At 47.6% G+C, this 144179-nt stretch overlaps 1 protein-coding gene across 1 annotated transcript; it reads right to left on the bottom strand.

The window, feature by feature from the left end:
- Positions 1 to 56600: 56600 nt before the first annotated feature.
- LOC142566641 (THAP domain-containing protein 6-like) lies at positions 56601 to 125756 on the bottom strand. The gene is made up of 5 exons (XM_075677475.1): positions 125664 to 125756; positions 125377 to 125572; positions 124600 to 124710; positions 124153 to 124290; positions 56601 to 56960 (listed from the first exon to the last, which is right to left on the bottom strand). The coding sequence occupies exons 1-5, from the start codon at positions 125729 to 125731 to the stop codon at positions 56601 to 56603; spliced, it is 873 nt and encodes a 290-aa protein (XP_075533590.1). The 5' UTR covers positions 125732 to 125756.
- Between the last annotated feature and the right edge of the window lie 18423 nt (positions 125757 to 144179).

The following is a 144179-nucleotide window of genomic DNA, read 5'->3' as shown; positions in this document are numbered from 1 at the left end:
TCCACACAATTGCTGAGCTCATTTTGCAACGTGAAAAAGCACGTGAAATTAAAAAGCAACTTATTCCGGCTGTCGCTGCGTTGCATGCTCATTTTCACCGCGGCTCTCGGATTGACAATCAGCCCTATCCAATGCCTCCCTGGGAATTCACCAGCATCACAACTAATAAGCCAACGAGGTTACGACGCCGCGATACAACAGGTATTATTGACGAACACAACATCGTCGATGCATCATGCGTTAACACCTGCCAAGTCTATACGGATGCTGCCATTCTCCCAGACGGCGGAAGGACATCATTCCTGAGTACTACGCATAATTTCATCAGGGGCCACCAGCGCTATTTATCTACAGAAGCCAGCGCTCTAGTAATGGAACTTCAAGCCATCCACGACGCTGTGCAAGATGCGACATCTAAGCTGCCTACCATCAAGCAACTAGATATCTTCACCGATTCTTTAGCGGCTATCCAGGAACTCAAGAAGGTTGATAAGGCGATGGAAATCTGCGAGACAATACACACTATGAATAGTAAGACATCTACTTGCGTCAAGGTACACTGGATTCAAGGCCATTCAGCGAACCCTCACAACATTGCTGCTGACCAGCAGGCACACTGCCCTCCTAATCCTGATCCTCCACCTATTCCCCTCCCACCCCAACCCCGTAACTCGCTGCGAGCCCGTAAAAATGTTCTCCGGCAGGACACACGCGCTCTTATCCCACCGTGTGTCTGCTCCCTCCCCCTTCACCTTACTAGGGCGGAGGAAGTTGTGCTTAGGAGGCTTCGGGCCGGGGTGGCCCTTACACCGGCTGTTGTCTCAAGGTGGAACTGGTCGCATTTACCACTGGGTGCTACGTGTCCATACTGCTCCGTTCCTGTGGTGGAATCAGATGCATACCACCTAATATGGACATGTACGGGTTTACAATCGGAACGCTCGCGTCTCCTACTGGAAGCCGGCCTCCGCTACAGTGTGACAACCAGCTATGACCGCTGGATACATGACAACAGATTCCACAAAACAATGCTCCAATTCATACACAACACAGGCCTCACAGCACACATATAATACACATATACAGTCCAAGAATTATGCCTTAAGGGCAAGCCTTATCGCAATAAAAAAAAAAAAAAAGTACGTTGTGAATGACATCATGGAAGGTTAGTACGTTAGCTCGTTTACTGACTGATTCAGCGCAGCGATTGACTGCGTAAAAGTGCCTCTCAGCAACGAAACTGCTGCAGTGAATGCGTAGGACTGGTAGTCCCTAAATGTCTGTGGGTTATGTTCACGGGACGTTTAGCATTAGCGTAGATAAACCGATGAGCTCCATAACCAGGCATGGAACGCACTCGACCAAGTGTGTCCATCGCGACAGCTGGATTAGATCGAACGCAGCAGCCACAAACACAGGTAACAGACGTAGACGTACGGTGTTGGCACTCCTATAAAGCCTAATTGATGTCATATGTGGGTCATTCTTAAAGAAAAATTAAAATATGGGGTGAGGACTCCGGAAATTTTGACCGCCTGGGGTTCTTCAACGTGCACCTAAATCTAAGCACACCGGTGTTTTCACATTTCGCCCCCATCGAATTGCGGCCGCCGTGGCCGCGATTCGATCCAGCGACCTCGTGCTCAGCCGCCCAACACCATAGCCACTAAGGACCCAACCAACCACACAGGACCCGAAAAAACCGAAAGGCCGTTTTTACTTGCGGGTCTTGAAGATAGAAGTTAGTCTTGAAGTTAGGAGATATTCTTCAAGATAGAAAAAAATCCAATGATTACAATGCTCCTTAATGCAAAATTTCAGGGCAGCTCTATACGTGTTTTCATTTCCCAATATATTGAGACTAAGAATCTGATAGAGACATGTAGCAGGGTGAGCAACCATCGAAAATCTGATCTGCGGGTCAAGGGCGTCGGCTTTTCTGCATGACTCGTCGAAGGTTTCAATGCAATTGATGGTGCCGCTTGGTTTCCAGAAATTGATACACAATTTGCTTCGCGCATGCAATCAGATTGCAAAATAGTTGCAAACCATGACAAGCGAAACAAGCGTGAACGGGACCAAACCAAGCAAATCAAACAAGCGCGAGCGAGAGCTGGCGCGAGCAGACGATAGTACGGAACGAGTGGTCCGGCTGAGACCAGGTGTATACGAGTAGGCATCGAGCCGTCGGGCGGTTCCGCATGAAACCAGTTTCCTGCGCGCGCGTCAATGAAGGGGCCGCTCTCATTGGTCGCCGCCGCACGCGGCTCGCGTCTTTCATCTGCCGCTCTGCGTTCGCTCTTTCATATTTGGCTGATGTGCTGGCGCGCTCGGTTACGCCGCCGCCGCCGGCGCTTGCCGCAGGAACGGGCCATAAGGAGGTACGCTCTAAAAATATTTGATATGTTTTTATTTTTCACTCTCTTACTTCTTGTGCACGGTCGCCGATTAATTAAAGAAGAAACGAAATAGCAGACGGTATTAGTGTAAACATTATCTGTAGTTCCAATAGATACATTGTAGAAAACCATATGTCATTCGGTCTTCGATTGGGAGCCGATGTGTCTTTCGCGTTTCCTGTAGATCTCTATGCTGACTGCGGTCTGCGTTCATGTGTCAGCGGAATGAGCATTCGCGATCGGACGAGCATTCATCCAAAACTATAGGTTTCATCGGAATTGAAAGGAACACTACGTGAGAGACCTTTAGTTTCATGCAACGTATAGAGAAGATTTCTACAATGCGACTGTGTTGAAACGTCGGCAGCAATCAAGCGCTTCCTTCCAGCAAAGGGTAACTAAAATGCTGTTCTTGCCTTTCTCTCCTGTTCAGAGCGAACTGGAAAAGAACGCGCGTGTAAAGAGTCGAGGCAGCATTGCAAGTCCACGTGCGCTTTTCACGCAACGATGCCACGTTCGCTTGGTTAAGAAAGAGAGCGAGGAAGAGAAAAAAAAATAAAGAGGCGGCCGGGAGAAATTTCAATTACGCCACTTCCGCGGCGAGAGGCGACCGAATGGAAAAACGCGTTGCACGCCACAAGATGACGACTCGATGGCGCTAGCGCACACGGCACTCGGTGTTTCGCGTGCAGCCAGCCAGCAAGGTCCGACGCAGGATCACTACCCGGGTGCCCGCGGCCCCCGACGAGGCGCCAGCCACAGTCGCTGGGGCGTCGGGCGCTGCTGATGCCAGCGGCTGCTGCTGCTGGCAGGAGGGCCACTATTTCGGGCACTGGGCCACAGGGGGCTTCTATAAATGCGTTGCACACCGTCTGCGGATCAGCTGCCTGCGGAAGAGACGCACGTTGCGGCCGCCACGCTTCTTCGTGCAGCCTCGTCTCTTTGGGCGCCTCCCGTCTCGTGCTCCCCGTCCCCCACGCTCTCTCGTCGCGACGCGCTCGCCGCCGTCCGCCAGCGCGTGCCGTGAGAAGCGAGTTCCTCAAAGCGTCTTTTTTGAAACATTCCCCTTTACGAAAAAAAACTTTGTGGTCGTTCGTTAAGAAATTTATCCTAGTGCGCTCTTGCCTGCGCACACTGTTCGAGCTAAAGTTTAAAAAGATAGATTGCTCAGCCAGACATAAGGCTTGGGAAAGTTGTTTCAAAGGTAGAAACGTTAGTTCCTTTCTTTTTTTTCCCTCTCTCTCATGCCTCTTCGTATTCCATGTACACTTTCTAAGCAAACGTTCTCGTTCTCTGTCCGTTCTTTCTTCATCTATTGATCTTGGCTCTCCGAACTTCTGTTACACTCATGGCAGCCGCAGCAGACTTGGAGAGAACGAAAAGCTGCAGCAAGGGCCGGCGCACTTTGTTCGCTCTCTTCTTGTATGACACAAGCCAAGACGCTCTCTTTGTGAGCCCTGTGGTTGCTTTGTTTTTTTTTCTCCCTTCCTGTTCGTCAAGGGGAGCCACGATTGCGAAGGCGGGCTTCCTTCTCGCTGTCTGCGCCTATTCTCGTCCCCGCAGCCGCCAGCTGTTCGGGTCAAGAGCGACCGTGGAGCCTGGCGTGGTGAAGCCCACCGGCCGGGCTGTCGCTCTGCTGATTGTCTCCTGTCGCGTATAATGTCCTCCACCAGTTTGCAGTAGTAAGAAAAAAAAATAACAAAAACGTAAAGGAGGCCCCGAACCATTACGACGTCTTCGGATGTCAACTTTCATGCCGCACGTGGTACTTAAGCCAAAACGATTGGGAAATGGCGCTTGAGCGCATGCGCCGATGTGCACACCTCGTGCCTTGCACGTGACCTCTTCGTTTGAAAAATTGTTTTCGACGTTGCGCTATTGTGCTAACACCATTTCAGAAACTTTCAGGTTGCTTTCTCACAAAACTTGGGTGTAAGACGGGGATTGAGGGGGCGCCAGTCTCAAAAGCGAGGGCAGATTCATTGCCGGGGTGTTTCTTCACAGGAGAGGGTGCCAGTGGCTGTGACGATAGTAGTAGTAGAAAACTTTATTTGTTATTTGGAATGAAGTTCCAAGGGGTGGAACCCTAGGTGCAGAGCCCCATTTGCTGCTGGTATCCGGCTGGCCTGGTCAATCAGGTATCGCTGGTCGTCGGAGGCTGTGCTTCCCACTGGGATGGGGAGGCGTTGGGTATTCTAAGAAGGCCCGGTGGTTTGAAGCATTCCCACGTAGAATGGTACAGGTTTGGGTTTCCTCTACATAAAGGGCATTTGTCGGGATACTGGGGAGGGTAAAAGTCTGGCGGAGACCAAGGCTGGGGATCATATTAGCTTGGAACTGGCGCCAAGCAGCTGCATTTGCACGATTTAGTTTCACGTGTGGTGGAGGGAACCTTCTACAGGATAGTCTGTAGTGTTGCAGTATGTACGTGTATGTAAGTAGTACCGTGTCCACCTTGTCTGGGTTGGACTGTCCTTCCACCAGCGCCCGGAGGATGAGGCCTCGGGCTGTCGCATGAACGCGCTCACTGCCAGGGAGAGACGCATTCCCAGGGGTCCAAACTAGGTGAACTAGTGGGATATGTTGGTTCTCGTGTAGGAATTTACTAGGCATCGGGGAAATACGGCCTTGTGTATAGTTTCAACATGCTTGCTGGGAATCTGTAAGAATATCTATTATGTGGGAGTTGAGCGCTGATGGCGAAGGCTAGGGCACATTCTTAGGCTTCCGTGCAGTTGTCGGTGCGTATTGTGGTGATAATACTGCTTTGGCCGATCCAGTTGGACACCGCTACCACTTTAGTTGTGATGTTGGGGGAGCACGCGGCGTCTGTATAGAAGATGTCGCGGTCGTTGCCGTATGCTCGGTGCAGTGCCAAGTTGCTCGAGTAGCGCGCCTGCCTTTATGGTGTTCGGGATGCACATTCCGAGGCATGGGGCCACTGTAATGTTCTATTTGATGTTGAGTGCGATTAACAGGGGTTCGCGGGGGACAAACTTTGATGTTGGGTATCGTGATTGTCCGAGTACGTGCCTTCCAGTCGATGTACGTTTCAGTCGTTCGATCTGATTGACTTTCTGAACTTCGATTAATTCGGCCATGAAGTTGTGCAAGCCAAGCGCTAATAGTCTGACTGTTGAGGTGTCGATAGGAAGGCCTGTCGCCGTTTTCACCGCTGTGCGTATGAGGATGTCTAGCTGATTTGTTCGTTTTTAGATGAGTCAGTGGTAAGGTGCGTGATAGGTAATGCGGCTTATGATCAAGGCATGTATAATGCACATGACGTCGGAATCTTTTAGGCCATTGCGGTGGTCGGTGACACTACGGATTATGCGGACTACCTGATTCAGTTGTTTTTTTCGGCAGCGTCAGCCTATATGTCGCCTTCGCGTTGGCTTGGACGTGGAGACCTAGTAATCGTAATTTGCTTAACTTATTTACAGGTTCAACCTCAATAGTCGCCATGATGTCAGGCGGTAGGTAATATTTTCTTTGGAGTTTTTTTACCATAAGCAGTTCTGATTTTTCAGCTGCCAACAAAAAAACTGTGGAAATTCCATTGGTATTTCATGGAGGATTTGCTGAGCAGTCATGGAAAAGTGGCCACCATGAATCCATTCTATTTCCATTGGAGTATTATGGTGCTGTTTTTCCATAGGGTCTTCATTGTATTTTCAGTGCGTTGTTTTTTCATGGGATCTTCATTAGATTTTCATTGTACTGTTCTTCAATTGGGTTGTCGTTGCATTGCGGTGTCTCTTCATAAAGTTGTCATTGCATTTAATCCTCAATGCAATGACCATGTAAGATTATGCTTACTGAAGCTGAATATGGAGTGCAGCCAACAGTAACAAACAAGAAGGCATATGAAAAGGCACGGTATTACTTATGTTATTTATCGCGAAAGAAGCAAGGACAGGCTGTTCTTGATGTACGGAACACTGGCTCCCGGAAACGGAGATGTTGTATCCTGAAAAACATGTGAATAAAATAAACAATGTGCAGCTTTAGCAAATTAGATTAGCAGGGAATAATGCCTGTTTAAGCCACAAAACTAAGCAATAAATATGTCCTAGAAGCTTTCGCGTTTAATCAAGGTACTATTGATGTTCTCTATAAGGATCTATAACAATAGTATAATGACTCATGGTAATTGTGGCAAGAGCTTTGTCTAGCTGCTAGACAGAATGTATACTATTAAATGAGCTTCTATGCCGGTTAAACTAGCTGCTTGCTCGAATTATCCTCCTCAAAAATCCTGTTATGTTTTTGTTTTCCCCTTGAAAAAAATAATGATTACAGATAGCATTACATTTTATATTATATGATGGTTACTATGGCAATGCAAGGCTTGAAAACAACATATGAAAACATTGCATCTGCAACACATTACTTTTTGTCACTCTTTAATTGGATTGAGAGAAAACACTCAGCATTTTTTAAAGTAGTTTCAGCATTCCGCTCACAATCACAGCAGTGCTGGGAAGACAGGCCGCGAATGAACTAAATCAGCTCCATGCTCAACGTGACGGTTACACCAATGTGCTGGGGCTTTTCATCTCTGTGCAGTCACTGAGGTCTTGCTAGAGTGAGCCTTTCATGCAACATAAGTCACATATATTTGACACTTTGTAATACCAATAAGCGCTAGGTCAATCCAAGAAGTCTTGAAAAATCTTGCAGGCTTTTCTTAGTAAAGAATAAAAGCTATAAAATAGGTGGCACATATCAAATCGCCGAGGATGTTTTAAAGTGTGCCATCAGAATCAGCTAGTGCAGAAGCATACCTAGTACTATATGTGTGCTATCTGGCCAGCTATGATCAATCTATAGCTCAACAAGTCATTTCTTGTATCAGGCCTCTAAAAATTGTGAATAATATCGTGGCCATGACGGTAATAGTAGAATAAGTGAACTATTTGTTCTTCTACACTATTATTAGGGACACTTACTGTGACAGCTCTTGCCCCTAAAGAGCGACTTGCCACGGAGCTCACCCTCAGTGAAGACGTGACGCAAAAATACCCTGGCAAATTTTCCACAGCCGCTACCATCGTCGTAGGCCCGGCTCAGCTGATCGAGGATGCTTTAATCAATCAGCGTCCCGCCGTCAATGTCAACCTGTACTCAAAAAGGTTAGCGATGCTTTTGAAGCTCACTTTTCATCGCACAGAGCATAAAGGTGAACGACTTATCATCAAGTAGACTAGCCATAAATGACAGCAAAAAAAAAAAGAGAAGAGTCTCGCAGCATCATTGCATGGTTTGCATTGCAGAGGCATGTATTTGACAGTTACTTGCAGTTACTGACACTGCAACGCGTGGGCGAATACAATAAGAGTGAGACACAAATATAATTTGCTCAGACGTGGACTTGGTACCGACTGGTTGCCCACAGATACACAAGCTGTTGTCAGTGAGCGTGGTATCGTACACGACCATTGTTAATGATTGTTAAATAACATATAGTACCAGCAAACTTCCTGCGACGGCTTGCCACCTGCCACCATGCCGGCGAGATATCAATTTTAGTAGTAGTCACACACCGCAAATGATCAACTGCAAATCTTTCAGTGATCCACACAGACCCTTTTTACCATCTCAAGTGATTCTAGGGGCCAGCAATTTGGTAAGCACTGATTTAACCTTGCTTTTCTCACGGAATCACTTCAAATTCATTATATTGCCAAAAAAGAAAAAAAAGAAGGGAGAGCAACTGGCAGCACACAATAAGCGTACTTTTGTGCAAGCAATTATTGGCTCTTCTGGCCTTGCTCTCAACGTTATTGAGGATTTTTCGTAGCCTTTTCACCCTCTTGCCAGCTTCTGCATAATGAGCAAGCAATACAACCACTGAATAAAAGTATATAACTACTTCAACCATTTCAGAGAAAAAGCACTAAATGCAAATTCCTTATGCAGCGAAATATGTCACACTTATTAATTAACTTTGCGACACTTCTGTTCTTTTTGTGCATCAGTCATTGATGCGCGATTTGGTGAGCCTGGAATTTAACATGAGTAGGGTGCATCACACTTTGTGATAGCGCTATGTGATAGCTGAGTGAAGCCTAGAAGCCTTCTAATAAAGTGTAGCAGGTCTTCACACATGCTGGACTAATAGTTTTGAATTTAAGAATAGGCACGTATATTCAGAAATATAAAACAAAAAAATAACTTGGGCATTTTTTTTTTCACCCAGCAAGAGGAAGGGGAAAATCGCTACGGTCAACACATTTTAGCTTTCTTTTTAAAGATGCCACAGTAATAAATATTCCTCATGAATTCTAGTACGGATTGAAGACTAATAGGCGCAACACTGTTGCAGTGTGCTTTTTTGTCCTGAGTCATGCAGTTCCTTGCATAAACCGGCTAGAGGGCCTCAACTCTACACACCCATAAATATTACAGGGCATGTACGCAGGAGCCTTTTATGTGGAAGGGCATGTTCAACTGGTTCTTGTTATGTTACCACTGTTTATTCAATGTGACCACGTAGATTCGCAAATGCAGGGAAGGGCCTTAACATCCTTTTTATATTCACACAAAGCATTAACCAGATGGTGTAAGAATGTTTCCTGCTGTTAATGTGTCATGCAAGTTTGCACCAGCATCTGACACAATGTGCCCTGCCCTCTTCTCCAGATGCGGTGGGTGTCACAATTTAAAAAGTTTATAAATGCAGTATTACATGTCAGCTACACAATGAAATGCCATCAGGAATCTAAAATGTATATAAGCGCTTGATGCTTATGTAACTAAGAGTTTCTTGCTACCAGCTACTGTGTTAGCATTTTCGTGCGACTGAATGAATCAGTTGAATATTTTTATTGTTCACTGCATATGTCTTAGGTATATTGAAGTAACAAGAACCAAATTCTATTACCAGCAGTTTTTCGCAGATCATTCAAAAGAAAACTTCAAGAGAAAGTGCCTGATATTATGACATCTTTATGACAACGCACTTTTCTGCGTGGAATATATAGAAGTAAAATTCTGGTCAGTCTTCCGAAGGTAAAAATAACCCAGATTTCATGGAAATGTTGCATCTTTTGTCTCTCTTATTTAGAGGCTTGCATGCTTTAACAATCGTTTTTTTCTCTCTCTTTCTTTTGCGCGAAGGAATATATCTATAGTAACACCAGATTAAGATGTTTTTTGTGTGATACGCCACAGCTTTCTGAGTAAAATCTTGTTCTTTAAGATATCCACATTACACAAATAATTTCGTAGAAATAATTTTGCAACATGAAAACGATATCCAGGGCTGAGAAAGAAACTGGTGGCGTCGATAACATGCGCTTTGTTCATTTTTTTACTTTTTCTTACAATATGGTAGCATTCAATTCACGAACGATCAACCAGCCTGTTTTACTGGACGATCCGCGTTCATTATACATGACACGATATCGGCCACGACATTTCTGCACGATTATTTTATGACGATACAACAAAAGACGGTCCCCAAATTCGATGTTCATATCACCGGCTGTGGCATGGGCCCTGCTGCAACAGTAACAGTTAAAACAGGGTCAAGCACCAAGTTAAACAGTCAAATTCTGTGATTTTACTAGCCAAAGTCATGCTCTCATTACAGTGCACGCCGCAGTGTATGACTGTGAAATAAATTTGACCACGACCCCGATCTTTAACGAGCACCCATATCCAAGCACGAGCGTATTTTGCATTTCGCCCCACCAAAATCTGGCTACCGCGACCGGAGTTGAACCCGTGGCCTCAAGCAGGGTAACGCAACGCTATAGCCACTAAGGTACAGCAACGGGTAGCGACGAGCATTCTAACACAGGAACAGGCGGCCCTCTTTTTAAGTGGTTTCGTGCATTTCAGTTCTTAAGTGGTTCGATCGCGATAAACTTGCCAACCTTGCAGTACAGGCGAATAGGCCAGGCTGCTAGATACACAGCTTAAACAGACAACATGGCCCCACCTTGGCGCTCGATCGACCGAATGCGCTGCACATGCACCCCGGACTGGGCCGGCACAAAATGTTTTGACAACGGCGCCGTGCAACCGGCGTGAATCACACATTGAGCTCTGAGATTAGTGGTTGTGACTGAATCAGCACGAGCGCCGCAGGCGCAAGAAATTCTGTCCGGTATACACCCAGAAATGAAAAAAGCGCCCAGCGACTTCTACAACATCAGTGAGAACCTTCCAAATCAGTTATACACACAATACAAGAAGCGTGCTTACGTCGGGTCAGCCGGCGCGTTCTTCATGCACGCTTCCAGGCAACCCAGTCGGTAGCTTACTACCGCATCAGCCAATGGACGGACACTCAATGGATGGATACACTCAGCTTTTCGTCTCCTACGCGCTTGGAAAAAATGTCTCTTGTCGCGCAACAACAGATGATGACGCACATACATGCTTAGAGCTCACGACACACACAAAGCGCACACGCAGACCACGAAAACAAAAAACAAAATGGCGACAAAAACAGTGCCTGGGCGAACGCTCTCCCCAGGCCGTCGGGCGCCCGCATCGCCGCCGCTCGCAGCTGCCGCGTGGCAGAGCTGTGTGAGTAGAATGCAGGTCTACAGGAGATAAATGGTCACCGATGAGGAAGGGTACAGCAGCATAGGGAGTGACCATAAACGCATCATTTTGAAAATGCGATGTGTAGTTGGGAAAGAGAGCAAGGAGTGCCAAATGGCCAGTCCGAATTTGAACGCTGAACAAATAACGAATATTGTCATTAGAGCCGGGAAAGAACTTGGCAAATGGTCAAGTAAACAGTGGGAACATGGTGAGCTTCTAATTGCAATAACGACAGAAATACGGAAAGAGAAACAACAGGTTCGTTGGAAAGGACAAAAGAAACCGAAAAGCTGTTGGAACAGGGAGATACGAGAAACGATCGCCGAACGAAAGAAAGCATCCAGAGAGCACAGGCAGGCTAATAAGGTGCAGTTACAGCAGGGTGAAGTAGCCAGTAAATGGGAAATATATCGGGAGAAAAAGTCTATGGTTCAAATACTGGTGCAAGCAAAGACAAAAGGTGAAGGTGAACGTTGGTTAAAAGAAATACTTGAGAAAAAGAAGGCCACACCTAGAATATTTTGGAACCACGTAAAATTATTAGGCAGGCAGTCAACAACAATACAACATATCCTAGACAAAGATGGAAACAAACTGGAAGGGGAAGCGGCAATAAATTACATCCAAAAAGTAACAGCCGAGTCTTTCCGAGGCAATGACGAGGCTGTACTTGAACAAAAAGAGAGCAAGAAAGAGAACCAGATGGAAAAGGACTGGTGCTGACCAATTTCAACTGGAAGAAAGCGAAAGAGAAAATTCCTAAGCGTACAGCCACAGGGCTAGGCTGATTAATGAACTAGGACCAGTGAGGAAGCTCTGGTGAAAGCAGTGGAAAAATCATTAAATGATAGATGAATACCAGACAGTTGGCGACAAAGTGTAATGAATTCAATTCATAAAGATAAGGGGGAGAAAGATAGAATTCACTCGTGTAGACCATTGACCATTACATCGGTAGTATACAGGATAGCAATGCAGGCAATAAAATTAAAGCTGCAAGCATAAGCAGAGAATAGTGGCATTGCGGGAGAACTTCAGAATGGCTTCAGAATAAATAGGCGTTTAGATGATAACTTATTTGTTCTTACTCGGTGTGTTGTAATATCAAGAGTAGAAAGCAGACCGTTAAATGCGGCCTTTTTAGACATTACAGAAGCCCACGACAACGTATACCGCAAAATTTTGCGGGATATTCTGGAAAGGCAAGGCTTAGGTGACGATTGTATACAGATTTTGATAGAGATTTACCTTAAAAATACCGTTTGCGTTGAATGGGAAGGGATGAGGAGCGAGGACAATGTTGATATCAACAAGGGACTGAGGCAAAGGTGCCTTTTATCCCCATTGCTGTTTATGATGTACATCTTCAGGATGGAGAGGGCATTAGAAGAAAGAAATATCGGGTTTAATCTCTCATACAAACTGGTGGGTACAGCAGTATAGCAGCAGCTTCCAGGTTTATATTATGTGGACGACATTGTGTTGCTAGCTAACAAGCAAAGTGATTTGCAACGTCTGGCTAATATCTGCGGACAGGAAGGCAACAATTTAGGTATGAAATTTAGTGTTAGAAAATCAGGTGTTACGGTATTCAGTGAAAACAGTGAAAAGACAGTGGTGATACAGGACCAGGAAATACCTTGAGTAAGAGAATAAAAATGCATTGGTATATGGATAAACGAAGGCAATAGATATATGGAAACACAGGAAAAAATAATAACAGTGAAGCTGAAGAGAAATGCAGCCATAATGAAACACAGAGCGCTATGGGGATATAATAGGTACGACGCGCTCCTGGATATGTGGAAAGGTGTAATGGTTCCAGTACTTACTTCTGGAAAGGCGGTTGTTTGCTTGAAATCATGGGTACAAGCAGGACTCGACGGGAACCAAAGGTGAGTGGGACGCCTCCCATTGGGTGCTCACGGGAATACTACAAATGAACCTGTGCAGGGTGATATGGGCTGGACTAGTTTTGAAGTGAGGGAAGCTCACAGTAAAATTGATTATGGAGAACTACTGAGGAATATGGAAGAAAGTAAAAGGGCTGGGAGAGTGTTGAGATGTTTGTACAGAAAAAACGTTCATTCGCAGTGGAGAAAAAGAACTAGGAAGCTTACGAGCAAGTATGCGGCCTGTAGGGTGGGCAACACAGCAACAAAGAACGTCAAGCGGAAAGCCAGAGACGCTGAAATAATATCATGGGTGGCCGCAATGGAAAAGAAACCTGCCATGAGTAACTACTTAAGAGGAAAAAACGAAATCAGGAAAGAAACAATTTATAATAACTGAAACGGAAGCTCATTACTTTTCGAAGCGAGATCGGGATGCCTTAAAACACGCACCTATAAAGCGAGAGATATAAGAAGGAAGAAGAAGCATGTGCTTGCTGTGGTAAAGCTAGGGAAAAGATGGAGCATGCTATATTAGAATGTGAAGACGTCTGCCCAGCGGTCGATTTAGGCACCACTGTCCTCCTTGAAGCCCTTGGGTTCAGCGAGAGCAGTGGGAAAGTAAACATGTCCGCAATAGAGATTAGTAAGAGGTGATTTGAAGATTGGTGGAAGAAAAGTAGGGAAACGACAAAAAACGGAGACGTACAAAACCAAATTTCGCAATAGGAGGTCAGAAAAGTTGGTTGTGGGAGTTCATAGTGTTCTTTTTTTTCGTTTTTGCCTAGGTAGGACTTTAGGCAGTATAATACCAAGCGCCTGGCGGCGCAGCCCACCGCCCCATTCCAAACGGGACGGTCATAACATCCATCCATCCATCCATCCATCCATCCATTCATTTACAGGAAGCTGGCGCTGACCGGCAGCGCGCCGTAGGAAGCTCATGAATTCGTGTTTGCATCCGCGTTTGATTGGATTCCTTTTTTTCTCAAGCATTTGCAGGCACATATTCTGGATGCAGTCTTTCCGGCAGCGCTGTAAGTGGGAAACTTGCGTTCGTATTTCATAGTATTCTTTTTTTTTCTGAGGTTTTTGCACGCACGTGTTGCAGATGCAGTCTGTCCGGCCGCGCTGACAGTTCAAAACTTTGAGTTCGTATTGTTTTTTTTTTCAGGATTTTGCAAGCACGTGTTCCGCATGCCTCAGCATGTCTTAATATTGTGTACCATTGTGCAAATCGAACGGAAAGAAAAAGACTGTCGTGTTCTCGTTCCACGAAATACCAGCAGCCGCTGGTATACGCGAGAGGTCGCTTGCAGTAATTAGGCGGGGGGGGGGGTAATTGGTTGCCTAATGCCGCTTCAAACTACACTAGAGTATGTAGCCGCCATTTCTGAACAGAAGACTTCATAGGAGGAAAAAAACGGAGTCTCAATAAGGATGCAGTTCCGTCAGTCTTTGCCGACTACCCTTCACGTTTGTAGCCGAAGGCAACAATTGGACGAAGCATGGCAAGTATCACTGAACGTGACCGTGCTGCGAACTAGCAGTCAACGAATGAGTTCACCAGTAGCCACGCAGCGTCGTGACCGCCGCCATGTGCAACGCTGGCAACATCAGGTCCCGAAGCTGAAGAATCCGAGCCGACGGACACTACAAGCGCTACCTGCGGAACAAGAGGCGATCATGCTGTACAGAGCCAGAATGAATGTGTGCACAAGGCTGACCAGGCTGCCCCATGCGACAAAGTGTCCAGGTCAACAGCAATTCGGCCTCTGCTTTGCTCACTGCCGAAAAGGCCAAATGGAAGAGAAAAGAAAGAAATTTGAGGAGCCAGATACTGAGACTACAGCATATCTTTCACAAGTACAAAGAGATGCTCAAGAAACTGCAGGAGGATTCTTTGATGGCAGACATTTCTTACATTAGAGAAAGAGCAGCACAGAAAGAAGCGTCAGTGTTGTTTCTTGTGGACCAAATTACCAATGACAAGAAAAAAGACCTACCTGGTTTGAAGAAACCACTCGAGGTTGTGTGGTACTGAGGCATTTATCAACGAAAGTCTACGAACATATTCGTGGGGAGGTGCTTCTGGTGCTTCTAGACCAAAAGACGCTAACCAACTGTATTGGAACTACAAGTGGTGAGCCCGGCTTCAGCAAACTGGTGGAAGCTCGGCTGATATGTGAAGCCGAAAACTTCGACAAACCGCAAACAAAGGTCTTCTCGCTCATCGTTGACGAGATGAGGGTAAAACAGAAGCTGTAATACAACAAGCAGCGTGACTGCTTTGTTGGGAAGTGTATAGTGGACTGGAAGAGCAAAACGATGACCTCGTCTTAGCCACCCGCCGTGGTTGCTCAGTGGCTATGGTGTTAGGCTGCTGAGCACGAGGTCGCGGGATCGAATCCCGGCCACGGCGGCCGCATTTCGATGGGGGCGAAATGCGAAAACGCCCGTGTACTTAGATTTAGGTGCACGTTAAAGAACCCCTGGTAGTCGAAATTTCCGGAGTCCTCCACTGCGGCGTGCCTCATAATCAGAAAGTGGTTTTGGCACGTAAAACCCCATAATTTAAGTTTTTTTTTCGTCTTAGCCAATTTACTCCTGTGCTTTGTCATCAATGGACTAAGTTTCGAATTCCAGTTGGCTGCCATTTTACAAAATGGCTAACTGGTACCCAACTCCACAAGTTGCTGATTTTCGTCATGCAAAAATTGGAAGCTTGTAGGTTTAGGATTGTTCGCCTTGTCAAGGAAAATCATAAACTGAACGGGAATTGCATGAAACTGCTTGGAAATGGCCTGCTTACCTATACCGGATTGAGCACCCGTGGGAACGCAGCCGGATTCTTTTCATTAGCTTTGATCCGTGCCACGTGCTGAAGAAGGTGAGGTCGCAGTTTCTATCGCGTGACTTTGGCCCGAAAGGTGAGATTTCTGCTTCACACATAAAAGACCTCTACGAACTGCAGAAAAGCTTGTCTGTAAAGCCTGTTCGGTTTTTAACCAGGAAGCACGTTTATCCGAATAACACAGAAAAGGTGAACGTCGCAAGAGCCGTCCAACTCATGTCTCCAAGTGTAACGGCTGCTTTGGAACACCTCAAGGATTAGCCTGGACACACTTATGCGCTGTCATTTTCAGCCGCAGGCCCCACAATTACGTTCATTAAGAACGTTTATCGCTGGTTCGTGCATCACGGAGTCAGCAACACGACGCAGCACATACGCCACAATTTTTCAGATGGCTGTCAATTCGACAAAAGGGCTGATCCGCGGCTTGAGTGGCTTGAGGTCACTTTCCCTTGTACTTAGAGGCATTAAATAAAATATCTGGGCATGCCCGTGAATTCCTCATAGCCGAAACGCATGAAGCAATTATATTAACTACTAGGGTTGAGGATCGGGTGAGTTGGTATTGCATTCTAAAAGTGGTACAGTGCAACATAAACAGGAAGAAACAAGCCGAGCATTTATCTTCTTTTTATCTGTTCCTATATCTCGCCGGCTCGGCTTGCTTCTTCCTTTCTATGTTGCGCTGTACCAGTTCTATTAACCATCTATTCTACAGTGACGTGCATGAGATATCTGTTGACACAAGAGAAGTTTTCTTTCGTGCTCACTCAAAAATTCAACAGCGATCCAATTAAATCGCTCTTTGGAAGTTTGCGAATGTCATCCGGGTGCAACGACATGTTGGACGTTTGGGCTGCACTGTCAGGTCTCGAAAACCTACTGAAGACCGGGATTGCTGCGCCCAATGCAGCCTCCAATATTGCCCACAAAAAAATGTGGTGTAATGTCGGGACACATACTGTATGATGCACTTTCCTCTGCACAACCAGCTTCTGCTTCAGCACCAATGCCTCCCCTGACGTCGACTGTTCAAGCAGCGCCGCAGCTCTCGATAGCAAGATTGGCGTTGCAAAGACTTAATACCACAATTTTGCCACAGCAGCTGCCATCGCTGAAGATTTCGGCTACCGCCTATGTGGGGGGATACATTGCAAGGGTTGTAGGCGAGCATATTGACTGCGAGAACTGCGTTACTTTGTGTACGAAGCCGGTGAGCCACCAGCCGCTCTTTCAGTTCACTCGGAGCCAAGATCGAAGTGGGCTGCTGCACCCATTGCGCCAACTTCTATTTGTCCTAGACTCTTTAAGAGATTTTGCTGACCGTGCCCTGCTGGTGGACCAGACCTTGCAGAAGCAACTGACTACCTGAGTGGTTTACGCCGTCCCAGCTCTTTGCGCTTAAACGTTGCTAAAGTGTAAGAGCAACGACAGCAACGAACACAGGCAGAAGCTCATGAACCTCATATCGGTTCGTTCCCTGAGGCCGCTCTTCTGCAACTACGCCTTCTATGTTACTGATAGGCACGACGTAGTTAAACATTGTGTAAGAAAGCCCCTTCCTTTCGCGAAAGTACGCGAAACGAGTGGCATACGCGTCAATGACATGTGGTAGTTTGCCTCCGCAATAAATGTTTTTATTTCCACTATTGAAATGGTCCAATCAATGTGAGCCATGACTGACGACTAATTGATCTAGAAACATGAACCTCTCTATTTGCGGAATAATGTCTGCATGCAAGTTCTGCAGAGTTCCATGTGTTGCAGGAAGCGCGCGGCAGAACGCGCTGTTTTTTTTTTTTTTGCACCATCACGATTTAACTCCTTGGAGTTCCTAAATGACACGACACAGCTCCTCATTTTCTGGCGCCTGCTGTGGCTTCCTTGCGGTGGCAATAAATGTAATCCTCAAAAACTTTACGAAGGGAACGCGGCGTCACGTTTTGCTTCAGAGGCAGTCTAACGGCCTAACGACATTGCGTGCCATTTAGCGCATGAAGCCCCGGCTTGCGTGCAGTCTGCTACACGAGTAGACGTTAGCACACACCGGGCTCTTTGAGCACCCAAGCTTCCCCATTATATGATAGTAAGCACTGCTTTCAAAAATCTACTTTCAGATAAGCGAACATAACGGTGACAGAACAATTTTCCACGCATTGGATTTCAAGTGGCGCGCGCTCTCGTATCGGCACAGCAGACGACGACACGCGAGCGCATCGAACAGCAATAGCCGTGAATGACACATGCCTCTAAAATGGGCTGGTTGTCCAGAGCGAGAAATGCTTCACGGTTCGCGTTTACAAAAGTTTTTATTGTATTTGAAACAACGCAAATACAGTCGAAAGCTCAACCATTTAACAGCTACGAATTCAGTCGCGCCTTGTGTTTCCATGAGCGACAATGATCCTACTCCGGCGGCGGTGCGTCGCGGCGATAAGCCGTACTAGAGCCGACGGCTGGTTTCCTTTGTTCTCCGCTCCTTTTCGTGGGCACTGGCCAAACTGACCAATAATAATAATATTTGGGGTTTTACGTGCCAAAACCACTTTCTGATTATGAGGCACGCCGTAGTGGAGGACTCCGGAAATTTTGACCACCTGGGGTTCTTTAACGTGCACCTAAATCTAAGCACACGGGTGTTTTCGCATTTCGCCCCCATCGAAATGCGGCCGCCGTGGCCGGGATTCGATCCCGCGACCTCGTGCTCAGCAGCCCAACACCATAGCCACTGAGCAACCACGGCGGGTAAAACTGACCAATAGAGTACTCTATCCAGCAGACACGCAAAAAAAAGAATAATACCAATGTTGCGTGTTAACTTTCAAAAAATGAAGCGCCAACGGTAACGGCACACAAAGAAGGAACAAAACACAGGAAGGAACACAAAGAAGGAACAAAAGACAGGAAGCGCCTTGTCCTGTCTTTTGTTTCTTCTTTGTGTGCCGTTACCATTGGCGCTTCATTTTTTTGAAAGCTATGCACCAATTAGCCCCACAACGTGTTTTATTGCGTGTTAAAATTTTTTTAGATATCGCTAGGTTTGGTGAAAAATTTTCAGAGTCGTTTCGTTCGAGAAAACCTCCTGTAATTTTTGCAAAGCTGTCAGCTATACACAAAGTGCAATAGAATAAAGTACGTCGTTGCGCAAATGACAATTGTCTGTGTTGACACAATGCTTTAGTATCGAGGGCAATGTTGAGGCATAGCCTCCGAAATCCCCTCAGTGACGGCGCATCGTGACAATCTCGAAGGCCACGATTCGATCAAGTTGGGCACAAAGCGAGCGGTCGCAAATGGTCGCGATTCACCACTGGTATGGCTCATTCACTTAGTGCTCGACTTTTTAGCCACGCGAATGCAGTGGCAAAGATAAGCTGCTTAACCAGTGCGCTGAAGGTTATTTTAAGCGGCAACGATGGCGCGAGCAGAGGTGAACGGCATCAATCGACAAATGTTTTGTTGTGGCGACGGGCAGGTCGCGCTTTTATGTGCGAACATGGGCGTCCATTAGTCGCATCATGGTCGCCATTTATAGATCTAAAAGCTGAATAAATCAAGCAGACTAGGTGACTATTTGTCGCCGCCCTGTTTCAAAGGTTTTTCATGCCGATAAATATCATCATCATTATTGTAGTTGGTCGTATGACCTCTGTCAATCGGCGGTGTGAATGCGCTTACACTGCATTTTGTTTGCATATCAAAGGGACCTACGACAACATCCTTCATGAAGCCATTCTCGATGCCCTAGGTGACTTGGGTGTTGGCGGCCTGCTCTATTTGTGGATTTTGAGCTACCTCAACGGCCTTTTCGTTTATATGTCCACGCCTGACGGAGAGACTAATCGCCATTAGGTATTCCGTGGAGTTCCTCAGGGAGGAGTTCTCAGCCCAACATTGCTTAATGTGGCACTGATTGGCCTGGTGAGCGAACTTCCAGCTCACATCCACATCAGTGCATATGCAGATGACATCTGCATCTGGGTTTGTGGTACAAGACGCCCACAACTACATGCGAAATTACAACGTGCTGTGTCATCTACTTCACGCTATATACGGCGTCAGGGCGTGCAGAGGTTGTATTCATGCGCAAATCCATCTGCCGCTACCAGATCTCCATTAACGGTGCTATAATACCTTGTGTCTCCCACCACATATTCTTCGGCATTATCACTGACCGCGGTTTGTCATGGTCGATGCATGTTAATATGTTGAAGCAAAGACTTAATCTGTTTAGCCATGTTGTTCCCTTCGTAGCAGGCATGAAATGGGGCCCCACGGAAGGCTCGTTACTACGACTTTATCAGTCTCTGTTCGTAGGCTACATTTAGATACAGCCTCCCGATACTCTCAAATTTGTGCATTTCCTGCTTACGGACATTAGAGAGCGTTCAAGCGCAGGCACTCAAAATATGCCGCGGCTTGCCACGGAGTGCCTCCAACAAAGGCACAATTGAGGAAGCCCACGTATGCCCATTATCGGTGTACCTATCCCACGAACCACTTCGTGCATATTTATGCTTACTGACACGACACCATTGCCATCCGTTGACGTCGGTTCTACATGAGTGGCCGGACAGCAGTTTCACAAGTGCACTCCGCTGCCATCTACCCCACATAACGTGAGGCTATGCCCTCCCATATCACCCCGTCAAACCACCGTGGGTGGTGGTTCAACCTTCCGTATGCGTGTATGTCCCCGACATATTAAAGAAGTCATTGTTTCCCGTTAACGGACTACAACAACTTGCTCTGGCATACATCTGGTCAGAATACCAGACATATGTTCATGTTTACACAGACGGCTCCGCGTCACCAAAAGCATTGACAGCAGCTGTGGTGATACCAGCCCAACAGATGACTCGAGGTTTCATTCTAAAACAATTCTACATCAACCGCTGCAGAGCTTGTGGCTATTCCGGAAGCTATTTGCCACATTTGTGGGGAAAGACCTCAAGAGTGGTGCATTTTCACGGACTGAAAACCCGCGCTGTAAATTTTGGGATGCTTCCTGCGCCACACCGCATATCAGGTTCTGGCATTGCAGATCACCGAGCTACTTTCATGCGCTCAAGAAAAACACCACCGCATAGTGCTCCAATGAATCCCCGGGAAACTGTGGGCTCGATGGTAATGAGATGGCCGATGATGCAGCAAGGCACGCCCTCAGCAATGGCCTGCAAACTGTAGTACCATTCACCAGACCGGACATCACATGCCTCCTGTCGAAATGAAAGATACTGCGCCCAGCCAGACGCTCGTCACGTACGCCTTAAAATGCTGGATCCCGATATGCAATTTCCTGTTCTGCGTGGAATTCCACGCCCTAATACATGCCTGATACACAGACTGCGATTAGGCGTCGCATTCACGCGCAAATACTTGCACATCATTGGACGGACAGGCTCTCCGGACTGTTCAGTGTGTGGCGTTGTAGAGACTATATATAGACCATGTGCTCGTGGTGTGCCCTGAGTATGCGCGCGAAAGACTTACAATGGCAGCTACCTTGAGACATTTACTCAATAGACCACTGTCGGAGGACCTCTTGCTAGGCGCATGGCCACAGAGTTGGCAGACGATAGAGACAATGCGTACTCTTTCACGTTTCTTAGGCGACACGGGCCTGGACTCGCGCTTGTGATAACAGTTATGCAATGTTTCTTTCACCACCTTCCTCCCATTAGCATCCCCTATTATGACCCTTTTTCTTCCCTTCTTCCCCTTCCTTTACGTAGAGTAGCAGGCCAGATGCTCCATTTTCCGGCCGATCGATCAAATACCGATCAAAAACATACGAATGCCGGCCAGCCGATTCCCAGAGTGGACACTATAAGAATCCTGGGGCTGCTAATTGAGGCGAAAGGTGGTAACACACAAACTGTCATGAAACTCACGTCCAAAACGGAGAACATGCTCCGGCTGATCCTCAGGGTGACGAACCGCAGAGGAGGGCTCAGCGAGAGCAATCTCATCAGACTTTACCACGCCTTCCTCATGAGTCACGTAAATTACGTAGCCTCGGCGCTAAAATGGACCAAGAGAGACGTGGCCAAAATAGAGACACTGATGCGCAAGAGCGTCAAAAGGGTGCTAGGTCTTCCGATCACTACAAGCACGGAGCAGCTCGATCGGTTAGGGGTCCACAATTCACTATCAGAAATCATCGAAGCGCAGACCAAGGCACAGGTCGTGCGGCTGTCGACCACCAGGGCCGGCAGGCGCATCCTAGAAGAAGCAGGGATAAATGCCGAGGCAGAGTGCAACGCACACAAGATTGCGCTCAGCGCGGCGGTAAGGGGCACTTTCAAGGTAGAACCGCTTCCGAGAAACGTCCAGCCGCAATTCAACGAGGGGCGCCGAAAGGCGAGGGCCCGAGCACTGCTGAAATCGACCGCCAACTGCCCGGGCCTGGCGGCATTTGTAGACGCGGCCCAGTATGGGCGCAGCGACCGGTACGCGGCCGTCTCGGTACGCTGGGATGGCACGATAATTAACGCAGCATCGGTCAAGGGGGTAACGTCCGAAGTGGCCGAACAGGTAGCAATAGCCATGGCAATGAGAGACCCCGAACGTCCTTACGTCTACACAGATTCGCGATCGGCGGCAAGAGCATTCGCCTCAGGCTCGATATCCCGGGAAGCGGCGGCCGTCCTCGGCAGCGAGGGAGCCGCGGGTCAGCACATCGTCAAATGGTTTCCGGCCCACATGGGGGCCGACGTGCACCCCGAATTTCCCAACGCCAACGAGCTGGCGCACGGACGCGCGCGAGGACTCACGCACCGCGGCGATCGTGGCGAGCGAGGTGGCGGGGAGGGAGGGGAGCACCGAGACCCGCTGCTCACCTTTAACGAAATAACAACACACTATAAGCTGTCGAGGAGGACCTTCCCACTCCCCCACGCTAAACTCACTAGACCACAGTCATCGATATTCAGAATGCTTCAGACAGGGTCGTTCCCCTCGAGAGGCAGACTGAGCCGTTATTAACCAGAAGTAGAGCCGCAATGTCCGGATTGTGGCGAATCTTACTGCTCGCTAGCGCACATGCTCTGGCAATGCTCCGCGTTAAGCGGCACCGTGTTCACTAAAGAAGAAGACTGGGTGGACGCCCTGCAAAGCGACGACCACCAGACCCAGCTCCGGGCCGTCCAGAGGGCTCACGAAAGGGCGGAGGCTCACGGGCTTCCCGTCCCAACGTGGTTGCGGCCCGCGACCCCTGCCGCCCACTAAAGCAGGAGTGGGTGGGGAGGGGTTCCTCAGGACACAACAAAGTTATTTCCTCCTCCTCTCTCTCTTCTCTCTCTCTTGCCGTAATGTAATAGAGTAAATTTCCGCGAGGCCGCCTTTCCGCAGGCTCTGTATCGGTGTGGTAGCTTGCGATGCGACGCAATAGACATTTTGTTAAGCACCAGTAGGATTCGTGCATCGAAGTACCGATAGGCTCGAAACAAAAGTTCAAAAACCGGTTACCTGTCAGCATTCTGTGCGCTTCTGCATGCATTGAGGAAGGCATGAAGCTACGTCTGCTGACATCAGCCATGGTAACTGACGAGGGGTATTAGCGTAACAAAAGACGCGCTCAATAGTTAGTTCTTGGACAGCGGAAAGCGTAAGTCTGTGCTAACAGCGCAAGGCTAAACGTGGGCAGAGAGAAGTAAACATGGTCAACGCTGGCAGTGCTTTCTTGCAGGGTGTCTGTCTGTATGTGCAAATAGGAAAGGCAAGGGACGTGGGGACCCTCACCTTCTCCCACCCGTATGTAGCGAGACATGCATAACAACAAACTTAGAGGTGCAACCATTGCTTCCTATCATCTAAAAAAGGATAGAACTTCGGCAAGGTTGACATTTAGGCGAGTTGGTACAGATCCGTGATAAAGGTAGAGTGAAGCACAAGGACACAGAATTAGGACGAATACTACAAGTGCTTTGATGTTTGTTTTAGAATAAAATTGCGCTACTTGTAAAAGAAAGTACTGGGAAGACCATTTCTTCCTGCAGGTGTACCTAACAAGACATGCAATTTAGCTTCACTATAGTGATACCTTGGTGACATTTTCGAGAAATGTAAAGACCTGCATCATGCCAGCTGTTTTTGATAATTTGAATGCGCACAATATGTACGCACCAATAAGGATAGATTTTACTATTGTGTACTATTTTGCCTCAGCCAATGTGGCCCTGCTGTACACTGCGCAACCACTTTATGTGAATACTTTGCACACTGGGATGCACCTCTTCTCTCCTAGCTTGACAGTACAATGTTCAAGCTTTACGCTGCAACACCTGCAATCAACCTTTTCAGGCCTTCCATTGGAGTTATGACGCACATTGCAATATCCACATTAATTAAAGCAAGGTCAACCACTTCGGAGATTGTATTGGTGGCAGCAGTGGGGCAATACTTAAAGAGTGCATTATTTTGCAATGGCCTTCATTCTGCCCTTGAACGTACAACTGCCTGTGCAACAAATTTTTAGTAATTGGTTCAAGCTCCGTCCGGCTTATCACGTGATTTCATGTTGTAGCCTAAACAACAAAATTTTACAGTGTTTTTCCTGTAAATTGTATTTCGACTCTTTAGCTCGGTCCAGTTCGCATTTCACAATTGAAAATCATTATTGATTCAATAAAAACAATTGTGTAGTTATCAATAAAAATTTTAGTGAACTACCATTATGCTGGTCAATGAGTGTTGAAATTTTGTGGAATTTCCATTCAATCAATGGTAGTTCAACAGATCAACAATGGAAATTCAACAACCATTTTTGTAAGGGACGCCCTGTATTTGAGAGGAAGGGATTTCACCATCTGAGCTACTGGGGGCCAAGATGGTGATGTCATCAACATAAAGCGCATGCCGAATTCCCGATATGGTATATTGTAGTCGAAGTAGCCTGCCCATACCTATGTTAAATAGCACAGGGGAAAGCACTGACCTTTGCGGCGTGCCTTTTCCCGCAAGAAGAAAGGAATCCGAACGTATATGTCCTATAACTATTGTTGCAGTGCGATCTCTCAGAAACGCCCGGACGTAATTGTATAATCATCGGCCAGATTTGGTTGCTGCTGGATCGGTCAGTATGAGGTCATGAGCTACGTTATCAAACGCGCCTTTAGGGTCTAATGCAAGGATAGCTTCGGTTTGCTGGGTGCTGATATGGTCAGTTATTTCTTCCTTAATTTGGAGGAGTACGTCTTCAGTGGATGGCACCGGTCGGAAACCGAACATTGTGCGCGGCAATATGGCTTGCTCTTCTACGTACGGCTGAAGCCTAGCGAGGACGACGTTTTCGAATAATTTTCCTATGCACGATGTTAGCGAGATAGGTCTCAGTTGGTTTAGGGACGGCTGCTTTCCTGGTTTTGGCATCATTGTAATATCGGCGTGTTGCCATTCTTGCGGCAGCGAGCCCTCTAGCCAGTGGTATTGAAAGCAATCCGTAAATTTTTTTTTATCGACCTGTTGTCGACATTTTTGAAAAGCCGATACTGTATTCGGTCTGCTCCCGGGGCGGTGCTGCGTACTATTCAATTCAGTGCCGGCCGCCATAACTTCATGTTTTGTGATGTCATTGTCTAATTCCAAGGGTTCCCTATGCGAATACTCTATGTACGCTCGTGTGGGGCTTGTACTTATGTGTATTTTAGCTGTTCTTATACGGACGCATCATCCCCAGGTGTCTGTATCAATATTTTTTGAAAGATTTTGCTGCTCGTTTCTTTGGTTTGATTGGGGTCGATGAGATTTCTAAGCAGTGCCCACGTTTTGGCGGTGCTCAAGGTACCCTGCACTTGATTGCAGGTTAGCCCAATTGCTTCGCGCTAGTTCCGTTGCGTAACTTTCCACCTCGGCTGTTAAGGCGGCTATCCGTTGCCTGAGCTTGTGATTGTGTTTCTGCTTTTTCCACCTTTGTTGCAGGCAATGGTGAGCATCCCAAATGTGTAATAAATGTCTCTCGACATCACGATATTCTGTTGACTTGTGGATAATTTTAGTTGTCACACGGAAGTCTCTCTGAATGTGCTGGATCCATTTCTGCACCGCTTCTGGTTTCCAGTCGCCATCATAGGTTTCGTTGGTGTTTTGTTGCTTGCGCCGCTTTTGGAGCTAGTCCGAATTAGTCATCCGTTTTTTATGTTCTTTCATTTTTGCTCGCGGTGTTATTGGATGCGTTTCTATTATATTGTGGTCATTAGCGAGGGTCGCATCAAGGTTGTGCCGTCCTTGGTAGCTGATGTCTTTGACCAGCGTAAGGTCCGGGCAGCTGCCTCGACTAACACTGTTGCCTGTTGTTGGTGGGTGGGCTGCATAGCTCAGAATGGTTAAGCCTAGTTGGGATATCGTCAGTGCTAGCTGTCGACTCTTCGGGTTAGTTGTCTCGTAACCCTACGTTGGGTTCGCTGCATTGAAGTCCCCTACAATAAGTAACCGTTGCTTTGTTTTCTTTTGTGCGTGTTTGAAGAGACCGTCGAAACAGTCTGCCCGCTTTTTAGGGGCGCTATAGATGTTGAGGGCAAAGAACCTATGCTCATTCCTGTCTACGGGAATGATTTTGGTGAGTACGTGCGGTATGGGTTCAGAGCTGAGTGTGTGGTCGATTGCGATTAATCTCTCTGACACTAATGTTGCTCTTTTATTCGGCCCATTCTGGTGTTCTTTGTGCGCAAAAGTATCGTATTCAGTCAGTCTAGGTTCAATGTCCTTCTTGTAGTGCCAATAATTGTGGTGTGTGTGTCTGTACTCGTATTAACTGCGCAATATTTCCTCTTTTCTAGAAGAAACTGCAGTTGTTCAATTGCCAAATTTTGATGGGTTGTTCTTGCGCTACATATTGTTGTCTAGCCATGATTTGTTGTGAGCTGGCCTCAAATGAAGGGCGTGCATTTGGATGTGTTCGGATATCTTCTCTTGCCTCGAGCGAGCTATCCTGGGTGCGGATGGGGGTGGCGCTGAGGCGACCGTTTGAGTAACTTCGTCGGGAATTTGTTGTCTAAACTCTTGGGTTAGCTCGTTAACATGTGGTGCAGGGTGGTTTTGATTTCTTACGTTAGTTCCTGCCTATCTGGCGTGAAACTCTCCTTGAGTTCGTGTCTGTGCCATTGCATTTCATTGGTCAAGTGCTCTCTATCCTGTTGAATCTCGGGTTTTAGGTGGTATAATCCCTGTCGAAAAGTTCTGGCCATCTCGATTACTAATGTTCGCATCTGTTGCCTAAGCATTCGGGCTATATCATTAATAATTTCCTGCACATGGGTGTTGGTAGCGAAGTTATATGTGAGAGGCACCTGCCTTGCATGAGTACTGCAGTTTCATCTTCACTGCTTTTAGGCTTCCTCCGTTCCTGAGAGCATGTTCAATTCTATCCATATTATACTTCCTTATGTCAGCTGTCTTACGCTTGTTGATTAACTTCGAAAGTTCTGCCAGTTCTATTCTAGCTGCAGGGTTAGAGGCTTTCACACATTGGCGTTTCTTGATCAAAATTTCGTTTCTTGTGATAGCTTACTGGTCCCGTCTTATGGAGTTACTTCCGACTTCTATTGCACACTCCTTAATCATGCCCATAAGAATGTCGTTAATTGCTTCAACACCTTGAGTTAAAGCCGAATAACTGTTGTATAGCTTGATCTCGAATTCCTCTATTTTCTCTCCTACCGCTAACTCATTTATCGGCTTCTTGTGTACCAGTTTCTTCCGCTCCCTCCTCAGGTCTAGGTTAATTCGAGTTCTTACCATCCTATGGTCACTGCAGCGCACCTTGCTGAGCACGTCCACATCTTGTATGATGCCAGGGTTAGCGCAGAGTATGAAGTCTATTTCATTTCTAGTCTCGCCGTTCGGGCTCCTCCATGTCCACTTTCGGCTATCCCGCTTGCGGAAGAAGGTATTCATTATCCAGATATTATTTTGTTCCGCAAACTCTACTAATAACTCTCCCCTGCTATTCCTAATGCCTATGCGATATTGCCCCACTGAGTTGTCTCCAGCTTCCTTCTTTCCTACCTTGGCATTGAAGTCGCCCATAAGTATAGTGTATTTTGTTTTCACTCTACCCTTAGCCGATTCCACGTCTTCATAGAAGCTTTCGACTTGCTGGTCATCATGACTGGGTGTAGGGGCGTAGACCTGTACAACCTTCATTTTGTACCTCTTATTAAGTTTAACAACAAGACCAGCCACCCTCTGGTCAATGTTACAGAATCCTTGTATGCTACCAGCTGTAAAGCCTGTGTGTGTAACGTCTCACTTTCGTCCTTGTCTTTTTAACGCGCTATAAGCCTCACGATACCAGCTATATTCTTATTCATCAGGAATCCGACTCCTAGTTCTCGTCTCTGCGCCAAGCCCCGGTAGCACAGGACGTGCCCGCTTTTTAGCAATGTATGTGCTGCTTTTGGCCTCCTAACTTCATTGAGCCCTATTACATCCCATTTACTGCCCTCTAATTCCTCCAATAGCACTGCTAGACTCGCCTCACTAGATAACGTTCTAGCGTTAAGCGTTGCCAGGTTCATATTCCAATGGCGGCCTGTCCGGAGCCAGGGATTATTAGCACCCTCTGCTGCGTCGCAGGTCTGACCGCCGCCGTCATCAGTTGATTCGAAGCTGCTGGGGACTGATGGCCGGGATTCGACTGTTGTGTTCATATAGGATGTTGAGGCCAAGTACTGCACCAGGGTGGCCAATCCTGCTCTGGTGAGGGAGTGCGTTACCGGTTCTGGTGATCGTGATGAGGCCACACTCCAGACCTGTTTACGCAATTTTATCAACACGCGGATTTCTTTTAATCCGCGTGGAAAATTGCGCGGCGCCGGGAGTCGAACCACGGACCTCTTGCACGCGAGGCGGGTGTTCTACCTCTACGCCACCGCTGAACCTCCGCTGCGCCTTTTTATTCGCTTAAGCATTCTAATTTCTCGTAGAAGTAATGGCCACCTCATCGACTAATTTAACAAGAAATTTTTAAATGTTTGGTGCAGATAAAGAAAAAGGAACACCTTATAAATGTGCCTAGACTACACTATACCAAGACAATAGTTCAGCGGAGTCGAATACTCCGAATTTATCCTGTCGCCAATGACGGATACTACGTAGCCCAAGCAATCCACCAAAGGCAATTTTTTGCGTAACTTAGTGCTAGAGGGGACGAAGGACGGAATAAAGAATACAAGACAGGCGCTACATTCTCCTAAAGTCATATTGCGAGGCATATACGCTTTATGTAGGCGATAGCTCTGGAATATGTAGGAAAGATATGTAAAATAAAATCGTACACATTATTGCCAGGGATCATGTCCACACGAGTGAATAAAAACCTATACATCATGTAACGGGGGCCCACGCGCGTACGCGAAAAACTGCAGCTCGTTACTCGTTAGCAAAAGGTACGGTGCGCTAACCGCTATGACGTCATATCGCTCCACCTCGACCGTCCCTACTATCAGCCACGCAGGGAAATCCGGGTCACGATACAGCACCACTTGCATAGCAGCACAGTGTTATCGAAGTATGGCCGGCATCTGGATTCGTCACAGCGAGCCGCCAAATGACCGTCTGCACCTGTGTGAACTACCTTCCAGTGCCCACTTAACGTCAGAATTAGGACTTATTCATTGATTATCTTGAATTTTTAACAGCGCAACACGGAACAAGAACAGAAGACGATCAGTGCTTTGCTTCGTGTTCTTTTATCCTTATCCTGCGTTGCTAAACCAATTTGAGTGATATTTTCTTTGTCGATAAAAAAAGAAGAAAAAGTCATGAACCATTTCACTCTGTAAAGGTGGATGACCAGCAAGGCGTTTAGCACAAGACACGGAGGTGACATAGAATTTTGAACACAGGTATACGAACGTACTTATTGGCCTGGTCGGTGGTCATCGTGACGATAGGTATGCACATACATTCTCCTATCCCCTCTGTTATTAAATGCGTTCGTCATGCAAGGTAATGAACGACTCATACCTCGTTAAGCAATGGTTGATACCACCCTAAATAAAGAAACAAGAAGATTTTAGCGCGGCCTGCCCTACACGACGACAGAACAGAAATGTAATTCTAAGCTGAACTGACGTGCGTCAACGGAGTCAGCAGTGGAAGGAGACGACGACGAGCGCGTTCGCGCGGTTCTGCAAACGGGCGCCAACGAGCTCGTTCTCCGGTTGTTCGCGGACGACGGAAATCCCCTAGCCATACACAGCTCCGCTGTAAAGGCCAGATACTAGCAACCGTATGGATGATATTCTTGGCTTATAGGCCATCGAAAGTTTTACCAATTGTATAATGCGGAAAGTAAACAACATATACAACCGGATAACGAGTTTACAATTGATAGCGGCGTTGGATGAAAGGAGGACAAAGATTACCGCAGTCCAGTTCCTTCGCTTCGACGCGTTTCCATTTTTTTTTCATTTTATGCTCGTTTGTGCTGTCGCTATTACGGTACCACTGACCGACAGAGTTCTCCACTTAACTGTAATCAATTTTGGTGCCGTATAACGACGGAGCTAGTACGGATATCGCAATCACTTGCAGATACGCCCGCTAAAACTTCTAAAGCGGATCAAAATAGGCTTCGTAGTATACCACTGTTTTGTGGGAAAAACTTATTCAATACGGGCAAAGTTAACAAAGTGTAAATTATTGTGCTAGCTCTGTTCCCTCCAGGTGGTCTGCAAGATTCACAAAGCACACGGAAATTTCCTTGCGTTTTCCGCCAGCAAGGCCCAATAATCGGAAAAGTTCCATGACCCATGATGCTCAGACGGGTGGTAAGTAAAATACAGATACACTTAACCAGTGCACATGCAGGAAATATTGACAAACTGGTCCGCATAACTGACTATGCGTTCCCGGGACCAAGGTATGTGAGAGTTTGCAGGCTCTTCAAATTGTGGTCACATTAAGGTCGTTGCTTTTGTGGTCACGATGTCGTGCATGTATAAACTGTGTATCTTGGATGTTTGAAGTCTGAGATCATTTCTTGCGTCGCGGGGCCCAAGAACAGTTGTTGTACTGAGTCTGATAGGAAAAGGTGATTCCACGCAGGGTCAGTAATTTCCGTGAAGATCTTGCGTGAACTCGCGCTTCCAAAGCCACGGGTAACCGTCGCTCGCTTTCAGAGGTGTGTTAGAGCATTTCCCCTCATTGTACCCACGCATTGTCCTCTCAACAGACAAAGATGTATACACGGTGTCCTTACATTGCAAGTTTCCCTATCCACTGAGCCTTCCCAAGGAGCACCGGGAATTAACTTGGTATAGTAACTAACCTATTGGTATAGTAACTAAACCTATCGACATCAAATTCAAAACACCCCATTTTAAATAGACATTGGCAACATAGCTTGCGTTTGAGGGTGCGGTACTTTAATCCATCAGTCAAGAATAACCCTAGCATCCAAGGCGATTCCAAAGAAGCCACCCACCGTCCAGTGTGGACTATCTGCATTACGCCGTGTAACCCGCGCACAGCTTGTCGCGAACATAAGAGAAATTTAACATCGGGCACTTGATCAATGACTCGACAGCGTCTTTCATTGGCTTTCTACTCACTTCAGTGTTATAGGATATGACGAAGCTGATGCAGCCACTCGATCTGCCCATGATTGTGTCAATCGTGTTGCTATCCCTATGTCAAAAGAGCATGCAGCGATTTCTATGAGCTTGCATGTGAGCTTACATCGGGCAAGAATTTGGTGGACCTACACCAATGTTGTGCCCTGGATCCCAGCCTGAAGCTTCACATAAGTAAAGGCCTGCCTTCCCCTTTTTTACTCCTGCGTGATGAAACTCCCATATAGCGGGTGTCCCCACTATCATGCACCAAGATTTCAAAATATGGAAATGCCACGCAGCTGGACAGAACCAAGGTAATGTTGTTTGCCCTTGCTTGGATTAAATCTTGCATTGCGCGTAATTACGTGATTAGCCTTAATTCACTAATCAACTTCTCAATTATTATCATTAGATTAAAAGTGTTAATAAGAAAATTGCACAGTAACATAAAAAAACTCTCGATACAGCTTTCTGTTGCTCAATACGCGCTACATAAATAGTTTTTCCGAGCATGAAAGAAGCCCGCGAATACACGCGAAGTGCCCCGAGGGGCGAGTCACGCGGAAAGTTTATGTGTATTCGCGGAATTCGCATGCATCAAACACAGACGACAACCTCTTAACCGATTTGGATCAAATTTGTTGCATGTTGCATTTACGGAGAGAAAGACAACTCCGATATAATGGGGTGAAGGACGGAGAAGTGCGGACGTGCGTCGCATGGGCTCTGACCATTCTGACGCCCCGGACTTCGTCAACCCACTGGGCCCCCACATTTTGTTTGGAGCTTAGAGGAAACACAAGCTGGACCACCTGGACACCGAATTCAAGACGGTAGGATCAATTTTGGGCTTTTTACAGGACTTGGAAGGTTCCGCGTGGCCGAACGGGCACTAGGCCTAACGGGGCTTAGCTCGACAACGGGCGCTCGCGGGCACCCCGGCTCGCACCGAGGCGATGATGTAGCCCGGTATGGACCCCCGCCCTACGAATTACCCAAGTTTTGAACCAACAACGAGCAGACTACCCCAAAATTAATTGGAAGCCGAGGAGATGGACGAGAACTACCTCGGCACCACCGACTCCGACAACTCGGTAGCCGGGGGGATCAAGGATACCGCCATGCGACAGCAGTAACACGAAGCCCAGACAGAAGACGAATCGAACTGGGAATTCGCCCTGTCCAAACGCCAGAAGAAGCGACAAAGCAAGAACGAACGGAACGCTCCCGGGCATTTTCCGCCGACCACTCAAGGTGACCTCAGCGAAAAAACTCTGGCCACCGCTCCGCCGGCAGCTGGCCCGCCAGCCGCCGCCGCCTCGAATAGCGGCAAGAGAGGAGTGCTGCGGCGGCCCAAGGACGATTTCTAAATCATTTTGCGGCCGAAAGGACTCGTAATCAGGTCGCTCCAAACCCACCAAGTAGCCCGCGCCGTAGCGGCAGCGTACAACCACCAATGTAAAGGAGAAGATCTGATCATCAGACTTCGCACGGGATGAAACATCATAATAGTGAGCATGGCAAGAGAGATGGCCGCCCAACACGTGAGACGCATTTCCAACCTCACCTTCGGGGAACGCTCGTACGATGTCAATGCTTACGTGGCAACTCCGGAAGACACCCGCCAAATAGTGATTCACGGAGTGGACCTCGGGACTTCGCCGGAAGAACTGAAAGCCAACCTACGGGTGCAGACTCAAGGAGTCAAGATTCACAGCGCCCGAATGGTAGGAAAATCCAAGTCGGCTGTCATCACCTTCGACAGCCCCATAGTGCCGAAGCAAGTCATTTATTACGGAGGCGAGATGTGGTGCTTCCCGTATCGTCCCACGAGGCAGGTATGTTATGTCTGCTGTCAACAAGGTCGTCGGTCGGACGTGTGCCCCAATCCGGAAGCCAAGGCGTGCAATCAGTGCAGTATGCAAAACCCGGCGGAGGACCACCAATGCACACCCAAATGCCTGATCTGCGGCGGTAGCCACGACACCGGATCCAAAGAATGCCAAGACAAGTGGAAGAAAGCCAGGGAGCTGCGCAACAACCATGGCGGCAGCGGAGGCGGCGGCGGCAGCCACGACAGCAGACGCCGAAGCCGGGACGACCGCGGCAAGAAGCTGCGGTGGTACAGCTCTGAAGGGGAGACCTCGCGGAGCCGTTCGAGATCCTGGGCGTCACGGAGCCGGTCGAGGAGCCGTTCATGGTCCTTCCCGCCCCTGGTGCCCCTGGTTGGCCAGCAGCAGCAGCAGCAAAAGCAGAAGACACCCGCACGGAAGACCGGAGTCAAGGTGAGCTGGGGAGCAGGAAATCCGTGGTTTGCTCCGCACTCGGGAGGGGAAGTTAAACAGGACACAAACACAAATAACAACAACGCGCCTAAGCAGCAGGAGGATGCGAACAAAGTAATCACAGCCCCAAGACGCGAACTGGAGCTCGCCCGCGTCAGACAGAACGAACTAGAACGCCAGATAGCCGAGCTCACGAAGGCAGTTAGGGACCAGAGACCGAGCAGCCCTCCGCAGCCGCAACCCGAGCTAACCCAACCGCCGCACTCGCCGCAGGCAAGCAACGAGAACTTTAACAAATTTAAAGCCGAAATGCAGCATATGATGCAACAGATGAAACAGACGATTCAACAAACAACACAACAAATGCAAGCGCAAATATCGGAATCACGCAGCTCGATCCGCAAGCAAAAATTCACCGAAAATATCGGAGAGAAGGCGTACCACCGTCCCGCACTGACAGCCCTCGCCAACCAGACCACGACTAACACAGAAGCTTAACATGGCCAGAAAAACCTTAAGCAAACAAGAAAATCTAGACATATGGCAATGGAACTGCAGAGGCTACCGAAGGAAGCAGGGCCTACTTCAACAATATATTCACACACAACAAACGGCACCCGACATTATTGCGCTTCAGGAAACGGGCCCCTACACCAACCCTAGGAGGATACACGTGCTACGAAACCCAGGAAAAAGGAAGGACGGCAATCTTAGTCAACAAAGCGATCAAAGCCATAAGCCACAATAGGATAGCCGAAACACACATGGAGCACGTGATAGTAGAAATTATCCCAAAGAAAAAGAAGAAAGGGGGCAGCATCTTCATCGTAAATACCTACATCCCGCCGAAACAAAAGAAAGCCAAATTCCAAGAGCTCTTCCAAGGCGCCAGCAAACTGGCAAAGGGCAACACGCTAGTCGTCTTAGGCGATTTTAATGCCAGGGACAAGAGCTGGGGATACAAGAATTTCAACGTTAAAGGAATGACACTAGCAGAAGCGGCAGAGAATGCAGGCTACATCCTCCTCACAGACCCGGAAACTCCGACCAGAATAGGCAACAGCGTGAGTACGGACACTTGTCCGGACCTCACCTTCATCAAAGGACCAAGGGAGGCGCAATGGGAAAACCTGATGGAAAATCTGGGGAGCGACCACTACGTACTCAAAACCCAAGTGACTTCAGACAGACTTAAACGGCAGCTAGGAACAGTCAAAATCACTGATTGGAACGCATTTAGAGAAGCATGTGACGGACACCTCAGCGAGGGAGGCATCCAATCGATTCAAGAATGGGGAAACATACTCAAGCAGAGACAAGGCGAGCACACCAAAGAGGTCAAAAGAACAACGCAGACACCCGAGGTGGATGCCAGGCTTCTTAGGCTATGGGAAGCCAGACGCGGCTTAACCAAGAGGTGGAAAAGGCAGAAACACAACAGGAAGCTCAGACTTAAAATAGCAGAAATTACAACGAAAGCAGAGGAGTACGCAGCACAATGGGCGAGAACAAACTGACAACACTTCAGCGACTCCCTGAACGGAACCCTGAGCACAGCTAGGACGTGGCATATCCTGAAAGCGCTCATCGATCCGACTAAAACCAAGGCAGAGAATAACAAAGCAATATACTGGCTAATCCACCAATTCGAGGGAAGCGACGAGGAACTCTTGGACAAAGCGCGTGTAAAATGCTTCAGGGACACGAACCCGATGGCATATACAGGGGATTACCGGGGAAAAGAAAATCCAAGCTTAGACAGACCCATTACTCATGAAGAGGTCTATGCTGCAATCAGAAGCACAACTAGAAACACGGCAGCGGGTGCGGACAAAATTAACAACGCACTCATCCGCAATCTCAGTGACGAGCTAGTCGCAGAAATAACCGACTTCCTCAATAAGCACTGGGCAGCGGAGACCGTCCCCGAGGATTGGAAACATGCAGAGGTAGTTATGATACTAAAACTGGGCAAAAAGCTACAAATCGAAAGCGTAAGACTCATTTCCCTCACATCATGCCTTGGCAAGTTGTACGAGAGAGTGGTCACGATAAGGCTACAACAATACATAGAGGATCACTAATTATACCCCCACAGTATGTTCGGATTCAGGGCGAAGCTGTCGACCCAAGACGTACTATTACAGATCAAGGAAGAAGTCTTAAGCAACGTTCCCAGGAACGGAGAAAACGTGATAATGGCATTGGACATTAAAGGAGCCTTTGACAACGTGAGCCACGAAGCTATCCTAGCAGGCCTGGACGACCTAAATTGCGGAAGGAGGGTTTTCGGCTACGTCAAAGCTTTCCTCTCCAACAGAACAGCTACGATAGGGCTAGGAGAACTCCGCTCGGAGAAGTTCCATACCCCCAAGAAAGGAACCCCCCAGGGATCGGTCATTTCACCAACGCTATTTAGCATAGCAATGATGGGCCTAGCGAAACAACTCAAAGAGGTCGAGGGCATACACCATGCCATGTACGCCGACGACATAACCATTTGGACCAATACGGTATCACTCAAAAAAAAGAAGAAAGAGTACAAGAGACTGCTACCGGCGTAGAGAACTACGTGAGGGCAAGAGGGCTGGCCTGCTGCACCGATAAATCTGAGCTGCTCAGAATCTGGAGAGGGAAACGGTCCCGACTAGCGACGAGCTCAAGCTTGGCGTCTACCTCGAGGGAAAACTAATACCGGAGAAAATGCTCATGAGAATTTTGGGCATGTGGATATAGTCGAATCAACACTGCTCACACATCCTCGCTCTACACAAGACATCAACTCTACAAGTCGCTCGCATGATAACGCGTTTCTCCCACAGACGCTCCGGCATGCGAGAGGAAGACACGCTGAAGCTGGTTAGGAGTCCGGTGATCAGCCGGGTTACCTACAGTCTCCCGTACTACAACCCAATAAAGAGCGAGGTTCAGCAGATAGACGCGATCATACGCAAGGCATACAAAACCGCGCTCCACCTACCACAATGCACATCCACGGACAAGCTCTTGGCACTAGGACTTCATAACACTTTCGAAGAACTTAGAGAGGCGCAACATGTTGCTCAGCTGCGCAGACTACAACGGACTCCGTCTGGCAGGGAGCTTCTGCAGAAGTTGGGATGCAGCGAACAGGTGCAAGAGAGCCAAAGAACCGCGACTATCCCGGACAAAATACGAAATGCAATCAAGGTGGCTCCCATTCCCAAGAACATGGACCCCTACCTACACGAAGAACGCAGGAAGGCGAGAGCCGAATACATCCAAAAGTCACTAGCTTCCCAGGCAACAACGGTATACGTGGACGCAGCCACATACACCAGAAGGGCGAGACAGACCAACCCCAACGCAGTAGCGGTGGTGATAAACTCGGACATGCGAGAAATCATCAGCGCATCTCTACAGGAGTGCACGGTAGTCGAGGCTGAAGAAGCGGCCGTCGATCTAGCGGCAGCGGAGGGCTATCCGACTAGGCCGTCCTTAACAATACTAACCGAATCCCAAACAGCATGCCGAAACTACATGTTAGGGAGAATAGGTCACAGAACGCTCCGCATACTCCGCTCTGAAGATCACCACACACAAGACCCAGAAAAAGAACGACCAATTAGACACACGATAGTGTGGACGACGGGTCACACGGACGTGGAAGGCAACCGTAAGGTCGACAGAGTAGCTCGAGGATACACTGCATACCGAGCACCCTTCGCCAATGACCTCGAGGAAACCGAGCCAGTCCCCAGAGAGTACTCGGCTATCCTAAACCACTATAAGGGCAACAGGAAGAGGTACCCCCGCCACATAGCTATCTCACTAGAGAGGACTCCGTAGCTTGGAGGCTGCTACAGACGGGTGCATATCCGAACTTAAACACACTCAGTAAAATACAACCCACACAGTACACTCACCAATGCCCGTGGTGCCAGGAAACACCCACGCTCTACCATATAACGTGGGCCTGCCAGAAAACAAATGCGGCACCAATAATACCAAACCCGAGTGCGGGGCAATGGGAAGGCGTGCTCTCCAGCGACCGTCAGGACGTCCCACTAGGGCTGATCCGACAGGCCCAGCTGGCAGCGGCATCCAGCGGAGCCCTGGACTAGGGGCAGACGGCCATTGCTAAGAAGATGGAAGACACCATCTTAGCATCAAATTCATCAAATTTTTCTAGAGCTCAGATACACCGACGCAGCCAAATACCCGCAAAGAAACGCTTACGCCCTGAGCGTCGTAGATTCTCAGGGCAGAGAGCTAGCGTCTGCCACAGTCCGTGCACAAAACGCCGAGATTGCAGAAGAGACGGCGATCGCCCTAGCGACTACCACGTGCATGGACGCAGCTGTCATCTTCTCCGATTCTCAAGCAGCCGTCAGAAACTACGCTAAGGGTCGCGTGTCGACACAAGCACTGAAGCTATTGAAGCACCGCAGTACTCCGATCCCCTACACCTGCGTGACATGGGTTCCTGGGCACGAGGGGCTGGAGGGTAACGAAGCGGCACACGCCGCGGCCCGAGGCCACATCTGCCGGGCCAACCCTTCCTACTCTCGAGACGCCCGGTGTGCGCCAGCGGAGGCAGAGACCGTACCCATTACGTACTCAGGGATCCTTCAACATCACAGGCTGGAACGCACGGTGTACCCACCACCTCACCCAAAGCTCAACAAAGAAGAAAGCACTACTCAGAAGACTGCAAAGTAATACTTATATCCACGGAATCATCATGCATAGACTACCCAACGCTACAAGGTTACCACTGCCCAATGTGCGGCGTACCGGACACCTTATCGCACGTGATCCTCGAATGTCCATGGCATCTAAACAACGATGCATTGCCTTCACCGAGAGTCTGTTGCAACGCCAGAGAAAGCGAAGACCTCATAGAAACGTGGGAGGCCAAGCTCGTCTCCGAGGACCTGGAACAACAACGACGTCTTGTCGCCAGGGCCAAGGAAGCAGCGAAGGCCAGAGGGTTCCTGGAATGAGGAGACCTCCCACCGAGAGTAGAACCGGGGCATACCCCGGAATACTGTTTCCAAAATAAAGTTTATTCCTCCTTCCTCAATAAACGTTGTTCCTCCTCCTCCTCCTCCTCCTCCTCGTCGATATAATGCGTTTCATGCATGCATCTAAACTGTGGCTCGGAGTGAGCCCCTGTCTTCCATTCAGCACGACAACGCAAAATGCGGGCTACGAAACACACCATAGGGAGATTCGAAAACAATTTGACCTTCTACGGTTCTTTAGCTCCCTCTCCCTGATTACTACATGTCCGTTTTCTTATTCAGTCTCCTTCGAAATTGTGTTTCTCGCCCTAAATTAGGCCACCAATTCTGATCAGGAAAACGGGAAATCTGCCGAACCTTCATTATTCTTGAACTATTACTCAGCAATTAAATCGCGTTGTTCCTTCTTATAGTTCCATATTTAATAACCTTGAACTGTCCGCTGCCACGCCTCCTTTTCTTTAGTTGCCAAATGGCGCAAAATTAAAATCTTGCGTGAATTTCGGGACACCATATTTCAAAATATCGGCCGAGTACATGGTGTAAAACTTACACGGTGTACCAACTATCATGCACCAAGATTTGAAAATATCCAAATACCGCGTAGCTGGACATAACCGAGGTAATGTTGTTTGCCGTCGCTTAGAGATACTCAGATAATTTGGTTACATTCCCCCTTATCACATAATTAGTCTTAATAAATTAATCAACTTCTCAAACATTCTAATTACATCAAAAGTGTCAATGAGAAAAGTGTATAGCAACATGAAAAACTACGGATACAGCTTTCTTTTGCTGAATACGTGCTACATAAAAGCGCTCGTGAAAGAAGCCTGCAGCGGAGGTCAACTGATGAAAAGTGTTGGGATCCGTGAAGACAACCAAGAGTGTCATCAATGCGCGGCAGGGGATAAACATCCTTCTTTGTTATCCTGTTTAGGTGATCGTAGTCAACGCAGAAGAGCCACGAGTTGTCTTTTTTCTTTACTAAGACAACTGGTGATGCTCACGGGCTTCTGGAAGGTTCAATGATGTCCTTGTCCATCATCCTGTCTACCTCTTTCTGTATGGTGGCCCTTTCTGTTGCAGAGACACGATATTGTCACGTGGTGGTGACGTTGAAGAACACAGTAGCAATACTGTGAAAGACAAAGCTAACTTTTATTGGGCGAACCTGTGCCCACAAAAACAGGCTACACTTATAGCTCAACGATAGCGGCGAACACGGTCGGCGATCGTCGAAAATCTGATCAGCGGGTCGAGCGCGTCGGCTTTTATACAGCAGCCGTCGAATGTTCCAGACTAATCTCTTGGACCCGCGTGTCTTCCACAAAGTTCTACACCATTCGCGTCACGCGATGAAATCAGATAACATAAGGTTCGGCTACAACAGACAGCGGATAGAAGCATCGATAACTTTCCAGAAACTTCGGATACATGTAGGTGCGTCCCGCGCTGTGCGATAACATTTGTTAGGCGGCGAAACGTGTCCCCCGATAAAAACAAGTACACGTGTCTATATGGCCGCCTATGAATGGGGATGGTGTCACCGGTGTTGATGCGATGCGTGACAACAGATGTTTGGCCCAGTGGACGTCATCTAAATCAAAGATATCCCGATAAGATGACAGGAGCTGACGAAGAGCTGTTGTTTGCTCGGAAGGAAGGTCAGGAGCAATCATCTTGGAAACATCGTCCGCAGGCGTCGAATACGAAGGAGTGGGTGACAAAGGTCCGTTGGTACTCAGGAAGGATTCAGTGGTCAAAGAAGAAATCTCAAATTCTTCCAATGGAGTGATATGCGCTATGGCGATACCGTGTGGAAGCAGATGCGACGAAAACCCAAAATTGAGGATGGCCACGCGAGCGCAGTTTTCGCGAATTCGGATTAAGGTGCTCGGCAGGGCAATATTGCGCGACAAAACCGCGTCAGTAAGCGGCGGCACGACGTACTCGCCATCAGGTACGCGAGGACAGGGCGTCAGGAGGACATTTGGAGCCGTCTGTTGAGACAGCCTTGCAAGCTCAGCAGAACATAAGCGCTGTGAAGCACAAGTTGTTGCGTCGGGAGGAAGCGGCAGGTCCAACTGTACAACACCTGCGGAGCAGTCAATTTTGGCAGAGTGTTTCGAAAGGAAGTCGAGGCCGAGAATTAGGTCATGCGGATAGTGCTCAAGGACGATAAATAAAACAACGGTGTAATGGCCCCCAATGGTCACACGTGCTGTGCACATTCCAAGAACAGGTGAAGTACTCCCATCGGCGACTCGCACAGAACCTTTTTGATCCTTCGGCGGAGAGCAGCGCTTATAACTGAAAGCTGCGCACCTGTGTCAACGAGAGATGTAACAGGAACGCCATCAACTTCAATGTCCAGTAGGTTTCCACGTGTAGGCAGGGTCAACAGAGGATTTGTAGGCCGGGTCGGAGTTGCAGCTTCACCTCCGGGAGCTGCACCGCCTAGTTTCCCGAAGTGAAGCGACCGGTTGCAGAAGGGGACGAAGAGAGGTGAACGAGAAGCGAACGGGACCTACGACCTTGCGGAGGCCGGGAGCGGCTGGATCTTGGTGGAGCACTGTCGGCGTTGATGTTCCTCGTCGGCGTATAGGGCGAGAAAGTACGGTTGTCTGGCACCTGGCGGTAATGACTGGGAGACGACCACCGATGAGGCGACGAGCAGTGGTTACGGCAATGACGGGCGATGTGTCCAATAACGGAGCAATTAAAACAGATGGGTTTATCATCCGCTGTTCGACAATCGGTTGGGTTGCGACGCAGTGGCGGAAAGCTTTGCATCGGGTAGCGAACGGCCGGAGTAATCTGGTAGGTGTTTGTATGTCAGACCGAGCAGAGAGATGGAATGCCCAAACTTGCTATTTCCTCCCGAACGACCGCTTGTATAAGGGAGATAGCGGACACGCTTTCCCAACAGTCGGAACGAACTGGAGCCGGAGCCGTGGCCTCAAGCTCACTACGAACGATTCGCGTTACATCTTCTGGTCCTATCGGCTGAACGAACCGCGGCGGGTCTTCGCAAGAAGATGTCGCGGCGGTATTCGGCTGGCTATCTGTCGAAAGTTTGAGCGGCGCGGCGGCCCTTCGCTTGTTCGAAGCGCCGACACAACTTTATAATTGCATCCACAGTGGCACAATCCTTGCACATCAGGAGATTGAAGGCATCGTCTGCAATAACTTTTAGTATGTGACCAATCTTGTGTGCCTCGGTCATGTTATTATCAGCCTTGCGACAGAGGGCCAGCACATCCTGTATATACACAACATAGGATTCTGTGGACATCTGAGCGCGGCACGCAAGTTCTTTTGTTGCTGCCAGCTGACGAGCGCCAGGTCTGTCAAACAGGCGTCGCATTTTGTTTTTGAAGACATCCCAGCTCGTTAGGTCAGCTTCATGTGTATCGTACCATTGCTTCGCAGTTCCTCTCAGATAAAATATCAGGTTTGTTAGCATCATTGTTGGATCCCATCTGTTGTTGTCGCACACTCGCTCGTACATCGTAAGCCAGTCCTCGACGTCGGCGTTGTCCGTGGCACAACCCCACAGGGGCGTCTGCGTTAGCAGGCGTTTGGTGTGTTGCGACACCATGTACCCGAGCACACCAGGGTTGGAGCCTCCCGCGTATAGCCGTGCGCGGCTTAGCCGTGTCCGGGGAAAAGGGGATCCTAGGGGTTGAGCCGATGCCGGGTGCTCGGACCTTCAAGGCCCCCCGGCGGAGGCAACACACCTCTTTGGCCTCTGCTTCACGTAGACGGCACCCCGGACTGACCCACCCGGGGGAAATCGGTAGTCGCCTTTTCCTGCCTCTCTCTCCCTCCAACCTTCGTCTTTTTCTCACTTTCCATCTTTCCTGTCTTTTCCTAATTTCCCTTTACTTCCAAGTTTCCAGGCAGCAAGGGTTAACCTTGTGTGAATAGCCCACCTGGGTTATTTCATATTTGGTTATAGTGATGACGTACAGCTGGCGTTTACAGGACCTGTTCATACAGTTCCTGTAGCGTCCCCTGGTAGGGCTCCACGGTGGGTGGCTGGCGTTATTGCCGAAAACTAGATTTTTCTATGGCAAGTTCCTTTCCTTCACTTCCTGATCGCCCTCAAAAAAGAGGGTGCACCGAAGATGTATTCCAGCTCTTTGGTCGTCAAAGACCGAAATCTCCACGGTACCATGTCATCCACTCAGGAAAATCCGATAAACAAGTACGAAATATCACCCCTTTTCTAGTCTCCAAGTCCTTAACTGATGTTTTTGGTCCAGGCTACAAGGTATCAAGGCTGGCAAGTGGTGATCTCCTGTTAGAGCTGCATGATCAGAAACAATACGAAAAGTTGCCCAATCTAATGTCATTTGGGGATCTTCCATTGACAGTAACTCCACACCGCACTCTGAACACAACCCGCGGCGTTGTCTCTGATGATGATTTGCTCCAGCTGACAGAGGCTGAACTCTTGGAGGGCTTCAGGGAGCAGAACGTTGTCAATGTTAGAAGAATTAAGATGAGAAGGGATGGTAAAGAAATTCAAACGAAGCACCTAATAATCACCTTTGGTTCAAGTGTCCTGCCCGAGTCAATCGAGGCCGGGTACATAAAACTCCGTGTTAGGCCATACGTGCCAAATCCCCTCCAACGTTTCAAGTGCCAGCGTTTGGGCCACAGTTCGCAGAGTTGCCAAGGCCGTCAAGCTTGCGCCAAATGCAGTGCCCACGAACACACCTCTGAAGCTTGTGAAAATTCTCTCCATTGTGTAAACTCTGATGGGGAGCACGCCGCGTACTCGCGGTCGTGCCCCCCCCCCCCGGAAGAAGGAAAAAGAAATTGTAACCATCAAAGTAAAAGAGAATATATCGTTCAAAGAGGCACGCAGGCAGGTAGCATACCTACCAAAGAAAAGTTTTGCCGAAGTGGCGCGTCAGGGGGCAGCGTCACAACGGCCTCCGGCGGCTGTCAGACCCACAAACAGTGAGTCGGCAGTTACGCCATCTGCCCCCGCGTCGGTCGCAGCTACCGCTGCTCCGTCAACCAAGGAGAAGGGACCATCGACCCCGAAGGTGGGCGTAGCCGAGGCTGCCTCAACGTCCGAGGTCCCTCCCAGCGCTGGCAACAGCCAGCGTAGCCAAATCCCTCAGGGAGCCCCATCAACCTCAGGGCTGGTGGGCGCAGGGGTCTTGCCCTCCAAGACGGGACTCTCTCTGGTAACCTCTCGGTCGCAAGAGCACGTGTCTGGAGCCTGACTTGAGGCAATGGACACTACACCTGTCCTGAAGGCGCACTAAACGCCTGAGGAGCAGCGAGGCTCCCTCGAACGCTTCAGAAAGGGCAAAACCCCGATTACAGGGCCTCGAAAGAGCTCTGTAATCTAAGGCATAACTTCAGTTTCCGTACACACAAGACCAAGTTAGCTTCATTATGGACACGCTAATTATGCAGTGGAACGTCAGAGGTCTCCTAGAAACCTTGATGATGTTCAAGAACTTCTCTACGAACTCGCTCCAAAAGTGCTGTGTGTACAGGAAACCCATCTTAAATCAAAACACACTAACTTTCTTCATCATTATGCTATTTTTCGTAAAGATCGTGATGGTCCCATCGCATCATCTGGCGGTGTAGCCAGTATACTTGACAAAGTTATAGCGTGTCAACATCTACAACTACAAACGCCCCTAGAGGCAGTGGTCGTTCGAGCCGTACTTCTAAACAAACTTATTACCGTCTGCTCTCTGTATATACCCCCGCATTATCAGCTTCATAAACATGAATTCCATACATTAATAGATCAATTATCTCAACCCTATTTGGTTCTAGGTGATTTCAATGCACACAGCAACCTATGGGGTGACTCTCTTTGCGATGTGCAAGGTCGACTGATGGAACAGTTTCTCTTTTTATCTGGTGCATGCCTTTTGAATAGTAAGCACCTACATATTATAATACTGCACATAAGACCTATTCCTCGATAGACCACAGTATTGCATCCCCCACCCTTTTACCTGATCTTAAATGGAATGTTATTAAAAATCTATACGGGAGCGACCATTTCCCTATAGTTTTGTCTACACCGAAGATGAATGAATGTCCCCCACAGTTTCCTCGGTGGAAAACTGATTCAGCCGACTAGGAACAGTTACGAAAAATTACTCTCATATCGTGGGCCGACGTTTCTGCTCTAAGCCTGGCAGCTGCGGTTGAATACTTCACCTTTTTTCTGACTGACGCCGCGACCAAATGTATCCCAGAATGAAAGGGATGATCTAACAAGCGCCGTGTTCCGTGGTGGAACGAGGAGTGTCGTAACGCGCGTAATAAACAAAACAAAGCATGGGGGTTGCTCCGCGATTCTCCGACTGCAGAAAACCTTGTTAATTTCAAGCATGTCAAATCTCAGGGCAGGAGAACGCGCCGACAATCTAGAAGAGAGAGTTGGCAAAAATATATATCAGGAATTAACTCTTACACGGATGAGACAAAGGTCTGGAATAGAGCGCACAGAATAAAAGGTCGACAACCTTACTCACTACCCTTAGTAAATACACAGGGAGATAGTATGGAAGACCAGGCGAACTATGTAGGCGCACATTTTGATCGCATATCCAGTTCGTCGCACTATTCTGACACATTTCAAAAACAAAAAACACGAATAGAACGGCAGCCATTAGTATGAAAAAGTGCAAAATGGGAGGTATACAGTAGACCATTTGGTATAGCAGAGCTTCAAGCAGCACTAAACGGCTGCAACAAATCTGCCCCAGGCTCTGACCGAATAATATATGAAATGTTAAAGCAGCTGCCATCTGAAACACAAAAAACCCGTCTTTTTTTTACGATGGTATCTGGTCTACCGGCCAGATTCCCTCTGCTGGAAAGAGGCCATTATAATTCCCATTCTGAAACAGGGTAAGGACCCTTCCTTGGCAAACAGTTATAGGCCGATAGCTGTGGCAAGCTGCTCATGCATACTCTTTGAAAAGATGGTGAATAAACGCTTGCTCCACTATCTTGAAACCAACAAAATATTAGACCCATACCAAGGTGGTTTCAGGGAAGGTAGATCGACAATAGACCAGCTTGTCCGCATGGAAATGTACATCCGTGAAGCCTTTATCCACAAACAACTTCTCGTATCTGTATTCCTTGACATGAAAAAGGCATATGACACTACGTGGCGCTTCGGGATCCTTCGGGATCTTTCTGGAATCGGTATACGCGGCAACTTGTTGACCATTATTGAGAGCTACCTGTCTGACAGAACATTTCGCGTTAGGGTTGGCAATGTGCAGTCTCGATAATTCTCACAGGAGACAGGTGCACCGCAGGGTGGAGGGCTGAGCTGTACACCCTTTATAGTGAAAATGAACTCCTTGCATAACATCATACCTCGCACACCCTTTTACTCGGTTTATGTGGACGATGTACAGATAGCTTTTCGGTCGTGCAATCTCAGCGTCTACGACAGACAGCTACAGCTTGGCTTAAACAAACTCTCGAAATGGTCAGAAGAAAATGGTTTTAAATTTAACCCTCAAAAAGCACATGTGTTCTATTCTCAAACAAGAAAAGCATGTCACCGGAACCCGCCATTCACCTTAACGGAGAACGACTATCGGTCAGCCTTGAACATAAATTTTTAGGTATTATTTTGGACACAAAACTTAATTTCATTCTCCACTTGAAATACCTTAAAGCGAAGTGCCTGAAGACTATGAACCTGCTGAAACTACTTTCTCGAAGAAACTGGGGCAGTGACAGGAGGTGTTTGCTTAGCCTGTATTAGAGCCTTGTACGATCACGCCTCGACTACGGAGCCGTGGTGTACCAATCCGCATCGGACAGTGCTCTCAAAATTTTCGACCCAGTCCACAATGTAGGTATACGGCTGGCAACAGGCGCATTTAGGACAAGCCCTGTGGAAAGTCTGTATGTCGAAGCGAACGAATTGCCTTTACACCTACGCAGAACATATCTAAGCTTCTGCTACTTTTTAAAATGTAAATCGAATAACAAACATCCGTGTTACTCAACTGTACTTGACTTGTCTTCTGCAAGACTTCACCGTAACCGCCCACCTGTTCGAGCTCCTTTGTCTGTGCGCTTAGAACAACTGGCTAATGAAACCGGTATTCAACATCGTGAAACAGTCCTAATGACTCCCACTAACCTTTCACCACCTTGGGAATGGAAGACTATTGAGTGTGATATGCCTTTCGTCGCAATAACAAAGCATGCGCCTGAGGTGCATATACATTCACACTTTCTCGAACTCCAGGCGAAGTAAACCTGCGCGGAGTTTTATACAGACGCTTCAAAGTCTACTTATGGTGTAGCTTATGCAGCACTCGGACCTTCATTTTCAACGTCCGGTGCATTAAATCCAAACACTAGCATTTTCCCAGCGGAAGCATACGCGATCCTCTCTGCTGTTAAACATATAAAACAAACAGGTATAACAAAGGCTGTCGTATTCACAGACTCATTAAGCATTGTTAGTTGCATATCAAGTCTACGAAAAAACAAAAACTCTATCGTTAATGAAGTCTACAACCTTCTATATTCAGCATACATGTCTAAGCAAATGATTGTTCTTTGTTGGGTGCCTGGCCATGGAGGCCTAGAGGGCAACGTAGCTGCTGATGAAAAGGCTACATCCGTACCTTTTTGTGATGCAAACATTAAGATACCTGTACCCTACACAGACCTTAAGCCATTTTTACAGCATAAACTACGGAAATATTGGCAACGGCAATGGGACACTCAGGTATCCAACAAACTGCACCTAATCAAACCAAAAATAGGGAACCGGATCTCTGAGAAAAAGACAAGACATCAGGAATTACTGCTTTATAGGTTAAGAATTGGGCACACCTATAGCACTCGCTCGTATAGTCTAACTGGAACTAACCCTCCGACATGCATAAGGTGTGGAAGTAGACTTACAGTCCTTGATGCTCTCGTTCAGTGCCCATTATTAGAAGAGGACAGAAAAAGTTCTTCCCTTCCTTATACCGTCGTAATATACCTCTGCACCCAGTCTTCTTTTTAGGCAATGACCCTCTATTTAATTTTTAATCAGTACTCAAGTTCTTAGAAGAAACTAATACCATAGAAATCATTTGGTCAGCCTATTTGTAGCATCACCTATGCATATAGGCTATAGCTCCAATGAAATCACTTACAGAGCACAGGCCTCGCAGCCCTTGCGCTGAAGGGCTCTGCAGAGGCACTGGTGCTGCTATAAATTAACATGTTTTAGTATCTAATTCTTCACAACGTACTTTTACAACCATAGGACTCACTTTTCATTGGCATTATTTTAATAGATACATATTTTACACCATTTACAGCGAATATTTTAGGCCAATATGCAGCCACTCGATTACCACCATATTCAACGATACTCATTGCCATTCATCACCAAATGTCATGGCGCTCTTTGGCCATTTCTGGCCCTTGCGCCAAGAAACAATATCCATCAATCAATCAATCAATCAAATCATGTCCGTGGCACAAAATGTCCCCGGATCCCGCGGACGAGTGAAGATGACCGTTGGCACGGGCTGCTGAGGCGTTGTCGCTTGTGTCGGTTGATTTGCCATTGTGGCGGCAGGCAGAGAACGTCCGCTGCGAAGTTCCGTGATTGTACCCAGCACCTTCCACCAAAATTTTCCAGGAAGAAAGCAGGCCCACGAGTGTAAAATAAGGTATATTTACAACTGGTATTTAAGGAGTTCAGGCAACTGCCAGACTTCGTGTTCCTCTAGTCCATATCCCCTTCTTCTTTCCCTTCACCGTAACAATATGCGCGCATGCGTATGTGTGTGAGGGAGAGAGAAAGGATTGCTTTGCTCACATCTACTCTCAGATAGACATGCAATATGCAGTTTATTTAAAGCAATGTATAAATCCGCGCGACAAAACCGAATGAAACTGCATTAATAGCATTATTTCTTGCTGAAGCGAAACTGAGGCAAAAAGAAAATGCCTATGACGTCAGTGTCGCCGCACTAAATGTGCACCATCATTGCGTCGTATCGCTTCTGTGGCCCAGCAATCTTCCGGAGGTCATGCTCGGTGCTATACCAATAATAAAAGATCAAACTGCTTGCCTTCGAAAAAATTCACCGACTATTACGTTGCTCCCTAATGCGCAATTTGAGCTAAGTTCTATACATGTTTTCATTTCGTAATATATTGGTTGGCGCGGGCAATCTGTCTCGTGCGGCACGTTGCAAACAGAGCGAAGCGTGGCGCCACCACCTCGCTAATCAGGAGATCGCGAGAGCAGCACGTGGCTGACGCGTGGCCACGATCCACAGCAGCCGCCGCCGACACACCTCCCAGACGATGCGCGATAGTCTGGCACCATCTTGTAGTCATCGCCGCCGCACTATGCTTTTCTTCTCGCCCTTTCCCTATACCCTCCTCCTCCACTTTCCTCTTCGCGTCTTTATCCCCCGCTGAGCTCCGCGTTCGCCATCATCTTTCGCTGGGCTCGTTCGCTCGGCTACGCCGACACCGCAGGAACGGGCGCCCAAGAGCGGCGTTAAAAAACAAAGTGAAATAACAAGAAAAGCGGACTGGCCGCACCAACCAACTTGCTCAAGGAGCCATCCCATATTGATGACAATGCAAACCTCAGAAAATGGTGCGCTCGGTGAGGCGGGCGTTATAGACGTTGTTTACCCGCGTCAGTTACGCCTTTCAGAGAGCGTTCAAATGCAAAAAATTTCTTCGCGTAGCTCTTGCAGGCGCTTGTTGAAATACAATTTATTCGCCCTGTTAGACCATCTAGAGTACGGGCTCCAAACTACTAATTTGCTTTAGCCTACAAAGGTAAATTATTATGAAGGTATTCACCTAATTTCGTTAATTACGCACAAAACTACTCAATTTACTCCATATCAACAGGTTACCAATCTGGACTTCCGAATGATAATGTCAGGGTGTTTTTCATTCAACTATATTTTTTGATTTGGTACAGTTAAACATACTGCCGCAATACTGATGCCTCAATAGAGTTCTCATAAAGGAGGTGCAAACACTTGGACACGTTTTCTTGACACAAAAAAAGTTCATGCACGTAAATGCATGTGGCCAACCGTGCACTTCGGCTTTTACAATGGAGTGTCCCACATTATACAAGAAGCTCCTGATCGCTACGATAGGGTACGTGCAAAGGAGTAACTCAAGTGAGCCTCTTTGAAGTCGATTGGCATTTAAATATTCGAAATATATATTTTTTGGAACATTTGTTCCCTGTCATTATCGAAACCTGATTATTAAGCACTTCTTTTCTTTTTATGTCCTCTTAATCTCCAAGTTGATTTCTTTCACAGCCTCTTGGATGAAAAAGTCCGTTGGGGATAATAAACTATTTCGTGTTAAGAGTAAGCACACGCAACAAAACTAATAGTCTACTTACCGTTATTCACTCAATGAAAATTTAGCACCCCTTTACAATCATGTTGTAGGAATGGGAAAGAACAAGACACCATAGAGAAAGGAATTCAACAAGCGGGTACACTCGGCAAAAACTGGCAACGGGAAACACGTCACGCCTAGTGTCAACTCCTTCCGTTAGTTGACGCGAGCATCAGAAAAACAGAATGTGAAATGAACTTACAGACAACGTTGTATTTTTTCCCCACTAAAACTAAAAAAGTTTTGCTGGTAAATGAACTTCTACTTTGCGACTTATTTTCTTGCGTTGCCTAGCAACAAGCTAGCGGCAGCCAGACGCGCGTGCATACGTCATGCACCAGACATGCCACAGAAGCGAGCGAGGCCGGCGCTGCGCATGTGAAGCTCGCGTGCTCGGCGACCCGTCTGTTTTGGATGTAGCCCGTTCTTTGGGCTCCCGGCGTTCTCTTGCGTTCTGTCTACATTTCGACACAGCACCGCTGCACTACTGGACTACAACAAGGTGAAGAATTCTGTTGGACAGTCTGCGACGCCCTTCAATCACATTTAGGCTTACTGCACAAAACAACCTATATAGGGATGCAGTTATCGAAATATAGCTCCGCCGTCCAGGCCTAGTCAATTTGAGTTAATTACTCATACTGAGAGATGTTTGCGGCGCTTTGTATGAGCCCAAGCATTATTATAACTTTCCGTCACAAAGCCGCACCTGGCTTTGTGACGGAAAACACCTCGGCCGTGTGACGCAGTTTCGCTTCTACTGAATCTTACCTGGACAAGTTTCGGCGCTTTCTGTGACCCCAGACATTATTGTAACTAATATCGCTACTTTTTGGGTACTTTTGAAGCACCGTCACCGCGCTCGGCGTAGTGGCGCAGTTAGCGAAAAGCAGCTCGGCTGTGTGCCGGAGTTAGTTTTTCGTGTACTGAATCTTACTGGGAGTAGTTCGTGACGCATTCTCTGACCCCAAATATGATTTTAATTCATTTCGTAACTTTTTGGGATACTTCTGAGGCATGCTCGCCACGCCTGGGGTTGTGAAGCTGTTAGCAAGAAAGCAAGCCGGCCGTGGTGAGTTAGTTTTGTGTTTACGGAATTTTAGTGGGACAAGTTTGTGACGCTTTTTATGACACTGCAACAACGTACACCTTATTTCGGTACTCACGCTTGTCGAAAACGCGAAGAACGATTGCCGAGAATCACAACACGGGAGTGTGTTGCGTGTGCCGGCAGGACGCGTAAAAGATAACGCCGATGAGCCCAAGAACTTGAAATTTCTGTCTTCTGAGCGACTGAAAACAGGCTTTGCACTCACAAATATGTCTTGAGTGCGACTAGAAGGCATTCTGCGAGCTTGTAACATGGTCTGGCTGAGAGCCTGTGTTATAGCCACCTCTGCGTACTTGGCGTACCACCGCGTCGACTCAGGCCAAGTTGTTTTGGAAACGCGCAGTCACCCGTGTATTTATGCTCTTAAAGTACAGGAAATAATGCCAAGGAAGGGAGGGATTCTTGATAATCGGATGTTTTCTTCACATTTTATGACATTGTTTTGGAGGAGTCTATTTGCTACAAAATGTATGTAAAAGTGAATTTATCTGTAATGCCGCTCATTCAGCACGTCTCGCCTCTACACGCAATATTCCTGTTAGATCAGTATACCAAAATGATACAGGCTTGTAAGTTACTTTTATTCAGCTGATGACATCCTGTGGAGCTTCGTGCGGCAACGACTGCTGCTTACCTGGTGCCACAACTTTGGATGAATGCACAAGAATCCCGGAACGAGCATTTATATAGAGCCAAATAAACATTTCATCACTTCAGAAGACGTCTTGCGTTTTCTTTATGAAATTGCACGTGACACAGATTCGTTGGAGTTTTGTAAAGATCGTTTGCAATCATTTTTACTAGTAAATGATTCCGCGCCAAGGCCGGGCTAGGTTCAGCAGTAGCAGCGAATAAAAAAAAAAATGCCGCGCCGATCAGCGGAGCCGGCGTGGCGTGTACCAACTCGCGTTTAAAACGCGCGCGCCCAAAACCGAAACCGGAAGGTGTTAATACCATCCGCTTGCGGCGTTACAGTCAATTCGGCCGCTGGGCTCTATGGGTGTGTCCACTCTCGTTGAAATTTCTTTCTCTGTGAAGACACTTTCAAAGTGCGAGTCACGAATATACTTCATGATTACGCGATATTGAGTGCAGAAAACGAACTAATGCTCAAAGCACAACGACCACTGTGTGCAGAGTTGCCCGTCGTCAGAATTAAATCTATGGGTCAAGGCATCGGTTAGACTTCAATCTTCGTTCATTGCAGCACACTCGCTGGCGCTCGTGATGGAGAACGTACGCCAGTATTCGGTTCACAGGCGCGATAAGATAACAGTATTTCGGTGTTGCACCGGTTACAGCATTCTGAAAATTGCGAATACCCACTTGAGTGTTGAGCCAAGCGATAGCTTAGTGACAGGGTTTATAGGTTGAAAAAAGGTTTCCAGAAAAGAATGAAAATGTGGCACAGTCGCCTAAAGCATTATCTGAAACATTGTGTGCGTGGTAGAAGGGTCCCTCGAGACTGCAATGCGGCGACGATATACCGTACGTTGGAGAGCCAAACACTGTTCCAATTACTGGTATCTTGCGAACGAGTATTTCTTGCGTCAACGTAGCCGTGCAGTCTTGGGGCTGCTTTTACCACGGGAAATTTGTCAGAGCTCATATTTAACGCGACTGTACGTTTAACCGTTTTGTTGCAATATCCCTGCAGTTTCTTCTTTCGGACTTAGACAGCAAACTATATATGTCGCAACGCCCTCATCTAAAAAATTTCAATATTTTTCGCTCTAACATACATGTCTGTGGTGCCCCATCTATCACAAATTACCGAAAAAATTATGCAATACTTTCCTCACAAAATAGTTTACAGGCACCTGTTCGTTATTCCAGATGACGCGACTAGAAGGCATTCTACGAGAGGAAAGCCAGGCTGATGCTACGAATGCTCCGAAATCTAATCGGGAGAGCGCACAATGTCCTCGCACCACCTTGAGTGATGCATCGTACCGCTGAGGTACTTCTATAATGTAGGACACTTCATTTCCTAGAAATAAGTGCACGGTTGGGCACGTGTGATCAAAGTTGATGAACTTGGTCTGCGCCAAGAAAACCTGTCCATTCTTTCGCACTTGCTTTATCAGAAGCGCAGTACATCATCAATAGGCCGGACGTTTTTGCCTAGCTCCATGAAATAAAAAAATGAAAAAATAAATCTCGTAATATTACGTTATCATTCAAATGCTCAGATGGTAACCTTTAGATACGGAGTAGGCTTGGCAGTTTTGCGCATAGTTAACGCCGCTAGAGTAATCAATGTCATCCTTATTGATCTTAGGTGGCTAAAGCAAATAAGTAATTTGCAGCCCGTCCTCAACATTATCTACCTGAGCGAAGAATCCTATTCTAAGAAGCTTCATTAGGAGCTACGCGAAAAAGAACTCTGCCCTTCCACTTTGTGAAAAAGCATGACCAGTGAAGCTTTGTATGTTGGCCCCTTAATGGCGAACTGCACCTCCGCCGCGGGTCGGCCCGGCTTTGCACAATCTCCGAGATCGGCCCACGTATGGGAATTGCTTAACGCCTGCTTCTCCTCCGCCGTGGGTCGGGCCGGTATTGCACTATCTTCGGTATCAGTCCACATATGAAGAGTGCTTAAAGGCTGCTTCGCCTCCGCCACGGGTCGGGCCGGCATTGCACAATCTTCGGGATCGGCCCACGTATGGGGAGTGCTTAACGCCTGCTTCACCTTCGCCTCGGGTCGGGCCGGTATTACACTATCTTCGGCATCGCCCAAGTATGGGAAGAGCTTAACGCCTGCTTCACCTTCGCCTCAGGTCCGGCCGGTATTGCACTACTTTCGGTATCGGCCCAGGTATGAGGAGTGCTTAACGCCTGCTTCACCTTCGCCTCTGGTCGGGCCGGTATTGAACTATCCTCGGGATGGGCCCCCGTATTGGGAGTGCTTAACGCCTGCTTCGCCTCCGCCACGGGTCGGGCCGGTTTTGCACAATCTTCGGGATCGGCCCACGTATGGGGAGTGCTTAACGCCTGCTTCACCTTCGCCTTGGGTCGGGCCGGTATTGAACTATCCTCGGGATGGGCCCACGTATGGGGAGGGCTTAACGCCTGCTTCACCTCCACTGCGGGTCGGCTCCGCATTGCACGATCTTCGGGATCGGCGCAGTTATAGGGAGTGCTTAACGCCTGCTTCACCGTCACCTCGGGTCGGGCCGGTATTGCACTATCTCCGGGATAGGTCCATGTATGGGGAGTTTTTCGCTTACAATAACGGCACGAAAATTTCCAAGGACAGTAGAGGCATGCTGCTTCGCTGTAAAATGTTTTGTATATGTAAACACTCTCTGAAAGCATAACTGAGGCGGACAAGACCGTCTATAACGTTGAGCCCATCACCGCGCCCACCTTTTTGTGATGTTGCCATAGTCCTCAATGGCTTGCCTCCGTGAGCAAGCTTGGGTCAGCCAGCCAGCCTGTATTCTTTTTTTTTCTTATTTATTCACTTTGCTTTTTGAAGGCAAACAGTTTAAAATTTTAAAGCTGATGTAGCTGCGAACGTGTGCCACTGAAATCATCTACCGCCGCAGAATGGATGCATAACGCGAAATGGTGCAGGTTTTACGCGTTGACTAGCATCAATACATTTCGCTATCGCCGAAGGAAGGAACATAGCAAACTTGAACAGCATAACAAAGACAGCTCCTCGCGTGGCCGTGGCGATGGCGGAAGTGACTTCGTGGCGAAATGCACGAAGGTGATACTGACGTCAGAGGCGATATTTCTTACACGTAATTTTCGCATTGAGAAAGAGATATTGCTATAAAAGCAGTGCCATTCACTTTTATCGCGTGAATTTTTGAATGAGTTTAACTACACTCTACACCCCATCTGTGGTTCATACACACACACAGGCAGAGATGCGCGTGCGGACACAGGCATCCACTCACATGTTCACATGCATGCATGCATATGCATGCTCAAACACGAACACAAACGTTCGCACACGTACACATTCACACGCGTCCATGCATGTGCGCACGAAAGCGCAGACTCAGATGGCGCACGCACATACACCCGCGCGCATGTTCACACACTCACGCATGTGCTAACGCTGTAAAACGCACGCGCGCGCACACTCAAGACGCAGACATGGATAAGCACTCTCTCTCCTTCTCTGTTGTCTCTCAAAAACTTGTGCGTGCACAGACTGAACGGAACTATCTCTGACAGTACTGTTCCAACGTCAGCTGTAATAAATCACTTTGTGGTTTAAATTTGGCGCCGCTTCTTCGAGTTACTGTGCCCTCTGCTGAGAGGTTCCAAAACCATTTGCTCTTCTCGTGCGGCGTCACCGTGCGGAGGCTACGACAAAACGCCGTAAATGCATAAGTTGTTAGACGGCAGTATACCCTCTCAGCGTTTTCAGTTGCAGCTTTTCGAAACTCGGCCGATAGTTCGAAACATTATTTCCTAAAAATTGTGCGCACTCAGTTGCGCTGGTACATTGCCGTGAATTTCCGCAGAATGCCGAAGGGGCGATGTCCGAAATTCCTGGGTATTCCAAAAAAGTACTTCAAAAAATGACGGCGTCAGTTGTAAGAACCAATTGCTGCCGCCCTTATGGAACGTTTCAGGAGTTCAGGGCCCAAAGGATTATTAAATATTGACGCTTTGTTTTTCGTTCGTAACGCCGCATAAATTTCATTCGATTTTCGTTAAACATGAATGAACGCCTTGAAACAGTGTACTTTAGTATGGGCCACGGCAGTAGGACTATGAGAAAGAGCGCAATTAAGGTAGGAGATATCTAATGACAACACTCAAAGCGATAGTAACCAATTAGATGCACACTTCGATTTGTCCTTCAATAATATTTTTGAACCAAGGATAAACGTCAATGATCGAAACGTGAATGTATTCGTCTAGCTAGGCTGCGGTGAGTAGCTGCATTAAATACTGCAATATGTAACTAGTATCTAATTGTTTGTAGAAAGAAAATAGAGGCAAATGCAACCAGAAATTATCCTATTAAGTGCATCACTTTGTAAGCTTACAGCATTGATAGCGCTGCTGGTTATTTCAAGGAGTAATTCCATAACTCATTTTGTTGCTTCCATTACAATGACCCTCACATCACCACAAAACAGCCCCCCCCCCCCTCCGCGACACTGAGAACGATGTGGTTAAATTTAAATGGGCAGTTTTATTACTTCGGAAATACAAAATTGCAATGATAAATTAGTCAAGGAAAAGAAAATCTTTAGGAATTCGTGACGCCATTGTGCGTAAAAAAAATTTGCGCCGTCTCTGCTGCGCCTGCGCAAGCACCACCACCTCATGCCGTCGCCGTCGGCTGCAAGGTGTCCCGTCAACGGCACGTAACAGCCACCGTGGGGCCAACGACTGCAGCTCCGAGCCCGCACTCCCCGCGCAGCCGATAGCAGCGGCACCTTCCAGCGTTGCTAGTCCAGTGGCCGCGGAGCAATACGTCCGAGGGCGCCGCAGACGCCACTCGGAGCTGTACGTTGAGTTCGTGGGACTCAACGCAGCCCCAGATGACGAGGTGCCTCAGCCAGAGTTGCTGATCGCTGGGAGGACGCCCACCACGCAACCCTGTCCACTGCAGCAGACGCGACGATCCTCTTCCAGGTGACGACGGTGTTGACCTGCTTGTCGAGGATACGCACGTGGACGACTCGAGGAGCGACGTCTCGGCGCTTGTCCGTCGCTCTGATGTCCCGCCAGCGTCCGTAGCTCCCACCGGCATGCCTGATGTGGCAGGGGTGTTGCTTCCAGGCCAGGTAGCCCTGAATGGAGAGGGCAGGTGTCTGCATGCACCAGTGGTCGCGTCTCGACTGGCCACGGGTCCCTCGTGGTGGTCTCGCCGCCAGTAGCCGCTGCTGTGCTCGGAAGCACAGGTACGTGAAGTAGCGTGAGCCCACCGGTCGCGTCGCAAATCACGGTCGTCGTGTCCTTCCACTCCTTTCGGCGACTTCAGCTCGCGGAACGGAGACGTGGTTCGGAACGGTTATCGCCAACAGACACGTCAGAGAACGTTGGCACGTGCTCTTCGTCTTCGTTTTCTTCGTCGCTTCCTCGGGCTAAATGTGGCTGATGCTTCAAAGCGCAAAGAAAAAAAATTTAAAAAGGCAATAAAATTTTAAGAACATTATAAGGACTCTGCCTTCTTTATATTTATTTTCCCTAAATTTGGCATACTGTTATCGGCTGTTAGGTAAACCCAGAAATTCAGTTTTTTCTTTTATTTCTGTGAATAAATATTCAAAATAGAACTCATTTCACGCGAGTTTTATTACGGGCCATATAAAATACACTATAATTTCCAATGTGTGTAGCATCCGAAACATTCAGGCTCCTGTACTGTAATTATGAAGTCGGCCACCGCATAAAAGAGCCAAAACAGCGGCAATTTTTTTTTATGTCAGTACCCTTCAATTACGGGGTGATCATTTTTAAGCTTTACGGAGTTTTCGAATATCGCCTGTCGCAGATAGTATAATTCTTGTGCTTCAGCGGGATTATTCGAAGAGGCGGACATTTCTAGCATGAGATACCGAAACACCAGTTTAACTAAATAACGGAAATGTACTAATTAACTTTTCTCATAAATTATATAACGGCACATGTTGCAATTTATGAATTCTAGCGGGCGCGTTTCCCGACTTCCTGCTTCCAGATGTCCAAAATGCTTACGCTGCTACTTTCCGTATCGTAAACAATTCCGTACAAATTAATTTTGGAAACCAGAAGTGAGCTATAGAAACGCGCATTTGTCACGCTTGTTGTAGACGCCCGAGAATGACTTCTCTACCTTCTACCGCTACCTACGCCTGTAAGATTGCGGACAGGTGCCAGCGCCACTCCTTCCCCTAGCGGAGATGGCGTCACCGTGTATAACGTCACCAGCACCGGGAAGCGCTCGCGATGCTCGCGTTCTTTTTCTTTATTATTATTATTATTATTATTATTATTATTATTATTATTATTATTATTATTATTATTATTATTATTATTATTATTATTTATTTATTTATTTATTTATTTATTTGCAAAATGGCTCCTCGCGTCGCCATTGTTTCGCGATGGTTCGGCGCTCGGGCAGCCAAGGATCCCGGTACTGCTGCGTGGTGAACTGTCACAACACTGAAGAAACATCCGGGCCCGGCAGCCGCCTCTCAAGTGCTAGAGTGGCCCGCGTAAATGGTATACATGAAAAGGAACGTAGGTAGGCATGGATTGCCACCGTCCATAATAGAATCAAGTAAACCGGAAAGCGAAAGCTTGCCGTTTTACTTCATGCTTGCCATTATCCGCGGCAGCGTTGTTACCTTCTAGCTCAGTCGTGGCAGTTTGGTCCGGCCGACATGAATATCGCTGCAGCTCTGCGTCCACGTGCTTTAGAGTGACGCATTGAACATCGGCAGTTTGCCGCATGCGACCCACATTGTGCTTTCTCGTGTAGCGCGCACTTTATTGGTAACATTTCGGCAGTATAGCAAACTGCAAGCAGCGGAGCGCTTTAGTACAGCCGCATGATTGGGTAGCCAATTTGTCAAAATGTTGCGGACCGTGCTGTGCGCCATTTTGACTCCGCGAGTTGTGTTGCGAGAGGAGAGCAGCAGCAGTTTCAATTGCTTTGACGTTCGGTCATTGTTTAATACTTCTGCACTTTCGCAACATAGGCACTTTTGATCGCGATCAAAGCCCGACGCGCAACATATGTTTCGCAGGCCTGTAAATGCGCTGGAAGTCAAGGACGAAAGAAAGGACAAGACACACGTGTGTCTTGTCCTTTCTTTCTTCCTTGTCTTTAAGCGCATTCGCACGCCGGCAGAGCTGAACCAAATCGCCCAACTAGCTGTGTCGAACAAATGTTTCAGTCGCGTTCAAGAATGGTAGCTGTTGCACGGTGCAACTATCCGGAGTGAGTTGGTTGAGCTCACTCAGCATTACAGTGCAGACGACAGCCCATCGTGACCTACTGGATCTGGATCCTGCAAAATTGTGGTCGAAAGTGCCCGTGTAAGAGCACTCGATCCGGATTCAACTCAACAGCGCTCCAAAGTGCCCGAATGACTAGGGTATATATAAACTCATCATTGGTTTCGACACCTCAGAGACTTCACAGTCGTGTCTCGAGACGCGATGGTAAAATTGACTTTTTTAGTACTTCTCTGGTAGCCTTCCACGGCAGTTTCTCTCACTTTTTTTTTTGAATCTTTGGCGAATCCTTTGCCCCTTTCTTCGTTTTCGGTTTTATCATGGAGTGATATCGCATCAAATCACGCCAGTCGCTGCACCTGTGCGAAGTTGCCGCTCCTGCCCACACTCAGCGGTGGCAGCCAGCGGAGGCTACTAGTCCTAGCGTCCCCTTTATAAATGGACTCAAGTTACATGCGAGAGCCTGCTCGACTGACTGCGCGACACGGATAAAAAATTTCGCATGCAAAAACGTTGAATATATTAGCATGGGAAAGCGAACAAGCGCAACTTACTTGACGCTGCCAATAACAACTGTGATGCACGCTTGTCTCCTTTCTTGCACTACCTAAATGTGTAGAACTTCACAGGCAGGTGCCGGCCCTTCGTGATTTCAATGCTGTTGTGGTACTGAACGACAGGCTCCCGCGGACAAGTGCGCCGGAGACACAACCTCGCAGCCCGCACTCCCGTACACAACACGCGTACTCGACCACGCCGAACCACGCTGGGTGGCGACTTCTTCATTTGGTCCCGGGAGCAGCGCTGCTTGACAGCGTCCGTCGACCACGGCGACAGACACTGTTCAGCACCCTTCCGACGGCGATTCGTCGCGTTTGGGGACGTCTTCTTGGATAATAATGAGGCATTGCGCGCCCGCAAACATGTGCAGGCGAGCATGAGAGCGGCCACGGGGCCCGCAGCGACTGCTTTCCCGTGGGAAAAGGATTCGTCCTTTCTGGCGCCCAAGCATGGGCTAGCGAGCCGGGGACCCTCACCAGGTCCGGCCAGTTTGAGCTTGCAGGCCAGGTGCTTACAATGCGCGCTAAAATCGTGTCTGCTAAGTATTACATCGCTACGCGCCGCGGAAAGAGCTGCAATTTCAAACCGAACGCCGTTTGCCCTTCTCCTCGCGGGCGCCGTGCTCCCAGGCGGAGAGTCGACGTATATTGCGCAAGTGCGGCTATGTACATCGCACTGCTGTGGCGTCGCTCGTAGTGAGACGTGGCTTCGACAATAATTCGGGGCAAGATCTGTTAGTTGTGTAATCTGTTGCTTCAGTAGACGAATTAAAGTTTAGAGAAATAATAAAACACAAAAGCCGAATGTCTGCGTGTTCTTGTTTTACTTCGTACCGCAACAAGAGAGACGTACTTCGGTTTCGTCTGCTTGTTCCCACGTCGTGCAGTCGCGCTCGCAGACAACGAAACTATGTCATTTTCTACCGCGTTCCCGCGCGCGATCGTGCTCTGTGATCCGCTTGTGTCTGCCCCGGTATTCGTGTAGCACTGACTTGTACCACTACGCAGGTGTTCTCGCGCAGAGTGCAAAATCGTGTCCTCTGCGAAACTAGACAAACGCAACAGCCAGCGCGCGACGCCGTCAGCGGAACTGCACCGCTCAGCAAAAAGCGAGGGAAAAAAATGAAGGCAGGACCCGTGACGTATGAGTCCGGCGTACCTCGCGCTCTGGTATGGGAGAACGCAGGGCAGGAATTTCGCTTGTGGAGGCTAGACGGGGCAAGTGGAGAGAGTGTCCCTCTTGGCAGTAGCTCTAGCCTCTTGAACTCATGGGTGCGCGGCAGTGAAATATTTCTACCTCGGCTATTAATGAGGCAATTTGAAAAATTCTTGCAGCAGAGCGCTCCCTAGAGGGCACGTAACAATTTCCAGCGTAAAACCCGAAATTTCAATGTGGCCTATAGTGAGGAGTCCATGCCAGCCCATTATTACGGTTGCATCCTACGATGTCATGCTACTCGAATAGTTCGGCCTCTCAGAAGACCTGCAATATCTCAAAAGGCGCGTCTCAATAGTGCAACGACGTCGCACCACACAATCTTACAATATATTGCACGTGTCGAGAGATGCCTGGAGTACTTAATGAAGCTCTCGGAGAGTCGCACAGCTCAGGTGATCCAGGCAAACGGCTTCAACCAAACTCGTCGTCGTCGTCTTCCTCGAAGCAGTACCTACTGCTCGTTCTTCTCCAGTGCAATTATCTCCCCGGGGAAGAGGAGCCATCCTGGCTACTTACGGGCAGGATAGCACAGGTCGGTCGAAGTAAGGCTTTAGCCGCTGAACGTGCACAATTTCGCGGCCTCAGCGGCGCTTATGCGAAGGTGGCTGAAGGGGTTCTACCAAATAGTTCCCCCGAGACGTTTGGTTGACCACACGGTGGAGACCCTGGTACTTGGAAGCGAGTTTGGGAAAAATTTCAGGGCTGGTAGCGAGAACCCTAAGCCAGACTAGTGAGTCATGGGCATATGGTGCAGGAGAGGCAGGGATGTCCCGACAGTGCTTCTGTCCCTGCTGATTTTCCAAAGTGCGCGGGCGAACGTTCGGCACTCTTCCGCGTGCGCAGGAGCTTTGGACAGGGTAGTAGCTACCGTTGTGCCAGGCCGATACGGAAGGATGGTATCCATTGTTCAGGAAAGTTCGCGTCCGTGAAGAAGAAAGAACGGGGAAAATCCTGTATTGGTCTGTGTGGCGGTATTATAAGCATACTTCGCGAAGGGTAGGACGCAGTCCCAATTCGTCTGGTCAGATGCGATGTACATGGCTAACATGTCGCCAAGAGTGCGGTTAAAGCGCTCAGTCATTCCATTAGTTTATTGGTGGTATGCAGTAGTGGTACGGCGAATTACGTGGAATTCCTTGAGTAGTGCTTCTATAACGTCAGAGAGAAAGACACGGCCTCTGTCGCTGGGCTGGTGGCTCCGTGGCGAAGTATGATGTTACGCAGAAGAAACCAGGCAACATCATGCGCAGATACGTTGGACAGAGGCGAAGTTTCCGAGTAGCGCGTAAGATGGTCTATCGCCACAATCACCAAGCGGCTGCCGTCTGTAGTACTCGGAAGGGGCCCGTAAAGATCAACTCCGACGCAGTCAGAGCCTCGTCCTGGATAGGAGCCGTCACGAATAGAGAAATGGTGCGCTTGGCGACGCAATGCACGGCTAGGAGAAGGCGCTGATGGATGTGATAGAAAAGCCAGCATAGAAAAAATTAGATCCCACGCACTGTGGGAATCGATGTAAGCGAAGCATTCCGTGCTGGATGCTTTGATTGACGATAATTAGCGGTGATGTGGACGGCTAAACCTTCATTTCTTCCACGTTTAGTTTAACACGAAGTGGTGAGTTGACGTTAAACGCTACCTTGTGGGCACCACTTCTGTTTGTCTGCGTAGTACACAGAATCCACAGGGAGAGTTATTTGCTTGAGGCGTTGTTGTGCACCATATTTCATAACCTCTGTCAGGGTTGAGCATAGTCATTGCCTCACATGGCACATCGCATTGCGGGAGAAGTATTAAACTTGAATTGGATTATGGGGTTTTACGTGCCAAAACCACAATCGGATTATGAGGCACGCCGTAGTGGCGGACTCTGGATTAATTTTGACATCATCATGTTCTTTAACGTGTTGCAAAATCTAAGTGCACGTGCGTTTTCTCTTTCGCCCCCATCTAAATGCGGTTGCCGCGGTTAGGATCAAATCAGTGACCTCAAGCAATGCCATAGCCGCAAAGCTAACGCGGCGACCACAGAAGTGTGAATTTGACGGTCGACCGCTTCCGTAGTATCGCTGGACCCTGCGGTGCGCTTTAATTAATGCGGCTCTACACGCCCTGAATAGTTTGTCCGCTTGACTTATAACCATGGTGTTTATTTTTCTGCAATAGCAGCAACGTGCTGTACTGTACCTTGAACCTAAGCTTATCCAGTTTCCCCACAACCCCCGCCGTATAGTAGTAGGGTTTGCTTGCCTTCTCACGCCACCTCGCCCCCCTCCTTTGTATGGGAACTGCCTCTTCTCCTCCCTCCTTCCTGCAGTTCTATCAACGTCCCCTCTGGACTCGCATCTTAGTAGAAAGGGAAGCGCCGCAGTTTCTGCAATGCTTCTGAGGGCAGTCACGGATAATTACAGCTGTCAAGAGGCTAAAGTGGCGACGGCCGGGGCATTGTGCTCATTCGACGTGGTGGGTTGAAAACGAGTTTCTAGCGTCACCTTTCCTCTCTCACTCGCTCCTGTCATGTGTGCAGACGCTGGTACCCCCCCCCCCACCGCCGAAGCTGTGTGCCTGACAGCAGCAGCCACAGCAGCTGCAGTGGGAAAGTCGAAGGGAGAGGGAAGAAAGCTTCGCTTTAACAATCTATTAATTCTTCTGCGGCTCCGAAAGCCTGTTCGTGGTTTTAAGGGAGGACTCGCATATTGGTACATTCGAATAACTGTGCTCGTGCGACACAGGGCAGCATCCGCGTCTGAATGGTTATGGCTAGAGCGGTACAGGACTCGAATATTATGCCCTTGGAGGCGCAGCGCCCATCGAGCGAGGCAACCTGAAGCATTTTTCAGGGACGACAGCCAACAGAGAGCATGGTAGTCAGTTATTACGTCGAATGGGCGGTCGTAGAGGTAAGGACGAAATTCAGCTATGGCCCAAATGATAGGCAAGCATTCCTTTTCCGTAACGGAATAGTTGGTTTCCGCTTTCGTGAATGCTCGGCTGGCAAATGCAACGACGAATTCATCGAAGCCAGTATTTCGTTGCACAAGAACAGCGCAGGATCGGGGGTGAAGCTAGAAGGCGACGCACCGTCACCCCCGTGAGCGGCCAGGCGGCTGCACTGCTCTGGCCGCTCACGTATACGCCCCCGTAAACCCGGCAATCCGCCCAAACCACTCCCGTTTACCGGAATAGCGCACAGGCTAGAAGTCTCTAATATTGAAGCGAGGTTGCGGATGAAACGGCGAAGGTATGAGCACGATCCGGTGAAGCTGCAGAGTTCTCTTGTGGTCTTCGGTCGTGCGAATTGGCGACGTCTTGGAGTGTGGTTGGATCTGGGAACACACTGTCTATAGAAACAACGTGGCCAAGGATGACTAGCTGCCGGGCGGCGACACGACACTTCAAGTTGAGCTGGAGTCCAGCATCGGCGAGGCAAGTGAGTACGCGTTCGAGTCGAATGAGGTGAAAAGAAACGTCCGAGGAAAAGATGACAACGTCATCAGGGGAGTAGCCAGGTTCGGGGGGAGGGGGAAGGCTTATGGGGCTTCAGCCCCCCCCCCCCCTGAAATTTTTTCGTGCTGTCATGCGCCGCCCACCAAAGCAACCCCCGGCGCCGGAAATCATGTTCGATTTTGTATAGAATGTCCTTTTCATGCTCGAAAAGCCATTTTAGCGCGAACATTGCGAAATCGGGCTGGATTTTGTGGCAGCGCCCATGCACCGAGAGACGCATCGTAAGCCAAGGAGCTCCATCCGAGCACGAAGTTTCAAAGGCCTTTGGATGGCGAGTGGGCTTGTCGCGGCATCTTGCGGAGGCCTCGGAGCCTAGGGAGCGCTTGGATTTCAATTCTGAAACTTTATGGGTATAAAGTTCTGATAAATTTTTATGCGACAGGTGCATTGGCATTTCCAAAGTCGCGCTTTAGATTTTCAATGTCGAAACTACGTGGGTTTAATGTTGTTATAAACATTTGACGCCAAAGGCGCATTGACTTTTCTAAAGACGTACATCACACCATACAACGAGAAAAGCCAATTCAAGACACTATCAGACAAGTTGGCAAAGCACGCAGCGAGGCCCGATGAGACGAAGCGTTGTGGTGGTTCATTTGTGCCGTCATGCCACAAAAAAGAATATCAACCTTTCTTTATCCAGCGCCAAAGCATCCATGTCAAGACACTAAAGCCAGCAAAGGTAACTACGTTCTTATTTATTTTTCTACTTGGACTTCTATTCGCGAGAACACATTGAGCCTCTTCTATTTTTTCATTCTTTTTTTTTCTCGCTACTTGCGGGCTGCCGATCCAGCCAGAGCACGTGCGTTTTTCTCGGGCTGCATCGACCACCGAGCGGCGCACTTCGATGCTCGTTCGTTTTTCTCTGGCCGAGTGGATTTTCGCCTGGCAGAGTTTTGGACGCTTTCCGGCTAATAGAGGAGAAAAATAAACGATGCATGGTCGCTCGCCGCCATCACGACGGGGACTCAACGGATTGCAACACGTTCACTTGAGCGCCACCTTTCCGAAAAATTTTGTATCGCCGGTGTAGGATACCGAGCGGTATGCGTATGGTTCCCTGTGGACCATGCGTCTCAGCTTTTCTTCGATGTTCCTTCGGTAGCCACACTAGGTTCCCAAAGTAGGCATAGGATTGTAGCCAGCATGCTTTCCTTAGCGTTATTTCATTTCGGCGCCCCCCGCGCCACAAAAGAAAAAAACTGTCGCGGCGCAGTTAATTGTCGCATGGTGAAAGTTCGATTTGATTACTTTTGCGGAAAGTAATGGGCCACAGGACGTTTCAGTTGCCGGATACTCTTATTATATTATTGCGATAGCAGTTTTATGAACACTCCAGGCGCATTCCTGCCGTCGCCATCGCCCCCGTGTTCCGTATATATGAAGCCCACGGGCGGTAACATCATGACCGCGCGCTGCGTGCTGTATGTGCGAGTGAAAGCGTAAGGGGTGGCGGCGGCATGGGTGAGCCGACGATGGCGGCTCTGTCTTGGGTGCGCAAGGGAGAAAAGCGGGGAGGAAGCGCGCCGCCTTCCGTCGCGCGCCAGACATCGTGGGAGTGAGGGGAGGGGAGCTGTGATCTTTGAATCTGTAGTTGCGCAACATGTTTATTTGCCGTGTTTGACGCATCATATATACCGACTTTTTCTTCGATACGTAGATTTATTGCTTATACGTATATTTAAATATCTTGTTGCGACGTTTTGTGTATACGTGCAGTGAACTTTGTTTCCAGTGACACATTTTTGCCCTTTATCAAGCTGTATCTTCGCATTTGTATATTCCATTGTATCTCCGCATTTCTAATTTACGAAGGCGAGTCAAATAAAAGTGAGCCAACCCACCCTGCGCAATAATGGTCCGGTTCATTATCATTGAGGCATGCACGTGGCACAGACGCATCTCTTCTTTACAAAAGTGACCCGCAGGTGTGAGGATCAAGGCTCTTTAATGCTCGCATACACTGGGTTGAACATGGTTGTGTGACATAGTGGACACTCCGAAAGTTGAACACCGTGGTGTCGTGAGGTTTATGACAGATGAAGATGTTTCCCAAGGAGAAATTAGTCGGCGTATGGCTGCCGTGTACTTTGAACATTGCATTTCATTGGCCACTGTGAAGCGTTGGAGCAAACAGTTCAAAGAAGGACGTGAAAGTTGCAAAGACGATCCAAGACCGGGCAAAAGCCACCGTGCATTCACCCCCTAAACAATTGCAAAGGCTGGTTAGAAAGAACGGAGGATAAGCATTGATGAATTGGCAGGGCATGTGAATAACAATCACGGTTCGGGTAACGCCATAATTCATGAACATCTCGGTTTTCAGCTCTTGTGTGCGCAATGAATGCCCAAGATTTTTAACCGCCGCCAGAAGACGGAGAGATTCGGTGCTGCCTTTACTCATCTAATCCGGTATCACGATGAGGGTGAGGAATATTTGTCTGCACTTGTGACTGGGGACGAATCATGGTGCCAGTACTATGAGCCTGACACACGATGGCAAAGCTTACAGTGGAAACATTTGGATTCACTACCCCCAAGAAAAGCAAGGGCCGTCATTTCTGCTGGAAAGATGGTGTTGACTTTCTTTTCGATCGTCAGGAGCCATTATTGATCAAATTTGCTAAACCTGGAGAGACTATCAATTGTTTCCAATATTGTGAAACGTCGGATGGGCTGCATGTCGCAATGAAGTACAAATGACGTGGAGAATTGAGGAATGGGGTCATCTTGCTCCACGACAATGCCCGTCCCGGCTTCGCTGCTGTGGTTAATACAAAACTTGCAAAGTTCAAGTGGGAAACGCTGCAACATCAGACATACAGCCCAGACCTGTCGCTTTGCGACTTCCACATTTTGAAGAATTTGAAAAAAAAAAACTGCTCAAGGGAACCAGATTCGTGTCGGACTGTGACGTGAAAGAGTCAGATACAGACTTTTTGAAGCAGCAACCCAAGGAGTTCTATGAGACGGGAATCACGCGACTCCTTAGTCAATTGGACAAATCTCGAAATGCTCATGGAGACTACTTTTAAATAAAGTGCCCCGTTTGTCATATATTCGCATTGGCTCAGTTTCATTTGATTCTCCCTCGTATATTTTGCAGAACTCCTGCATTTTATATGTGCTCTCTGTTGCGACTATAATTTCGAAGCAATTGCAATACACGACGGGTGACAGCTGCTCCTGCGCAATACATTCTAACAAGCGGCCGCATCATTGAGATTTTTCCCTGATCGTTGCATATGTACAAAAATGTAAACACCGTTCTTGAATGACAGAGAGAGAGAGAAAGAGCTGCAAATGAGAGAAAGGCAGGGTGGCTAACAAAGATTTAATAAAATATTCGTTCTAAACTTGTGCATTTGATGGCCTTTACATTTTTCATAGCAGCGGCATGAACTGCTTCGCTGGTTTGAAAGTGATACAGTTCTAAAGTTCGTGTGATATTTGCTTTACTTTTTCAATATACAGAAAACATAGAAGTGTTGATATCAGTTATTTCGGGCAGAATTTTTGAGAGATACGAGTATATTCTTTTATGAAAAAATGCATATTTTACTTGTCATGACAGTGACTAGCGTTCAAGAAATTGTTTGCAGCAGCTTTCGCAATGGCAACGCAGTTATTGTTAATGTTTAATGTGTTTGATCCCTCGAGAATTTCTATAAGGAGGAGGCCGAGCTGCAAAGTGAGCCCCCCCCTCCTCCGCCCCCCCACAGAACGAAATTTCTGGCTATGCCACTGAATGTGATCCAAATCACAGAGGAATGTCTGCCATTTGAGGTCTAGGAGGATGTTATCTACTATTCGTTCAAATGTGGCAGGCGCATTACAGAGGCCAAAGGGCATTACGGTAAATTCATATAAGCTGTCAGGTGTAACGAATGCCGTTTCCGGGCGATCTGCGTCAGCCACTGAGACTTGCCAGCAACGGGATCGTATGTGCAAGGACGAACAGAATTCAGCGCCTTGAAGGAAGTCCAGTGCACCGTCGATACTGGGAAGAGGATAGACATCTTTCCGGGTTACCTTGTTGAGTCGTCGATAGTCCACACAAAAATGAATTGTCCCATCTTTCTTTTTGACCAGCACTACCGGAGAATACCAGGGACCGTGTGATGCCTGTATCACTCCACGTTGGAGCATGTCTCCTACGTGCTCGTTCATGACACGGCGCTCCGTCGCGGCCACATGGTGTGGGTGCTGGCGCAGTGGCGCATGGCTGCCGTTACGTCAATGACATTGTTGTTGGAGGTCGAAGGGAGTTCGAAATTGGCCAGGGAGGCTGACGATCTGCGTGCGCTGACTCGGAGTGAGGTTGGGATTAATACCCGGAGCAAACGTTCAGGTACATACAGGCGGCAGACGCAGATACAGGAAGAGCCATAGCGTCAACCTGAAGAGGAGTCGAGTCACCAGGCACGTCTAGACACAGCTCGCGTCGAATCCGTCAACAGAACCGAGGCACTTGCCATGCTGCAAGCCTGACGGACACGAAAACGTATTCAAAACGTAATGTGCGCTGGATTCCTGGCGAATGGGAACGAGAGCAAAGGGAAGCAAGAGGGGTTAACGGCGTGCAGCAAGTTCAGACGGCGTGAATAGCACTGCTGAATCGTGGAAAGCATCACAGGAGACGCGCACAAGGGCAGAAGAGAAAGGAGGAATATCGGTGGTGGTGGCGACGGACACTCGAAGATAGAGGCAAACCTTCAGAAAGATTGCAGCAAAATCGAGCCAGCGCTAGTTCGGCACGGGCACAATCAATAATTGCGTGATGAGATGAGAGGAATTCCCACCCTAGAATGATGGCATGAGAGCAGCGAGGAAGAACAACAAACTCAACGTGGTAGAAACTGTCTTCTATGGCGACACGGACGGTGCATGTTCCTAAAGGTTCTATTGGCTCAGCGCTTGTTGTACATAGCGAAATGGCAGAAAACGGCGTCGCGACTTTTCGAAGCGTACGGAAAAGCTGGCCGTCAGTCACGGACATTGCGGCACCCTTGTCGACAAGCGCGTGAACGGCGATGCCTCCGGCATAGACTTCAATGACCTTCGCAGGTAATAAACGAGGGCTTGACCAGTTCGGCGAGATCACAGTTCTTGCCTCCGCAACTGCGACTTTTAATTTTCCTCTACAGCAGAAGGGCGGCGGATAATGGGGGACAGTGAACGTCGACGGGGAGATGGAGACGAGCGCAGAAGGTTCGGGCAAGAGATGAGGAAGTGAAGGGCGGTGCTGGGACTGGGACTGGGAGTCAGGAGCATTCCCTTGTGGTCTCGCCGTCTCGGGAGAGTACCAACTACGCCGACGGCAGAACTGTGCCAAGTGGCCAGCAAAGCCACACGCGTAGCAGATGGGGAGCGGGGGGGGGGGAGGAGGTTGTCTTGGGCTTGGGTACGCCATGGATTGTGAACAGGCTGCGCAGGTTGGGGTGCACAAAACTGAGCCGGGCGTAGGGGTTGTGGATGCAAGCTGAAGTTGTTGCGGGGCGTGTAGATCACAGCGGCAGAACGCGACGCGTGGAAACCGCTTGTGAGCGTGTAGTGTGCAACTGCAGGCGGAGGTCTTGGACTGGAGACGGCGACAGCGTACTTGAACGGAACCGGCGCTGGAGGTGGCTGATTGCCGAGTGTTAGTACGTCGCTGACTTGTTCGTGTATGAACCGTCGGCGTTCCGCAGACAAAGAGGACTCAGCCGACTGGATAGCAGGCAGAAGTGAGAGTTGGCGCGCAACTCCTTCGCGAGCGAATTGTTTGATCTGGCCGACGAACGAGGAGTGGGCGGGAGCATCACTGGAACTGTAGGTTAGGGCCGAAATCGCGTCGTCCGGCGCGACAGCTTAGCGCGTAGTAAGGGCTTGTTTGCGGAGCTCGTCATAGCTCTGGCATAGCGTAATGACGTCGTCAACCGTTTGAGGATTTTTCGCCAAGAGCGTCTGGAAGGCGTCGTCCTCTGTACCTTTCAGGACGTTCTTTACCTTTTCAGCATTGGGCATAGCGGGATTAATGCGCCTGCAAGGATCAACTACGTCTTCAATGCAACTGGTGAAATTTTCACCCGTTTGCTGAGCTCGACAACGTAAGTATTGTTCCGCGCGATGCTTGCCCACAGCATGCAGGGCGACCAAAGGCTTCTTTGAAATAATGTTTAAATGCCGTCCAAGTGGAAAGGGCGGATTGAGGATTCCGGAACCAGAGATTAGCGACTCCAGAAAGATAGAAGAGGACGTTAGTCAGTTTAGTTGTGGCAACCCATTTGTTATGAGCACTCACGCGGTCGTATGACGAGAGCCATTCTTCCACGTCGTGATCATCGGTGCCGTTGAAGACAGGAGAATATAGAGAACCGGAGCAGACGATAGGCCATGCCTGGGGAGGAGCGGGCTGCGCAGCGTCCTCAGGCATGGCAGAAAAGGGAGGGAGCGTCCCGCTGCGGAATTCCAGGTCGGTAAAGGTATGAAATACTTGCACTACAAATATGCACAGACTTCAGAGTGTGCAAGCCCAAGCACTCAAAACTTCTCTTGGTCTCCCAAAAACCACGTCATCGATTGCGACAGTGGCTATTGTCAGGTATTCTCTCCTGACAGTCTACATTGCTACAGATATTCTGAGAGCACACATCCAACACCTGACTCCGATTCCCTTACGTCATCTTGCTTGCTTGCCAGCAAAGAGGCTACATTACACTTTTGTCAAAAATATTTCAAGACATCAGTCCTACGTACATGCCAATACTACTTACGCCTGCTACACGATTAACGCCCCCACTGTGGTGTCTGCACCTGCCGCAAGTACAACTGACAATTCCGGACACCAAAAAGAAAGCTGGAGTGCCGTCGCAACCTTTGAAGCAAGCAACATTGGAATACAATTACAACGTCCACAAACTTCTCCGACATGTCTACACAGATGTTTCGGTAAAACTAAACAGCTCTGCTGCTGCAATCATCATCTTGGCAAAATCTGCGATGACACCGTCGCACTCAGCACGGCGGCCCCTTGGGGGGTTCCTTAGCGGTCCACCGTAGAGAATAAAATTCAACAAGCACTCGGTGAAACAAGCGCTCACTCTTTTCTCCGTTCCTTATCAATACCTCTTATACCTTCCTTTTTGTTCGTTCTGAGCTGCGCTACTAGCCTCAAAAAGTAATGACATGCCAACTCGCCCAAACTGCCACGCTTTTGGCAACAGGAAATAGGCCACACTAGTATTCGCATCAGCCGTCAGCTGACGCGAGCACCAGAGAAAAAGAATGTGAAATGAAGGGAACAGAAAATGCTGTATTTTTTATTCTTTCCCGCAAAAACTAAATAGTCTTCCGTATAAATGAGCCTGTACTTTGCGACTTATTTTTCTTGAGTTACCTAGCGGCAAGCCAATGACACGCCAAGTGCATGCGCCATGCGCCAGACACGCGGCCGAAGCGAGTGGGGCCGGCGGCGCCCACGTGAGCGTTCGGCTGTTCGGCGTCCCGCTTGCCTTTGTAGACCGCAGCTCTTAGGCACGCGTTCCTGCGTTTAGCGTCGGCGTACCTCGGCATAACCAAGCGAACAAGCGCAGCGAAGGATGAAAGAGCGAATGCGGAGCACAGCAGGGGATGAAAAACGACGATAGCTATGAGAGCGCGAGTACGAAAACGGAGGAGTAGGGTGCAGCGGTACCATGAGGCGGAAAGCGGAGGAGGAGGGCATAGCGAAAGGGTGGGAAAAAAGCATAGTGCCACAGAGCCCGCGCAAGACGGCCTCTGTGGCTACGACCGCTACGAGAAGGCGCCAGAGTCGTGTGCCGTTAAGGCCCCATGAAAATTTGAAAGTAGCAACACTCTCCTCCCCGCGGTGCTTTCCTCCTCGATTCTCCTCGCCTTTTCTCCTTGGCTCCCGCGGACGGGCCGCAGCATTCTATGGAGGCGCGTTATCTTGGGCAAGTTGCACGGCCCAGTGGTGCTGAAAATTTTGAGAAATTCTGGTTAATCTCCCTGCCTTCTACTTTTCTCTTTCCTTCTCCTTGAGAAATGCTGATAACGGCATCGATAATGCTCAAGGCAATGTTTATGAGGAGGTTGGCTCTTCCTAAAGCCGTATCAACGGGAGCATACTGACGTAAAAGGAGCTTTGAGGTGAGTTCGATACTGCACACAATTTTTCTGCCACATGATGAGATGCTTTACTTTGTGCGTCTGAACTTGTATTGCTTGTGACACATCCCTCTGCGTGTGGCTTATTAAGCGAAAGCCTTAGATTTTTTTCAAGGTCGCGTCGTGGGGTATTGAATATAACACATGACCAAAGGAAACCCGGAAGCGAACCAAAGAATGTCCAGCCGTGTATAAGAGATGATTACTGATTAGCAAAGTTAATTATTGATCAGTGATTGTATTATTGTGGATCAAGGTGTATTAAGGAGGAATAAGGTGTGTCAAGGAGAATTATGGTGGATTAAGGTCGATGAAGGTGGATTAAGGTGCATTAAGGGGGATTATGGTGTATTATGGAGGATTAAAGTCGATGCAGGAGGATGAAGGTAGATTAGGATAGAATAGGATTAAATACGTTGCAGTGCTAAACCTTATTGCCTGCAGAATATTTCTTGCATTACTACTTCATGACCATAATCATGATTGATTGCTCAACCTTCGTAATCAATGCGCATTGATGCAATTATTTCGGCTCGTGCTAAATAAATAAATAAAGTTTCCCCACAGAACAAAATCGTAGAAAGGGGTTTTTAAAACATTCGCTACTAAAGCTAAGATGTGTGATGGCCTTCGCCTAGACGTCGATATCAACAGCAAGCGTGTGCGATCATGCGAACACCCCCTGCACATTGCCTGCATCGTGAGAAAACCAAATAATAATCGTCGCCCACTCTTTCATGCATGGAAGTGCACTTCAAAGCAAATACCAAAAATCCAAGGTGTCCTTAGGTATCGCCTAAGAGACGCGAATGCGAAAGCCTTGTAAAGCCTACTGTAACTCACCTTAATCCAACTCCATAACCCTATTCCACCTTAATCCAACCTTATCCGTCTTATTTCTCCTTCATCAACCCTAACTCACTTTAATCCACTCTAATCGACCTTAATTCTCTGTCATCCACCTTAATCCACCCCGATTCTCTTTAATAAGCCTTAATCATTGTTCTTGCGCCTTAATCCTCTTTAACCTACCTGCATCCACCTTAATCCTCCTTAATACACCTTAATCCTTGTTCATGCACCTTAATCCACATTAATACACCTTAATTCACCTTATTACGCCCTAATGAACTTTAATTCTCCCTAATCCACCTTATTTCGATCACTAATGAATGATTAACTTCGCTTATCATTTATCTCTTATACACGGCTGGACATGCTTTGGGTCGTTTCTGGCCTTCCTGAGTGGCGTGATATCTGTTCTGTTCACAACGCGACCTTGAAACAGAGGGCTAAAGGTTTTCGCCTTAAAACTTTAAAAAACGCAATGTGGACTAGCTAGAGGTCACAACCTGCAATACCACGGGTATACTTGCCACAAATTTTCTTCGGGGCCTGCACTCATTGTATGACTGAAGCACACATCGAAGTAAGCTTAAAATAATACCTCATCTACCATCCGCTATTTCGATTTTCAGTAAAACAGGCAACGTATCCTAACAATAACGAAAAGTGCGATCGAGAGGTGTTAGGGTTGGCGTCTGACACCACGTGTTGAAAGGAATTTCAACCGACCATTTCACCCTGCCTCGTCAAAATGAGGCGTGACTTCGCCTGCTATTGTGGGCGTCCTGATCCACGTGCAGAAAGAACTCTCTCTCACCGGACCTTTTACCAGGCCTCGTCGAAATGAAGCGTGACTTTCTAATTCGCCATGACCATTTCGAGTGTGCCTGTCTGCCGAAAGCCCCGCAGCGTACAGCCTCTTGTGTGTGTGTGTGTGTGTGCGTGTGTGTGTGTGTGTGTGTTTGTTTAGGAGGCCCTTTTCTCGAATTGGACCTAGAATGAACTTCCACGAACCCGCAAAGTGCAGACGAGGCGGACAGACGTCTACAATTCCGGGAGGCGGGACGACTTCTTCCTTTCAGCAGGCTCGGTATAACCAGAGGAGGAGGGGCCCTCTTTCCGTGCCGGTCACGTGACATCGACGGAAGCAAGATCCCGCCCACGATTGTAGAGAGCCTATTTAGGGGCTCCGAAATACTTTTGAGACTTTTGAACTTTCGTACTTTTGAACACTTCATGCTCTTCTCAATTTCTTTCATCTACCTTTGAATAAACCGTGCAAGTTTCGCACTAGAAAATCGTCTCGCACTTGCTTGGTCACCATGGTCTACCGGATGCCTGCAGCTCGCCGACAACGCCACGCTACCCAATAAGAACGGCGGTCGAGCTTCGATAGGCAGGCGCCGCTACTACTCGGCAGCAATAAGATACGCTACCCTGGAGTACGCAACAAAGTGACTGGCAGCGATTGGGATACGGAACCCTGGAGACCCCCACTTGGACGTCAACTACGAGATCGTAGCCTCTTCGTCCTGGTGACAACGTTCTGAAGGAAGGTGTCTGGATTCATGACTGCATATGGTGAGTGCACGGCTTTTCTTCACTGAGATATCACTTGGCTTTTACGTATTTTTGGAAAGTGCATTGCAGGGATTTTTCTTTAACCGTTGACGGGAAGCTTGAGTACGTCAAGGTTGTATAGAGTGAATATTTAGTAGCACTAAGGGCAGCCATGAATTTGAAGGCATTAAAGAAGCCGGAATTGTTGAGCTTGGCCAAAGAGTTGGGCCTCCAAATTGCCGAATCAAAGAGAAAGCCGGAGATCATAGAGGCGATCGAAGCGATCGGGGCAGACGACGATGAACTGAAGGAATGCCTAGAGAGCATCGCAGAGAAAGATAAGGAGCGTAAGCGCCTAGAGAAAGAGGAAAAAGTAGAGCGCGAGCGGGCAGCACGTGAGGCCAAAGAAGAGCGCGACCGTGTTGCACGCGACGCACTCGAAATGAAGCGCCTAGAGATTGAAGAGCGCGAGCGTGCCGCACGTGGGGCCAAAGAAGAGCACGACTTCGAAATGAAGCGCCTAGAGATTGAGCTCTTGAAAGCTCAAAATTGTGAAAGACCTAGCCCAGAGGCACGTGAAAGCGAGCGCAGAATGACAGATTTGATGGCACGCTACGCAGTAGGAGGGGACATATGTCTTTTTCTGGTACAGTTTGAGCGCACGTGTGAGAAGGCAAAATTCGCGAGAAACACATGGCCGCAACGCTTGCTTACGTTACTACCGCGTGAGGTAACTGATATTATCGCCCGCATGCGGAAGCAAGAAGCAGAGGACTTCGATGAAGTCAAAACGAACCTGCTTAAAAAGTATATATTATCAGTGGAAGCATTCAGGCAAAAATTCAGGGAAGTCGAGAAAACCAAAAGCGAATCAAACTCAGATTTTGCATACACCTTAGAGGTAAACCTGAAGGAATGGCTCAGAGAAGAGGGTGCACTCGGCGACGCCGAAAAGACAATGCAGTGTATTGCTTCAGAACAATTCTACCACCGGCTGCCAGAAAACATCGAGTATTGGGTTCAGGATAGGCCATCCGTAGACACTGTTACGAGAGCGGGCGATCTCGCTGAGGAGTACGTAACTCGCCGTGCGGACGAAGGCAACGAAGCTCCTAAGAAGGAGATGAATAAATACAGACCCGACAAGCCAAAGCGATGGTCAAAGTCGAGTCGGTATAAAACAATGGAAAGGTCAGATTCGGTGAAAACTAGTGACGAGGAAAGCGAGGGAGAAAAAGAGCCACCCTAACAGAGGGCAGAAAGGCAAAAGAAAAAGGCTTTCGAGGCCAAGAAACCAATAGTTTGCTACAACTGCCAGCAAACGGGGCATATCTCCGTGGGATGCAAAAATCACAAACAAGTGTTGATGTCACTAACTAGTAACTAGGAAAATCTGAACTTGCTAAAACCACTCATTCGAGACCTCGTGGTAAACGGCAAACCGTGTAGAGTGCTTCGCGACTCGGCGGCCACAATAGACGTGGTACATCCGTCGTACGTAGAGGAAGGCCAATTCACGGGAGAATGTGCTTCGATAAGGCAAGCTGTAGAGGCCTCCAGTGTTTGTCTCCCTGTGGCTAAGATTCATATCGAAGGACATTTTGGAGTACTGGACACTGAAGCTGCCGTCTCGGCACATCTCCCGCCGCAGTATCCGTATTTGTTTTCTAACAAATCAGGGGATATGCTACGACATAAGGGAATCGGGTTTAGTCAGGGAACAGTGCAAGCCCTAACTTGTTCCAAGGCAAGGGAACTCACGGCCAAGGCAGTGTATGAATGTCCAGTGGTGAAGGAAACAGGTTTGACGGAGGTTTCGTCAACCAGGACCAAACAGGACAGCCCTATAGAGGATGAGGCGGAAAGTACACCAGCTAAGCAAAATGTCAAGAAAACAGCGGAGACTGAAATGTCTCGCGAGGCAGAATGCGGGAAGCTATTGAACGTAAGCCCTGCCACAGTGATCGCTGAGCAGGAAATACGTAAGGCACAAAGCAATGCTGAGCATTACTCTGACAGGACGGCTCGCACACGACGCTTTGAAGTTCGGAAAAAGGTAATGATACTGAAACCCTCGTTGTATAACCAACCTGAGGAAATGCCTGTCGATTTTCCAGAGTTAACAGCAGTGACGGAGGCAATAGACATTGACGAGACCATTGACAAGTTAGTAGAACAGGCGGAGTTGAATCCCAATCAAAGGACCGAACTGAGGGAACTCGTGTTTAAATTTAAAGACGTATTTTCAGACACACCATGCAGGACCACTGCGATCGTTCACGATATCGAGTTAACCTCGTCGGACCCAGTTTGTTCGAAAGCTCATCGCGTTTCGCCTCGTCAGCGTGAAGTCATGACCGTTCAAAATAAACAAGATGTTAGAGCTAGGTGTTATCGAGCCAGGAGAGAGTGATTATACCTCGCCTCTTATCTTAGTTGAGGTCCCGGGAAAGGAGCCGCGACCATGTATCGACTACCGCAGGCTCAATTTAATCACGAAGGACCAGACTTATCCAATACCGCATATCGAGGAAAGGCTTGAGAAAGTGAGCAGTGGTAATTTCATTTCTACGCTCGATTTAGTCAGAGGGTATTGGCATGTTCCGTTGACCGAGAGGGCAAGCAGGCTTGCTCCGTTTATTTCCTCGATGGGAACCTTTCGTCCGAAAGTCCTGAGCTTTGGATTGTAGAATGCGCAGTATTGCTTCTCTAGCCTTATGGACCAGGTGCTACGAGGAATGGAAGACTTTGTACTTCCGTATATCGATGACATAGCAATTTTTTCTTCATCATGGGCCGACCATATGCAACACCTTTGAACCGTGCTGTGTCGTCTACGAGAGGCCAACTTAACTGTTAAGGCTCCCAAATTCCAATTAGGGCGCGCGGAGGTAGCTTATCTAGGTCATGTAATAGGGCAAGGCCATCGTCGGCCTTCCGAGGTTAAACTGACCGCAATAGACAACTTCCCGCAACCACGAACCAAGCGGGACATCAGGTTATTCCTTGGCTTGGCGGGTTATTACCAAAGATATATCCCGCGGTATTCCGAGATTGCGAGTTCTTTGACGGATGCTCTCAGAAAAACAGAACCACAAACGGTAAAGTGAGATAACGCAAAAGAAAAGGCTTGTAGTATGCTGAAGAAAGCATTAACCAGTCAGCCAGTGTTGAACGCGCCCGACTACTCTTGACCATTAATTCTACAGTGTGATGCCAGTGACAGGGGTATGGGGGTGGTGCTCTGTCAAAAGACAGATGACGAGAACGAACACCTTATACTGTACGCCAGTAGCAAGCTTTCAGTTCATGAGGAAGCATACAGTGCATCAGAAAAAGAATGCGCCTGCGTAGTATGGGCGGTGCAGAAGCTAGCTTGCTAAATCGCTGGTTCAAGGTTCACCATAGAGACTGACCACTACCCCTCACATGGCTGCAGTCCATGTCTACGAAAAACTGTCGTCTTTTGTGCTGGATTTTGGCTCTTGAACAGTACACCTTCGATATTCCCTACAAGAAGGGTAAGCTTAACGGCAATGCTGACGGTTTGAGTCGTTGCCTCTAGAGTAACGAAAGCCTCATGCTCATCAGGGTTTCCGTGGCATTCTTACGTTCTTTCATACGTTTATCCGAATTTATATGTTTTTCCGAAGTAAAGCCGATTGTTAGCTGATTTTAATAACCACGTCTTAACGCTTTCAAGAAATGGCTGGTTTTAGTGTTCAGGGGGAGAGGACGCGCGTAGGGAATGGGAAAGGTGTAGCGGGTTTTCTTCTTTTTAAAGCCGGGTGTGTCTTGGGGGGAGGGTGGCCTTGTGCTCGCTGCTTTGTGGTTGTGGGTCCGGCACTGTTCTGGGGTGATTGCTTGCCCACTCAGGAGACGAAAAGTTGCGAGACCTGCTTGCAAGACCAATTTCACCGGACCGGACCAGGAAGAAAAGTCACAAGAGCGCCACGAGCACTGATGACCACTTCCATGAATCTAATTGCTACGAACTACAGGTTCGTCACCTCTAAGGGGAATTCGGCTACCGAAACGCCGATCCCTCGTACAGCGGCTGCTGGCCCCTACCCGTCGGGACCTTCCTCCCCCGCCGGAGATGCTGTTAGGGTTGGCGTCTGACACCACGTGTTGAAAGGAATTTCAACCGACCAACTCACCCTGCCTCGTCGAAATGAGGCGTGAGTTCGCCTGCTATTGTGGGCGTCCTGATCCACGTGCAGAAAGAACTCTCTCTCACCGGACCTTTTACCAGGCCTCGTCGAAATGAAGCGTGACTTTCTAATTCGCCATGACCGTTTCGAGTGTGCCTGTCTGCCGGAAGCCCCGCAGTGTGCAGCCGTGTGTGTGTGTGTGTGTGTGTGTGTGTGTGCGTGCGCGTGCGCGTGTGTGTGCGTGCGCGTGTGTGTGTGTGCGCGTGTGTGTGTGTGCGCGCGTGTGCGTGCGCGCGTGCGCGTGCGCGCGCGCGAGTTTAGAGAGGCCCTTTCCTCGAATTGGACCTAGAAGAGAACTTCCACGAACCCGCAAAGCGAGGAGAGGCGGACAGGCGTCTACAATTCCGGGAGGCGGAACGACTTCTTCGTTTCAGCAGGCTCGGTATAACCAGAGGAGGAGGGGCCCCCTTTCCGTGCCGGTCAAGTGACATCGACGGAAGCAAGATCCCACCCACGATTGTAGAGAGCCTATTTAAGGGGCTCCGAAATGTACTTTTGAACACTTCATGCTCTTCTCATTTTCTTTCATCTACCTTTTTATAAACCGTGCAAGTTTCGCACTAGAAAATCGTCTCGCCCTTGCTTGGTCGCCATGGTCTACCGAATGCCTGCAGCCCGCCGACAACGCCACGCTACCCACTAAGTAACGTTGGTCGAGCTTCGATAGGCAGGTGCCGCTACTTCTCGGCAGCAGTACGATACGCTACCCTGGAGTACGCAACAGAGGCTGTATCATCGCTCAGAATCCTTCACAGCGGAAAACAACCTATAGTGCTGCATTTCCGACTGAATAACAACAGTTGGTGACGTGCGAGGTGATGGAGTCCCACCAGAATATTAAACATACTAAGGATAACCCAATTTTTACGCAACGTACAAACTGCCGCAGCGAAAACGGTGGTGAGCAGACCGGGAGAATTTAAAAAAAAATGCAGCATTAGGTAATGCTTTGATGCGAGCAATACGAGGCCTCACCTCGCAAACAGCGTTGTTCTTTCTCGCAATAAAGTTTTTCGGCCAATGTTATGCAGCCACTGCTTCCCGCGCAAGCCGTCACGCTTTCCTTGTGATATCACAAATATTGCATAACCATCTTCAGGCTTCTTGCTGCAGTTATATGCGCAACAGAACATCATAGCGCTAGCACAGAGAGCCGGAAACACAGCGTACAACGTTCGCTACACCGAGCTAAAGCGCCGAGCCAGCCGAGCTGAGGAGAAAAATGGCGAATGGCGCGGACGAAAAAGAAAAACACAAGCAAAACGCAAGATCTGCGCATTTCCAAGTCCAACGGCAGGGAGACCAATCGTAGTGCATAAAAACGGGGGCAAGACCGCTTCCCGTGGGGGAAGATGCGCAAGGAGGCGAGGAGGTCGCGCGGTGGCGGGAGAGTTCAAAGAGTGGCGGTAATTTCAAATTATCAAGGGACGTTATGCGCCGTCGTCTGTTTGCCGATGGCATGCGGCGAGCGCGTCCACCGATACCATATATGAAAACAAAGTGCTGCATGAGTGGAGGTCTGTCTGCTGTGGCTGCTGTGAATCGCACCCACGCGTCACCCACACGCTGCCTCTCGCCATCTCCCAATTAGCGAGACAGTCGCGCCACGCTTCGCTCCGTTTGCAATGTACCGCACGAGACATATTTTCAGCGCTAGCCAATATACCGCGAAATGAAAACATGTAATTATTTCGCATAAAGGAATTCTTCGGTTCCTGCTGCACTTCTACACGGCACTACTGTGCTATTGAACCTGAAGAAGGGGAGAAATCTTGTTTGACAGTCTGCGCTGTTTTTCAAGCAATTTAGACTTCAGGCATTGGACCGAGTGTTGTGGCGCAGTTATTGAAAAGGAGCGCAGCCGTAGTGGCAAATTAGGCGCGTACTGAATCTTACTGGGATACGTTTGTGACATTTTATATGGGGTATTTCCACGACCCGGGTCCTTGATCTGCAGCTTCATATATTCTACACCTGTGTTTTAATTGTCTAGGGATCTATTAGGCCAGAGTACTTGCAACTGTTAACCAGCTTTCATTTATAGAGGATTAGCTGACGAGACAAATCTTTTGAACAGTGGTCGGGCGGGAGTTGCACGGTGTCAGTGCACTCGTGAATGCACAGTGCATTCTTCTTTTAGGCAGCAAACAGCATTAACGAATTTATGGTGCTTAACGTCCCGAAGCCGCACGCGGGATATGAGAAATGGCGTACTAGGGCTCTCCGTATTTATTTCTACGGGGGAGGGTCCTTTAATGTGGACATAAATCTAAATGAAAGAGCGTTTTCTCTTCTACCCTTTATCTTGACCAGGCCAGAGCGATCGGGATTTCAACTGCCGCCGTGGAACCGCGGCGGGCCCTGGCCCAAGAAATGCCTGGGTGCCGCGTACATACCAAATACCCAGGAATCTTGGGTATTAATTGCCCCTTCGATCATCTGTCAGGCTTCACCACTACGCACCAACGTAACTTAACGGGCAAATATTTAAAAAGAAACGATATTTCAAGAAATGCGCTACATTTCGACAACACTCAGTTATCAGCGTCGAAAGAGAGTATACGCCTTTCTAATATCACGCGTACTCACTGCACTTAGGCGTAACTTCCAAGCCGCGTTAGAGCACTGTTTTAATCCTAATCAAAACGCTGCTGTGAACTCGTGAGCTACTATGGCGGCGCTGCTCCGTCACACCTAGCAGCACCTCCAGGGTGCCAGGAGCAGGATTCTCGTAGTAACCTGATGCGGCGCCGCTGGTGCAACCTCGCCATCGCCTGATTTTGGAATCCACATAACCACGTGCTGCGAAGCAGCGCATGTTATTCGGATTTCCTGCAATAGAAGAATATAATATTGTATACATTTGGCAGTGAGTTGCGTGACGAAGCCCTTACCGCCGGCAGGAATGCTCAAGACGTGAAAGAAAATATTCTATGCTCTATTTGAGGCGGTGACACCGGCTTCCATTGCGCGCCACCGGCTTCTTTTCTTATTCCTTTCACGGCGCTTGGTGGTGCGAAATGTTGCGCTTCGAGGGCTGATGATGTAATGTAACTTAGTTTTACACGTACGCCGATTTCAGCCAATTGTTTTTCGATGCTCCGTCCCTTAATCGTCAGCGTCTACATTTTGTGGTCTTCAACCGCGCCATTTGCATTCCTGAAACTTGGCATGGTTCCAGTATCATGCTAATTGTATCATGCTAATTGTATCATGCTAATTGGTTTTCAGTATGCAGACGATGATCTCGCTAGTGGGAATGGAAGGCGCTTTTCTATGAATGTGTTGTGCAATACAGTTTTTCGAGTACAGTTTTAGACCACCGTTGTTACTGAGCCCATCCAGATTTTTGTTGTCCACGTGTCATAGTACTTCCCAATGGTCTCTTTAACTGCAATAATGTTTTCTCAAGCAGTGATGTGAGGTGCAAGGGCTGGAATATACAACCGACATTAGATAAGCAGAAAGTGCGCACTACCATACGAAAGAGCCCCTTATGCTCGGTAAAGAAAATTATTATTATTATTTGTTTTGAACACATATACACATATATACAGTTTACAGGAAAGGGAAAGCGACGAGCAGGCTGGCAACTGCCACCGGAAGGGGCACAACGCCTGCCTACTCTTCTGAAGGGAGGTGACAGCAACACAAAAAAGGAAGATAGGAAGGAGGAGAGGACAGAGGAAAGGTAGAGCAACAGGACAAATCTCAAGATTAAAGTAGAACACAGTACAGTATGCACGTTGGTTCTGCCCAGTTTCGACTCTGCAGCCGGAATTAAAGTGTCGCCGCGTCGAACAGCCTCCACAATTATCGATCACATCCATGGCTAGTTCGCTATGCGGCTAATTGTGCGCTCCACGATGAGACGCCAAGCACAGCTGCACGCCATCACGGTTTCACCGGTGTTCGGTTCACAAAATACACTACAACGTGCTTGAACCCGCCACCTGCCATCTTCAAAGGAAGACGCGTTAGAACAGAGTACAGATCACACACAGTAGGGCCGGTCACTGAAGGTCACGCTACTACAGAATGTTGATTGTTCGCGCTACAAACGTGAACCTAAGCTAGTCAACTCTAAAAAGGTTAGTAGGGTGCGATGGGCCTGATCACGTTTAGATGCACAACCGATAAAGAAAATGAAGCAGATGCAAAGCATTCATTCCCTGAATGGCCCCACTGATGCGGTGGTGAGAAATGGGAGGCATCTATTTTTATACAGTTCCCAGCTAATTTGCATATGCGCTTCTAAGCGGCGAAATATATCTTGACAGTTTGAGTGCTGCTGCCTCGATTGCAGCTGCACTCAGCACACTAATTCGCGGGATTGCACGTACCCAAGTCATTTTATAAATTGAAGTCTTAATCGTGCGGCCAGATGCTTTTCGTGCGAATAATACCACACCATAATATCTGAATATATAATTGGCAAACACGGGCCCAACCATTTTAATCCTTGTAAAAACATAGCGACAGCGCGAGAATCGTTTTTTATTTCTTTAGCATGCACTTCGTTGTCTTAGGTCTGGCCCTCTCTCCGAGGTTTTTCCTGGGCCTTCCAGTGAACTCGTTCGATAACCGCATCTGCTAAATGTTTCGTTAATGTTTTTCGAAGCATTAACGCGAAAACGACGTGGCAACACACATTTCTGGCCGCTATTCAACGTAGCTAGTCCCTGCGAAGAGTCCCGCTTTCCGCCGTGCGCTTGCTTGCGTGGAGACGACTGATTAGTATCATTTATTTATTGATACTGCAATCCCACTTTGGGGATTTTGACAGGAGGGTACAAATGTTGAAAAGATCACAAAAAAAGGCAACCGACAAATACATAGATACATAAGAGTAAATAAACTAATATAAACCACGCTATAGACGCCGCCACTTGTTCCATTCTAAGCAGCGGCGCACGAGGCCTGTAGTTGAGCAGTCAAGTTAAGACTAAGCTCTGTAAATATGTATGCTATTAGAAGGGAGCACCCTCTCGACGTTGTCGAAATTCGGCAGGTCGTTTAAAATACATTTTTCTTTGTAAATGCTGCCCATTGAGCTACGCTAGTGTATTGCGGTGAAGTACGACAGATGGCTGAAAGGATAATGTCCAAATTCTTGGACATGTCTCGTTTCAGTTGAGCAAGCCATAGCCGGCAAAAAGCGTCTATATCAGAATCAGAATGCACTTCATTTCCAACACACTAGTTGGGGGCCCCCAGGCAAAAAGCTGTCGCAGACAGCTTGACGGGACCTGGGGGCCTACAGAGAGCAGCAGGCAGTGGATTTCACAAATTCGAACAATTGTAAATACATACAGACATTATGAAGAAGAAATGAACTTGTTTCATACAGATGTAGCATACCAGGTGGACACCATCACAGAATGCATAAACAGTGCAGGAAATGTAGCAGCCAGGGGAAAAGAGAAAAAGTACATTGCTGTATCAGGTGATCACGCACCTCCGATTTAAACGTGCCGAGTGGGGCACTGAAATTACTGTGATTTTTTAAGAGGTTGTATAGTGTTGGTATGCAGTAATCCAGCCTAGATCTACCGTAATTTGTACGTGTGCGCGGCACTGGTATTAGCCTGTTACGTATGCTGTAGTCATACGGGGAATGTTCTGTATTGTGTGGGAGTTTATTTTTATAGATATAGAGAAATAGTTTATAGTCATATAACTTAGAGGCTTTAAGTATATTATGTTTAATGAATTAGGGACCAGTGAGAAATAGGCTGGGGTGTTCATTAAAGTTCTCAAAGATTCTTAATACCTTCTTTTGGAGCCGCTCCAGTTTGTTATAGTTGGTGGTTGTTGTAGTGCCCCAAACTAAACTGCAATATGAAAGACGTGAGCAGAAATTAGCATAATATATTGCATTCTTTAGTCTAATTGGAATTAATTCCATCAGCCTAATTCGATCGTGAGCTCAGTAACGTGCATGTTCCAAGACATTGTTTCTTGGAACCAAACCCCCCAAAACTTTTCTGATGCAACGCGTTGCAGGGCCATTCTTTGAAAGTTTAGGGTGAGTTCGAAATCGCTTTGTTTGGTGAGAGGTTTAAAAATAATATATTTAGTTGTTTATTATTTAAGGTTAATCTGTTAGAGTTCAACCACTGTTCAAAGTTAATTATGTAATTGTTTATTGTTGTGTTTGGGCAGGCTAAAGTGCGGAAAAGAAAATATTACTATCATCAGCATACATGACCAGTTTGGGAGAATTAGGCACATCACATAAGTCATTGATATAAAGTATAAACAATAAGGGCCCTAGAATGGACCCCTGAGGCACTCCATGTTTTACCACAGTAGTCGGAGATGACAAGCCATCGACTTTCACACACTGTTTTCTGTTGTAAAGATAGTTCTTTATGAGATCATGGGCGACGCCAGGTATGCCGTAGTCATGCAGTTTTGACAGCAGAATATTATGATTTACACAATCAAATGCTTTTCTTAAAACAATTAACAATCCCACAGTAAAAAGTCTGTTTTCTATGTTGCTAAGAATTTCATTCTTGATTAGTAATAACGTCATTTCGGTAGATTTGCCTTTCTGGAAGCCGCATTTTGAATCATTCACAACGCGGTATTTAGTGAGAAAGTTTTTGAGCCGTGTATGAATGACATTCTCAAAAACTTTGGACAATATGGGCAGAACAGATATTGGTCGGTAGCTTGCTATATCACTGACGGCTCCACCTTTGTGAACAGGGGTTATACGTGCCAGTTTAAGGTCAGAGGGAAATATACCAGTCTCTAACATTTGATTAATTATGAATGTCAGCGGTAAGGCTACAATAGATGTCACATGCTTAATAGGGACAGAGCTTAGGCCATCCAGCCCGGCGGCGACGTTTTTTTTAATTCTGGAAATGAAATTTGTGACTTCTTGTGCAGTAACCGGTTAAAGAATAATTGAATTAGCCAGTATTGTACGTGCAAACGTTTTAGTACAATCACCATGGCTATTCGGAGACACGTAGTCGCCAACGTTGGAAAAAAAATTCGTTCATTTCTGTTAGGGCGTCTTCATCCGTCTTGCCTTGAGCAAAAGCTGCAATATTAATTGAGCACTGAACCTTAGAGTTATTAGACAAATTATGGATTTCCTGCCATAATTTTCTTGGACTGTAGTATATTTTAGCAAACAGGGACTGATAGAAGGAGGTCTTAGCCTTTTTAAATCAGCGTTTAATTTATTACGATATGATTTGGAATTCTGTGAGGAAGGCAAGATCACGTGATTGAACGAATCTATGGTACATTTTGTTTTTGGCTTTTATTCTTTTATGCAAGCTGTTTGTAATCCAAGGCTTCCGTATTCTTCTGCTTCGTTTTGTGTTATGTATCAAAGGGAAATGTTTTTCATAGCAGGCTATGATTTTCTTGAGGAAGATACGGTAGGCCTGATCGGGATCACTTTCAGCGTAAACATTGTCCCATGTTATCAGTTCAGTATCAGAATAAAAATTAATGAGCGAAGCGGCGTTAATGTCGCGATAACTTGGGTTGTTATTTTTGTGATTTTTGGGAGCTACTGGTATAAGCGTGAAAATCGGGAGATGATCATTGATATCAAGGGAAAAAACACCTGTTAAGTACTGGTCGCAAGGAAGGCTGGCGATACTGATATCAAGAAGTGTGGCGCTAGTTCCAGTAATACGCGTAGGTAACGTAATCAGATTTGCGCAGGCAAAAGTACGAAGGATGTTTTGAAAATGTTCACTGGATGCGTCACCACTGAGCATATTGATGTTCACATCGCCCATATTACTAAAAAGGATGTGTGCATTGAGTGCGGACTAGGCAGCAAAGTTTCCATGAACTCTAAGAATTCGGACTTAAGTCCTAATGGTGGCCTATAAACTGCTGCAATAACATTCGTACGTCTTACTACTAGACACTCTACATTGGCTGTAATACAAGTTAGTTCATCAACAATATCACAAGCAATACAATTTTTGAGGTACAGAGATATACCTCCTCCACGGTTAGTGGACCGCGTAATTCCGTGATAATTAGATCCTGGTATATTTGGTGGGTTATCGTTTGGAGAAAGCCATGATTCTGTGAACAATATGGCATCAAATTTTATCGATACCCTATCGAAAAACATGCGTAAGCTGTTCATTTTATTTTTAATGCTACGAGCGTCTAAATGGAATGCACTGAAGTAGTATCTACATTCTGCCATGGCAGCCATGACTGTTAGGTTATACCCAAAAACAAATGTTATATCAACGCCAACCTTAACGTTGCATTTTATCCAGATCTTCTCGGCAGGCAATCTTTAACATGTTTGATGATTCTGATTTCCTTGCGAAGATTTTTCCGCCAAGCGTCCAAACGAATTTCCATCCTACTTCTTGTTTTTTTTTTATTGCATTTGCAGCTCCCAGTAACTGCTTGCCCTGCCTTGTTAGATGCTCGTTGACATATATAGGGCCAGTTGTCCGAAAGCCAAGTACTGTCCTAGACAGGCGTGCCTTATTCGCCTTGGCCAGCACATCATTTCGCTTGTCCCGCCGCACAAAACGTACCACAATGTTCTTTACGCCAGTCTTATTTGTTCCAACTCTGTGGCAAATGTCAACCTTATCACGTGCCAACGGCTCACCCACGGCTACACAAATCTTTTGGACAGTGTCATAAGGCTCTCCCTCATCAGGCACACCTTTAATTTCAAGGTTGTTGCCCGTGAGTACTGCTCCAATTCTTCAATTTTCGTCTGTAGTTGTTTATTTTCAGCAGCGAGTCTTTCGTTGCTGTTGCGAGTTGCGACAAGTTCTTCACGTAAAGTCTTCATTTCCAAGGTGAGCGCACTGACACTGTCACAGCTTTCACTGCAATGTTCCACACTTTGTTTGAAGGAGCGAAGTTCAGCACGGATTTCACGTTTGAAATCCTCGAATGCTTTACCCAAGTCCCTCCCACTTGTCATGACAAAATATTCAAGGGAACCAATGTTACTCCTGTTTGGCAGCACTGCATGCAGCAACAATGGCAGGACTTGAAAAGGTAATACGATCTTACCTGTACAGAAAAATGACTGGTGAGTGTTGTAGAACCCACACGCACTGCTTCCAAACTGGAGGAAATACGCAGAGCAGTCAGTATATATAGGCAGCGTCCAGTAGCTTGGTGGGTCACAGCGCAGGCGCTGGGACGTCGACGTACACTAGCTCATCCTGGGGGATAGCAGTGCAGAGATAGCCGACGAAAACGGCGCCTGTCCTCGTCAGGTAACTGCCTTCCTTGCGCAGTTTCAGCCACGCCAGAAGCCGATGGTCTGCACTAATGCTGCTTGCTTTGCTTTGTCGCTAATCGAGGTGCAAAACGTGTTGAAGAATTTACGGCTAGTCGCACTTCGAAGAAGTGTGAAAGCGGCACAATTTCTGGAAAGAGTAGTACAAGACTTCCCTTGATGCCGATATATACGATGATATACGTTGTATATAGGAGATTTCTATCTGACTTTGCGTGCGTAGAACCAAATTTCTTTTGCAGAATGGCATTTTACAACAAACATTCATGAATACGAGAAGCCTTACGCATTGTAATCAAAACCGAGAGCCACTCGATGCCGAAACTTTAGACCCTGTGTCCTTCGTCCTAAATAGGGCAATTGAGTACGTGTACGTAGGAAAATTAGCTGAGTTCTAGTCGTAAACTCCGAACTTGCCAGAAATTTCTACTGTGGAGAAAGATACGGCGCAAGAATTCCGTCTGATGATTTTTATTGCACCTTGCGTTTTTCTGGTTTCTTTTTTCGTTTTCTTTTATTAGTAAAGCGTGATGATGGCACGTGCTCCGAGACAAAGAATTTGTTGCAGTTCACACGGGCACGCAGAGGAAAGTAACGAAAAAAAAAAGTATGTGCTGAAAGTTCTGCTTCCTTGAGGTCTCGTTTTCCGGCCTTTAGCCATTTGTATTTCTAGTATACCAGAAAGAGGTTTTCTTTTCTCTCTCTCTCTCTCTCTCTCTCTCTCTCTCTCTCTCTCTCTCTCTCTCTCTCCATCTGTTTCTTGCCGCGTGCGGTGCATTTTGAGATGTCGCTCTTTGCCGGAGCCAGAGTCGGTTCACAGAGCTTCTCCCTTCACGACGGAGATGTCGCCACCATCCGTGCTTGGTTTCGTCGGCATTCAGCGTCCTGCAGCATTCACCATTTCCGACGTCAGGTGGCGTTTGACAAAGCAATTTCCTGCTGACGCCCGTAGCTGGCGTGAGTACGGAGCACCGCGGCGCCCAGGTAGTACAATATTAGGCGCCGTGTATTCAAGGTTGCCCGTCGGCTTCACCCTGCAGTGGCCCGATTTAATGATTACTTGCCACGCCACATTTTCCGTCTTCGAAATCATAGAGTCGCTGCGAATTTTATACCATTCTACTCGATTTTTCAAATGCGACGAACATCCTTCGACCTTGGCCTGGCTCATCGCCGACTCAGAAAGCAGCGAGCTTAATTGCTGCAGTAGTTCAAGTCTACAGGTTTCTGCGACCGTTTACAGACTTAGGGACTTAGTTTGTTCCTTCAAGTGCGTGCGCAACAATTGCTTTCTCTGTTCCATTCTCCCTCTCTTTATTTTGCCCCGTTATCCCTTGTCCGAGTGCGTGGTGGCAGGCCAGACCTGCACCTAGGTAACTTCCTTGCCTTTCCTTGCTTCTCTCTCTCTTTAACACTTTTAAAAGAAAGGTTCTCTTTATTTCTGACGCATCGAACATGAATCATTCCCCCTCTCTTATTCCAACGCAGGTTCACAAAAAAAGAATAGACACCATTAGTGCCACGGGAGTGTCAATCAAGTCCAAGCGCTGACAGAAGCCTGCCTGGTTGGGACAAAACGTGTAACGTGAAGGTTACGATGTCGACGACGAGGAATAAGGTTTATTATTTGCCACATTATTTAGTTTTTCGCGTAGATCAGATCAGGCTTTCTCCAAGCCAGAAATGTCCAAATGTGTTTCCTGAAAAACTTGCATGTTTGATACCTTACCAATTGAAATTATCTCATATCGTGTTATATTGGAGTGTTATACTATTGTACTGCAGCGCCTAATACGAAGTATTACTACAGAGATGCATAACAGAGAATATATAGTAATAAGGCACATGTATACATAAAAAAAGTATGAGTGCAGAATGTTTGCATGCACCACGCATTTACGGCTATATGTTATGACTGTACAGAAAGACATTTCAATTGCGCATAACATTGTAAAAATTTCACAGCTGTTGAAACAGAAACGCAGAAGCTTTCCCATAAAAAATGGAAAGGTCCAGCCAGGAAAAGTTTCCCATTAATATTATTATATCATCCTTGATGGCTTAATGAAAGCTTGCGTATTTGAGCCTACCATGGCGTCTGTTATCTCATATGGAATTCCGCATAGCGCAGTTTTTAGGCGTTTGGACAGAAGACAAAAGCCTTCTTCCGCCGAGAGCTTCAGGCTGCTGCATTAATAATTTGGTCTTTCAACACAAAGGGCTATAAGCCCTCCTGCTTTTTAAACACTGCTGATATCCATTTCCTTTACAAACAACAGAACAGTGGTACTCTAAACAACATAGCTTGTAGAAATGCATTTTACGTGCATTGCGTGCAGCTGCAAAATTTCATGAGGCGGTAACGAGGCTTGAGTTTAGCTTAGCGTGACCGGATGTCCCGACTTAGTTGGGACACGTTCCGCTTTTGCCGTCGTCGTCCCACTGTTCTACGGCTTGGCTGTGGGTAGGTGTTTTGACCCGCTTTGGCCGCTACGGACCCCCTGTTTTCCTGAAATGCTCACCTCGTGGTGCCAAATGGGTCGCTCACTTTGTGGTTGTGGTGGCGCCACTTCAAAAACACACGGGAGGCAGACGGCTAGGCGGAACTCTGCCTGAAGGTTGGGGCTCTAATTGAGGCAGCAGCACGTGCGACGTTATAAAGGTTCATAAAGCGAATCGTTTGCTTGCCTTTGCGTGATTGATCGGAATGGTGCTTCAGCTGACGAAAGCGCGAGGCTGATCAATCACACGAGAGCTAGCAAACGGACCGCTCTTCGAACCGTTATAAGGTGGTACCCCTCCTGACTACTTTCTCACGTTTTGTCGATCCATATACAACTGACTTATCAATGTGTTGGCACGACCTGTAGCCAAGCCAAAGCGCACTGACCAACCTTGTCAGTGCCGGAAACCATAGAGTGCACCATAGAGGAAGTGCTGCATATGTTTCGGCTCCGGTAGGAAAAACCAGTGCGGGATTCAAAATGTTGTTTTCACCGTTTTCGGTACGTTTGTACAAAATCGTCAAAATCCTTTTAGGGTCTCTTTGAAGGGACCCTGAAAGGATTTTGACGATTTTGTACAAACGTACCGAGTCTTTAGAGTAGGTTTTTCTGATCATTAATTGACGCATCTAAGTGCTCCGCGGAAAGCGTGTAATTTATTATAAGCTTTTCAAAATGTACATCGCTGCCGATCGCAGTACACTGCTCGGCGGAATTTTCAGCCGCCCCTACACATATGCCGTCAATCACCCAATTGAATTATGTAGGGCGAGCCATCCGATTGGCTGCCCAGGGCGCGTCATCATTAAATTTTCCATCTTTATGGTGAACAAATGATGTTCGTAATAGTTGGAAAGTTAGTTAATTTGTTTCTATAAAAATGAAGTAACAGAAAGAGAATGCACAATGAACAATTTCTCACTACACTTAAGCACTTCCGGCACACAGCAAGCGTCATCTGCTTGTGTTACAACGTGCTCCATTTTGACGAGAGCTCCACGGTCAGAGTAGGTCTCAGTCTTTTCGCGAGCACTACGATTCGACTTTCTTGCGTTGTCTGCAAGTCTGCAGACGAGCGGACTGGCTGCAGCGCATCGTACGGCCGCTATCCGATCGGCGCCAGGATTTGCGCGTTTGCGGCCGTCACTTTACACCGGAAGATTACTAACGCAATAGCGTTTCGGGAGTCCGGTATTCGGGGAAACGCAAGCGCAAGGGGACAGGGCCTGGCCGTGTCCCCTTGCCTGTTTTTCACGGGATGAGCAGAAGCGCAAATGTGAATCTTGTGCACGGTGCAGCCACCTGGTGGCACAGAGCTCAACCATACACAGTAGCAGTAACGAAATCTATTCTCATTTGATGCTGGTGTAAATTTTTCGCAGGAGTGTAATCGTTAACACGTTGTTTTTGTAAATGTTTAAAATGTTTTACACTTGGTTAGAGCAATATTAGCTCTGTTTGGCTGATTAAGCTCTGCGCCAACGGGAGTTTGGACCATGAAGAGCGATCAGGAAGCTCACGTACGTCTACGGTAAAGTTTGTTCATCAGCTTGCGGTTATGTCTCCACCATTCCGTCGAAACGGCCAGCCCGCCTCTGGTTACCGGAATACCAGACATGTTTGGCGCTGCGACAGAATGCTCGCAACTCACGCTGCTTCGATAGCTCTCGCTTGGGGTCGACTGCGAAGCAGCTGGCGGAGAGTTTGGAGAGGCTTCGCGCGCTCGCTCCTAGAGGACTGGAAGTCGACGACATGACGTGCCATCATGACGCAGAGCCAGTGAAGGTGGAGCTTAATCCTGATGACTCGGCGAACGAGTTCAGGAGAAAATGCATCGCTATGGAGGAGGGTAACTTGTAATCGTCCGTAGCTCTCTTAGTATGAGAGGCTTCACACAAATTGTGGTGCGAATGATTAACTTTAGCTGCACCCTACGCGTCTGCAAAATTTGTCGGAACCGTTCTAGGGGCCCTTTAAAAATCCGCTTGGCCGCTTAGAGGCTCCGCTTTCGGTTTGAATGTGCCTTAAAGCGCCGGCCCACAAGCAGCGAACTTTCACGGAACTTGGGAACTTGAAAAGGGTTGAGACACCAAATTTTGAGGCTATGAAAAACCTGTTGTAGGCTGCTTCTGTATGCGAGGACACCCACAATGAGGTATTGGACGCTGCAAACATTTAAAATTTGTTTAATTCAGCTCCAAAAAGTCATTAAAAGCTCCTTCTCGTGGTCGAGACCCATCGCTAGCGCGGCTGCTGTGACGTGACAACGCAGGAACGAAAATATTGACGTTATAGCACACTAGCACAAAAACGTGACGTATGATGAGCAGCGATGAAATGCCGATTACGGAGTCTGCTGAACCGAGCGACCGCGCATAGCCTCTACTATGACTGATCTACAGGCATATAGAAATCCTTTCTCTATGCTACAGGCTCCTAGAACACTGCAACCGAGCTAACCCTGGCCTCTGGCTAACCGAGACATGCACAGCGCTGTAGCGGAGAGCAGTTGATGTAGCAGTGCGAGTCGCATAGTTCGGCAGCTCGGAGCGGTCTCTCGTTCTCTCGGCGTTTCTCAACGTGTAAAGGCCCTTCCACGTTACCGGCGCGGCATCTTGCCGCACGCCGTTCGCTGACCGCCTTGCGACAGCGGTTTTGCTCGCGACGGTCGCGAATTCCTTTCCGTGGAGAGGATGAGACCGGGACCCATCGTTCGGCGGCGCCGATATCGTCGCTAGGCCTCCTCCGGTTTACTTCAAAGCTAAAGCTGACGGCGCTTCGGAATTAATCACCGACGCTCACAAGCCGCAATATTCTCTTACCGTTGTTGTCGCTCTTCGCAATAATTGTAATAATCGCGACAAGCATTTCGAGTCGCCAGTTGTTTACCTCTGCTGGCAGAGCAAGCGTGTGCGCGAGCATACGACGCAGCATATAGTTTTACGTCACTGTTTTTTGTGACCCACGTGCCCAAGCTGTGTTGCGTATCCTCTCCTACGTCGTCATAGCATCACCCGGAGCCCAGAAACCGAAACCGAAATCGCTCGGTATAATAACGCTATTATTAAATTATTTATCGGGTATATATGAACGCCGCGGCGTGTATCGTGTTTCCTGAAGCAGTACGCAACGTTTGAATCAAAGAACGCATGAACGAACATTTTCATGTCTCCACCCCTTCAAGGAACTTCGTGCGGCCCGCACCAGCGCGGCGGAGCGCCAGCGGGCCGCCGCCGTGCTGCACTCACATGCTGCGCAAAACAGGCGGCCACCGCCGCCACGATTTCCCTGTTGCCAGAAACAGCGCGATTCCATTCCCAGTAAAATGCAGTAAAAAATAGTTTTTTGTCTGCAACTGAACCATTATTTATGCCATGGCGGCAAATAAGACGACTTCTTATCTAGGTTTAATGGCGATTTGACAATTTCTGTAATTTTTCATCAAAACATGGCCTGCAGGCCGCGGAGATATCGCTGGGGCCTGCCACGCTGTGCAGTGGCAATCGTGATTGGGTTCAGCCGCGGTGTTGTGCGAGATGCTGCGGTAAGTGCGTTCTGGAAACTTCCGTTCCCAGTTTGCGCTCGAAGTAATTGCTCAAGAAGGTAACGAACACATCTTTTCAGTAGTCGCAGAAAATGCCCAGTTGAGGTGTGAACCGGTCCGGACATCGCCATGGAACGCAGTGGCGGGTGCTTCTGCTCAAGCTGCTGCTCTTTAGAAAACAAGTTAAAAGAGATAAATAAGGTTTTGTGCACATACAGTATGGAGAAAAAAAAGACGGAAACCCAAAAAAAAGGGGGGGGGAAGAATGATTGACAGCCTCAAACAAACCAAAACAAATTATATAAACGCTTGTTTGCGCCTTTTTGTTTTGAATAACCAATGAAACAGTAAATCGAAAGAACTCGCGCTGATGCAAACAAAAAGCAAATGTCAACAAGAAATAGTGATTATTGTTGGCTTACCTTCAGGGTCACTACCAATCTACGCGACAACTTCCCGCCACACGACGATCTTTTTTCGAGGGTTCTCGTATGCAGGGTTGCTACAATTCCATAATATTGGTCGCGGATGGACGGCTGTGATCAGTCGATCGTTGTACGCGATGCACGGAGCTTTTGTCGCCACATTCGCTCTCCTTGGCTGGCTAGCCGAGTCAAATGCGGCGCCAGGGAGTCGGACGCGACCGCGCCCTGATTGGTCCGCGATGACAGCCTTCGTTCGCCGCTTCCGGTGAGCGGCTGGCCGCCTGCGAACATATCCAGCCCGCCTTGATCGACGGCGAGCAGACGCCGTGCGCGGCCGTTCGCCAGCTTTTCGCAAGGAAATCGCTCCATATGGGTCGGGCTTAAGAGCTACGCTCTAAAACAAAAAGCAGATAAACTCAAGAATCCTTACTGAAACCGTAATCAATTGCGTTTAGTAGAATTATTCTCTTTATTTCGCTTTCTTTCTTCTTATTCCGCGTCTTGCGTTCATTTTGTTTTCATTGATTTTTTTTCCGCATTCAGGAATATTTATCCGTAAATGGCGACGTAGAAAATGCAAATTCACCTCGTCCTTGTTGATTTCTCTTAACCATCAGATTTGCGGCCAATGTTCTCCTGTGGGTACGCGCCACGAACGTTCAGGATAACAACACAAATGAGGATGACAACTGCCCATTAAGCACGCAGCAGCCACGATTCACGAAAATGGAAGGCACTGGGCGAACAGCCTGTATCCCGAGGCCGATTGTTGAGATGACTACAAAGTTGGGCTGCCTCTGACAATTCCGTTACTTTCTTATTTGGAGCTGCGGCTCTCGGGTACAGTCACAGGGATGTTTGCGCCGCCGTCGAGGAGTTCATTATTGATTCCAAGCAATTGCCGAGTTAAACCTGCTTCCTTTATCATTATTATTTTAGTACATTTCAATTCAGGCAACTTCATTTATTTTCTTGCATCAATCACCAGGATGCACATTGTCACCACAAGCACATTGTCAAGTTCGAGCAATCGCCGCAGAGGGCGAAAAATCAACCGCGACGCCTTCCACCATGAAGCGCTTGAGTGGAGCTATTGTAATTTGGTCGTATGCTTTAATTAGTAAGTTTTCTGCTACGGGCGGTCAATGCGCATAAATATTTTCTTTATAAATGTGCATATAATAACCGACAAACATAAGTAACGTGTCGTTGTTTTACAAAATAAGCTTAGGATTGTTTTATTTTATTTGTGTTATCAAAGACTGCGCTTTATTCCTTGAATAAAGGTTTTGATACCTGACTGACGCGTGATCAGCAGCAGTCCACTTGTATCGATTGCAGTCCGTACCGTTTATCGATTCAAATTGTGCAGCGGTAATATTAACGAACGTGAGGGACATTTCATTTGAACAGCATCACGCAGTTATGTTTTAATTAGATACCAATATTATCTCAGCCAGTTTATGCGTCCAACATTCGATAGCCGCCACCAAGCGAACCTCTTTAAATATGGAGAATTATATCAGGTGCGGCGTTTCACTGGCATAACGGCTGCACGGCTTCCGTTGTTAATGATGTGCCCTATCTGGTCGCGTAAGGAGGTCTTGCTTTTAAAAACCAATGTGCTTGCCAGTGCGAAAATTCTTCGCTCGAGTGAGGTCTGCTTGGAGGCTACCCGCGAATGCGGATTAACCTTGCAGCCTCTAGGCGTATGCACCGGTGAGTAAAAAAAGCATTGCTTCGCATTCCTAACAGTAATACCCCTTCGGGGGCCTTTAGGGGCATTATGAAATGAAATTCTCAGCTTTGAATTTCGTTGCGTGCGACGCGGATCAACCAGATTCCTCTAGTCATTTCGCAAAAGGGGAAAATAATAATTATTATCAAGTTATTCATCTTCAATGGCAATTCCAACAAGGTTCTTGTTATTTTGCCACGTTGATAAAATTTCTAAGACGGAGTACATGCACCATAAATAGCAAACTGTTTTGGCTGTTTTCCATAAACAATAAACTGTGATAAATTCACAGCGCATTAGTGGCAAACGTACTTCCCCTGATACAGTTAGATTACTCGCATTTGATACGTAATCAAATTACCAGCTTACTGCCTAGTATCTGCCAACGTTTAACGTTAGAACGTTATCTAGAGAGGCGAGTCTAGCAGTGTTATTGGAGAAACTAGAGGGTAGTGAATGGGATATAATACGGCTCAGTGAGGTTAGGAGGACAAAAGAAGCATATACAGCGCTAAAAAGCGGGCACGTCCTGTGCTACCGGGGCTTAGCGGAGAGACGAGAACTAGGAGTCGGATTCCTGATTAATAAGGATATACCTGCTAATATACAGGAATTCTATCGCAGTAACGAGAGGTTGGCAGGTCTTGTCGTGAAACTTAATAAGAGGTACAAATTGAAGATCGTACAGGTCTACGCTCCAACATCCACTCATGATGACCAGGAAGTCGAAAGCTTCTATGAAGACGTGGAATCGGCGATACGTAAAGTCAAAACAAAATACACTATACTGATGGGCGACTTCAATGCCAAGGTACGCAAGAAGCAGGCTGAAGACAAGTCAGTGGGGGAATATGGCATAGGCTCTAGGAATAGCAGGGGAGAGTTATTACTAGAGTTTGCAGAACATAATAATATGCGGATAATGAATACGCTTCTTCCGCAAGCGGGATAGCCTAAAGTGGACTTGGAGGAGCCCGAATGGCGAGACTAGCAATGAAATATACTTTATACTCTGCGCAAACCCTGGCATCATACAAGATGTGGACGCGCTCGGCAAGGTGCGCTGCAGTGACCATAGGATGATAAGAACTCGAATTAGCCTAAACTTGAGGAGGGAACGGACGAAACTGGTACATAAGAAGCCAATCAATGAGTTAGCTGTAAGACGCAAACTAGAGGAATTCCGGATCAAGCTACAGAACAGGTATTCGGCATTAACTTAGGAAGAGGACCTTAGTGTTCAAGCAAAGAGCGACAATCTTATGGGCATCATTAAAGAGTGTGCAATAGAAATCGGTGGTAACTCCGTTAGACAGGATACCAGTAAGCTAGCGCAGGAGACGAAAGATCTGATCAAGGAAGGCCAATGTAAGACAGCGTCTAACCCTACAGCTAGAATATAACTGGCAGAACTTTCCAAGTTAATCAACAAGCGTAAGACAGCTGACATAAGGAAGTATAATATGGATAGAATTGAACATGCTCTCAGGAACGGAGGAAGCCTAAAAGCAGTGAAGAAGAAATTAGGAATAGGCAAGAATCAGATGTGTGCGTTAAGAGACAAAGCCGGCAATATCATTGCTAATATGGATAAGATAGTTCAAGTGGATGAGGAGTTCTATAGAGATTTATACAGTACCAGTAGCACCCACGACGATAATGTGAGTGAGAATAGTCTAGAGGAATTTGAAATCCCACAAGTAACGCCGGAAGAAGTAAAGAAAGCCTTGGAAGCTATTCAAAGGGGGAAGGCAGCTGGGGAGGATCAGGAAACAGCAGATTTGTTGAAGGATGGTGGGCAGATTGTTCTAGAGAAACTGGCCACCCTGTATACGCAATGCCTCATGACTTCGAGCGTACCGGAACCTTGGAAAAACGGTAACATTATTCTAATACATAAGTCAGGGGACGCCAAAGACTGGAAAAATTATAGACCGATCAGCTTACTGTCCGTTGCCTACAAAGTATTTACTAAGGTAATTGCAAATAGAATCAGGAACACCTTAGACTTTCGTCAACCAAAGGACCAGGCAGGAGTCCCTAAAGGCTACTCAACAATAGACCATATTCACACTATCAATCAGGTGACAGAAGAATGTGCGGAATATAACCAACCTTTATATATAGCTTTCATTGATTACGATACAGCGTTTTATTCAGTCGAAACCTCAGCAGTCATGGAGGCATTGCGGAATCAGGGTATAGACGAGCCGTATGTAAAAATACTGAAAGATATCTATAGCGACTCCACCGCCACCGTAGTCCTCCATAAAGAAAGCAACAAAATCCCAATAAAGAAAGGCGTCAGGCAGGGTGATACGATCTCTCCAATGCTATTCACAGCATGTTTACAGGAGGTATTCAGAGACCTTGTTTGGGAAGAATTGGGGATCAGAGTTAATGTAGAATACCTTAGTAACTTGCGATTCGCTGATGATATTGCCTTCCTTAGTAACTCAGGGGACCAGCTGCAATGCATGCTCACTGACCTGGAGAGGCAAAGCCGAAGGGTGGGTCTAAAAATTAATTTGCAGAAAACTAAAGTAATGTTTAACAGTCTCGGAAGAGAACAGCAGTTTACGATAGGTAGTGAGGCACTGGAAGTGGTAAGGGAATACATCTACTTAGGACAGGTAGTGACTGCGGATCCGGATCATGAGACTGAAATAATCAGAAGAATTAGAATGGGCTGGGGCGCGTTTGGCAGGCATTCTCAGATCATGAACAGCAGGTTGCTATTATCCCTTAAGCGAAAAGTTTATAACTGCTGTGTCTCACCAGTACTCACGTACGGGGCAGAAACCTGGAGGCTTACGAAAAGGGTTCTACTTAAATTGAGGACGACACAGCGAGCAATGGAAAGAAGAATGATAGGTGTAACCTGAAGGGATAAGAACAGAGCTGATTGGGTGAGGGAACAAACGCGAGTTAATGATATCTTAGTTGAAATCAAGAAAAAGAAATGGGCATGGACAGGACACGTAATGAGGAGGGAAGATAACCGATGGTCATTAAGAGTTACGGAATGGATTCCAAGGGAAGGGAAGCGTAGCAGAGGGCGGCAGAAAGTTAGGTGGGCGGATGAGATTAAGAAGTTTGCAGGGACAAGATGGCCACAATTAGTACATGACCGGGGTAGTTGGAGAAGTATGGGAGAGGCCTTTGCCCTGCAGTGGGCGTAACCAGGCTGATGATGATGATGATGATGATGATGATGATGATGATGACTGTACAGGAACTGAACAAAGCAGACGGGGCTCCAGTGCCAGCTGAACGTTCACCTTCGTTCGCTGATCACCTTCGTTGCCGAAAAAAGCTGATCGAATGCAATAGTCACGTATCAGGCGGCTTCCGCATGCTCCCTGACCTGACTACCATTCCTAGCGAGCCAGCCATTTAACTAACCTAAAGAATGCACTATAAAAGAAAGTACCTGCTGTGATAAGTAAAAACAAATGCTGAATTTACCCGCTTACACATTTCGGAAGATACTGCTTTTCAGCACGGCATGATCATCACTATGGCTAATATTGACGCCAACAAATCTCCACAATAATTCTTTCGCGTTATACGTCTCACAAAAGATTGGATGTAGGAGCCAGGTGCCGAATTTGTAGATTTCAGATTTTTTTCACTATCGGTACTTATACTAAAAATACTACATTATTACTTTCATTCGTGTTCCTTCAGGTGCTTCTTTTAAGTTTCATACAAGAATCCTAAAACATGGTCTGAGCAATTATCACTGCTTTACATCCATTCAAAACACCAGTCTAGCAGAATGCGTTGTTGGGCAAGTTGGTTCATTGTATTTGGAAAGATTGGATGCGCTTTGTAGACGATCACAAGGAAGGCGACGGGATGGGCGCAAACTAACAACTGAGGTGTACACATTCGAGGGAAACACTTAAATATCAGTTCATGCCAGCGCAGGCGCATCCTTGTGATCTTCTTCCTTGTGGTCGTCTACAAAGCGCATTCAATCTTTCCAAAAACACCAGTCATAAGGCTATAACTATGTATCCCGGTATAGATTGCAACTGCTACGTATTGAATTAAAACGTCAAAATTTAATAGCCCCGAAAATGACTACAGAACGAAGGAGGTAATCGTATACAAGGCTCCTGCGCGGGATGTTCGAAGTCGAACTTGTTGTGAGCCGTAAGGCGAAGAGACGTAACACCAGGGCCTCTTCGTCATCGAGCACAATGAATGAAATACCACAACCGAGGCTTGTGACCAGCACCATCCTTTTCGTTCCTGCTGTGCCCGACGGGAACATGAAACGCCTCAACAGGCAAACTGTCTCCGTGGTGCTGGCAGGATTGGTGCCGAATAAAATTACTGGCATCAGAGTGAATACGCGTAAGAATGTACTGGCGATTGATGTCACGCACGCGGCCGCGCTGAATACTCTGCGCACCGTCACCGACCTGCACGGAAAGAAGGTACGTTCCCACATCTCGCTGGGTTCTGACGTCGGCACCGGTGTCATCTACTACGTCATCATCATAGTTGGCCTTCTGAGATATTACCCAAGACAATTCACCAATCACTGTACGCTGATGATATTTGTCTTCGGTCTTCTGCCGTGACGCATCTTCAAGTGCGCGCAAGAATTCAGTGGGCAGCCACCCTAACCTGTTCATGTCTCAGCAAACAAGGCCTTAGAGTGCCCATCTAAAAATGCGTGTTAATCGCGTTTACGCGAAAACCGATGGCACCGTGCCCTGTTTCTCTCAATGGCCAGGCTATCAAATACCAAAAGTCTCACCGCTTTTTAGGTGTGATTATTGACTAGGACCTTTCATGGAGCCCCCACTGCATCTACCTGAAGCGGAGATTAATTTCGATTGCACATACTCGTATACTGAGGTTCCTGTGAGGAAAAATCTGGGGCACGTCCGTACGGTCCACGCTGCAGCGTTACAGAGCACTGTTTCCGGGCTTTGTACGGTACAGCTTGCCAGTTTTGGCGAACACATGTAAAACAAACATTCGTACCCCCGAAAGTTTTCAAAGCCAGGCTCTACGGACATGCCTTGGACTACCACGATGCGCTTCGACCCACGCAACAGTCATGATTGCTAGAGACTACTTGGTTCCAGCATATATAACGATTGACAGCCTTAGAGCACACATTCGACATATGTGTCGCGTATTCAGTCATTATATTGCTGCTTTGCCAGCACAAAGACCTCAAGCCACATTTTCTAAACTTGTTGCGACACATCAAAGCTACCTTCCGTCGGGCTTTACACCAGCCGCAAGACGACTGTTACCCCTGTGGTTCCTAGGACAACCACAAGTACGCCTCACGATTCCGGGAATAACGAAGACCCATCATTCAACTCCGGACAGGCCGCCATTGGAATCTGAACCTGGCAACGTTTAACGTTAGAACGCTATCTAGCGAGGCGAGTCTAGCAGTGTTATGGGAGGAATTAGAGGGTAGTAAATGGGATATAATAGGGCTCAGTGAGGTTAGGAGGACAAAAGAAGCATATACAGTGCTAAAAAGCGGGCATGTACTGTGTTACCGGGGCTTAGCAGAGAGACGAGAACTAGGAGTCGGATTCCTGATTAATAAGGAAATAGCTGGTAACATACAGGAATTCTATAGCATTAACGAGAGGGTGGCAGGTCTTGTTGTGAAGCTTAATAAGAGGTACAAATTGAAGGTGGTACAAGTCTATGCCCCTACATGCAGTCATGATGACCAGGAAGTCGAAAGCTTTTATGAAGACGTGGAATCGGCGATGGGTAAAGTCAAAACAAAATACATTATACTGATGGGCGACTTCAATGCCAGGGTAGGCAAGAAGCAGGATGGAGACAAGTCAGTGGGGGAATATGGCATAGGCTCTAGGAATAGCAGAGGAGAATTATTAGTAGAGTTTGCAGAACAGAATAATATGCGGATAATGAACACCTTTTTCCGCAAGCGGGTTAGTCGAAAGTGGACGTGGAGGAGCCCGAATGGTGAGACTAGAAATGAAATCGACTTCATACTCTGCGCGAACCCTGGCATCATACAAGATGTAGACGTGCTCGGCAAGGTACGCTGCAGTGACCATAGAATGGTAAGAACTCGAATTAGCCTAGACTTGAGGAGGGAACGGGAGAAACTGGTACACAAGAAGCCAATCAATGAGTTAGCGGTAAGAGGGAAACTAGAGGAATTCCGGATCAAGCTACAGAACAGGTACTCGGCTTTAACTCAGGAAGAGGACCTTAGTGTTGCAGCAATGCACGACAATCTCATGGGCATCATTAAGGAGTGCGCAATAGAAGTCGGTGGTAACGCCGTTATACAGGAAACCAGTAAGCTATCGCAGGAGACGAAAGATCTGATCAAGAAACGCCAATGTATGAAAGCCTCTAACCCTACAGCTAGAATAGAACTGGCAGAACTTTCTAAGTTAATCAATAAGCGTAAGACAGCGGACATCAGAAACTATAATATGGATAGAATTGAACAGGCTCTCAGGAACGGAGGAAGCCTAAAAACAGTGAAGAAGAAACTAGGAATAGGCAAGAATCAGACGTGTGCGTTAAAAGACAAAGCCGGCAATATCGTTACCAATATGGATGAGATAGTTCAAGTGGCTGAGGAGTTCTATAGAGATTTATACAGTACCAGTGGTACCCACGACGATAATGGAAGAGAAAATAGTCTAGAGGAATTCGAAATCCCGAAGGTAACGCCGGAAGAAGTAAAGAAAGCCTTAAGAGATATGCAAAGGGGGAAGGCAGCTGGGGAGGATCAGGTAACAGCAGATTTGTTGAAGGATGGTGGTCAGATTGTTCTAGAGAAACTGGCCACCCTGTATACGCAATGCCTCATAACCTCGAGCGTACCGGAATCTTGGAAGAACGCTAACATAATCTTAATCCATAAGAAAGGGGACGCCAAAGACTTGAAAAATTATAGACCGATCAGCTTACTGTCCGTTGCCTACAAAGTATTTACTAAGGTAATCGCAAATAGAATCAGGAACACCATAGACTTCTATCAACCAAAGGACCAGGCATGATTCCGTAAAGGCTACTCAACAATAGACCATATTCACACTGTCAATCAAGTGATAGAGAAATGTGCAGAATATAACCAACCCTTATATATAGCTTTCATTGATTACGAGAAAGCGTTTGATTCAGTCGAAACCTCAGCAGTCATGGAGGCATTACGGAATCAGGGTGTAGATGAGCCATATGTAAAAATACTGGAAGATATCTATAGCGGCTCCACAGCCACCGTAGTCCTCCACAAAGAAAGTAACAAAATCCCTATAAAGAAAGGCGTCAGACAGGGAGATACGATATCTCCAATGCTATTCACAGCATGTTTACAGGAGGTATTCAGAGGCCTGGAGTGGGAAGAATTGGGGATAAAAGTTGATGGAGAATAACTTAGCAACTTGCGATTCTCTGATGATATTGCCTTGCTTAGTAACTCAGGAGACCAATTGCAATGCATGCTCACTGACCTGGAGAGGCAAAGCAGAAGGGTGGGTCTGAAAATTAATTTGCAGAAAACTAAAGTATTGTTTAACAGTCTCGGAAGAGAACAGCAGTTTACGATAGGTAGCGAAGCACTGGAAGTGGTAAGGGAATACATCTACTTAGGGCAGGTAGTGACCACGGATCCGGATCATGAGACTGAAATAACCAGAAGAATAAGAATGGGCTGGGGTGCGTTTGGCAGGCATTCTCAAATCATGAACAGCAGGTTGCCACTATCCCTCAAAAGGAAAATGTATAACAGCTGTGTGTTACCAGTACTCACATATGGGGCAGAAACCTGGAGGCTTGCGAAAAGGGTTCTGCTGAAATTGAGGACGACGCAACGAGCTATGGAAAGAAGAATGATGGGTGTAACGTTAATGGATAAGAAAAGAGCAGATTGGGTGAGGCAACAAACGCGGGTAAACGACATCTTAGTTGAAATCAAGAAAAAGAAATGGGCATGGGCAGGACATGTAATGAGGAGGGAAGATAACCGATGGTCATTAAGGGTTACGGACTGGATTCCAAGGGAAGGGAAGCGTAGCAGGGGGCGGCAGAAAGTTAGGTGGGCGGATGAAATTAAGATGTTTGCAGGGACAACATGGCCACAATTAGTACATGACCGGGGTAGTTGGAGAAGTATGGGAAAGGCCTTTGCCCTGCAGTGGGCGTAACTAGGCTGATGATGATGATGATGATGATGATGATGATCATTCAACTGTGGCTCTACGTCAGCTCACGCTGTCATTACTGAGCGAGGCATATGAACAAAGAACGCACATTTACACCGATGCATCTGTCTCAGTCACTAGCTCTACAGGTGCTGTTATCATCCCGGCCTTACAAATTACAATTACTTTCAAAGTGGGCCCCATAAGGACCTCTACGGCAACATAACCTGCAGCTCCACGTGCCGCTGTTAATTACATCGCACAAGCCAAACCTCGAAAGTGTGTCGTTTTTTGTGACTCCAAGGCAGCCCTTCAGAGTCTGCGGTCAGCCTTACGACGCAAGACCCATGGTCAACTGGTGTTTGAGACCAGAGAGGTTCTCCATCAAGCCCTCATGAACGGACATGACATCCTCTTCCAATGGCTTCCGGGGCACTGTGGCGTCGTCTAAAATGACCTTGTTGATGATGCCGCCCGGTCAGGCCATAAACAAACCCTAGCACTTCCTATACCCTTATCAAGGACAGATGCTGCGAGGGGTCTTCGTTTACTTGCTCAAACCAAGACTGAAACTTTGTGGAACACCCCGATTTTCTCCAACTGCCATCTTCACCAGTTGGATCCTTCATTGAAGCTGCAGATTTCACAGTACTTCTCCCGCCGTGATGCAACTTTACTGTGCCGTCCCTAGTTAGGGGTGGCTTTTACGCAAGCCTACTCATTCCTTCTTGGAATGTCCGACACACCGATCTGTGACTCGTGCAATTGTGAAGAAACGATTGAGCACGTGTTGTGTTTTTGTGATCTCTATGGCAACGAACGCGACGTTCTTCACAGGGTGTTAAACCGATTAGATAACAGACCATTTTAAGAGACTAAGGTTCTCGGACCATGGCCCCATGCGTCGCAGGCTTACAAAGCGACGCGGGCACTGCTACATTTTATGAAAGCGACTGTCCTCAGTGACCGATTATAGGTGTGAAGTTATGGACATCCGCGTGTACTCACACCGATGGTGCCTTATTCCCGCCCTCTCCTTTCTTTTCTTCCCTTAAACCCCTTCCTCTGTGTAGGGTAGCAAACCGGACGTGCGTCTGGTGGACCTCCCTGCCTTTCCTTCCTTCCTTTTATCCTCCTCCTCCTGCGCTGGAGTTGAAGTTTCGTTTTAGTATTGCATGTGGTTGCTCGGTATTGTGTAGCTTTTACACTGAAAGAAAAGTCTGCACCCTTAGAGGCGTACCTTGTCTACAAGCTGTAATCGTGGCCTATCTTGCCTATCTTTCTTCAAGGCAGCGCGCCAGGAAATTTTAGGTCACGTATGGGATGTGCGTATTTGCGTGAGACAGCTTTCTTTACCGGAAAGCAGCGAGCGGCGAGCTGCTTTCCGGTCAGGTGTAAACAGGTGTAAACATTTTTATAGTGTACCTCCTATACATTGCGTGTCAGTTATGCATATTTTGGTTTCTTTACCTCCGAAATTGGCTCGAATGTGGCTCGGACGACATCCCGCCGCTGTTACTACCTGGATCGACCTCTCGGTACATTTCTTTATAATCAACGAAGAATGAAAACCGCAGCGGAACGTTACAAAATACAGCCCCAGCGCTTCTCAGAAGCTGTGTTAGTCTCACTTTTGCTCTCAATAGTAACCTTTGAAAAGAGCGGGGTTTTTTTTTTACAGCGAAGCTGTATAGTGCTAGCCGATTTGGTCCTTCCGTCTGTCGCCTGTACGCTGAAAACTCTTCCGGCGCAGCCCCATGAGCATGCGTGAAAAAAAAAGAAAGAGGCGCGCGATTGGCTGCACCAGTAGCTGACGTCTTTGCTCTCCGTCGCAGCCATGCGCATGCGGAGCAGTTTTTCTACGGATCCAAAGTGGGTAGGCCACGCGTCCTACGTACTCCTGAAGAGCAAGCAGGCCGCTTTCGAAAAGCAACGCCGCGAGCAGAACCACGAACGAGCCCGGCTGCGCCGTGCCGATGCTGCAGCACGGGCACAAAGACAGGCTTGTGCAGCCGAGCTCAAGTAGCAGCTGCGTACCGAGGACCCAGCAGCCTACCAAGCCTTCGTTTAATGAACCGCCGGAACGAATTCAGTGATTAACACCGGGGCCGCGCGTTTCAGCTTCACTGGTTAACCATCTGTACGGAGTGCTTGGGCGGTTATATTTTTCTGATCAACCGCATTCTATGCTGGCAGGCCGTCGATATTTGATAGCCGTATATTTAGCATAAGCGCCATTTCCTGAGCACAGATTGGCTGTGCCCCAGATCTAGGGCAAACACGCGACATATATGACACTGCTTATTCACCTCAGTATGACAAGCGACGCATGGAACGATGCGCAGTCTGGTTCCGGCCGGTATACATGCAGGTGTGACGCATGTCTTTTTTGCGGTCATGGGCGTCGCGTCGTAAAAACGACAACGCAGTGCCTTGTTATACAGAACGACATTCATGCCACCGCTGTACGGGGCAACCTCGTACAGTCTCGTAAAGATAAGGCGAGCCAAAACGGGGAGAAAAAATATACAGCACACTCTTCATGGGCGCGCACTGCCCTCCCCCGACTTGGTTGGAAAGCAAGGAAAACAAACCCACCGCAGCTATTTCTTGGCCACAGACTATTCGCCCTCGCGGTCATCATGCAAGAACGGGCCTGTCGCTAAGGGCGATGGTTACGGGCACAATTAATAACTACGGTATACCTAGTAGTAAGTAGAATACCTTAGTACCTTGCAATTCGCTGATGATATTTATTCAGGGGAGCAATTCCAATGCATGCTCACTGACCTGGACAGGCAAAAAAGGAGGGGTCTAAAAATTAATCTGCAGAAAACTAAAGTAATGTTTAACAGTCTCGGAAGAGAACAGCATATTTACGATAGGTAGCGAGGCACTGGAAGTGGTAAGGCAATACATCTACTTAGGGCAGGTAGTGACCGCGGATCCGGATCATGAGACATCAATAATCAGAAGAATAAGAATGGGCTGGGGTGCATTTGGCAGACATTCTCAGATCATGAACAGCAGGTTGCCATTATCCCTCAAGAGAAACGTGTTTAACAGCTGTGTCTTACCAGTACTCACCTACGGGGCAGAAACTTGGAGGCTTACGAAAAGGGTTCTACTTAAATTGAGGAGAACGCAATGAGCTATGAAAAGAATAATGGTGGGTGTAACGTTAAGGGATAAGAAGAGAGCAGATTGGGTGAGGGAAGAAACGCAAGTGAATGACATCTTAGTTGAAATTAAGAAAAAGAAATGGGGGGGGGGATGGGCAGGGCATGTAATGAGGAGGGAAGATAATCGATGGTCATTAAGGGTTACTGACTGGATTCCAAGAGAAGGGAAGCGTAGCAGGGGGCGGCAGAAAGTTAGGTGGGCGGATGAGTTTAAGATGTTTGCAGGAACAACGTGGCCACAATTAACACATGACCGGGGTAGTTCGAGAAGTATGGGAGAGGCCTTCGCCCTGCAGTGGGCATAGCCAGGCTGATGATGATGATATGTAGTGTTCAGCGTTTTCAGTTTAAATGGATGAAAAGTACGCCGAACTGTTTTTCCATAATTCGTCGTTATCTGAAAAGGGCCATCGAAAGTACTTTTTTTTTTACAATGCTATGACAGCAATCACGTCTGCGAGCCTAATGAGCCAGGCCAAATCAAGGTCACGCGTAAGCCTACCACCCAAGCAATGTTTAAATTTTACTTAGGTTGCGTAAGTTTTTTGGGCCGATGTCATGAAAACGGCAGGCGCGCATTGCATGGCGAGGAAGGCCCCGGATCCTTGCAGTTTTCCTGCTGCAGCCACTGCGGTGGATAAACTCGCCAAGCTCAATGATGGGGTAACGTGGCATCACATCTATGTAATGATTTCTTTAATGACATAAGCGTTCTTAGGATACTTCGCCCGCTTTCTGACCGGTGTGTCCATGTCTAACAGTTTCCCCTGCCTTCAATTAAAAAAATGGCTTTTAGCGTCACACGGCTGCCTCAAGCACAGCAACCCGACGGTGTAACGTGATTAGCCACTAGTGCACGCGGAGAGGCACTATCTTTCTTACCTCTGTCTACTTTCTACTAGTGCACTCTGCAGGTGCATGTCCGTCTGATAAACGTGAGAGTACCCGCCACCCTAGCCTACACTGAATAAACGTTTCGAGCCTGAAACTCAGTGGTGTCGTATGTAGTTTATTCGAAGTCGGGTATGCTGAACCCTAATTCTACAGTGCCAGCGGGACAAAACTAGCTGCGCTTGGGCCGCTGCGTTCAGCGTAGCTTTCTTTGTAGCGTCCTTAGGTGTGCACACTTTGGTCTGTGGTGGCGCTCTGGCGCATGTTTATAATAATGTCGTTAACCATTCTTAGCTTCTCTTCTTCCATTACAGATTGCAAATAAAGGTGTGCTTGTTCAGCGATAGTGTTTGTCGCTACATTGCTTCAATGCTAATCCCATTGACGTCGACAGTCATAGTGAGTTGGGTTTTTCCAAATTTATCTTTATTATGCCTTAGAGTTTTGTACCCGCAAGATATCACAAATATTTTTTTTTTCTGTCCAATGCAGTCATTCTTTATTCCAGCATACTCACATCGCCGTATGCGGTCATGGCCTTGCTAGATATATTCGCGATTTTTTTTTTCACTGTGCATTTGATGCAACTACAACTTTAAAGAGCATGATCTGCAGTTATAGAGCACGTTTTACGGCACAAAATTAGTGAGCCAGATATTCGCCGAAAGAGCCGGAAAGACCGACTTCGAAAAAAAATAGTTCGCGGCGATAAAAATAGGTGAAAGTTCATCTCGAAGAACGTGTGCAAAAAAAAAAATAGGGTTAATAAAGATTACGAAGTGCACCGAATTATAGGAAAATAAAAAAGAAACGTTGCACCAAAGGTATATCTAAATGCAAAAGAAGAGAAAAATAACACGAAACGCGTAGGTCAGCAGACTTCAATGATTCCTTCGGCCATCACCTCATTTCTTCCGACAGCGGCAGACTTCTCTGCAGTGGACATCGTTCTCGAGAACAGCTTCTTTGCGATGCACACGTCTTCTCTAACCGGTACAGTATTTCCCTTCGTTTCCACCACACTCGGACTATGTGTGACCCCCTAAAGCTTGCGCTTGTTACACCAAGCGCGAGTGGTTCGCGACAGAAAAGCGGTTAGAGCCTCCGGCTTCAACTGCACATTGCCCAGGTACATGGGCAGTTTACCTCTAAGCGCTCATTGGGGTGTACGCTGACTGTATATCGTGTATAGCATTGTATCGTGTATAGCAATGTATAGACTGTTAGCAATGTTCGTGCTCTTTCGAAATACCTCTTGAGCCGACTGTAATACACACTGCAGACATACTACTTTTTGTCGCGATTTATCGATTACAAAGAACCTAGGTGGGAACAATAGTACAACTTCGTGGGCCAATATGCTCTCCTACATAATAAGTTTTCTTGGGGTTTAAATTATTTGTGAAACGAATAATACAATGGAGATAACGGGTGAAATTTAATTTCCTTCGCCTACTCCGAGACTAAAGCTACACGTATACAATGACGACGATGGCTGTCACTGTCCTCGTCAGCGTAACGTAAAGGACGTGATGGACAAAGCAATCTATGTTTAGAGGTTTTAACTGTTGTCGTAGTAAGAAAAATCGGGAAAGCGAGAGAGAGAGTCTATATGGCCCCAGTATAGTGTGCCATAAATAAGGCACCCTCTCTAGTGCACAATAGGCACAGTGAGTAGTTCTGCGGCACGAAACGGCTTCTTTCTGATGTGAACTTTGTTGCAACGTCGAATGATAAGGCCACTGTGGCTCAAGCTCCTTCCCAACCCTACGCCTTCATTACAATTAAACACTGATATTGCGTGGGTAGTTTCAATTATTCGCCTACTTGATGAAGCTTGAATGCTTGGCTGGGCGCATGATAGAGAGGTAACAAACAGCAAAAGGTGCATTCATTCCGTCAGAAATTCAAAGCTTGCAATGAGCATCCTTTTCCTGCAAATGACCGAAAAAGTTTAATAATAATGGGGTTTAAGGTTGGCCGTGCAGTCTCTCAATTATTTTTCACTCGGTGCAACGAAATGTGTGACATGGAGCAATTTACTCTGATCCGGTTAGCGCCTTTGTATTGAAAAGTATGGGCTTGCAGCGCACTACTACGTGCAACAATGGTCCGGTCACAAAAGACGAGGACACGCCCAGCACGCTGAAGGTGCGCGAGCAGTGTAATCCGCGGAATCAGGCTTCCGCCTGATTGAGAGGGCGCTGTTAAAGTATAATTCGTGGACACCAGGCACCAGTGTCTGTGGGGTTTTTCTTCACCTACAAATTGGTGACTCAGCCGCTTCGCTGGGCCTACCGCTGTAAGGAGTTCGAAACCCGCTGTCTTCGGAGTCCGCCTTCTATCCAGTCAGTCATTCTCCCGATCAAGTACTGCCGTCAGCGCCACCGCCCCGTGAGCCCGAGGTCTCCGCTCTCAAGCTCCCGGCTTCTGGTCGTCGGACTCGGAATTTGGATTTATTACCGTCAAATCCTTGTTCCGTCGCCACCGCCTCAGTTCGCAGTTGACTATGTTTGACCACGTCGTTGGAGCGCTTCCACCTCATACTGCTGCGATTTTTCGCGATGGTCTACACTCCCCACCCGTCGACCGCTACTATGACCAGCTTATGGGGACGCTCACCCAGCACACCACTGAAACGGAGCGCAACAATTACAGCTGCTTCTTACATTGCAGGAGCTAGGTGACCGCAAACCCACCGACTTATTGCGTCGCATGCAAGCCTTGTCTTGAGACCTGGCTTCTTTAACCGACAACGCACTTCTCCGGGAACTTTTTGTACAGCGCCTTCCACGGCAAGTGAGCATGATCCTGACCGCGTCTTCGCCCTCGACGTTGGAATCTCTGGCTCAGTAGACCGACAAGAATGTCGGTTTTACCTCCGTGGCCACTGTTTGTCACCCTTCTGATCCTCTGTCTCACGGCGCAGCCGCTGGCGACAGCTATGCCAGTCTCCCCGATGCTAACGAGGAGGTTACACGGCAAGTATATAGCGAAACTGACAGCTGAGATCTCTGCCATCCGAACACGCCGGCCGCGCTCTACGTCACGACCTCGTCTCCCCAGCCCCACAAACTCTGGACGCCATTCTCCTCCTCCCGTTACGCTTTGCTGGTACCACCGTGGCTATGGTTCTCGCGCAGATCAGTGCCGCCAACCCTTCTACGCTGGAAACGATTGGGCCGAACACTGACGGCGACCGGTGTCCCCGGCCCCAGATCCCGTCACATTTTACATGTCACCGACCGTGTCGCCAAAGTCCGCTATGTCATCAACACTGGCGGCGTGATTTGTGTCTTTCCTCCTACGTTGGCTGAGTGCCACCATCCTCCCTGCTCACCTGCTCTCGCCGCAGTCAACGGATTGACCATCCCGACCTACGGCCAAAAGTCGGTGACTCTTCACATCGGTCTTCCCAGGCGTACCTTTCGCTGGATTTTTGTCATCGCGGCCGTGCGCCAGTCTATCATCGGAGCCGACTTTTTTGGCACTACAAGCTTGTCGTCAACGTGCGGCAAAGCAGCATCTTGGACTCCGAGACGAGTTTAACCGTCCAAGGGGTTGCCTGTCGCGCTCCACCGCTCCGGACACTCCAGACGCACACGGCCATTCCCGACCCTAGGTCAGCCATGCTTGTCGAGCTTCCGGAAGTCTTGCGACCCCCGTTATTTCAGTCCTCGGTCGATTGCAGCGTGATAAATCATATCCTCGTGACTCACGCTCTCGTCTGTGCTCGGGCTGGCCGCCTAGTGCCAGATCGCCTAGCTGGCGCCAAAAAGAGTTTGAACACCTGCTTGACCTTGGCTTCATTCATCTCTCTTCCACTGGTTGGGCCTCGCCACTCCATACGATACCCAAGAAGAACGGGGACTGGCGCCCCTGGCACGCGATTATCGTGTTCTCAACAAGGCCACTGTCCCCAATCGGTACCCAATTCCTCACATTCAGGATTTTACGTCAGCACTTCCTGGCTGCACCAATAATAGCAAGGTCAGCCTGGTGAAAGTCTTCCACCGCATTCCTCTGGAACCCTCAGATTTTCCGAAGACCACCATTATAACACTCTGCGGCCTGTTCGAATGCGCATGCCTTTCAGTCTTCGTAATGCGGCCCAGACCTTTCAGCGTTTCCTTGACCAGGTATTACGTGACTTGAAGTGCTGCTTTCGCTATCTTGGCGACATCCTCGTCTACTGCCCCACCGCCAAAGCTCATAAGGTCCATCTACGTCAAGTGCTCGCAAGACTCAGCAAGTTTGGTCTTGCCGTTAACGGTCCGAAGAGTGAGTTCGGCGTTATGTAGTTGGATTTCCTTTGCCATCGCCTCAGCGCACACGGCTTTCGTCCGCTCCCGACTCGCGTCACAGCCATCCGTCAGTTTCCTCAGCCATCCACCACCAGGAAACTGCGCGAACTTCTTGGCCTCGCCAACTATTACCGCCGCTTCATTCCTCACTGTGTAGTTGTACTGCATCCTCTCCACAGCCTTCTCTCGGGCCTCAAGACACTGAATACTCCCGTGGCCTAGAACGGCATCGCTGACCGCGCGTTTAGAGGCATCAAAGAAGCCATTGCCAGCGCGACGCTGCTCGTCCACCCAAAATGCGACGCCCCAACATCAGTCATGGTTAACGCCTCGGACACTGCTGTCGGCGCAATCTTGCAGCAGCTCGTTGCTGGCATTTGGCAGCCCATCACCTTCTTTTCCAAGAAGCTTGCACCCCCTGAGCTCCGCTACAGCACGTTGGGCTGAGAGCTGCTCGTTATCATTCTGGCTGTGAAGCAATTTGGGCATTTTCTCGAGGAACACTCCTTCCATGTCCTTACCGACCATAAACCACTGACTTCCGCCCTAGCGTCCAGCAGCACCTCTTCCGGGCCCCACGAAATCAAACAGCTCGCCTACATTTCTGAATGCACGAGTGATATTCGTGACGTCAGCGGAAAATCTGACGCCGTTTCAGACGCACTTTCTCGCTCGCCATCCATGCAACGGACCACGGCTGACCGGTCATCGACTTCCCGGGCGTGGCTACCGCCCAGAGTGTCGATGACGAGCTCCAGCTGCTTCACACGAGTGGTACCTCTTTGGTGTTTGAAGATATCTTGTTCCCTCACTGCGACGTGCCCCTCGTTTGTGATACGTCGACCGGACGTCCTCGTTCTTACGTGCCTCGCCCATACCACCTTTGATGCCCTCCATTCTTTGGCTCATCCTGTCATTCGTGCAAGACAGCGACTCGTCACTTCTCGTTATGTGTGACCCAGTATCAACGTAGACGTTCGTCGCTGCTCACGTGCGCGCCTTAACTGCCAACAGTCTAAAGTGCATCGCTACACTGCGACTCCACTTGCCGCATTCCCGTCCCCAGACGCCCGCTTCAGCCATCTGCACGTTGATACTGTTGGCCCCCTTCCTCCATGCGGGAACCATGGCTACCTATTAACCTGCATTTACAGGTCTTCCTTCGTATAATTGTCGCATACTTGGTTATCACTAATACTACTTTGCCTTTCCGGTGAAACTGCAGCCTCTCTCTATCGCTCTCTCTCTCATTTATTTGTTTCTGTGAGTCCGAGTATAAGCGCTGCTGAGCATGACTGCTGTTGATTCTGATTTCGAGTGAATCCGGCTGGGCCTAAGTTCGGTTACTGAGTGAATTATACAGTGTTCCCCAATTATCATGCACCAGGACTTAAAAAAAGAGTGTTTGCGTTACTCGAAACATGTACCACCTGTGGCGGCCTCCGCCACCGAGCGGATGTCTGCCCAACACCGAACAACAAGAAATGTCGCGGGTGCGGAGCTCTCAATCCTCCCGAAGATCATCAGTGCGAGCCAAGATGCTTCATGTCTGGGAAGGGAGACCTCACAGGAGACAAAAAGTGCCGTGAACGATTCAAGACCCCATATCTTCTTAGAAAGAGGCAGTGGAGACAACAACAACGAAATGAACATCAACCGCAGTAAGCTATGGCGGACAATCGCCCAAGTCGGTCCAGGAAGCGGTCGGGCAGCACCGAATCGCACAAAGGATCGACATGCACCAACAGCCACAGCAGCAGACGCCGCGACAGGAGCCTATCTAGCTTCTTCCCGAGACTCCCCGGTGAAGGCGGTGGCGGCCGGTCGAACTCCAAGTCCCGGTCCAGCTGCCGCCCCAGGTCCGAATCGCGATCGAGAAGATCCCCACTACACGGAACCCCGGAGGGCTCTGGCGGGGTCGACGGCAACAAAACGCAGGTGAGCTGAGCAGACACAATCTCCCGCGCTGCTTCTCCGTCTAATATAACACCTAAAATAGAAGGGTCCGCCCTGGAGCAGGAAATGACCCAAATTAGAAAATTACTAGCGAAAATTACTCGTGAAAACGCTAAGCAGAGGGAGGAAATTCAATAGTTAAGGCAAGAAAACGATAGGGTTTCAGCACAATAGGACACATGAGCCGAGTTACACTCCTACCGCGAGTACGGCACAGACGCCTAACCGCGAGTCAACGCCCGTTCTCGCCCAAGCTGAAAACGCGCCAGACGAGCAAAGCAGCGTCTCAACGCAGTTAGAAAAGCAAGTAGAAGGAATGTTTGTGGAGTTAACTAAGACGCTACAACAATTCGCTGGGTTACAGGTATGCAGTTCGTGGAAATTCTACAAAGAATAGAAGGCATTGAAGCCCAATTAACAGTTGTTAAAACGCGCAAAAAGACTTGAGGCCCGCGGGAGTGGGACCGGTAAAAGATACTACCAAACCATATCATCGACCCGTAGTGACAGAAACTAGTAAAGTCACCGGGGAGAATCAAACAATTAAGCATGGCTCCGCGTAATAAATACATCATATGGCAATGGAACTGTCGCGGGTATCGCCCGAAACGGGGACACCTACAGCAGTTCATAAGTACCAAGGAGGTGCCAGACGTCATCGCCCTGCAAGAAACAGGGGGACTGGCTAAATTATCCGGTTACAAAGCATGCGGTGCTTCCGACGAGAAGGCGTCCGTTGCAACTCTCGTACATAGAAACCTTACGGTCATAAAAATCAACACTGGCGTGACCGGCGTAGACCACGTCCTAATTGAAATCATTCCCACGCGCAAGGGAGAAGGAAGCCTTTTCATCTGAAATGTATGCAGTAGCCCTCGGCACAAGCTGAGATTTGGCCGGCTTTTTCGTAAATCCTTAAATTTAGCAGAAATACATGCAATTGTAATTGTAGGGGACTTTAATGCACCCTACGCGGCTTGGTAAAACCATTTAGAGAACATCAAGGGTCGTAATCTATGGTTAGACGCTCAGCAGGTGGGTCTTACTCTCGTGAAAGATCAACAGGCGCTCACTAGAATGGGTAACAGCGTGAGCAAGGACAACACACCAGACCTAACTTTTACAAAGAACACACCCGATGCAAAATGGATAAACACATAAGAAAACCTGGCTAGTGCATGGTCACTTCATTGTAGCAACAACTGTACACGCAGGCCCATCAAGAAAGAAAGGCAGGAAAATAACGATTGTCGATTGAGACTCCTTCCGCAAAATCCGGGAGGAGGAAGCTGATGAAGTCATACATGACATCGAGATTTGGAGTGAAAAACTTCATCAAAGTGTAAAACGAGCCACCAAGGCTATTCCGGAAAAAACGGGGATAGAGGAGGCGGACAGCAAACTCCTACATATGTGGGAGGCAAAAGCAGCATGCAGAAACGCTGGAAACAGCAAAAACTTAATAGAAACCTGAGAAAGCAAATCGCCATTCTCAATAAAGAAATAGAGGACTATGCGAACAGATTAAGCCGTCAAAATTGGGAGGCCACGTGCAACGCCATGGAGAGATAGATAGGGCTACCTAAAGCCTGTAATCTTATGCGTTTTCTTTTAGACCCGGAAAACAGCAAGTCCACACAACGACACGGCCTGCACAAAATAATTCACAGATACAAAGGCACAGAAGAAGAACTTTTACAGGAACTGCAAAAACTATACGTAGGAAATACACTCTAAAACAAAATTACACCCTTTGGGTTGTATCTTGCCACACAACGATAAACGTCATCTGTCTTGTCCGCATTTCCTTTCTTTAACGCTGGGAGCCCGGTACTTCCAAGTAACGCACGGCATGCGCGTTATCAGCATGACACTGCATTCCCGGCAAGAAAGTAGCGGGCGCGGCGTTTTCAAGAAAGGAAACGCGAGCAAGGCAGATGACGATTATTGTTGTGTGGCATATATACACCCCAAAGGGTGTACGTTTGTCTAAGAGTGTAGAAACCAAGACCAGCAACATCAGTATACTGGCAAGAAAAACCAGGATCTTGACAACTCCATAACCGAGGCTGAAGTTCGAGCGGAGCTTATAAGTCTCAACCCGAAATCCACGCCAGGCCCGGATAGTATCACCAACAAGATCCTGAGAAATCGCGATGATGAATCTACTTTGGCCCTCGCCAAGTATATTAACAACTGCGGGGAACAGGGTAATATTCCACGCCAATGGTAAATCGCCCATGTTATAATGATTTTAAAGCCGGGAAAGAAACTTTAACTTGAGAATCTCAGGCCTACATTGTTAACGTCGTGTGCTGGCAAGCTCATGGAGCACGTCATCCTCACACGTCTAACTAATTGCATGGACGATTATGGCCTTTTCTTGCACACCATGATCGGGTTTAGATCAAAACTGTCTACACAAGACATTAAGTTGCAAATCAAACACCACATAACAGACGCGGGACCTCAAACACTGGATACCAAAGCTATACTTGGCCTTTATTTTACGGAGGCCTTTGAGAATATCACCCACAGGGCTATTTTAGAAAACTTACAGTTCCGTATGTTAAAGACGTTCTCTCTGACCATATTGCGCAAGCCACAACAATCGGTGACGTGAGATCCAAAGAGATAAAAGTCGGAAGCCGGGGCACTCCACAAGGATCAGTCTTATCTCCCTTTCTTTTCAATGTAGCTATGATTGGCCTGCCAGCAGAACTAGAAAAAATAGAAGGATTACAGCATAGCCTGTAAGCTGATGATATCACCCTTTGGGTAACAGGTGCAAGTGGTGGGCATATAGAGTAACTTCACCAAACAGCCTTACATACGGTCGAGAAACATGTCGTGGATAAAGGATTGAGATGCTCGCCGCAAAAATCAGAATTACTTCTATACCGACCGACACGTAGTAAGAGTAAGAGTACTACGGATAAACCAAACATCAAGCTTTTTTGAAAATGGCAACCAAATACCCATTGTCGACAGCATTACAGTCCTCGGACTGCATGTATCAGTGAACGATCACAACGGGAAAACAATCAGAATACTAGAAAACGGCGCACAACAAACAATGAGAATAATTAAGAGAATAGCTAATCGCCATTATGGGATGAAAGAGAACAATCTGGTACGATCAGTCCAAGCTTTTGTCATTAGCCGCATAGTATATGTAACCCCTTACCTAAATCTCCAAGTAGCAGAAAAGACAAAATTCGAAGGCATCATTGGGCGGTCATTCAAATAAGACATGGTTTTGCCGATAAACGCATCGAATGACAGGCTCCTAGCCTTAGGTGTCCACAACACGCTCGAAGAACTCATAGAAGCCCATACGATAGCACAATACGAAAGACCCCCACAAACACCTACTGGCAGACACATACTTAACAAGCTCAGAGTAACATGCGCATCAAAGTAGGGCCCTAAAGTAGACATTCCCCAAGACATAAGAAAGCAGCTTATTATCAAACCGCTATCCAAAAACATGCATCCCGAACACCACATGGAAAGGCGGGAGGAAAGGGCAAGGGCTATACAGAGGAGATTCCAACGCTCTCAGGACGTGGCGTACGTCGACGCGGCAGAGTACATGACTAATCACTATATGTCTATCGTTGCAGTGAACTCTGAAGGTCAGCGGATCTATTAAAACCAACAGAGCCGAGGTGGCTGAGGAATTGGCCATTGCTCGCGCAATAGCTTTCACACTGGCCACGATAATAGTCATTGATTTTAAAACCGCTATTTTAAGTTACGCAAAGGGGTGCACATCTTGAAGGGGTAGCGCAAAAAGACGATGACAGAAGGCTGCCTTCTGTCATCTGCCTTCTGCCTTCTGTCATCGTCTCTTTGCGCTGCCCCTTCAAGATGTTCAACCGGTACCAACTCGCCCAACTGTCGGTCCTTCTGCAAAAGGGTGCGTTTCGCCGGAATCACAACGAATCCTGGCAAACTTCTGCGGTCAGTGGGTTGTCCATATCATCTGGACGCCTGCGCACTCCTCCCCCCTCCCCCCGGCAACGAGGCGGCCGACACCGTGGCTCGAGGACTCACGAGCCGAGCCACCGGGGCGCAGAGGCTGGGGCTGACAGGGTACCGGATGGTTGGCTACATGGAAATAACTAACCAGTACAGATTGGGGAGGGTGCGTTTTGCTCCCGCACACCCATCACTTACTAAGCGGCAGGCGGTGGCATGGCGCCTCCTTCAAACAGATGCGCATCCAAATCCGGTGACTTATAATCATTATTACCCAGACCAACATTCGGCCAAATGCAAATTTTGTTAAGAAAGGGCGAACCTGGATCACATTATCTGGGCCTGCCCTCAGGCACCCCGACAGGGCCAAAAAAATTAAGGATCGTAAGCAGTGGGAGACGTGTTGCTCAGCTCGACCCCCGAAGACCAACTTTTGGCCGAGGATGCTGCTAGAGCTCACGGGCTTCTGGCCTCCATCTAGGCGGGGTTGCCCCCCGCACCAATCTGCCGGCTATATAAATAAAAGTTATTTCTCTGTCTCTTGCGGTACTCGAAGAAAATCTAGCGCATACTGTTTCCAGTACAGTTGAGTAGCCGCCAGTAATTCTTCGGTTACTGAGATTTAATTGGGTGATTACATGTAATTTTCTAACTCGAGAAGTACTGTCCTAATTTTTGAAGTGTCAATGAGGCATTTGAAGGCACCCGAAATGACATCTAACTGCGGTGTTTTCAGTGACGCACTAATTGCGTACTATTATTCTCCACTGGTAAGGAAGCCCCACGACATATGAAAAATACCACGTGACTACGCTCCCATACGCTTCATAAAGCAACGCCCTCAAATAAGCTGATTGGAAGCAACGGCATTTCCTGTCGCAAACCCGAAGAGGTAGAGCGTCATCTTGATCATGGTACGGAAGGAGCACCGACAGCAGGTTTCGTGGCTTTGCAGCTATTCCTTCCTCTTATTTCTAGGTCACATGTATTATCCGTTATTCAAGGTCGAGTGATCTCAGTGATAACAAAAGCCCTTTCATAACGCGGCCGACGCGCCGACTGACCACGCACGAAATGCAAAGACAAATGTAATAGGCATAGAATGTTTCAAAAACCCGGCTTTGCTCGCACCGCATCGAAAGACTGCGCGCGAAGGTATATTTCGCACGAGAATCTTGCTTCGGACAAAAGCCAAATTAAAGCGACCGTTTTATTTTTCATGAAAGTGTATACGTGCTCCAAAAACAGGTTCGTGTCAAAAAATAAAAGCGAAATAAACAGACCGGGAAGCAATCAACATGCAAAGAAAAGGCAGAACCACTGATCTCCACTAGGGGGTTCTGGATGGCGCATCGCCGCTTTCGGGGCCGCGCGCTCACACGGCAACCGGAAGTGACCGAAAGTGTGCGTGCTTGTTTTCTGCTTGTATATCGTAGCAGTGCTCCCTAGAAATAGTAGCAGCAGCTCGAACGAAATATGAATAACACGATCTGGCGGGCTTGTTGGACCCAGTGGTTGGACCGTCCTGTCCGCTTTCTGTCCGTTTTCCTAACCGTGCTCGCGCTGCCGAAATCGTGTGGATAGTTCAGCGCTTTGTCCTGTCCGCCTTCTGTCTTTTTTCCTAACCGTGTTCGCGCTGCTGAAATCGTATGGATTCCCACCAACTAGCCCGCCAGATCGTGGTATTCAATCGTATGAAATCGTATGTCAGCGCTCTGTCCTGTCCGCCTTCTTTTTTCCTAACCGTGTTCGCGCTGCTGAAACAGTATGGAACGAAATATGGGCGGTCCTGTCGCTAAGCGGCTGATCAAGGCAGCCAGTTCAACAGAATTTACTTTCAGTCGGAACTAGTTGGCCGATTGTAAACGACAATTCATCGCTTTTGCAGCGCGCTTAAGATAAAAATAACCTCACACTCGCTCTGATGCTTGTTTCTAGGCGGTAACTTAGTACTAAATGGCATTTCAAAAAGGGACAAGAGACCTACGCTTGAGCTAGCACAGCCGGGCATTATTGCTGTTTTCAGAGTACACAGCACACATGCAGTATTTACCTTTCTTTGAAGGGTGGAGGGGTCTTCCAGAGAAGTCTGGTTGAAATGTTGGATAGCAGACTGAGACTCCTCCCTCAAATCATTTGTGTGTTGTTCAACTTCCCAACCTCTATGTGCACTGTTAGCTCTTTTGGAGGTTTCATAACTTAAACCAACCTGCCACAGTGCCGTATCAAGATTTTAATATGCGTTGCAGAGCAGGTGGTCAAACACTTTCTGCAGCCCTTAGCTACAATATGCTGTGCTGTTGGATCCACCTTGGAAATGGTAACCTGTAACGAGCTCCAAAACCTGATGGGTAATGGCTGCAGCCTATGAACGTATGTTATGGTTTTCTAGGGACCAACAACTATCTACAGATGGTCATCTCTTTACCAGTCATGATTCAAGTCTTGAAAAACAACTAGAAGAAAACATCAACGCACTTAACTTACATGTGTTTGAGGCCTTGACTAGGAACTAAATAAGTACACAAATAAAACATGGTTTATTTCACTCGAAAATTGGCGGTTTTCTCACATCACATATTACATTACCTTATTGGTGGTTGAAAAGTACCAAATTCGTCAAGCGCTTGCGGATGTTTGGGCCGTTGATCTTTGCTGTTGCTTGCTTTGCAGCGTGGTGCATTCTAATCTTGATGTAGCATCCAATGACACATTTAACCAGACGCACAAAACGATTTGAGTCAGCAGCTGACTCAAACATGTGCTCGTGCAGTTCTGGATACAGCTGTCCGAGCCGAGTTGTCGAGAGCTCGCCCATGACCTTGGCTGTCAAGGCGCTATCCACATTTTGTCTCTTTGAAAGGCTACCGACATTAACTTTTTCCTGGAGACGAATGACCTTCTCGGTCATCTCGCAGATATACGAGGTGGATGATGATGGCTTGGCAAGGCCTCCGCGGTTCTTCCTGTTCAAAAGCGCTGAAGAACATGCCTCTGCAATAGTAGCTGAGTGGCATAGGGTGCATGGGATCTTGCGCTCTACCATACGGCGCACAAATCCAGCAATGTATCGTACAACATTTTCTAAGTAGGGAGACAATACAGGGAGCTTTCCAACTTCGGCATCAAGTTCACTTTCGAATAAAGGGAAAATGAGACATCCACCCGTTCGTAGCAATTGCTACAAAGGAAACCCATACGGGTTCCTCGAAAGAAAAGCCTCATAGTTGAAGGAAAATTCGTCCTGGTCCGGGACTCGAACCCGGGACCACCGCCTTTCCGGGGCAGCCGCTCTACCATCTGAGCTAACCAGGCGGCTAGCAGATGGCAGAGCGAAGTCGAATTTGTCGACAACACGAAGCAAAAACAAGAGGTTGACGTAGTAGTTCTGCGGAAACCCGCAAGGTGCGGGTTGCCGCAGAACTACTACGTCAAGTTCACTTTCACTTGGAAAGTCAGCGTGTTGCATGAGGTCTTCGGTGCCATTCAATCTTGCTGTCGCCATGTCTAGCTCATCAGCACAAATGTGGCTGGACACGTACAGGATGCGTGTCTCATCAAGAGATGTGCAATTGCCTGCACCGCCTTTGATTTGGTTGCGGGTGACGAGTCGCTTGTATGCAGATACAAATTGTGCCACTGTGGGATTATTGTTCCAACCCCCCCTTGCTCGCACAGCAGCAAAGAAGAGTTCAATGTCATCCTGGGAAAGCTTGTAAGTCAGCAGGTAGCGCAACAGAGGAGCTTCACTCAAGAGGAGAGTGGATGCCAGGCATTTTACACTCTCAATCGTAATAAGGAAGCCAAGAAATGGAGTTTTTCTTGGTGTCTTGAAGACAGGCGTGCCTATTACATCAGTGATCTCCTTTATGTAGCTGTTCGCTTCTTCAAAAAAACTCATCCATGTTCCCTTGTTGGCAGGTCGGAGTGGGGCCTTGAAATTCTTAGCAATAGGGTTGCGTGAATTTAGGTAGTCAAAAAGCCTGTCAAACAAGCGAATAAACTTCACTGTTGCTTCGGAGTGTTTGAATAGCGGGAGTTTTAAATCTTCCCGACAGAAATCTAGGGCGTCAGCAACACTGGAGCTCAAAGTTTGAACAGCGAGGTTCACCTTCATTTTCTGCCTATGCCACTCAATGTGAGCAGCACGAAGTTTTGTAGCAGCATGGAGGCCTTCTTTCTCTTGCACGTCGTGCAGCTGGCGGATATAGTGCCATTGCACCGATCCTCCCGAGGCGTCTTTCAGGCACTCAAGTGAAGCCAGAGCGTTTCTGACCAACTTAACCATGTGGCATGCATCCAGAAGACAGTACACCTTTCCACTGGTCACAGGGTGGGGGAATGATGTGCACATTGCCGATTCGTCCTCAAGTTTGACACCCAAATCTTTAAACATAGTGAAATTACATCGGAGGCCATCACAAGTGATGGATGTGACATGCACTCCTGTGTCGTGCAACTTGGTAAGACATAACTTCACTATATTTGCACGTTCCTTTCCCGAGAGACCATTGATCAGGAAATAACCGCAGGGTATCTTCCAGTGAGAATCCAGAGATACAAGCATGAAAACTAGTGCTTCAGATGGAACTGCATTGCTGTCATCATCTACCTCATTTCCAATATCAACGTAGCCTCTGAACTTCTTTCCGTCCCATTCAAGATGCTTCCTGATGGCCATTTCGTCGACCACAAGATTGCATAGAAGTTCTTTGTTCTTGTTCTTGGCCTCATTGGCTTTTGATTTGATAGCATTTAGAGCTTCACCTGTGAAACCAGCTTCACCATTTACAGAACTATACCACTTGGTAATTGTTGATGGATGCGGCAGCGCACAATCAAAAGTTTCTCTCACATAGTTGTAGGCTTTTGTTGAGTAAAATTGCAGTGTAAGTGCAAACATGCGCAACATAGGGGGTATTTTTCTCGGCTGTACTTGACAGACTTATCTCCTTCTGCTGGTGCATGTTTCAAAAGGCGTTGCATGATCTCTAGAGGCGCGCCTGAAAAACATATTTCAAGTATTGCAGAGGCATCTTCTGAAACAAGGTTCTTCTCTTTGAGATCACTAATTATCTCAGTGAATGTGCACACCTTTTTTCTCAGTCGGCGCTCTCGTTCAAGGTTCACCTTCAGCTTTTTCTTGACACCAACTACTGAGTCCACACAGAGATCCATTTTCCTCTTTAATGTCTTAGGAGACTCGAATACGGCGTAGTTGTGATCAGAGAGCTGTAAATAAACCACAGGGAGTTAAAGCTTTTACAGGTACAATGTGCAGAAAATTATGAGAGCTGAAAGCAGACATCTAGCGACACACAGACATTACAGCCAAGTAGAGCTAGTATATTTCAACCCATCAAACAAATTTTCAAAATACTTCAACTAGAATAGCACTGTGGCTTTTGCGTAGAATTACTTTTCTTTGAAAATGTGAAAATACACTAAGATAATTCTCGTTTAATAGAAATGCCACAATAGTAATGCCTTAGGGAGGCTGAAGCATATGAATTTGACTATGGTGAGGTGACAAAGACTTACATTGGCTAAGTTGTCCTCAGTTGATGTACGAGTGCTAGTTGTCGGCTCATTCTCTGGTGTCGTGTCCTCAGCTGGGGTTCTTTCTTTTGGTGGTTTCCTCCCAGCCGTTTTCTGAAACAGCCATGTGAATGGTGCTCAGTTCTTACCAAGACTGCATAACAGTAAAAAAAAAGTAATGCTGGCCACAACAACACAAATGTGGGACATAGTGTGAGCATGGTAACACCATTATTTGCCTACCTACGGTACAGCTCAGAGTATGCAAAAAAAAAACTTGGCGAAATGAATAGGATACACTAGCAGTCTGGATCATCAGCACTGTAAACATCTCACTAAATTTCTTTCTTCACAGTGTAATGCCGGTTTAGTTTAAAGTGGCCACCCAGTGCTCTCAATTTAGTTCGGGCCATTCGAGATAAGACTGCCAAGGCGGTCGCGCACAAGCCTCTGCTATAAGAAAGAAAATCTATTCTTAGGGAAAACCTCAGGTGTACTCATCCCCATGCTTGTGCAGAGCTTTGGAGAGGTGTGCCCAGCTGCTCTTAGTCTGGGAAAATGAAACTGACCAGGCACTTTGTGCGTTTGTGCACTCACTATAGCGCAAGCATTGTCTTGGGAAACCAAGTACCTGAACAAGGATGTCATTTCTGTGCGGCATCGAGGAGTTCCAGCGTTCTAGGCAAGTGTTCTGACTATACCCCGGGCGTGCGAATACAACGGCACAGCTTTATTCTAGTTTGATATGTTTTAGGGAACATCAACTCAGAATCGTCCTACCTTCTGCAGATGTTTTGGGAAAGAAAACAGCGTGGGAACTGCGTCACGTAGAAGACGTATCCTTGCGCCCGTTCGATCAAAGCAACCCTCCTCGAAGTGGTCACTACAGAGTCTGCTGCCAGGAGATGGTGTCCATTTGTCCCTCTTTAGGTTCACGACCCACCGCTGATACAGCTGAGGGTTTGAACGTGGAAACCTGCATAAGACGAGAAACACCTCTATACATGACAAGCGGTCGCGTTTTCCCCGTGTGTCGCATAAAGTCAACATGAATGCGTAATACTTACGCGTGAAATGTCTTCCCAGATGTCTTCTCCGGCCTGCTTGTGCAGTTTATAGCGCAGCAAGCAGGCATTTTCTCGAAAAAAAACCGAACAAATACCGGCGAAATGGCACAACGGCAGCTACTACCATGTAAACACGGCGGCCATTTACCAGACTTCCGGGACATGACCTAGAACTTCCGGTAGCCGTGCGAAGGCACGCTCAAAGCGCCATCCAGTACCCTAGTGGAGATCAGTGGGCAGAACCGATGCGTTGAAGAAAGTAAATATATCATTTCCAAATGAGCCGAATTGGCAATCAGCATGCCTGCAAAAAAAAAGGAAAGGCTTCAGATTTCAGTGTATCCTTGTTATCTATGAATTCGTTAGCTCCGTTGAACACCAGCTGGTGCCTAGAGGACATGTTCGAATAGGTCTCCTTTTGCAGCTACGCAGTACTGTGTGCGTTTCGTCACATCTTCAGTGACTTTCTTGATGAGCGACGCCGGAAGTCAACGACTGACGTCCGTTATCCTTGCCTTGAAATAATCTGATGTCCGTTTCGATCATGTAAGCGCGATCTTTCACATAACCCCAAAGAAAGAAATTGAGTGGAGAGAGGTCAGGTGACCTAGCCTGCCAATTTAGAGACCCGTGTCTTCCAATCTATTGCGCATGAAAGTCGCGTCCGACTAGTTTCGTGCTCGGCTGCTGCTGTGTGCTGGTGCTCCATCTTGCTGATACCACAGAAATGGAAGACGTGACAGCGGGATTTCGCTGAGAAACTCATCCACCACCACTTCAAGGATTTCATTCATGTAACGCTGTCGAGTTCAGTGTGTGATTGAAGAAGATGGGACGGATTATAGCACCAGCGTAAATTCCGAACCCCACATTGAGCGACCACTGGTACTGGTTCCGATTGCGCTTTACCCAGTGTGGATTGGAGTTCCTCCAATGGTGTGTGTTATGCAAATTGACCTAGGCGTTTCTGCGAAAATTGGCTTCATCTGTGCACATAATATCCATGTAGTCCGGTGACACATCGTCCTTTCTGAGACCCATTTCGAGAAATCTAGATGATTCCGCAGGTCCTTATCTTCCAAGCGTTGGTGCTGGTAAAGGTAGTACGGGTGAAAGACCGTCGTTTAGAATCCTCCATACTTATGCCTTGGAAATTCGTACCTGCGCGGCCACGTCCCGCACGCTAGTATGAGGCTTTGAGGCCATAAATGCTAGAACATAGAAAGGTGCAGTCCTCCAGCGCTGTTTCTTGAAGCTGCCAGTTTGTCTCAGGTTTTCATATTTTCTGATGACAGTCGATGCATTTGGTCTGCCGCTACACTTCGAAGACTAATATATATATATATATATATATATATATATATATATATATATATATATATATATATATATATATATATATATATATGCGGCCTTCCTCTTGTTGCCATTCGCAGATCCCAAGGCACGGATCATGTCTACCAGCTGATCATTAGAGAAAGACATAATGACTGGAACGAAACAAAACGCACCTTTAATCCTTTGCAACTGATGATTTAATCCTGATGTTGTCAATTCGCTTTTGTGGTGATAGGTTTAGTGGCAAAAAAAAACATCCGTGCACTTTATCTACTCTCAGACAACAGCTATCACATCTTGTTTCCAACTGAGGCGAAACGCCATGTGTTACTTCGGACGGGGCGTGGCAGATAAGGAACTAGCTCATGGTGTTTTTTTTTAATTTCCTTTATTTCGTTCTGGATAACTGCGCTGCTTTATTAGTCGGGTTGCAGAGCAATCATTGGTATTTTCATTTTTTTGTGGGGTTTATTTATCAGTCGGAAAAAAATTAGTACGCAAGTAGTAGGTCGCTGAAAATACCACAGTTCGATTTCCCCTGGATGTGCCTTCAAATGCATTATTGACACTTTGGTAGTTAGGATAGTTCATCTCGACTGAGATAATTGTTCAGAATTACCTAATTAAATGTCAGTAACGAAAAAAGGTACTGTACTGTAAACAATATGCACTAGGTTTTCTTCGAGTAACGCATTGCTCTTTCTTTAAATATTGGTGCATCATAGTTAATTGGCACACCCTGTATATATTTAGGACATTTGCATGCAAGTGTCGATGTTTCGATCCGTAATAAATGTTGTAAATTATTAGAAATGTTTTTTTTTCTTGAGTCGTTGGCATTGTTTACTGGAAAGAGAAGCAATACTGAGACACACAACGTTCACCTGCATTTCACACGTCATTGATAAAAGACTCTGCCGAGGAGGTAGCTAAGTCTATAGGTTTTTTCATGGTCAAAAAAGTACGCAAAGCTATTTGAAGCGTGGTGAACATACAGCAACATCTTCATTGTCTAGGCGTACGCTATCGATACCTTTAGAAATAAATTTTAATAAGCTAACTCCATCTCTCTCAAAAACATAATAAACTTTGTCCTGAGTGTATATTTAGATATATTGTGTATGTGCATGGTGTTTACAGTGGAAATTTAGAACAATGTTAAGTGAGAAAATACGGATCAGGCAGCCGCCGCTATTACTTCTAATACCCGTATCCTCCTATTGTCAGAAGTAGCAGAAATAAAACTAAAGTATGAATTAAAAGCCGTGCACGTCCGCGCCAACAATGATGCAGTAAGCTATTAGTCCCAGTAAAATTTCAAGTTAAAACGTCGAGGAAATACGAAAGAAACCTCAAAGGATGTGGGTGACAAAGCTCTGGTAATGGCGCTTTAGGTGTGTGTGTGTGTGTGTGTGTGTGTGTGTGTGTGTGTGTGTGTGTGTGTGTGTGTGTGTGTGTGTGTGTGTGTGTGTGTGTGTGTGTGTGTGAGTGTGTGTGTGTGTGTGTGTGTGTGTGTGTGTGTGTTTGTGTGTGTGTGTGTGTGTGTGTGTGTGGAGGGGGCTCCGGCATCGCCCGGGGGGGGGGCTAAGTGCCCTTCCCCCGGAAAAGTTTGGAGGGGGCTCGGGCGCCGGACCTATTGAAAATCTGGAAGTGAGACCGCCTTATTAACCACACCCGCCGTGGTTGCTCAGTGGCTATGGTGTTGGGCTGCTGAGCACGAGGTCGCGGGATCGAATCCCGGCCACGGCGGCCGCATTTCGATGGGGGCGAAATGCGAAAACACCCGTGTGCTTAGATTTAGGTGCACGTTAAAGAACCCCAGGTGGTCAAAATTTTCCGGAGTCCTTCACTACGGCGTGCCTCATAATCAGAAAGTGGTTTTGGCACGTAAAACCCCGAATATTATTATTATTATTATTATTAACCACGTTTGAGCACAAGAGGCGGAAAGGCCGCCGGTGACGCTGCTGGCCCAGCAACCGCTATGAGAATACGTCGCGCTACCCTAACGCCTCGTACGCTAACCTAACCGAACGTTAACCTAACCTAACGTTAACGTAAGCAAACGTGGCCGAGACGCAAATACAAAAATCCGCATGGCGTAACCGCTCTGAGAATATGCCGCGCCACCATAACGCCTTTTACGCTAATATAACCTAACCTAAGGTAACTAACCTAAACCTAACCTAACCCAACCTAACGTAGGCGAGTCCGAAAGCCAATAATCCTCACCGCGTGACATCAGTTTAAACGGCCGATAAATCAACTATGGCGTTATACCGGGGTTGCTAAGGCGCTTTACGTTTATTTCACTTAAAGGTGACCACTCAAAGATGGTCCTGAAAAGTCGCGGACAGCAGCATCCGAAAAGCCTGCCAAGAGCGAAGATACTGCAGCAGGAGAGCAGGCCGGGCCTCTACTGCGGTCCCTACAGCTCCCCCGTACAAAACAGTGATGTTTCTTTTTTTAAGATAGAGCGCTGTAAGGGGCAAGAAGGATTTATTACGGCGTGACTGACTCAGCACCAGCGCCGAAAGCGCGAGAATATCTGTCCGATGCACCTGCAGACTCTTCACACACCGCGATCACCAAATGGGGCGTCCTTGGCCACTGCCTGCACCGCGCGGGCAGCCAGCGTCGGATCGTATACTTGACCCCACTCCGCAATGCCGGCATGTCTAGGGGACAAACGCATACAACACGCGCTAAGAAACCTCCTCCTTAGTTCCTAGACAGAGTCATATGTTCACGGATAAAAAGCCCCAGATTTTCACTCTCGCGACTGCCCAAAAACATCCGGCACCTCCGGAAGTGCCATGCCCCACTGTACTTACTAGGAATTGTATGGTCCCGCCCGGACCAACATCCATCTAAATAGGTCGGGAAGCTTGAAACGAAAAACATGCCAAAACCTATCGGCAACGATATCAGTTAGTGGAGTACGATTGAGGCGACACTATGTGAGAGGTAGCCAAACACTGAAACTAGAAAACCTATGTGCAAAAAATAGCTAAAATTTTTAACCAGTATTGGGGGCGAGCTCCACCACTGGAAAAGCTGTCGCCATCGTCGGCGAGGCGTGGCATGAGGGATCACGTGGACACAGCGGCCGCGTCGGCTGCTTCGGAAGCGCCGAAGATGGAACGGAGCCCGGTGTCAGCCTTATTCACACGTAGCCGCAGGATAAGGAGCTGCATAAAGCTCGGCTCTCGAAACTTAGAACCTGCAGTCAGCCATCGGCTACAACTCGGATATGCAGCAAGCACAGACGCGAGGAATATTTCTACTACGGCGCCGGGACTGCGCGATGTTCGGTGAGCAGCAGACAACGCGCACTGAGACGTTCGCCCACTCCCACTGCCCGGCTAATGTCATGACGGTTTGGTCTATGAACTTGTTGATGCTATTTACTGGTAAGTTCACGGGAACGGAAAGGGAGCGGGAAGAGGCACATTACAAAAAGGCGTGGAATATGGTCATTTTTTGTTAGGAATTAATACACTGGATTGCGAAAGATAAGCAGAGGGAAATCGCACGCAGGGCAGACCTTAAACATATAGTGCGACGTAACTTGAGAAATAATATTGAAACGTCCAACAAGTTAAAAGACAAAAATGATTGAATCGTCGTGACGGCACACCACAGTCGCCGCAGGCGTCCAAGTCTATATGACACAATTATTTTTGAACTGTTGTGATAGCATACACGCAACAATGGTTGCTAGTGTACTGTGAAATGCTCATATGCTGCGGTCTAAAGCTCACGGCACTGTGCAAAAAGCGTTTGCCTACCTTTCAAGCAAAAAGCCGGTTCGGGAGACTCCATCGCGGCGACCATGCGCTGTGGCGTTCACTGTATATTCGGTAAAGAGATGTCGTCTGCAAACGATTCTTGCTTTCAGTTTGGCAAAGAATGTTATATCGGCAGTGAAAAACTTCCCTCGTTTTGAGAGTACTTACACGAATGTCCAAGAGAGCTGCCGCGTGGTGTTTTGATTGAGCGCCGCAAGCGAAACCCATGAGGAGCGCGCCGCGTGATCCCTCACACTTCGCAAGGGAGGTGCTTCCGACACACTGCGACTCGTAAGTCCTCGCCCCCAATACTGGCATACGAGTTGATTTTCCGTTTCAGATATTTTTCGAGCATTCAAAGAACAAATGTTAACCTTTTTTCTATTTCACAATTTATTAGTTCTTTTTGGCGACCCCTACCGACCAGTGATTCTGGCGCAAGACTTGGAAAGGCTGTGCAAACCGAATGTTACGTCGTGAGGAATGGCGTTGCTCACTTGAACGCAGCGGTTTCGTTCAGTTTGCTTTTTATGATTTCCTTGTGTGTTTGTTCAATCTGTGCGGTGCGCTTCACTTCAAATTTTGCGTGACCGAGCGAACTGCATTCGTTGGCGAAAGGTGTGAGTGCAGGTTTTTTGTTAACGCGCAAAATCACGCTGCGGCATCCGACGCGCTTCTCTCGTCGTTACGATAAACACGGAACGCGCCGCGAAGAAACGTCGCGCTATGTTCGTTTACTCTCCGTAACGCAAGCACCGGGTGCCAGACGGACAGCAAGATTAGTAAGTGGAATGTTTTCTAGATGATAATGTGGGGCGATGTATGATTATTGTTCGATATGAATACATGGTGCTTGAATATTTTCCAGTGTATTATTCTTTTGCATCATTATGTATTTGCATTTGTATTTGCATTTTCGTATTTTTATAGCTCGCCGCCTTTTTGCTGTCAAGTAGCATTAGTGTTTCTTTAACATTATAAAAGGTCCCCGTACAGTGTTTACACTATGGGACTATTATCTGTTCTAAATATCAATATTTTTGTATCTGCACTAAGTATTCAATAAACTTCAAACTTCATGGTGTCACAAGGAATTAGGAGTTATTCTGTAAGGAAGATTCGCGTAGATTGCAATGCATTACGACTGTGTGCTGGTCATAGTACTTTTCATCACTGTAACATGTTTTGTGAGGTTATTTATATTGGTTGCATTATTAAAGACGAATAAAAGTGAAGTTGATTTTGAAAGCTCATTGGCAGTGTCATCTATTTCCATCCTATTCGCTCACCTTCCTAAGGAAGCTACTGGAGCAGTTGCCGTCAATAACGGCCTAATTACGTTCACATTAACACATACGTCACTCCTTATAGTTAAAGGACACGCTGGCGTTTTAGCTGGGGCGAGTCGCAAGCTCGCCTCAGCCTCAAAAGAAAAAGAACTGCTTTCGTAGCGGCCGTAATGTCGGACGCTAAAGAAATTCAAACATCCGCGCCAAGGAACCTAAGATGTTGACGTCGCTGCCATTTCCGGTTGTGACATCACTTTTTTGCTTTCTCTTTGTTGCCCCCTCAATACGTAGATGGCGACGGTTACAACGAGCCCCAATTTCTTGTCATGTGGGCTTTTATGGAGGCTTCGCTACCAGTCTACACATACCTTGCCCGGGCGGCTGTATCTTGAAAGTCATCTGCGACGTGTACATAGTCCGCCCGGGCGGCGGGAACGCCGGGCGCAGGAGGAACTGACGGTCGCGGCTCAATCTCATAGCGCAATACGGAGAGACAGCGCCGTAGGGAAGTGAGGCGGCTTCGACTCTGCAAAGTGCGTAGTTTGCACGGCCGCGCGCTGTCGCGCGCTCCGTATCTTGAGCTGGATCTACAAATGGCTCATACCTGTGTGCGCGCTGTGTTCTCGCCGCTCTTGCATTGCAGAAATAGACAGCGCAAAGGTGAATTCGCTCGCGGTTACTGCCGTGCTTGTTCGCACCAGAGTTTTGTCAGCGACTTTCCGCGCTCATCTAGTGTGATGCGTTCATGTTTGCTTGTGCGCGCTGACAGCATGCTTGTTAACTCAGTTAGTAAGCGAATGTTTCCAAGTTTAAGCGGCCGATAAATCAACTATCCTTACAAGCTGCACCTGTGTACTAATTTGCTGCCACAATCGATGCTTCGCTTTTCGGGCAAAATTGCGTCTTTTTTAGGGGACTGTACGGTAAATAGTATTAGCAGGTGAACATAGATGACTCCACTACACCGTCCTCTTCTTAAAATATATTTGAAAATGTTATGTTATATCACTGTTTCTTGATTGTACTGCTCTTTATGTTAAGTGGTGAGTGTCGTTGCATGTTGAATGAATGCTTTTGTTCGCACTCTTGGCTCGACATTTGCTTTTCAATTGCGTTATTGAGACCGTAGTTTTAAACTGTTCATTCACGCCAACAAACTCACTTATAACGACAAGTTCTAAGCCTAAGTGGTTGGGAGCAAATGCGCGCAAAGATTCATCTTTACAAGGTAAGAAGTCGTTGGCGCCACACTCTCACGAAGATATCTCCTTTTTCATCAAGCGAATAAAAAAGAGAATGAGAGGCGAGCCTCCTTGGGCGCATGGAGAACAGCTATGTTTCCCGGAAGAAACTCGGATAACGCGCAAGAAGGTGCTATCTGTAATAAACTGGAATGCTATCTTGGGCACTTTCTGCGAGAAAGAGTGTCGAAGGACACAGGGTGATACGCGGCCTGGATCCCGAAAGATGAAAAAAAAAAACGGTCAGGACGTGCATACACAGTCGTCAGCCTAAAGCGCGAGGCAAACGCAGTTTGTAGCATCATTATCAGCGCAACCACGAATACGCACACCAAAAGGAAACAGAATCAAAAAGGTATGATGAGTTGCACAATGCACGTTGAAAAAAAAAGTTCTTTATTGAGTTATTTCTTGTGCTTTACAGGTACTCAATTTCTGGCTATTCAAATTTCTATGCACTGGAATTATTATAATCATTATTATTGTTTGATATATAAACGCACTTGCAAAGCACAAATAGGGAAGTGTAGAAGGCGCAGCCTGACAAATGCCACTGAGAGGGGCACAAGGCATGCCAACTCTTTGGGAAGGAGGGGATCGAAAAGGAAGTGGAAAAAAAGAAGAAGGAAAGTAAAGAAGAAAGAAACGGCAAGATTACAGGCCACAAAGACTGAAAGAGAAGGAAAGGAGTGCGCAAGTGAGAACAAAGCATACACGTCGGAACAGGGAAAGAAAACAAGCAGATCACACGAACTAAAAAAAATGTAAAAGAAAGAGCTCGAACAGCAGCGGACGGCAGCCAGCGTCGGCAAGAGAGGCGAAGGGAGGTTCGCAAAGTGTGCTTCGCTTTAATAAATCAGTAAAATTGTCCAACTGCCGCAGTCGAACAGAGGACGTCTAGCACAGAAACCCAATAAAGTAACCACTGCGACACACACAATTTTCATCCATAACGGTGTACCTCGTAATCGCATCTTGGTTTAGACACATAACATCCTTGAAATTACTCGGAACTAATTAACACGTTAGCCTATGTCAAAATGTGGGCCAAACTCAAGACAGTGATGAAAAAAAAAAAGTCGGGGTACCACGCTACTTGAGCACGGTGCGCAGTGACTCCGCCCCTATTTCACCCTCAACCGGCTGAGGGAGACTGTCCCCTGCATTCTTAAACATAGCTTTTTAATGCTTCTCCTCGACTCAGCCAAGTCCAGGGTGCGGGCCTTCCTTCACTCAAGGCCCCGTAGCGTTTCACTAACACTACTCCACGTGCGCTCCGCCAAGATACGCCTTGAAAATGAGCTCTGGGCTCGAGGGAAGGCCACCGACCGAGAAAAGCGTCTGATGTCGTCTGAGTGGGTGTCTGAGTCGGCTCGGCGGAAACACAGGAAGCGGAGCGTTCACCATGCGTCCTGTATTCTTGTTCCAGGTGGTTTTGCTACCGATTGTCACTGCTCCTTGGACATCGCCGAATCATACCTGCGCTGCGCGTGCTTGGGGAACAAGCGGCAACTGCACCCATCTGGCAATCAGTTGGACGTCAGGTTTTATACAAAATATCGGCAGCGCATGCGTCACATCGGCCAGTACCGAACGTACAAAAGACAAGCTCCAATATGGATTCTTCAGTGGGCTCGGCGAAAACGCAGGAAGGTGAGCGTTCACCATACGTCCCGTATTCTTGTTCCAGGTTATTTATGCACACTGATACCGCAGCGATTAAAGAGGCGTCGTTGTTGTGCCGGGCCCACGGACTTTGATTACATTAGCTTACGAGTCTTGACATGTGTTCACATTGTTACTTTTTGGCGATGTAGAATTTAATCCGGGTCATTCCAACGCTGATATGCTCCAGACGCTGGTACAGAGCAAGAAGGCTATTAGGGATTATCTGGCAGAGCTTAAAACGCGGTTGGAAGACACCGAAAAAAGTGTCAATTTCTTCTCAACCAGAATGGCCCACCTAGAAACAAATGTCAGAGAAATAGAACAAAGCGTAGACAATTGTGAAATCCTTAGCAATTTCATTGAAAAACTACAACAAACACTCATAGTGCAGCAGGCAAAACTTGTAGAACTGGAAGATCGGAAGTCTAATCTTGTGGTTTTCGGCATAGATGACGGAGTGAATGAAACTGAGGCTTATCTGCGACATAAAGTAATCAAGGAGGTGTTCGAGGACAGGTTTGGCGTTAGTGGTTACCTATTGCTAGGATGCATCGCCTGGGAAAAACAACCTGGAAAGCCATCTGTAATCCTGCTTATTTCAAAATTATATGGAAAAACAAGAAGTGCTACCTATATGCGAAAAGCTTAAGGGAGCGTGCAAAATTTCTGTGCAAGATGACTTCTCTGTCGAAACATTAAGAAAATAAAACTGTTATGGCAAAGTGCCAAAGATGAAAAAGAACATGGCAAGAAGATGCCACTGGTGAACGATAAACTTCGCTTCGATTCCCGATTCTACGCATGGGATGACGTTTCGAACATACATGTTGCTGTCCGATCTGGAAAAGTTCCTCCACGAAGAGCGTAGCTTTCACGGTCTACACTTACGAATCTTCGTGTGCTCTCTTTTAACGCCAGAAGCATTGTGAACAAAGTGGAAAAACTAGAAATATTGCTTTCGACTTACGACCCTCATGTGGTTGCTATCACTGAGACGTCGTTGCATGAAGGCGTACGCGATGATGGAATTATTCCGCCCGGCTATGAGATACACAAGAGTGATTGAGGCACACGTGGCGGAGGAGTTGCTGTTATTTCTAAATGTGGTATTGATGTATGTTTGATAAACTAGATTCCTGATCACGAAAGCGTGTTTCTGAGTGTCACTGTTAATGTTGTCCCATTTATGCTTTGTGGTGTTTATAAAGCCCCTGAAATGTCAGAATCATTTCTTGAACAACTTTACAACTATCTTCTTCTAAACCACTAATGACACTTGATTATTACAGGATATTTCAACCTTCCAGCTATTAAATGGGATAAATTAGTTTACGGGCAATCTAAATCGAATCATGTTATTTTAGACACAACGTTAGCTCTGAACCTCGATCAAATTGTCTGTGAACTTACGCGCAACAGTGGTGTCTTGGACTGATTCTCCGTAAGTGATATGTTTTTAAATGGTGTTGTTTGTGCTGAATATGGTGTGTCAGATCACAGCTTGTTGTTTCTTTCTTGGGCTTATCGAAGGTCTGCAAGGAATTCGAGTCCTCATTCAGTGTGCATTAATGACTGACCGTGCTGATGATACACCAATCACAGATTACTTAGTGCACTAAACCATAGTACGCATGATGACGTTCATGCCTTGTGGGCACAATTTAAGAATGCGGTCATATTCTCCATTGAACAATATGTCCCATTCCAGAAGGTACGTAAGAACCGTAAAAATCCATGGATCGCTAGGGATATTATCCATATTAAACGTAGAGTCAAGCGGCTTAGAAAGCGTAGAGACGTAACACCCGAGACTTAATGAATTGAAAAGAAATTTGGCAACTAAAGTATATGAAGCGCGGACACATTACCATCAAGTCACTCTCCCTGCATTCATTAGAGATGATCCTGCTAAATTTTGGAGATTTCTGGATCAAGGCAATGAAACAGTGAATAAAATTAAACCAAACGGGAAATTCGAAACTGACTGCTTTATATCATCACAGGCTTTTAATATATATTTTCAGAATGTTTTCTCTCCGTCAAGTGCTTATGTACCCTAACCCGCTATGCCTGATGATATGGACATTCCTATTGTCACAAGGAACGTGTCTTATTTATGTTAAGGAACTTGAGCATTAAAAAGAGTATAGGACCAGCTAAAATCCCAAATACATTTTTACAGCGCTATTCCGTAGAGATAAGCGATTTCTTGGCAAAGGTCTTTAATGCATCCTTGCGTAGTTGTGAACTTCCGGACGACTGGAAAATTGCACGTGCTATCCCCATCGAAAAAAAAACGGAGATAGGTCAATAATTTGTAATTAAAGACCAATTTCTATATCATGTGTTTGTTGCAAGTTACTGGAGTATATTATGGCGCACAATATCCAGCGCTTTTTAGTAGATAATAATGTCTTATCTCCTTGCCAACACGGCTTTCGGAAAGGAATGTCTACGACGACACAATTGGTAACAACTATTCCTAACTTTTTAGCAGCTCCAGATTGTTCTGGGCAAATTGATATACTTCTGCTAGATTTTTCTAAAGCACTTGATAAGGTTCCGCACAGTAAATTACTTCTGTAATTAAATAACCTTAGATAGCCGCTTTATCTTATCAAATGGGTTGAGGCGTATTTAACTAATAGAGAGCAGTTTGTTGAAATCAAATCTAGTGTATCTACGATGCTCAGCGTTACATCCGGTGTTCCCCAGGGAAGTGTTTTGGGACCATTACTATTTCTTATATATGTAAATTATCTAGTGCAAGTAATCCCTGACTCAGTGTATATTAAACTTTTTGCGGACGATTGTATTGTGTTTAAAGAAATAACCTGCGATAAGCTATTACAGTGCACTCTCAGCCACACTGAATGCTGGTGAGCAGAATTTGACATGGAACTATACGCTAATAAAAGGGTGTTATTAAATTTAACGCAGAAAAAGAATTAGCGAACTGGCGTGTTTACTTACGCTATCCACGGCTCTAACATTCAAGCAATTACTCAATATAAATATTTTGGGATTACGCTTTCTAGGGATATGACATGGGGTGGCGCACATCTCGGCAATTCGTGCAACAGCTTTTCGGAAACTATGTTTTTTTTAAAAGGAAGCTTGCAAAGGCAACAGTGAATGTCAAACTTCAAGCGTACAATGCAATTAACAGATCTAAATTGGAGTATGCGTCCGTTGTATGGAATCCCCACACTAAAAGATATGCGCTGCTTAAACCGACTGCAAAGGAAAGCAGTCAGTTATATTTAATAAATATAAAGGGCTGGATTTTCCAACTAAGCTCATGATAGGGCATAACATCCCCACATTAGCTCTACGCAAAAAAATCAGTAGACTAAAATGCTTGCGTAATATGTTGTGTGAAAAAATAAGTATATTTGTACCCTCATATTTAAAGTCCATTAAAACAAGGCCAACACGTAATACTCACAAACACTCCCTATAACCAGTTTTTGCCAAAACACAGGCATTTAGAAAGTTTTTTTCCCACCACAGTTTCGGATTGGAACAGTCTACCTAAATTTGTTTGTGAGGCTGATAGCTTTGACGCAGCCCTTGAACTGCATTTATTGCGTTAAATATCGACCCAGCGAAACTGTTGTATTACTTGTTGTGCAAGTTGTAGTAAATTATTTATGTGCTGTTCTTTGTTGTGTACCTGTGTTAAATATCGTCCTAGTGAAACCGATATATTATTTTGTCGCGCAAATATTGTTGAAAACTATTTCTGTGCTGTACTGCTTTTCCCATTTCACTGTAATTCCATTCCTGCTTGGGCCATGTTGGCCTGCAGTATTGTGAAATAAAAATGAATAAAATACCATTAAAAAACTATCGAGACTATTCCTGAACGTGCTCATCAAAAGCCCATTCTTCGAGACGTGTGTTTTCAGGCATTTGCATTCCTTGTCAAACGACAACATGGCGAAATGCACACCTTTAACTTGGCAACGTTGCCAGTGTGAGCATTTGGCAAATAGATCAAGTGTAAGCCGTGTTTGAGCTCTGGCAACAATCTCATTTCAACAGCTGAGAGCGCCGAGAGCAGGTCCCGCAAAACCTTCTTGTCCCGCACACTCTCAAGTTCAGAAAGTAGCCACAGAGGGCGAAAATATTGTCACGTGGGGGTGACGTTGAAGAACACAGTAGCAATACTGTGAAAGACCAAACTAACTTTCATTGGGCGAACCTGTGCCCACAAAAACAGGCTGCACTTATAGCACAACGATAGCGGCAAACATGGCCGGCGATCGTCGAAAATCTGATCAACTGGTTAAGCGCGTCGGCTTTTATCCATCAATCGTCGAATGTTCCAGACTAATCGCTGGGACCCGCGTGTCTTCAACAAAGTTCTACACTATTCGCGTCGCGCATACATGCACTCAGATTACACAAGGTTCGGTGACAGCGGATGGGACCATCGTTAACATTCCAGAAACTTCCTATACATGCAGGCGCGTCCTGCACTGCGTGATAACATTTGTTAAGCGGTAAAACGTGGTCACCTGAGAAAGATAAACATGTACACGTGTCAATACCCCCCTCTTAAAAATCATCGACGCGATGCTGCAAACAAACGAAAGTAATAAACAAAATTACCTGTAGCAAAGAAACAACAAACTAAGGAAGTTTGTAAGCGAGCGCCAAAGGGCTTAAGACGCCCACGTGGACCACTTCAGGTCGTGCGCGGTGCCGCTGTGAATGCGAAATGCCGTCTGGCACGACCTCATAGTCAAGTGCGCCAATACGTCGAATGACCTTGTAGGGTGCGAAATAGCGCCGCAATAGTTTCTGACTCAGTCTTCGTCAGCGTATCGGGGTCCAAACCCAAACACGGTCACCGGGCTCGTGCTCGACGAAGTGTCGTAGGAGGTTGTAGTGTCGGCTGTCGGTACGCTGATGGTTCTTGATCCGTAGGCGGGCGAGCTGTCGGGCTTCTTCATCGCACTAGAGATAGGTAGCGACGTCAACATTCTCTTCGTCAGTGACGTGCGGCATCATGGCGTCGAGCGTCGTCGTCGGATTCCTGCCGTAGACCAATTTGAACGGCGTGATCTGTGTTGTTTCTTGCATCGTCGTGTTGTAAGCGAAGGTTACATACGGCAAGACCGCGTCCCACGTCTTGTGCTCGACGTCGACGTACATTGCTAGCATGCCGGCGAGGGTCTTGTTCAGGCGCTCCGAGAGAGTCTGCGGGTGGTAGGTAGTTGTCCTCCTGTGACTCGTCTGGCTGTATTGTAGAATGGCTTGGGTGAGCTCTGCTGTGAAAGCCGTTCCTCTATCGGCGATGAGGACTTCTGGGGCACCATGTCGCAGCAGGATGTTTTAGACGAAAAATTTGGCCACTTTGGCTGCGCTGCCTTTCGGTAGAGCTTTAGTTTCAGCGAAGTGGGTGAGATAGTCCGTCGCCACGACAATTCACTTATTTCCGGATGTTTACGTCGGAAACTGTCTCAATAAATCCATCCCGATCTGCTGAAATGGTCGGCAAGGAGGTTCGATCGGCTGTAGTATTCCTGTTGGCCTTGTCGGTGGTGTCTTGCGTCGCTGACAGTCTCGGCATGTCTTAACGTAACGGGTCACGTCGGCGTCAGACGCGGCCAGTAATACCTCTCCTGTATCCTCGACGGCGTGCGGGAGAATCCGAGGTGCCCAGAGGCAGGATCGTCATGTAGGGCGTGCAGTACTTCTGGGCGCAGCGCTGACGAAACAACTAGAAGGCAGTTGGCGCGGACTGGTGAGGAGTTCTTCACGAGCAGGTTGTTTTGTAGCGTGAACGAAGACAAACCGCGCTTAAATGTCCTAGGGACAACGTCGGTGTTCCCTTCCAAATACTCGACGAGGCCTTTTAGCTCCGGGTCCGCTCGTTGCTGTTTAGTGAAGTCTTCCGCGCTTATTATTTCAAGGAAGGCGTCGTCATCCTCGTCGTCTTGCGGCGGGGGATCGATGGGGGCGCGTGATAAGCAGTCGGCGTCAGTGTTTTCTTCCGGACTTGTATATTACCGTGACGTCATATTCTTGCAGTCTGAGGCTCCACCGCGCAAGCCGTCCTGAAGTGTCCTTTAAGTTAGCTAGCCAACACAACCCGTGATGCTCGCTGACGACTTTGAATGGCCCGCATAGAGGTAAGGGCGGAATTTTCTGTAGCCCAACTGATGGCGAGGCGTTCCTTTTTAGTGGTAGAATAACTGCCTTTCGCTTTTGACAGCGACCGCCTGGCGTAAGATATCACCCATTCAAGTCCGCATTTCCTCTGGAATAGGACGGCACCGAAGCCTAGGCTACTGGCGTCAGTGTCGATTTCGGTATCAGCGTCCTCGTCGAAGTGTGCAAGTACCGACGGCGACTGCATGCGTAGTTTGTGTTCTTGAAATGCGTCGACCTGCGGCGTTTCCCACTTGAACTCGACATCACATTTGGTTAAATGTGTTAGCGGCTCCGCGATGCATGAAAAGCCCTTGACAAAGCGCCTATAGTAGGCACACATGCCAAGGAATCTGTGCACTGCCTTCTTGTCGATTGGCTGCGGGAACTTTGCGATGGCAGCTGTCTTCTGCGGGTCAGGGCGTGCTCCAGATTTGCTGATGACGTGGCCTAGGAACGGAAGCTCCATCGTAAGCGAAGCGACACTTTTCCGGCTTCAAAGTGAGCCTTGATGACTTGATGGCCTCTAATACTGTCGCAAGCCGCCTAGGGTGATCGTCGAAATTTCCGGCGAAGACAACGACGTCATCCAAGTAAACAAGACACGTCTGCCACTTCAATCCTGCTAACACCGTGTCCATGACGCGCTGAAACGTTGCAGGCGCCGAGCACAGTCTGAATGGCATGACCTTGAACTCGTAGAGACCGTCTGGCGTGATGAAGGCGGTCTTTTCGCGATCTCTCTCGTCGACTTCTATTTGCCAGTAGCCAGACTTGAGGTTCGTCGACGAGAAGTATTTAGCGTTGCAGAGCCGATCCAGTGCATCGTCTATCCGTGGAAGGGGCTATACGTCCTTCTTCGTGATCTTGTTCAGTCGACGATAATCGACGCAGAAGCATAGGGTTCCGTCCTTTTTCTTCACCAGGACTACAGGAGATGCCCACGGGCTTTTCGGCGGCTGGATGATGTCGTCGCGCAGCATTTCGTCGACTTGTTTCCTAATAGCTTCACGTTCTAGCGTCGAAACTCGGTAAGGGCTCTGGGGGAGTGGTCGACCACACTCTTCGGTTATTATGCGATGCTTTGCAACAGGTGTCTGTCGAATCCTCGATGACGTCGAAAAGCAGTCTTTGTATCGTCGGAGAAGACTTCTGATCTGTTGCTGCTTACTCATGGGGAGACTTGGATTCACGTCGAAGTCTGGTTCGGGGACTATGCTCATCGGGGGAGGTGCGGCAGAATCCGAGAGGACAAAGGCATTGCTGGTTTCCACAATTTCCTCGATGTACGCGATTTTCGTGCCCTTGGTTTTGTGTTTGAACTCTTGGCTGAAGTTGGTTAGCATAACTTCCGCTTTCCCTCCGTGGAGTCGAGCGATTCCTCTTGCGACGCAAATTTCACGGTAGAGCAGTAGATGTTGGTCGCCTTCGATGACGCCTTCTACGTCAGCGGGTGTTTCGGTGGCGAACGAAATAACAATGCTGGAGCGAGGCGGGATGGCCACTTGATCTTCGAGCACACTCAAGACGCGGTGACTAGGAAGGCTCTCCGGCGGTATCGCTTGATCTTCCGACAGCGTTATTGACTTCGACTTCAGGTCCATGATTTCGCCGGGTTGGTTCAGGAAGTCCATGCCAAGAATGACGTCTCCTGAACACTGTTGGAGGATAACAAAGGTGGCACGGCAAGTCTGGTCGTGAATGGTAATTCTTCCCGTGCACATTATAGTCCGCGTTATGAGGTGTCCTCCAGTGGTCCGAATTTGAGGGCCTTCCCATGTAGTCTTAACTGTCTTCAACTAGGCGGCAATGTGTCCACTCATGACGGAGTAATCGGCCCCTGTATCGAATAAGGCAGTGACTGCATGACCGTCGAGAAACACGTCGAGGTCGGTGGTTCTTTGTCTTGCATTACAGTTCGGTCTTGGCGTCGGATCACGGCTGCGTCGCGTTGACCTGCGGCTGGCATGTGACGTGGTGAGATCGTCTTTCGTCGTCGTATTCTTTGCTTCTAGACTTCGTCCGGACGGCGGCGTGTTGTTATGTCCTCGAGGTAGTTCCTTCGGCGTCTTCGTCGGCGACGGAGGATCTTAGTCAGTTCGACGAACAGCAACCGCATCTCCCTCCGTTGCTGCTTTTAGTTTTCCGGTTATGGGCTAGCAGAGCAGCCCCGGGTGGGCCGATGTATGGTCGGCGCTGCGGCGACAGGTAGCGGCCTGGTGACGGCGAACGGGATGGTCGTCGAGGGTTCCACTGAGTGGCGGCGAGGTATTCGGCGATATCGCGAGGTCGTTCGCCAATCTGTGATTGCGGCGCGTTAACGGCGAACACTCGGAGTCCCATCTCCCGGTATGCATGGGCATCGGCGGTAGATGTGCCCGGCTTCTCCGCAGTGAGAGCAAAGCGGACGGTGGTCGGGGGCGCGCCAAACGTCAGTCTTCCTTGCAATGCCGCGTGGGGTGACGGGTTGGCGTGCTGGCGGCACGCGTGACGAGCCCACTGACGACGGAACTGTGTCGTCACTGGGCCCTGCCCTGAACGCGGAGGGGGAACGTGACGGCGGGCTACAGCGGCGTATGTCATCGCTTGCGGTTGAGGCTGCGGCGATTCAGGGGCTACTCCGAGTTGTTGTTGGAGCTCCTGACGCACGGCGTCGGCAATCGAAGTCACTTGAGGCTGTGATGACGGGAACAGCTTCTGTAGCTCCTCCCGCATGACCGCTCGGATAGTCTCGCGCAGGTCGTCGGCGGCCAGTGACTGAACTCCCGCGTAGCTTGTAGAGTTCGTGCAGCGGTTGAATTGCCGGTTCCGCATTTCCAGTGTCTTCTCGATGCTAGTGGCCTCGCGAAGAAACTGGTCGACAGTCTTCGGTGGGCTTCGTACCATTCTGGCTGAAAGTTTCTCCTTTGCACCGCGCATCAGTAGGCGGACTTTCTTCTCCTCGGGCATATCCGGGTCGGCATGGCGGAACAGACGGCTCAATTCTTCTGTAAAGATGGCAGCGTTCTCGTTAGGTAGCTGCACTCG

The sequence above is a fragment of the Dermacentor variabilis genome, unplaced genomic scaffold (assembly GCF_050947875.1).
Source record: "Dermacentor variabilis isolate Ectoservices unplaced genomic scaffold, ASM5094787v1 scaffold_13, whole genome shotgun sequence".
Taxonomy (NCBI): Eukaryota; Metazoa; Arthropoda; class Arachnida; order Ixodida; family Ixodidae; genus Dermacentor; species Dermacentor variabilis.
The sequence above is the reverse complement of the archived record's forward strand: the minus strand, read 5'-3'. Positions and strand labels throughout refer to the sequence as shown.

Bases quoted from the DNA above. Each gene is read 5' to 3' on its own strand.
- LOC142566641 (XM_075677475.1), bottom strand. From the start codon at position 125,731: ATGCCTGCTTGCTGCGCTATAAACTGCACAAGCAGGCCGGAGAAGACA. The intron at 125,573-125,663 runs GTAAGTATTACG...CGTCTTATGCAG, and splicing joins TCTGGGAAGACATTTCACGC to GTTTCCACGTTCAAACCCTC. The intron at 124,711-125,376 runs GTAGGACGATTC...TGGCTGTTTCAG, and splicing joins TCCCAAAACATCTGCAGAAG to AAAACGGCTGGGAGGAAACC.